Source organism: Ascidiella aspersa, chromosome 7 (assembly GCF_963924565.1).
Source record: "Ascidiella aspersa chromosome 7, kaAscAspe10.2, whole genome shotgun sequence".
Classification (NCBI taxonomy): domain Eukaryota; kingdom Metazoa; phylum Chordata; class Ascidiacea; order Phlebobranchia; family Ascidiidae; genus Ascidiella; species Ascidiella aspersa.
Window position 1 is genome coordinate 27,704,297 of NC_139453.1, and position 141,676 is coordinate 27,845,972.

Here is a 141,676-nt window from a genome sequence, read left to right on the forward strand (position 1 = left end):
GCATTTGAAACTAGAGTGAATTGGAACTCGAAGAGTAAAGACCTAAGTTCACAGTCTCATCAAGCAATGCGGCTAACTGCCCTAAATGGCTTCTATTACGTTTATAAGGTTGTTTAAATGTGCTTATAGGCTTATTTTCGCTAATAACTCTTGATTTTTAGTGCCACAGAAATATTTTTTGTGAAGTAATGTTATTTAAAATCTCGATATAGTTTGAACACGATGTGAAAAGTTAACTCCTGGTAGGGATGTCAAGTTCAAGTCAGACGAGAAAGTTGAACATTTTTTCCCCCGAAACAATAAAAAATCATCTGACAGAAACGCTTGAAAATTTCCAGTTATGTGGCACAAAGTTACGTCATTAAGGAACGCATAACTCAGTGGTTCTCGCCAACCTTTTACGGCTTGCTACTCCCTCAGAAATATTAAATAGGTTATGGTACTGCTACAAGATTTTTCCGTAGGTAAATCACTAGAATGTCACAATAAATGGAACTGGAACAACCCACATCAAGTCTACACAACGTAGGAAATTATAGTTGGATAAAATCCACTCTAAAAGAGTTAGGAAACATCAGATTCTTAAAGATTCTCAAATATCTCTCGGCACCCTTGGGCATTAGAGACGGAACCCCAGGGTACCGCGGCACCCCCGGTTGTGATCCACTGGCCTAACTAGTGATTTACAGTTGAGGAACTTACAAAAAAGTGGAACAACCACGTATCTCGTATTTCGGCTGAAGGATGAATGAATATAAACAAACCAGCGTGGTGCAATTCCAGCAAAAGTTATGTTTTTGTTTCACCTTTTGGGTACTGAATGCGTTTTTACTGAACAAGCATTACAGAAATTTAACATCTTGTAAAACACATGCAACAAATTGTATTTTTCGGTAGGCCTACAGTTGTTTTCTTTCTGTGTGAGGTATTTTTTTCTATTTTTGTCGCAACTTTACCGTTTGGTAAAATTATTTGAGTAGTCCCAGTTTTATACAAACACAGCGTAACGTTTCCAACCAACCCCAAATGCTCCCGGGCGGTAATGCCTAGTTCAAAGCCTCAAGTGCTGTGCAAAGGTAACGCTTGGGTCGAACAAACGGCTTGCTTACCTTCAAATAAACAGGCTAGTTTTCCCGCCCTTTTCTCAGTCGAGTGGCAAACCGTGCCGACTTAAAACAAAGGACCCACTCAGCAGTCAGCACACAACAGTCTCATTTCCACCAGAGCCAGAAAAAGCAGGCTTTGTCACGCCATCCCTGCCACCACAAGATTTATGCGGGCAAACATTGGATGCAAACAAGAGCCCGACCGGTAAACTGAAAGGCTGTAAATATATAACCAGTCGAATGTCACTCACCTCTGGTTTTCTGCTCCCCGGAAAGCGCTGATTGGGAATTTCGGCGAAGCGCTGATTGCTTTTCTGACTTTGGAAAGGCTAAACTTTGCTTTGGATGCTTTTTCTCTGGAACAAACTTTCCCAAGGCCTTTTTAATTTAGGATTTTAACAAAACTGTATATGAAATCTTAAAATTAAACTACTAAACTTTTCCTTGGCTGATTGTTTATCAATATAACAGACTTATTTACATTGTGTGACACGAAAACGCCCATCATTTTTTGTGTTGAAGGAAACTTCATGGCAAATTAAAAAATTGGGTCGCTGAACTCTGTTTTGGCTAGTCATATAATTCCTCTGTTCCTCCAAAACTGTGTATTGGAAAAGTACACTTAGTAAACAGCAGTTCAACGTTTGTGTTTTAGCGCATTAAAAGTTAAAAAAACGTACCTGAACAGTAGAATGGCATGTCTGCAGAAGCCTTAGTTGCCATATTTGTCTTTTAAAAGTCTTTTAATCAAAGTTTCCCAGATTTTTTTAACGTTCTTTAATTTGTAGATGCAGAGCATTTTGGTTAATTTGCATTTACCAAATTACCACACAAATGCTGTTCGAAGAGACTTTGGGGAATCTCGGGTTCAACTTGGTGAAACATCTAAGTAAAAAGTTAACATAATTCTGTGATTGTTCATTTTTTGTTGGATTTTTAAATGCTTGCTTGCATTTAAGTTATTTTTTATTTGCTGAAAGTTCAACGTTTTTACAACGCTATTATATATTTTCTTTTCTGAAAATGTTTTTGTTCTTTCCTTTGCCTACACAACTCAATGTTGTAAACAAGTCATTTAAAAAAGACTAATTTCCAGTCAAGCCTTTCGAAAACTAACAAGTATGAGTCCCATTCAAGTTATTTATAACATAAAGACCAAGTCACAAGTCATCGGTTGCTCAACATAATTATAGCAAGTCGTAACCCTACAAACGTCAATTTATGGTAACATATGTCACAGCCTTGACAGTTATTCTTCTACTTCTGATAAGGACCTAAACCTAAACTATATAATCAATGGACATCGTTACAAAACAACAAATTTATTTTACAGTCAAAATAAAACAAGGACTACCCGAACAAGACTTCACTTACGACTACGCGAGACGCTACGAAAGCAAAAAAACGCTTCAATCAAATAAAACGTACAAGAGCATTCATAAAAAAATAATCAAAAAATCGTCGCGTCAAAAAAGCAACCAAAAAACAAGTGACGTCACAATTTTGCGAGCTGAACGAGAAAATAAAACAGAACTAGAAAAATAGTAAAATTTACTGATTGAGGGCACATTTGGGAAAAAACTATAACCAGTAACCTGCATTTGAACAAAAGCAGCAGTCGGAATGCGAATTATGACGTAAGAATTGCTCTGTGACGTAGAGAAACGAGAAGATTAAAATTCAAGCAGCACCTTTAAAGGCATAAACTGTGATTGGAAATAAAAATACAGTAGCGCTTCGAAAAAAACAAAAAGAAAACAATTTGAACACAAGCATATGAATTTATAAAATTTTGTAATTTTTTAGCAAATTTTCTAAAAATATATTGAAGCAGTTGTTCTTTTCGCGTAAAACGAAAGTTTGCTAAAGGCATTACTGCTTTCGCTTTTGATTTATTGCCTTGATGATTTATGTTCGTAGAAATGAAAGTTGTGATTAGTAAATATCCAAATCCGTTAAAAACGCGTCACGTAAGCACCATTTTGAAATTTAAATTAAAAAATCGCATTTTTTACAGTCGTGCTTCTAAAATTGCGCCATACCATTATGACGTAACAGAGACGAAAAACATCGCGCAGTGCAAAGTGACAACACAAATAGGTCATTGTGACAAAACAAAAGCGAAAGTTAAACGACGATTTTAGGCTTTTCAACCGCGATAAAAAAGCAATACAAAAAAAACTTGAACATTATATAGGATATGATAGGCTTCAAGGGTTAAAAATAATAAGGTATTCGTGTTTTTTTTAACGCGAAAAGTTAAGTTGAACACTGGTTTGAAGTCGGTTAGTACGTTAGGGTTATTTGTTATTCGCTTCTTTGGTTAAAATTGTTATTACGTGAGCACAAAATATGAGTAAAACAAATTCCAACAGCACCGAAAATGGCTTGAAAATATGAACGCTCGCATTCGGAATTATGCTTCATTTCAGGGTAATTGCGATTCCATAAAATAGTATAAACTAGGGATGTTCGATACTTGACATTTTATTACGATAACCGATATTTTAGAAAAGTATCGCGATTCGATCGATACCAAATGACGTCATTACCATTCTTAAACAGGAAAATAGACGAAATTCAAACGTCAAACGGTAATTTTTAAAGTTATTAGGTCAAATTTTGCCTTCGCAAAGTTTAGTTACATTCAGTTGTTAACCAACCTTTAAAAATTTAATTTTTAAGGTTTAACTTTTAAGGTAAAATAGCTGCTTTCGTCCACGAACCATGTCTAAAACTTATATATTAATTTGGTATTGGATCGGCACCGATACCAACCCGAGTTTTTAACGAGTACCGATACTACCACTTGGTATCGGGTATCCGCTCCGATCCGATATTATCGGACATCCGTAGGATAACCACACAGATGTTATTTAAGAAAATTCGGCGATATTTGTTAAAAGTTTGACTTTTTGTATGGCGTTTTTGAAAGTGTTATCTTTCACAGAGACACAGTTTACAGACACCGACAAAAAGCACTTGATGGGGGTTTTAAGTGTACACTTGATTTGTAGTAAAATACTGCGTAGTGGCGATAAAGCAAGTAGTGTGATTAGGAGTTAAAAAGTTCAAATTAAGGTTTGTTTTCAGATTAAGCCAGAACACGGGGTTTAAATATTAGGTTAGTTGACACATATACTCCAATTTTTGAGGTGTTATTAAGTAAAATTTGTCATATGATCACAAAAACAAATTCAGTCCACAATTCTAAGACGTTTCTCTTTAATTAGTTTGGGTTTTTGTAGAATAAATTCAGCTTGAATATGGCTTTTCTAGGCTATAGAGCATGATATTTGGGACTCTAAAATTTCTACGCGTCTCTTCAAGTAATATTTTCAACTGTGTTTTTCGGCGCATAAAAATTTAAGTTTCAAAATTCTAGCATTTCAAAAAGTACGGAATAGTCCCAGTAGCACTTTATTCAACTTTTTGCTTTTTCGTCAGCTCCCGTGCGACACCGTGTGGTCAGCAGTCTTAGGCCACTTTGTTATTTTTTTCTTGAAAGGGCAGTTTTCTTGCACTTAAGTTTCAAAGAGAAATCAAAACTCCGTTTCGTTGCTTTGACTGTTGATAAAAAGGAGGTTCGTTATAATTTGCTGTATTTAGTTTATTATTAAAAAAAATTTATTTATTTGCTTAACTGCCAAATGATTTTGCAATTATTTGGTGTTTTTTCACACCCTTTGTATACTATGATTAATCGCCACCCAAAAATAGATGTTTTTTTTCCAAAATTTATGTTTTTTGTTATGCAAATAAGGGATTGTGAGGTTGTTTTATAATTATGAGATATTTTGGTATACTTCGCTTACACCAGAAGAGCGATTTTTATCTATAGTACAACCAGTTGACCAGGGTCCTGTAGTAACGCGTTGTTGTGACGTTTGTCGCAAGCCGTCGCGTATTATTCTACATAAACTACGCTAAGGTAAACATCTCTAGTTTTTGTTTTACAAGTTTAAGGTTTGTCAGCACAGAATAGCAACGTTAGGGTATCTGTCCGGACAATTTGCGACAGGTAAAGTTGGAAAGGCAGTTTGTCATTAAATGTTGGTCAAAGCGAAACAAAATACAGACACACAGAAAGACAGGGACTTACTTACTTGGACAAATCCTCGTCGCTTCTGTTGTTGGGTCGAAACTTGACCGACTGACCCGTCCGCGAACTCCCGTTGCCTAGCAACAACAATAGAGCACGTTTAAATCATAACAAGATTTACAAAAACGCAAGAAAAACCGTCAGTAAATGTTAACGTGCAGTTAGGTTTTATAAATGTTGGGATTTGTGTAGAAGCGAATAATTGTTATACGAAAGGTTTTTGCCAACCACTGCTTTATCGCAAAAAAACGGCGCCATCCAAGCTAGGGCGCCAAAAATGCCCCGATCGTTCCCTACGCTCTCCCTACAATTTCGGGCGTTATTATGGTTATTTAATTAGCCTTTATTCCGGACTTATTCTGATGAATTTAGGACTTATTCTGACCGGTTTACGTCTTATTCAGACGATTTCGATCTTATTCTGTCGCGAATATTACTGCGTTTTATAGATTTTTCTGCTTTAGTATTGTTGCTTTTTAGGTCTTATTGTGTGTTTCCATCGCGAAGAATAGTTAAAATAATTCTTATTCAAAGCAACAAATAGTTACCTATACAAGAAAAAAGCGTTTAACATGTAGAAGCTTACCTCTGGCCACAGGATAGTGATGCGGGTGGAAGCTGTTCTCCGGTCGCGTGTTCCGGATGTTCTGGAGCGTGTTCATGTCCAACTCGTCATCTCCGGAGCTGGATGCGAGGGACATGGAGCTGTCGGAGGAGGAGCCAGCTTCGTAAGAAGCGTCGGAACAATCAGAGTCACTCACATCCATCGAGTCGAAGATGGGTGAAGGCTGAAGGAGGAAATTGTGTTGAAACAATGTTTGCGTATTGTTGTTATGACGTAATTAATGTTGATTGTTGGTTTAGAATGTTCGAACAATGTGGAATATGAAAATCGTCTGAATGGAGCAAATGTGTTAAAAATATGGATGCCTTTCGCAGTGATTATAAAGTCACCAAGGCTAAAAATTTTAGGATAATCATATAAACCTTGGCCTTATATAACGGAATCAATTTTGATTGTGAGTTGGAAGTTTCAAACATCGGCAATTCTGCGACAAGTTGTATGCGGTAATTGCAGTAATATAAAGTTTATCTTTAATATTATCACGTCATTAATACCAATTGTTTTACCAGAATTTCGAAACAATCCTGTTTATTTTTCTTTATTATAGGTATTGAATTAAAAAAAACTAGTTTAGTTACGATGCCACAGTATTAAAACAAAATACCAATTCAAGCCTAAATATTGCGACCCAATAAAAAAAAAAGTTTGCTTTGCTTAGTAGTTACAAAAAGGGGAATTTTTGTTTAAAAGTGAAAATTAGAACGATTAAAAAAAGGGTTCGAAGAAGTTGTGCCGTGATAATCATAATAATATCTTACAACAACTTACAAGCATTATAAAACTAAGAGTCATCTTACCCTCCTCTGTGTAAAGTGTGTCAGTGATAAGGACTCAGATGTGGAGTTGTTGAATCGGGGTAATCCCCCTCGGACCGACGAATCAGGTGTTCGACCCATGGACTGAAAAAAAAAAACATCCAATTATAACTACATAAGGTATTTAAATATTGGTATAAAATACCTTTTAAACAACGAAAATACGTTTGTTTAAGCAATATTTATTATTTATAAACGTATTGTATAATGACTAATTCTAAATATAGAATCAAACCGTATTTTAGTTTTCACAATGTAAACACTTTATGTATTTAAACTTTTGCTACCAGGCATAATAATAATAAAACTGGCTCCTTTGGTAATTATATTGTCCCCAACATTTTAACGTACTACGTATTAATTCGCCCTTTTTAGGGTAATGGACACAGAACGCCCAAATTTTATATTACGAAAAGGAATCGTGTGAAGTTAGCGAACAAATTTGTACACAAAGAAATCAGGCATACTTTAACCTGATAAAGCACGGTTGTGCGAAAGCTTTTCGGGAGTTCGATACAATTTGTTTTTATACAGTGCCACCAGATTCCTTTATTAAGAATAAGACAAATACGGCCATGTACAAAAATTTAAACATAAACGCCAATCGTTTTTGTAGAATAACTGCGACTTACAGCTCGCAGTAGTTGCTGTGTAGTGCTGTTATGGTCGTGTTTCTTAAGCGACCTTTCCTTGTATTTGCGATAAGCTTTCTTCATTTCTTTGTTGAGAAGGCAGTGGAACACAAATACGAGCACGCTCTGGAAGAAAAGTACTTAATCTTTTTATTCTGGCAAATTAAATGAGAAAAATATGAATATATATCCTCGCCCTTACACCTGGATGACGACAATGGCTTTAAATGGGAGCAAATATTCTTTAGACTTTCCTGTCTTATTTAAAGTCAGTCATAAATAAGTTCTGTTCGTTTAAAAGAGAACTATATTTCGCCACAACATAAGGAATCATCAGTCTTTTAATTCGAATGAATCTTTTGGCATTACTCAAAAAATTTCTAAAAAAATCACCTCAATTTAAGCTAAATCATCTGGGTAAAGAAGTCCAGTAAATGATTTGGTAAAAGATTTCGACAGTTTAAAAACTTTGCAACTTTCTAGAAGCGCCACATAACCCGATATATATTTATGAAGTCATCCTGTATCGTATCGTATCGCGACACTTTCGCCCGAAACATCGGGTGTCGCTATCGGAATAAAATGCCACTTATTGAATATCATTAAAAGTAAGTGTATCGTGAAAAAATCACGAATTTTTGACGTAGGATTCTTTAACTTTAATAACCCAGCGCTTCTTAACCCCTTTACCTAATAAAATAAAAAATTAATCAAAAAAATGATTTTTTTACCCAAACGCACACGTTATTTAGGATGGGTAAAAATACAAAAGGAGTTAGTTACATTAAAGAAACTAAAAAAGCTACACTTCTGTTTTTTAAATCTTTTTTTTTAAATGCTTTTTCAAACCAGCTCTCATGTTAATCAGGATTTGTAAAAATGTATAAAGGGCTAGTTAAAACATTTCATTTAAAAATATCGTATGGGTAGCAAAATAACATTAAAAGTATCGGCATCAATTCCTAACAGTTGGCCAACAAAACAATGAAAACAGATTATAACTCACCTCCAAAACGCTTGAGAAAGCGAATGCGTAGAAATACCAATCCTGGTTGCGATTGACTGCTAGCAGAGCCAGAGTCCATGTTGATGCAACAGCAGGAGCCACCAGGCAAGATGCTCGCATCTCTCTGAGGATCTCCTCTCTCTTCATGGCCGGACTCTTGGAAGAGAGGTAGGCCTGCACCGAGAGCAGGAAGAGGAGAAGGAATATGCCGCAACAGAGGAGAGCAGGACCTTTTGGGAGCAAGAGGAAATAATAGTTATTGATGGGAATATTCAACAAAGAGCAAAACCTTTTGAGAACAGGAGGAAACGTGTTTTTATTAATGCTCGTATTTACAAAGAGCTGGACCTTTTGGGAGAAGGAGAAAATATATTTATTTGGGTTTAGGGTAAAATATTGAATTTTGGAGCAAGAGGGTATATGTTAATTTGGGAGTAGGATTAATTTACTGATGCTTGTATTCAGAAAGAGCTGGACCTTTTGGGAGCGGGAAGAAATATATTCATTTGGGTGCAGGATTAATTTATTGATGTCTATATTTACAAAGAGCTAAACGTTTTGGAAGCAAGCTGAAATATGTTAAGTTGGGAGCAAGAGGAAATAAATATGCTTTTAGTGATGGTTGTATTCAGAAAGAGCTTTTGAGTGCAGGACTAACTAGGTTTTATAGATGCGTGTATTCAGAGTCGAGCGTTTATGGGAGCAGTGGTAAAATTATTTATTTGGGAGCACGAGGGAATAAGTTAATAATATCGTGTAGGGATGTCCGATAATATTGGGTCGGAGATACAACGTGGCAGTATCGCTACTCGTCCGATACTAAGATGGTGTATGTGCCAATCTGATACTAAAATTTATTTAGCTATTTTAGCCAAGGTTTGCCAAACAATGCAGTATTTTGACCATTAAAAGTAAATTTATTAAAAAATTAAATGTTACTGCTGGTAAATAAACTTATGCTATTTCCAACTATATTCCAAGAATTACTGAACGCCAAAAGCGTTAAGAATAGTTCTATTCTCTATAAAAGGTATAAAATCTTGCGTTACATCGCAATAAGTGGCTGAAATAGGTGAATAAATTTGGTATAATTGTTTGACACTTCTGTGAGTGGATTTCATAATTTCGACTTATTTTAGTTATGCAAATTGGCGATAAAACAGGATATAGGGCGGAACCGTACTCGGGACTCGGCAAATTTCAAACTTGGCCGGAGTTAAAATTAACCGACTCCGCAGGCCTGCTTCTAACATGTCATTGCAAAAACAACAATATAAAAGTAGCCTCACCAGCGATGCTCCAAATAAGTAGGTCGTCGATTGAAATCCAGCAGAAAAGTGGGTTTGCATATCCCTTTGCCTCCAATCCCACTGAAAGTGCGGTGATAATGGCTGGAAGCACCCAACCAAGCAGGTAGTAGACCCTGAAGTATCGAAAAACGGATGTTACATTTTTTGTAGGCAAACAAAGCGTAACAGAATAGCATTAATCAGTGCGAATTTAACAAGCCATGTATTTGAAATTCTTAATTTTGGCGATATCTTGCTTAAATCCAATCTTACTAAATCATATCAAGGGAACTATTGCCATCGGCATATAAATAGAAGACCGAGTGTTGAATTAAGGGTTCATAGCAAATTAAATGCCTAAAACATATTGCCTTGTCCATTTGCAAGTTATTGGCGACGCTTGGTTCAAATGAAAGTAAATGTTGGCCAGATTGTTTTGGTTTAATTTCAAAGTCGGCAATTTTCGAGGATGACAAAAGAGATATATTCCGCCTCTAATGGCACGATATGTCTTTTAGCCAGCGGTGGAAGTAGAACGCACAAAATATTTTAGAAAACATCATAAGTTTTGCTAACAATTAAAGAAACTGATTGGAAAACATCTGGATTAAGCTTTTTTATTTTTTTTTATTGAATTAATTCATCGAAGTCCACATAGAACTAAGTAGAATTTTGAACGTATATCCGTTTGTTCATTTTCAATATGGTCTATGGAATATTTCAGTGCTTAATTATTTCTTTCATTTAAACGATATCAATTGCTTTCTGCAAAGCTACAACTAAATATTCGAGTTGGAAACTTCTTATACAATTAATCGTACAATTAACTTAAAAGCTCATTAGCTACAAATTATACAAATTACGCACAAAATATTTTAGAAAACATCATAAGTGGCGGAAGTAGAACAATTTTCTTAGGGGAACGCACAAAAAAATTTCAGAAAGTTACGTCATAAAGGGACGTCTAAAACAAGTAACCTTGAAAAGGTCATCGTACGAAGTGGTGCACAAATATGGAAATCTTAGTTTATATACTTTAAAAGACGATGAACGTAGACCAAAAAAGTGTTTTTAGAGGTACATCAGGATGAAAAGATTTGTTATGTTAACCTGGTGCTGGATCTAACCAAAATATGCCAAGTTTTATTAGAGTTTAACTTTCAAGCCAAATACAGTTCTAATTTACTACAAATTGAACAGACGATGCACACAGACCTACTGAGTGGGTCTTTGAGGCACATTTAGAGTGGGTTGAGCATAACACTGTTCGCACACTAACCTCATTTTGCCCCTGTTCACGTCCCTCCTCTCAGTAAGGACCCTGTAAAGATGCACCCCGTCCACCAGGACCCAAGCGAAGCAGGACATCACGAGGAAGTGGAGTCCGACCGCTATCGCCATGCACAGGTACACGTTGGACGTTTGCTGCGAGATATAAAAGGTTCAATGGTAAAAATTCTGATTCAGCTACTGCTGGCATCACACAACCACCACAAACAGTTTTAATACAAACTTTCATTAGGTTCCGACGTTTGCTGCGAGGTTTTAGGGTAAAAAGTTAAAAATCCTGATTCAACTGCTGCGTTAAGCTACAACTCGTTGAAGTCTTAACTTTAAGACTATGTGTTGCATGTAAAAAACTTCAATAGAACCAGCAAATTGCTCATAAAATTAAAGTTTTCATTATTTGCTCTAAAGTTGCCTACTTTGGTCTAAATTACATTTTGATGCGTTAACTTGATTTTTGAAGGTCCACCGGTCCGCAAAATTTATTTTGTAATTTTACAGGTTCGTAAGTTAAAAAGGTCGAGAACCACTGCATTAGGATAAATTACTCCCAAGTAAATATATTCCACTAAATCTAAATCTCATTAGTATATTAATTTACATGCACCGACATTCGTTTTTTTGTTTGTGTTATCTTATAATTACAAAGCCTAGCATCTATGTCAATGTATTGTTCAAGCATGTTTGAAAGATGGATGCTTGCTTCGTTATACTCAAGATACATTGAACAACAATAGTAAACTTCATTTCATTACCCGCGCATTAGGATAAATTACCTCGAGTAACGCTTAGTACCGATTCAACACGCAAACCATAAAAAGCCACCACAACTACATAATCCACTACAATTACACAAGCACAATATATTTGCAGCCTCGTCACTTCAAGATGTTTATTTCAGAAAAACTAGAACTTTCGCTGAACTTTCATGAACAAATAATTTGTTGCTGATCGAAGCTTGAAAATTAGGACATCGCTAAACCATAAATTGAATAGTAAAGTTGACTCGCATTTGATGCTAACGTTATCAATATTATGACAAAATTTTAAAAAGAGCCAAAGAATTTTTTAAATTTAAAAAAAATTTGAACCTGTATTCCGAGGAGGTAAATGATGCTTGAGAGGAAGAGAGCGATGGCCAGGTTGCGGTTGATGAGAGCACGGATCGACTTTACTCCTGGGAGGAAGAGCGATGCGGCGATCGATCCGATGAGGAAAGCAAGTGATGCTGACACTCCGATCACCAGGATCACGTGGGTCGAGATGGAAGAGGTCAGGATGCTGGACAGAGGTTTGTGACGTCAATATTGCGCATTGTTTTATTGGAACGTTTAGATAATGGAACTAAGTTTATATTTGGATTGCGTTAATTTTCAAATTACTTTGTAATAAATGCGGCTTAATAAATATTTGGACCTTTGCTGAACAATGGATTGTGACGTCGATAATGCGTATTGTTTTTTTGGAACGCTAACACAATGGTATCAAGCTTGTGTTTCCGCTTATGGTTATTTTTAAATTAGCTTTAACAATCGACCATTAAGTAACTACGGCCTATAGTTATTTTGACAGAGGATTGTGACGTCGATAATGAGCATTGTTTTATTGGAACGCTGACACAATGAAGCCTGCGTAATGTTTGAGTCTGCGTTAAATTTCAATTTTACTTTAACCACACCATTCAGAACGAACCTGTATCATTATCGGTGAGCTACAAGTGCATATCGAAATGTTTTCTTAGTAGCAGGTCGATTGACTCGACCTAGTTGGCTTTGACATTAATTTTCAGATATTTTTATACAGACTTGTAAGGAATACGCATGAGAACAATACACGCATCTACTGACCTTGTCACTTCTTCGTCGGTGACCACAGCAAATGTTGTCAGGTGGTTACAGCTGCACGTCACGTGACTGGTGTTGCGAAATTCCCGGGTGCATCCCCTGTGTGACCAACCGCCAGCTATCGAACCCGTACCACTGCGAAAAATAAGGGTTGATTTTATAAATAACTTTAACATTGATACCTCGAATTATTGCACTTTGATTCTTAAATAAGGTTGGTTTTAAATATTGTACATTTAGATTTGATACCTCATTTATTGCACTTTGATTATTTTAGATGGCAGAGATAGGCAATATTTCCGTTGCTATATTTCACGTTTGTTTTTTTAATTTTAATTCGGCATGTTCAAAATTTGAAAATTAATTCCTATACCGCTATACCGATATACCGATACCCGATATAGTAGACAAAATTTATCGCGGTGCGATATGATTTGCGTAATTTTCCGATTTTATCCAGCCCAGTGACCTTTTTTGGCACATGGACCATATTTTTGCAACAAATATTCGATTGACTACTTTGTTGAGCTTACCCCTCAAAATATCCATTTCATTTTTAAATAATACACTAAGGCTTTAATAAGACCTTCATGGATGCTCTTAAACTAGTCCACATACAAAGGGTCAATGAACTCCAAGTTTAACAACCCCTGGTCGATCGGTAGGTAACATACGTTAAGACAACAAAAATCAAAAAGCACAAAAGCACCACCCCACCTGGCCGTATAGTTCCAGAACACACATTGCGGTTCGATGGTCTTAGGTTTGGTGAGTTTGAAGGTGATCACGACCGGCTCGTCGAGCCTGCGAACCAGTTTGGAGCGGTCAGAACCGGTTTTCTCGCCTCGTCGTCGCTTGTTGTCGGATTCGTCGGTAGGGTTGGTCGCGTAAACTTGCACTGTGACCAGAATGCTGCTCACCGAAGGCCTGAAAAGACGTTTTAAGTTGTTAGGGTTGGATTTTAAGACACATAATCACATTGGTAAGCTGCTTACAGAGTTTTCTATTTTTATTTATAAGCATATTGGTTCGAGGTTGCAGTAAGACGTAGAAATAATATCAAAGCCTCTACACAAGTAGGAAGCATTTTAAACGTTTCGCATAAATCTTTATCCATTTTCTACATCATTTTCACAAAATGTTAAAAATGAAGTAAGATATATTTGAAACGTTCGAAAACCTACTTACTTCTGTACGGGCTTTGATATTATAAGTTTAAAACTTTTGTATACATTTTTTTAGATTTTTTTCGTTAATTTGACTTATATAACCTTGTTAGAATGCTGCTGCCTGAAGGTCTAAAAGAGGTTTGTCGTTGTTTACGTTGGATTTTTTAGGACACATAAGTATGCTAATTACAAAGCTCTCCATATTTCTCTATAGAAACAACTTTTTTTTTGGAGCATACTGTTTGGTTTAGAGGTTGCTGTAAGACGAAGTAAGAATATCAAAGCCCATGTAAAAGTAGTTAGCATTTTGGACGTTTTAAATATATTTTTTTTCATTTTTAATATAATTTTTACAACGACTTTAGCAAGATTTATTTTTTTTATTTTGTTTACTAAAATGACAGCGCTTACAGATTTTACCTATTCTCGAAAAATGAAATTGCCTACATTTGAATATAGTAGTTACGTTTGTTAAATTAAAATTCGTTTTATATGCTAACCGCGTTGTGAAAGTAAAACTTTTAACTCAAAAGTTTACACTCCGTTACGAAAAACCTACTTTTTCGGGATCCTGAATGTACGATCCACTTCAAAGGTCTCTGGAAATGCTTCATCAAGCCTCTTGTAAGTCAGGATACCAACCGTTGGTTTAACACCTGGAAAACAGACAAAAGTGTAAGTAATAACAGATGCTATACAACTTTATACTTTAACCATGTTAGTTATAAATTTGAACATTCTAAACGGGCGTCAGCGACTTTGCAAGTTCGAATCTCGATATTTTAATGAAGTAAATGTTTTTGAAACAGTGAAATATAAATAGTTGCAAAACACGTAAATGTAAATACGACACCGCAGTACATATCTTTATATAGAGTTAATGCGTTGCAATAATTTATTTAAAGAAATTGTTGTTAGCAATTAGCATCGCCAGTCTGTACAACAATATGTTTACAACATAAAATAAACAAATAAAACTCGGGGCACCAAAAAATTTGGCCAGGGCTGTTATAGAAGTGTTTCATTTAAACAACATAAGGATAAATTGAATTGATTTTATAAGTCCAGTTTTTCGTGAGCGAATCACCACGTGTTACAAGGTCACAGTTACACCAACCAAGGTCACAACGACATGTTTATAACAACGGTACCTTTCTTGGGCTTGCTACGCCGGTTGCGGTGGTGAAATGCTAGCGTGTGCATGTAAAAAAGGTGAATAAAGGCAGATCCATTTTTTAACATTAACACTTTGTATAAAGTTAAGACTAAAAAATTTGTTAACTTACTGGTTTTTTAATTAAACACAAAGATTTTAATCAGACTTTAGCAGACCACCTAATATCTTAAGGGGTTAACGGACCCAGTTGAAGAACCCCTAGCCTAGAGATTTTATAGTAATAATACGTTAAATAATAATGGAAAACAAGTACTACAAAACGTGATTTAGTGAGTTAAAACTGCTGCTTAAATAGGAGTGAAGATTTTGTTTTCCAATTGAGCCAAGTAATGCTTAATACCCGATAATAATTTGTACAGTCGCGTTTTTGTGTTTCGAATTCCCACTCAGATTTTTGTAGGCCAAGAAAAATCGGTTCCTCTATATTTATCTGTTTAAAGAAGCATAAGCAAGGTTGCAAAACATATATCTAAGTTTTTTTTAGGTAAAAGAAAGGCGCCTATAAAGCAAGCATACTGATCTTACAAAACCAACTTACCAGTGACTAGGTTACCACTGCCTGGCGCTGGTTTGAATAGATAGGCGGGTAGACGAACTTGAACCAATTGACCATTTCCATCACTGTCCGACTGATCATAGGTGTAGTCTGAAAAAAAAAAATTTTTTTACCTTGTTTAATTATTTCCTAACTTAATGAACGCGGTTACAGCCATGGTTTCTTCTACAATTTATTTTCTCGCTTAAATTGAAATGGCTTTAGTTGATTGCGACAGATTTTTATAAACTGCGGTTAATTGTAGTACAACAAATCCTTGCTAAAAACAGCAAGTTATGTATCCTAAAAATTCAACTAAGAATCTAGATCATGCGTATTCAATTTTAACTAGTCACTCAGGATTTCGCTTTGGTAAGAAATAAATTGGCATCAAAACGAAAAACTTGTTCGTGACCTAGCCTATAGCAATGCCAGAAATAACTCCACTAGTTTAAAACCAAGATACTGTTAAAACGTGACCTCCAAGCATACCGGGACTACCGCTCTACCAAATGAGCTACAAAGGCTCATAAAAGAGCAAGTGAAACACCTCAAACAACCGCTTAAAAGGCCTAGGTCACAGTTGTTGTAATGTACACGTATGTACATCTTTTATTGCCCTAAAATGTCTTGCATTCTGTTCTCTTGTACTCGAAACAACAAACTTACCTTGAAAGCGGTCTTTTACCATCTTAATATCGGCGTTGATATGCTTTGACTTGACAACGCACGATTCCAGGTAAATGGGGTTCATGTTGGCCAGCAAGGTGGATGTGTAATCCTCCCAGGATCGGACCAGGAGAGGAGCGGAGAGCTGCTCCTCATCCAGCGCTTCGGAGGAGCGATTTGCTCCCGGACGCGGAGGACCCCAGAATCGAAGAGATCCGTTGTTGAAGAGATTGGAAGAGGCGCTGACGAGGTTGTCTGGAAGAGGACAGTTGGTTGGTGTTATGCTGATTATGCTTAGTTAGGTTGGCGTTTTATATACTAGGGTTGTCATACATTTCCATGAAATAAGTTGAAGACTCTTAAAGACGTTTTAAAAAAAGGTCTGACCGTTTTAAAAAGTATTAAAATGCTGTACAATTTTTTTATTATAATTAAAAAACAAAACAGTAGAAATGCCATTGTCAACACAATGAATAATTCCTAAAAATGTGTTTTATTACAGAACTTTGTAAAAACACGCAACCCTGTAAATGTACAGTGTACAATACATTATGTTGAACAAAATGTTGAAAAATTAGTCGCGTTTAGGGGATATGACACAAGTGACGTTTTTATCGCTAAGGCACCAATATATTTTTTGGGATTTTTTAAAGATTATAATGCTTAACACAATTGTTACTGCGTGTCCGGAATGCAACGCATTACAATGAGCAACTCATAGAATATACCAACTAGCAAGTGTGTCGAAAAAAAAAAATCATGAGATTTATTTGAAACGTCCACAAAATGCTTCCTACTTCTGTATGGGCTTTAATATTCATTCTACATCTTACAAAAACCACAACATCAAGCCCAAAAGGTCATAACGTAAAAAGCTTACCAGTAAAGGAGACGTCGTATGCTGTTGTGAGGTCGAAGTCACTCTGGTTGCTTTGGAACTCGAGCAGGGCTCGTATCAACCTGTACGAGTTGACCAAGTCGTTCTCGTACATCGAGCGATCGCCGTACGTCACTTTGTTAAGTTCCTCGCTCAGGTGAAGCGACCTGGACACAGTCGAGTGCGTTGGGTTAAACATGGCGTCACGTGACACACAAAAGCACTGGCAACACACGATACTGCTTTTAACTGGTAGCTCATTTTTTAAAATTTATTTTATGGGCCGCCATTAATGGGGCTATTAGTTCTGCGGAAAAACTTAATTTTAAATACACTACACAGGTTTTCTCAAAAATTTCAATAAAAATAATAAACCCATAATATTCGATAAAATCGACACTTATAAAAATGTGATTTTTTTCCCGAAATAAATCCCCCAAATCGCGAAATGAATCACACAGGTTAAAACAGATCTTAACCAACTTCAATTCAAAAATAACTCACTTTTCCTGGTTTAGTTTCGTCTTGTTGCTTTCAAGCTGACGCAAGGCCGATGAAAATTCGCCGAAATCCCGACTTGTGCAGTTTGAAAGATCCGGGTCTTCCCAGCTGTCCTTGGGGTCGCAGCGGCGCAGGGCCACCCCCATGGCGCCGGCGGGACAGGGGGCGGCCCGACGCGCGCTGACTTTGGTCCTTGGCCACCAGATGTCGCTGTGTAGTGAGCGAGGACATTCTTGGTGAAGGACCTGGCATGCGCCGTTGATGATCTGCGTGGAAATGGACAAAGTTACGGTTTATGTATTGGAAAGAGTTCATGAAGGGGAACTTTGGTTTTATTTGAGGTAATATTCTTAAAAAAAATTTTAAACACTTTTTTGAGAAAAATTACTTTTTTTATTTTAAACACTTTTTTTAGGAACTTTGGCGATATTTGTTATTTTTTTTAAACAAACCTTTTTTGGGAGAATTAATCATCGCGTTTTCAATGTTGGAGCAATGTTTATAATCCTGTGAGTATTTGGTTAAATTTATTCTTATTGATACATTTTATTTTTAAGTTTTAAGGTACAACAAATATATCAGGGCGGCCTTTTGTATCCCTTTACTTTTAAATAATTACTAAAATCTAATGAAGCTATCTGAAGGAAGTTGTATACCTCGGCAAACTTGTAAGTGCATTTTGTGCATTGCCTGCCTGATATTCCATCTCGACACGAGCATTGTCCAACCACATCGATGCAACTCTGGTTGTTGGATCCGAATGGATAGCACTTGCAAGGAAGGCATGAAGCACTGCTAGGCACGTAGTAGTGGTATTTCTACAAAAAAGGTATTAAGTATTTTGTCGAGCATAATGGTCGGGGTTTTTAGTTTAAAGTAGTATAGCAAATTCCGTATACACAAGTATGTAACAATGTAAGATTTTAAACGTTTCAAAAATCTCTTTAGTAGTATTGATGGTATTTGTGACAAAAAATGCATTTAAGTATTTTGTCGAGCATAATGGTCGGAGATTTTAGTTGGAAGTGGTATAGCAAAGCTCGTATACACAAGTATGTAACATTTTAAACGTTTCAAAATCTCTTTAGTAGTAATGGCGGTATTTCTAACAAAAATGTATTTTTAGCAGTGTTGTAAAGACTTCAATGGCTTTACTTAAGTCACTCTTTTTAAATAACTTGGCTTTTACTTTAAGCATTTTTGACAAATGAACTTGGGTCTGTTGAGCGTATAATTTGAAAAATGATATAAATATCTTTAAAAACAAGGTTTCATTCAAAAAAAAAATATATATCCAAAAAAACGCTAAAAACAACTTAAAACCATCGTAACTTGAATGAAATAAACAAATTGAAAAAAAGGGGTTTAAATGGAAAAATATACAAAAAAAGCTAAAAAAAACTTGAAACCTTTCTACCAGGCAATGAAATAAATAATTTTGAAGAAAAGGGTTTAATTAAAAAAAAATAATAAAAAACGCTAAAAACAACTTACAAAGTATATAACATTTTACACGTTTAAAAAATCTCTGTAATAGTAGTGGCGGTATTTCTAACAAAAAGTGTATTTTCAGCAGTGTTGTAATGACTTAAATCAATGATTTTACTGAAGTCGCTGTTTTTAAATGACTTGACTAGAGGCTTTTTGCACCATTTAAAAAAAATGAACTTGGGTCTGTGGACCCCAGATGGGGGTACGTGGTCCAGTTTTTGCGCTCCACGAAGGCCAAAATACAATAATCGTAGCGTATAATTTGAAAAATGAAATAAATATTTTTAAATAAAAGGATTCATCGAAAAAAATAAAAATAAAAAAATGCTGAAAACCTTCCGTATCTTACAATGAAATAAAAAAATTTAAAGAAAAAGGTTTAATTGATAAATATATTAAAAAAAACGCTGAAACAACTTAAAACCATCGTAACTTGAATGAAATAAACAAATTGAAAAAAAGGGGTTTAAATGGAAAAATATACAAAAAAAAGCTAAAAAAAACTTTAAAACCTTCCGTACCTTGCATTTGCACGCGCCCGTATCAACATCGCAGCGGGAGTCGAAATTAAGTTCATTGGAGCAATTACACGGGGCACAGTGGGTATTGCCGAACCAGCCAGGGGGGCAAGTGTCGATCACCCCCTGCTCGCAGTGGGTGCCAGTGAACCCCCTGGGGCAGCGACAGGTGTACCCCCTCTCCGATGAGGGGTGATTGGAACAAGTGGCGCCGTTTTTGCACACCCCCATGGAACACACGGAAACGCAGTCGGAACCGGCGTAACCTGGAAAAAAAAGTAACAATAAGAAAGGGATTCGACTCCATACGCGATCTTATATTTGTAAATTTTATATTTTACTTTTAAACTACTATGATTGGCATTTTATACATGTTTGCTTTTTGTCTTGACGATGCCTATTTATAAGGTGAAATATATATTTCTGTAAAATTTTAAATAATAGTTTTATGTTTTATACCTATTTTTATAAACAGTCCTAAGATCAACAAAAAACGGACTTAAACTCTAGACCGAGATAAGAACAACATCAACGTCGGAATAAGACCAATATAGGACTAATACCTATAGTCGTAATACCGTCTAAATCGGAAATAAGTCCTAAACCAGTCGGATAAACCCGTCGGAATAAGACCTAAATGGTCAGATTAAGGCCTATCAACCGTCGAAACCGGCGTAACCTACAGAAACATGTAACAATAAAAAAAATTTGGTGAATTAAGGAAACACCTAAAGTTGTGTAAAAATTTAAAAAACAACACCTGACCCTAGAAATTTCGGCAAAAATCCGTTTTTTTGGAAAATAAAATTTCGTCGTCTTGGTCGACAGATTTAACCAGATTAGGACAACTAGCTAATTCTAGTTTTCTAATTCAATGAATTAGAGCAAACTGTGGTAGTTCTAATTCTAATCTAAATCGGATTTTACCAAAAATGTTACTTTATCTAACAATATTTTTTGTCTCTCAGTCGAAACAAGTAATTTAAATTAGTATCCTTTGGTCAAACCAACTTGTAAGGGACTTTTACAACATGTAAAGTATAGACTGCTAAAACATATAAAAATTACCACACAAATATTTGTCATTTACAGTTTTTAAAGAATAAATTGTAATTAAATGTAATATAAAATTTTCAATTTTGGTAATTCGGTAAGTCTAATTCTAATCTAATTTTACCAAACATAAAAGACCAAATTTTAATTCGATTTCAAATTTTTAATTTGATTCAGAAAGCTAAAATGAACCAGTTGTCCAAGTCTGGGATTACCCAAAAAATATCATTTTCCACTCACCCTTGTGGCATTTGCACGAGTACTTTGTCCAGTCTGACACACAATCGCTGTTTCGGGGGCACCGGGTAAGCAAGCAGGGGTTTTGGGAGCTGCACTTGGGGGCGAACTGAGCCCCACCGATGGGGGTGTACGAATGCATCGAAACTGTCTTCAGGTGACCTGGGGGACCCAACGCGATGTTCTAAAAGAGGGGTAAATGTTTAAAAACATATTCCAAATCAGGGGTGAACGTTATAGAATAAGTGAAAATGTTTAAAAACAGGGGTCATTTTTCTGAAACTTGGGTAAATGTTTGAATACAGGGGTCATTATTAAAAAAATTGTAAATGTTGAAAAAAAGGGGTAATTTTTCTGAAACTTGGGTAAATGTTTGAAAACGGGGGTCATTATTTTAAACAGTAAATGTTAAAAAACAGGAATTATTTTTCTGAAACTTGGGTAAATGTTTGAAAACAGGGGTCATTATTTTAAAAAGTAAATGTTAAAAAACAAGGGTCAATTTTCTAAAACTGGGCTAAACGTTTCAGAAAAGGAGCAAATGTTCTAAAACTGGGGTTAATTTTCTTTCATGTTGTAAAACAGGTCAACGTTACAAAGATAGTGGTAAATATTTAAAACGTTTACAGTGTTTACAGTAAAAATCCGTTTTAAAAATCGCTTTAAAATATTTAGCACTTCTCAAAATATAAATATCTCGATGTTATTTTAACCCAACTGACCTGGAAGCATCCATTAAGCGGCAACTCCACTTTCCCGTCGACCATTTTGCCACCGATGTGTAAAGAAGTGACCCGAAGTGAAGCCAAGTAGCGTGATGGGTATTCAAGGTGCGCCTGAAACAAGTGAAAATCAGTTAATGTCTAATGCAGAGGTTTTCAAACTGTGCTTTGCGATGCCCTAGTGCGTCGTTTTAACTTTTAATGGTCGCATAATTATTCAGTTTCGTATTTAAAACCTCAAGCATTTTAGGTTTCAAAGTTTGTTTTCGAAGTTGTTAAAAACTTTCCATTTTTTTGCGATTTATAAATTCTTGGATGAAACACGATTTATTTCTCGTACAAACACCTCTAATTAATTTTCTGTCTATAACTTTCGGAATTAACTATTTTTCGTTGACTTTAAGAGTTTATTTCTGTTCTGGAACTCTAAGAATTTATTGTATTTTTGTTCAAAACTGTAAAAATTTCACCTCAGCCTTTAACAAAGTTGTAGGCAAAAAATCTATAGCTATCATCAATAAAATTCAAACCTGTTCGACTTTATTTAGTATATTTATTTCAAATTTAAAGTATATTTTTGTTCGCAACTGTAACAAAAAGGCTCTTTTGCACGCAAAAAAAACATATAACACACAAAATAACAACAAAAATGTCACACCTGTTCAGTGGATCCGTCTAGAAACACGGACAGTCGTACTTCCGTGTGTGACGTACGCTTAATGTCTAGCGCCACCTCGTGCCAGCGGCCGTCGTTCACCACATTTACCGCTAGAGGGAGCTCTTTGGGCGGGCTCGAACCGGAAGTGATGACGAAAGTCACGTGACCACCACGCAACTGCGAAGAAAATAAAACGACCTTTTTTAGGGAAAAGCCTAACTAGTTTTTTTATATTTTTTTTTGTTTTCTTTAAAACGTTTTCACAATTAACTTGGGTATTTACAGTGTTTTTTTATTAACAATGTATTTATCCCATTTTAAATTGCTTAGTAACGTTTAGAGCAGCGTTTCTCAACCGGTGCGCCGCGGCGCACTGGTGCGCCATGGAGGGCTGCCAGGTGCGCCGCAAGTGAAAGGAAAAAATGTCGAAATCATTCCAAAATTAATCGGAATAAGACTTAACGGGCAAAAATACGTTTTTAACAACTATAAAACCCATATAATATAAAAATGAAAGCAATTTAAGAGAAATATCGCTACACTTCAAAAATTTCGCGCTCCCTTCGCACGCAAGGTGCGCCGCCACAATTTCATACATTTCTAGGTGCGGCACTGAGTAAAAAAGGTTAAGAAACACTGGTTTAGAGAGATGCCCTTTTTTAATGTAAAAATAACGTACATCTCACATTGGATAAAATTTGTTTCATATTTAGCTTTTTTGGGTTTTCAAAATTAACAAGAGGATTTACATTTTTTCTTTTTATTTATCTTATTGTTTTGTAATGCTTTTTCCGAGTGAAGGGGGTCTGAAGTATTTAATTTACATTGGGATATTCAAAAACATTTAAGAACACTTTTCAAAGCCTTAAAAATTGTGTTTGTATAGTTAAACTTGGTTGAACGTATAATTCTGCTGGGCCATAGCCTGGATCACCTATGATGAAATAATTTGCAAAAAACATCTTGTCACACTATTTTTTAAATACAGCACAACGAATGTACGGCTATGTCACGCGGCCCACAACTACATGACAAAACTAAACCATCGATAAATAGCTCGCGGCCCACTTAAAAAGGCTAAAACGAACACATTTGGACTACGACCCAGAGTTTGCCAAACACGGAGTTAAACAACTTTGCACCTTAGATGGAATAATGATCAAGAACTTCGCACTATTCAAGTGGATAACAATAAATATTACCATAAAGTATATTCAGGAGAGATAGCACAAAAGTTTGTGTCGTTTTTTGTTATTTCTTTTACTCTACAATAGTCTTTATTTTTTGTTTCAATTAATTCAAGTGAGGTGCTTCTTATTTCCATATCTTGAAAGGACGCTGTGGAGCGAGAGGCTTCCTTTCAAATCTTACCATAAAGTCCAATGAAATTGCCTTTCCGCCGATGCCGACTTGCATAAGGTAAGCGTCGCTCTGGAACGTACGGAAGGCAAGGTTTTGCTTCCAGGGTAGCATAAACGTCGAGACTGCAAGGCAGTTTGAGCTGTGTGTCGCTTGACAGACTCTGTAGCTGAGACAGCCCTTGCCCTTAAGACTGCCGACGGAACCAGACGAGTGCTGACATCTACCGTAGAAAAAACAACAACAATTTTTTTAGAAGAAAAAAAAACAACAACAATTTTTTTAGAAAAAAAAACAACAACAAATTTATTCGTATTCAGGCAGATGTATTAATATCAATAATAGAGAAAAAATGTAATTTTTTTTACAAAAGTAGTGAGCTTTTTGGAATTATCGTTTGTACAGGGTTGTCACACAGTTTTATGAAAAACAAGACAGTTTACATGCCTTGGTTATAAACGCAATAAAAAACAGGTAAAAACAACGGTCTTACTTAACACACAGCTTGAAGCTGCATAAAACAAAAATTAAAGGACTATTCAAAGAATTTTGTGAAAACATATTTTTTTGAAAAACTTTGTGGTAACCCAGTTGTCGTATCATCCAACAATTGTATGCAGGCCGAATAATTTACCCCACAACTGCATCTGGTGGCAGTAGCTGACCCCTGCACTACTACTTTCTTTCTTATTTTTTTATTTAATACTTTCGTGCTATTTTCACCATTCAAAATTTACTTAAACTGCAAACTATAATTAATTAAACGGGGGGATTTTTAGTTTAACAACGATGGATTTATGGGTTGGTGTTTTTTTGCTTAAACATGATGGGTGAACAAGTATTAGATGGCTGTTTAAAACTTTAAATGCGACATTAGACTCGATTATAGTCTTAGAAAAAATATGAGATTAGGCCAGACATCAAATACTGCGCGTTTTACACGTTTTGATGATCGTAGAAACAATTGTTTTAAATAAAGGCTACTGAAAGTGAGAATAAGTGGTCATTAGGCAGGCCGCGGGTTGGACATCCCTGGTTTAATGAAACCCACCTTCTCCCGAACTGGTCTCCCCTGCAGTTACACCTGAAGTCGTCCCAAGTGGGCTGGCAAGTTCCGCGATCGAAGCAGCTCGAAGTCTTGCATTGGTTCAGCATCGGCGAGCAGCCGGGCGTCGATCCATTGTTGGCCACAAAGCGGCCCAGGTCCAGCATCGCGCCGTCGATTGTTACGTCACGAAGGCAGCCCTCGAACGACTTTGAGCGAACCTGGAAGGCCTCGGGAAGGTCGGGGACTCCCCCGAGCAGAAGCGGTGACGTCAGGTCCAGGGAACTGCAAAGTTTAGTTTTTGGTAGAAATTACTTTTTTTTTTCAAAGAGATGTTTAAAACTTTTTCAAGGAAACTGCGATTCTTTGGGGGTAATTTGTTAAAAAATTTAATTTTTGTTTTTAGCTTTGGGTCTTTGAGTTTTCTTTAAAGTGATAAAAATTAATTTTCTTTTTTAATATTCTTTTTGGTTTGGGGTCTTTTGTTTAAGTGATAAAAAAGAGATCATATAAAAGTTTTTCTTTTTGTTTTCCTTTTTCTATCAAATGCAATGAAAATTTCCTTTTGGTGAAGCGAAAAGTTTTAAACGCATTTTCTTACATTCTATTTTTAAGTATTTAAACAAAATTAAAATCTTGCATTTTTTTATAATAACGTGTTATTTTTTAGTTTTAATCGGTAAAATTTTAAACCATGTTAACATACTCGGCAACAAACAAACAAAATAAACAAGTAAGGTAACCAATGAATAAAAAAAAAACACAAAACAAATCGGTTTTAAAAGAAACAAAAACATTTTACCAAAATATCATATGACATAAGTCAAGTGTTACGTAGGTTAAAGCAAAATGATTGTTTTTTATTTTGTTTTTAAAATGAAACCAACACAAAATAAGTAAAAAAAAAAAACAGGGCAGAGAAAAAAAAACGCTTTAACTCGTCATCGTTGTGAACTGGTAGTTTCTTACTCACACTCATTTAGTGGGCCGTCAATATTTGCCTCGTAAAAAGCTTAGGAAGCTTGGTCCACTGTTTAACAGGGGCGAGTCACAAAAATAAATAACCACTGGACACAAGGAACACTACGCTTGCTTGCCTCGGTTGTAAAACGGCGCAATAAAAATGGCCAGGTTACGACGATGTTTAATTCCGAGGGAATTGGCTTGCTTTGCTATATTTCAGGTGTAGCCGACTTACGTTTGATTGCGATCGACTGACATAATTTTTAGAGACTCTCGGTGGACTGGTTCGGTAAAAACGTCACAAAAACACTTGTTGAACATTTTGAGCGTTAATTGTACTCCAAGCCAGCGATGGAGGTTGATGTGTTACGTTAAAGAACGCTTGATTAGGCTTGTCCAGACAACAATTGGTCATTTTAATGTTACGCTTGTGTGCGACAGCTACTGTAATGACGTAACACATATCATTTCAACATCAAATAAGTTGGTGTTTCAAAGTAAAGGATATTTTTTTTTTTTTACTAAAAACGCCTTTTTAAAGAACCGAAAATGAAATTGGTGGCGTTTTTTTTTCGCGCAATGTCGTTTTAAGTAGGGAAGGGACTTAATCGGGACAAATCTCAAATCAGGACAAATCTCAATGCTTAAATATATTATTATTTTTCAAAGCCAAAAAAAAAAAAGTTGAAAACAGAATTAAAATAATAATTAACTTTAAAGCAAGACGACTCATTTTAACACTTTTGGTTTTAAAATTCATTATTAAGCTACATTACAGATCCATGCATAGTCGACCTAAAAAATTAACGTTAACCGTGTTGCTTATTTCGAATTCACATTTTTTTGGCATCAAGCGCTGTTGACAGGAAATGAAACTACTGGTGTGTTTATAGACACGCCACCGTTTAAAGTGAATAATTTATAGGCGTTTACAACTTTCTCCCGTTATATTTCAACCGAATGGATTCGCTTCGAACGCGCGTTTAATTTTTAAATAGAAAATATTTGCGAAAAATACGTCATTTGTAAACGCGGTACAAACAGCGTGATGTTTTAAGGTAATTAGCGAGCTAGCTAAAGTATGTGATATAGGGTCATAATTATGCTTCGATACGGCGTCATAATTAGGGCTAAGGCGTAGCTGAATGACCATTTAACGATTGGTGTTTATAGTGGGATGGCTTGTATTTAAACAGGTTTTGTGAATTACATCACTGTTTTTACATGTGGCGTGCAGGGCCAGTATTTTTCTAACGCTGGAATGGCCTTTCGACATTCTATAACGTACCCCCACAATATGGCCTAATTGAGTTAAAGAGAAAAAAATGTGTAACTACCAGTGTCGTAGACAAGTCATTTTCAACGACTAAAGTCCCAGTCATAAATAACATGAATCTTACTATGTGCTTTAAAAAAAGTGAAAAACTAACACATTTTTATTTAATGAGAAAAAAAAATGAATTTAAATTTAAGGTTATTTGACACAATGTCTACGACATAAGTCCGGTCATTTAAAAACAGTGTCTTAAATTCAATTAAGTTAAGTCTCATTACAACACTGGCAACTACAACAGGAAAAGCAGCTGAAAAATTTTTGAGCGGTCACCAATACAAAACCTTGACAACCCATCTCGTTAGCACTTCAATTCTTACAAAATTTGGATTTTTGAAGGGGTTACGATGCTGTTTTATGGACAAAAATTAAAAAAATATATATATCATGCAATTGAAAACAAAGGCAATCAAATTTGAATTGCCAACAAAAAGTAAACTAAACTTAAAAAAAAGATATGAAATTATTTGCCTGTTTTTTTTACCTCAAACAAGACTGGAGAACGAAAGCTGAAAATATTTTTTTAAACTTGTTAGTAAATTGCTACTTTGCTATACTAACAATACACCTATTGTAAAATAAGTAAGTAAATATTCAAAAGTTAAAAGTGTCCGTTAGTGTTCATCATTAAGAACGCAGAACACACATAAACAATGTTTATTTACACTAGTGCACGGCATAGTTAATTTGACTGGGCCACAATACATTGGGCGGCATTTGTTTAGTTTTGCTAGGGTACACAACAAGGGGTCAATTCTCCAAACAGAGACAGCAAAAAGCGTTCAAACTTACTCCACAGACCTGCTCGGAGCGACACAACAAGCAACCGGTGGTGGTCTGTTGGTGCAAAACACGGAGTCATAAACACCGCGGCTTTCTACACTGATGCAATCAGTTTTCTCTTCAAGGCCTGATTGCATTCCTATATTTTTTGACTTGTTAACCCCAGGTTTTGTGCCTAATAAACCAGATATATACGTAAAGTAAAAAAAACACAAGTTGAATCAGAAGCCATGATTAAAATGTCCAATCGCTACCGATATAACTTGCCATCGGTTTGTTAATAATAGACACCCCAAAGATTTGCGCCAATTTTTTTTAAGTCGTAAAAATCGCAGCTTTCTATACTGCTACAATCAGCTGTCACTTCAAAGCCTAGACACCTAGATTTTGTGCCTAATTACTTACATACAGGTACAATTTTCGTTTTATAGTAAAGCTGTTTGTAAAAACCTTTATCGCTTGATATTTATCTTAGATTTTAAAATTGATTCACAACCACGGCCAAAAAGTTCAATCAGTACTGATACAACTTGTTATCGGTTTCAAAAATTAAGCCATTTTTTTAAGTCATAAAAAGCGCGGCTTTCTACACTGCTGCACTCAGTTTTCTATTAAAGGCCTGATTGCATTCCAATATTTTTTGACTTGTTAAACCTAGGTTTTGTTCCCCTTTCTGCAATTAGCTAACTCTTCAAGGCAACCATAGGCCGCTAGATTTTGTGCTAAATTATTTAGAAGTTTATAAATTTATAGGTGAAATTTCCAATTGTCAGTAAAGCTGTTTGTAAAAACCTTCATCACTTGACATTCATCTTGGATTTTGAAAATATTCTTTTTTATAAAAAAACAAACAAGTTAAGCTTTATCCATTACGGTATTACATTCACATTAACTGATGATGATACAAGTTCGTATCGTAACGTCTTATTTAGATGATATCGATCTACTCGACCTTTTGGCTTTGAGATTCATTATTAAGCGAAATGGGCCACATTTAATAAAAGGGAAACCGTACAAAAAGTAAGCTAAATCGAGCGAAGGCAAGGGTAGAAGACGACCTCAAGTAAACATGAGACCAACCGTCTGTAAATTTCGCGGTGCACCAATAGGCCGTGGGCTATACGGCGTGGCAATTTGCTGAAAGCACAAATTCTGCTACGACCGCCTCGATATAATGAGAACTCCCGGTGAAATGGGAATGGTAATGAACACCTTGGGCGCATATATGTTTTTGTGAATTGCTACCCCGGCTTGAAGCAACGTTTGAACACCTGTGAAGCTACTAAGCATCAACGTAATTTGATATTTGATATTTGAAGCGTATAAACGGTAAATTCTGGTTTTGCATGTGAAATATTCACAAATAACTATTAAATTATTGTTCAGACTATATTTTCGGAAATAAAGGAAGGTTTACGACGAACCTTGCTAATAAACTTCTAACATATGAGAAGTTTATTTTAATTTTTATGACATAAATTGGGATTTGATTTTTCTGCAATTGCAAAAAAAGCTACACAATAAAATAAATCCTTCTTTATGTGCTTGGTATTTTAGTAAAAACTCAATGTTCTACGCTTTTTATGATAAGAATCAAGCAGTGTTTATTTAGAATTAGAATAAACTGGTTTAAATATGACTAAATTAAAAAAAATCGTTTTTTTACACTAAAAAAATACAAATCGGTATACTAGTATTACTTTTGAATTTCCTGCGAGTTTTTAATACACCGGCTTCACGGTTGCATTATACAGTGTTCAATAAGCCAAGCCGAAATAGAAAGTAAAAAAAAACGATGAAAAATACATGTTGCATATAAACACTAAACAGTTGCGTTCTATTTTAGCGTTCGGTGCCCATCACCCAAGGCCATTTCAACGGGTTGCCAAACGCTGGTTAAAAATTACAATTAGCAGAGGGGCTGTTTTCAATTATTATACATGTTGTATAAATTTGAATATTCTTCTGTTTGCCTGCGGCGCACCTGGCAACCTTCCACGGAGAAGCAGTTAAAGAGCGTTAAGGGCCATCTACTTACTTTTTATAAATATGTTCTGTGAATTGTTACTCTGGGTTAAAGCACCGTTTGCACACCTGTAAAGCACCTAAGCAACAGCGAGAAATTTGTTTGATATTTGAAGTGTGTAAACGCTAGTTACGCTAAATTCTGATTTTACACGTCGAAGATGTAAAAGTCCTTAGACTATTTTTTAAAGGGTTTATTACTTTCTCTTGCTAAAAAAAAGCTTTTTAAATTTATGACAAATCGAGGTTTTACGTTTCCCTAAATATAAGAAATGCTGCAAACCCTTGTTTTTTTCGGGAACCATTAGTATCCTACGCTTTCTATCTATAGGCATAAACAGTGTGTTTTTGTCAAAATTAAAAAAAAACCAGTATGTAGCTTATATGTACCTCAACCAAAAACAATCCCAGTTTTACACAAAAAATACACTTTGAAACAGCCCAACAACTTACTTTTTATCTCCGCCCTGAACCACTTGCTTCGAACAGCTGTAGTTGCCGTAGCTAGAGTTCCAGTTGGCCGCCACCATATAATCACAAGTGCCCGGGTCCACCGTAACCACCGCTATCTTGTTGGCCGAGGGGCCCGAACGCCCCAAGACCCCTGAAGGAAGTGGCCCCGGTTTGGGCTGCAAGAAGAAAATATTAGGTTTGGAGTTGGATAAAGTTTATATATGAATTAAAGAATACTCAGCTTTTCTTAGGAAGGAAATCTGGATTCATTTGCTAATAAAGTTTTGAGTTTTTAATGTTGTTAAAGTAAGGTGCAATTACGAAGTACATGACCTGACCTTTTTCAAGTAAATTTGTAACTCTTCTATAGCTTTGAAATAAAAACTGTTGCTGAAGTGACTTCGATTTTAGAGAAAAACGCACGCAAAAATCATGCAATAAAAGATCTTTTTGAGCAAAACTTTATTTCAATTTTTTTTAGAACTTTTATCGTCGGCATAATGTGTTCTGTTGGGGGGCGAGTTGTTTGCTCAAAACAATACTAAAAATAAAAAGAGTCTGTTGATTACAAATATGGCCTGCCTGGGAGCTGGGTTATCACTTCTAATTAAGGTCCTACGAAAGAACAGTGTAATGTTTATTATAATGCAGTTTTCAGCGGTAGTCCAGAAATGCTGGTGTGAAGCATCTAATTCAAACTGAGATATATTGACGATGCCTTTGCCAGTGGAATGTAAATATATGTTTCGACGTCTATATAAAATACTAGCATTGCTGAACTACTGCCGTAACTTATCAGAAGTTGAGGTCAACACTTATTTGCAAAGGTCAAGGTGATTTTCAAAATCGAACATTCAGTGCCCCAAAAAATTGTGAAAATTGTGAATTGTGAACACATGTAGTTCAGGGATAAGACAAGGCAAAATTAGAAACACTTTGAAGTAACACTTTTTGTTAATATTGGGGTGAACAATAGGTTCCATGTAATGTGTGCATTTCAATTTTGAAACAAACCTAAATAAACCTAGTCGTCATATAACACAAGCTATTATAAGCATAACACTCATAAAAGGCCGAATCGGGTCTGAAGTGCTTTATCAAGTGAGCAGGGAATATATTGCCACCATATTGACACAGGCCAAAATAAACAAGGGCTTGTATAGGGAAAGTTTACTCTTAAAAGGGTAGTTTGCTTTACCTTCTGCTGGGACAAGTGCCAATGGCTGTAATGACACCTACAACATGTAACACTACTTTTAACCATTACATAAAAATTATTTGTACCGTTATGGAAAGCTGTTTTATGTTTTTAATTCTGTTATACTACGTTATCACCTTTTTAAATCTGCCATAGCACGTGGCTTATCGATTTGGTGTCTATACCTCAGTAAAATTATATATTTATAGATATAGGTGGTGGTCAACATAAAAACCGCGTAACACAAAACTGTAAATATATATATTTTTTCTTGTAAATTACTGAGAATTTTAACTAGAGGAAAAAAGGATAAGTTTACCTAAAAATTTAGATTTTATTCATTATAAAAATCAAAACAGTACTAATTTGTTTTTAACCCTTTTTTAAATTTACAACTTTTTTTAAGTTTTTTAAAGTTGTTTTTAAGTTTTCAAAACATAATTGAACAAAGATATGAACAGTAAAAAAACACCAAAAAATAAATCTTCTCTTCACCTCATTGTAATACTGAATATGAACTGTGTGCCAATTTCCGTCGTTCAGTCCACCGGCGACGTAAGGGTCTACCACAGACCACGACTGGCCCGTGGAAAAGTTGAGCTTTACTTGACCTTGAACCAGCTCCAAGGTCATAAAGTCGTGCTCGTGGTTGAGTCGTCCGTTGTAGAAAAGAAGGCCGTCGCTTTTAACGGTCGCAAAGCTGTGAAATTGAAAATAATGAATAAAAAACGTTTTACCAGAAATTTGATAACGTAATAGACACAGCAACTGAGACATGCATATCCACAATGTGAATTCTGTGTAAAGCCCTTCTGGAGTCGTACTGGCCAACGATAACGGTACCCGTTATATAGTAGAACACCAGGCGGTTTAGCGCAATTATACGGCCTGATCACTTTGATAGACACAGTGTTCATATTCGAAAAAAGTCAATAATAGTTTTTCACGTACAGCTGTCATTTTTAGGCATAGGCATCATAATGATAAAGTTAATGATATGACAAAAAAATGACAATTTCACCAACCTTAGGGAAATATCTAATAAACTTTCCACTTAGAAAAATACTTAAAAAAACTTTCTTAGTTTTTCCTTAAGAAATAGTAAACTTTAAACTTTAAACACGTACCTTAAAGAAAGAGTAAAATGCCACTGATTCTTTATTCCGCCCAGGGTTAGGAAGTTACCCTTGCGAAACTGTCGGGTGCGAAGACCACAGAGCTTCGTTGTCTCTTCACGGGGGTTACTGACCCCAGGGACCCCCGAGCAGGAACAGGTGAACCCCCCTTTATCACCCCTGTTGCTGCATTTGCCCCCGTTTTGGCAAATTCCGACGTTGTCTTCGCAGTTACCCTTGTTCAGGTCAATCTGGCATTTGGAACCTGATGAGAAATTGACATACAAATGGTTAAAATGTTTTAAAATAAGCTAGAGGCTTTTTTTTATCTTGGGGTCAACGGACACCAAAGAAGTCTGTTCAAAACGTACAGCGGAAAAGCCTGTAAAAAAACTGGTAAAACCTTTGTGCATTAAAAATAACAGAAAATTTTAAATGCATGGCAAAATTTTTTTCACATAACTTTAATTATTTAGGTACACTTTGCAGTATGAATGGATCTGTAATATAACTTGAAAACAAAATGTCAAAGCCAAACGGTGGAGTATATCTACATTATCTTAATGAAGACATAGAAACATGATTTACTAGGCCTTTTTGGCTTTGCAAGTCATTATCAAGCAACTTTAATTATGTTATAGTTTAATTTAACCTTTATTTGAAATATTTTATAAAAAGACAGAATTACAATCGTTTGAGCATAATAGTTGGAGGTTGTAGTAAGACGTAATAAGAATATCAAAGCCCAAACTGAAGTAGGTAGCATTCTGAACAAATATTGATATACACAACAGAATGAATAATGGGTTATTCTAAACTTACAAAGTGATGCCTACTTCTGTGTGGGCTTTGATATTCTTATTACGTAGCACTACAATCCATTTCTCACCTGCAAAGCCACTTTTGCATTTGCAAATGAACCCTCCTTCCTTTGCGATGCACTCTGCTCCGTTGAGACAGGGGTCAGAGTAACAAAGGTCAACTTCATCCGAGCATGTTACGTCGTTTGTGAACCCAATGGGACATTCACACCTAGAAGTACAACATACCCTGAATGAATGAATGAATTCATTGGATGATATGACTCCCTTCAATATGAAGTTGTTTGTACTAGGAGAATGTAGCAAGCATTGGCGTATAGTCGTTTCTCAACTTGCTCCCTCTGAGCCTGTGTAGCCTCAGTTGGTAGAGCGACGGTCCCGGTATGACCGGAGGTCGTGAGTACGAACCCCGCTGCAGGCTAGTTGTTTTTCTAATCTACCTTGCTTGCATTATGCAGTTTGCTAGATTCAGTGATTTTGCCATGGCTTTTAATGGCTTTTTGCCAAGTTTAAAAACAAAAATTAAATTGCGAAGCAATAAAAAGAGATGCGATACAAAATAGGTTTATTTAAAACATTTTTTAAATGCGATTTGTAATAAAACTAAATAGTTTATCAAAAACGACAAAGTCTACCCAACTATTGCCTTCCAAAGGACACAAATTACTTACTTGAGTCTGTAGACGGGGTAGATGGGTCTGAAAATCATCTGCATGGATGAAATAAAGGGAGCGGTGCTGTCGAAAGTGAGCACTGAAGTGCATCGCTTATAGTTCTGGCACGGCTCCCTCAAGCAAATGTTGTCGTCGAACGGAAGAACGTTTTTACCCGTTAGTTTGGTTAGCGTGAGACGGTTCAGGTAGATCTGGAGAAAATGGCAGATAAAGACAATAGCTAAATTTATTCTCTGATTTTACAAGGCTTACTACATAGCCTAAATGAGTGAAAGTGGAGAAATGTTTAAAAATCTGACTTATTTTTGTGCTCTTTAGAGGTAAATACACTTACATTATGACAATAGCTAAATTATTATTTTTTGAATTTTGCAAAAACTACTACTCAGCTTCCATCAGAAAAATTGGAGGGATATATAAAAACTTCTTGTATAATAAATAACTGTTTAATTTGATTTTTTTTTTTCAAAATCAAAATATTTCTACAAAACATGTTCACAGTATTACCTTTAGGTAAGAGCACCTAACTTTGGTGCATTATTAACATTTAAAACATTTCTGATAAAAATATTCCCAGTGTCACCTGACTAGCATATAAACTATCACTTTCAAGTTTACAGTTATGTTTACAGATATATAATAAAGATCGTTGTTTGTTATTTGAATGAAATCAAATGGACGCAAGACACAATTTTTTTCCGCATTTATCAAGCAATGAAAGAAAAAACCAAAAAAAATGTATTCTACTTCACATATAAACTTATCTTTTCAGCAGGCATTTAGAGAAGTCAAATTTAACTGAACATTTTAAGCACTACTTCCAAAAAAACATTGCGGTCTATTTTTTTACTGTTCGATTATTTTATGCACAAACCTGATCCTGCAAATACTTCGAAGGAAACAAGCTCCCATTGCTGTCCTTGACTGAAAAGCTGACGTTTAAAACTTCACGACTGACATCGGTGTCATTTTGAACATTGAAGATGTAAATTGACTGGAAAAAAAAATTACAATGTATTCTTTCAGGTTAAAAAAACACTTTAAGAAGTTGCACTAATGTACTGTAACACCTATGATTGCAATAGGTAAAAACAAGAATTGTTTTTTGCCTTGTAAGTCATATGTAATATAACAAGTTTGGTTGATCAAATGATTTAGCAAAAATTAATGATTTTCTGGTAAAATTTAAATAACTTGAAAATGACTTTCAAAGCCAAATAGGCTGAGAAAATCTATGTCATCTAAGAAAATACTTTTCAACACGCATTTGTATTATAATTAGTTAATGAACTAACTGTTAAGTTTTAAAACAAGACTTTATCTACATAGAAAAAATATAGCTTGAAATTCATAGAAAAAATATAGCTGTAAAGTCATAGAAAAAAGTTTAACCTATCAATTTTCATTGGGTAAGTAAGATAGTATTCGTATTTCAAAAAAGTTGAAAACATAGTTTAGAATGTTTACTAAAAATGAGTTGTTTATAGACAGGAATGAAGGAAACGATAGTACAACAGGATTGGTATATATATATATATTAGGTACACAATTTGGCACAATTTAACATCAACAGATTTTGATATAGGAAGTGCACTATTTTGCACAATCACAAGCAAAACATATGAAAAAAAGCTTAATTAAAACTACGCCCCCTAGAACCCAACATGTAAGTAAACCCCATCTACATAAAGGCAACATTAGTACAACAGGTTTGATATAATGGGTACATTATTTGGCACAATTTAACATATAACAGGTTTTGATATTAAGTGAACTATTTTGCACAATCAAACATTTTTAGTGCAAAACATATGAAAAAAAGCTTACCGAAGACGAAATATTAAGAATTTCAGCGAGGCCTTTGTTAAATTCATACATAACAGGTGACAAGAAGGTGTATGCGTTCATGTTGAGGATTCGAACTGTGATGCTGTGTTGAAGCATTGTGTCCGAGATGCCGGTCACTCGAAGGGTACAATTTGCTGTCGTGGAACGCTCACCATCTAAATTAAATGATGATATTAGGACTGTTTATAAAAACAGGTATAAAACATAAAATCATTTCATAAAATTTCAAATTTATGTTTTCCTACGAATAGGCATCATAAGTTTCTTATTCAAATAGAATCTTTAAATAGTGTTTTAGCTCATCTAAATAAAACATTAAATGTGAGGCTTATTTAATGTAAATAATTTAATTACCCAATCAGCAGAACATATAAAGGTTTGCAAGTCACCGCAATTGAAAAAAATCCTCTAAAAATAACTTTTGGATATAAATACAAAAGCTTGGAAAATATTAAACATTTAGTTGAATCAAACTTTTAAAACTTTTAGTACATTTTTAGGTAATTTAATTCGAATTTTATGATTTTGTAAACTAGTTCATGAAGTTGCTTTCAAACATCAGCGAACATAAATTATATCCAACAGTCCAAAAATGTTACCACTTTGGGTTTATATTGATTAAGTGGCAAAACAAGGTTGCGGTTCACACAACTGTCTGTAGATTCCTTTCAAGAAGCCCGGAGCAAATTTGGAAAGTTCCCGTTTAATTATTTAGTGGCCTCTAAATCCACAAGGTTACCGGCTTTGGGCGACGACAGCCGGTGCAAATGGCATTTGCCGCAAAAAAGGAGAGATAAGAAATTGTGTTTTCTCTGGATGTTGACATGTTGTGTGACAAAGGAGTTCAGAATACATTAGATGTCTGGGCCACACTGAGAGGATAGGAAGCTTGGTGTAATTAATCAGCAACACTTTGCCCAAATGTCTTGGGAATCCACATTAAACAAAGGGCTTTGGGGGATCCCATTACAGTTAGTGTGTAAAAATAAAAGCATGTGAAAAGAGGTTGTCTGAAGTTTGGCTGTAAGCAACAAGTGTCTGCTAGCCTTTTACAATCTAATATCATAAAAACACGAAATTTAATTTTGATAAATATTTAGTGCAATTCGTGTCAAATATTTCAAAAAACTGTTTTCATTAAAAAAAAAACTTATGTCCACAGTTTGCCTTGTTTTAAATCCATTATGTATCAAGTATAATAGAAACTTCATTTGAAAAGGTAGTGTTTTTTTAAAGGATATCAAGTAACTAATACCACGCAATTTCTGAGATTTGTGAATAGAGTGACATCAATACCAAGGGTGGTGAGGTGATTTGATTGTTAGCTGTCATTTGAAGCCACAGGGCAACAATTTTCTCTTGAGCCAATTTGCCCAAACTTTGTTATGCTAATGCCAGAATGACGCTATACGAAAGAACGCCCATAAAATTACACTATCTATTTATCATCTCTCAATTGTTTGAGTCAGTTGTCACACTTCTTGAAATGAAAACAAAATTGTGCCGGTGGCTTTAAAGTACATAAAAAAACACTACAAAGACTTTAAACAAAATGTTTTCGGAACATAATTTAAAAACAAAACAGAAAAAATTAAAAATATTCTGTTTTGTTGGAAATAGTTCAAAAATAAATTCGTCTTCGGAGTGCAATGGTTTGAGGTTGTAGCAAGACGTAATTACAATATCAAAGCCCATACAGAAGTAGGTAAAATTTTGTCAATATTAAATTTGTCTTACTTTCTAAACACATAACTTAAGGTGAACATAAAATAAAAACAAATACACTGATAAATGTGCAAATAAGTTTATCGATCAAAAAAAAAATTAAAGAGTAAAGACTTTGCGGAAACCCTACATACAAATAGATGGCCACAAATTAAACTATCTATTTTATCATCTTTGAATTGCTTAGTAAAGGGAAAATTGGGTCTCACCAGTGACGCGAATCACCATTGGCACCGAATATTGTCTGTTGCTATCCAGAGTGGAGTTTAGTCTCAGATCTCCTGTGGCTGTGTCCATTAGAAGCAAATTTCCTTTGTTGCCAGCGATGAAACTGTAATGAAATTATATTATGAGTCACTTAAAATTGACACTTATTTCGACACTCTTAAAATGGTAGATAGTGTGAAATAGATCTATTTGAAACTAAGGGCACAAAAAAGAACTTAAACAACTTTTTTTAAATTAACAACTGGCAGTTTTGGAAACATATCCGAATATAAACAATAAAAATAATAATAATAATATGATTATTTTTCAAGTGTTTCAAATAGGACCACCCTTTTAGCTCTTGGAAAAGTATTGTTTTACTAAAAATGTATCTTTTTCGCGAAAAAAAAAGAAAAAAAAATGCAACTTGAAATGTTTAAAACGTAACATTATGAATTTATCAATATATTTCTGTAATGTTTCGTAAAGGGCATTAAACAGTGTGTATATATAAACCACACTTTTATTACTTTCACCTTAAAGTGAACTAACCATTTTAATGGTAGAAAATATTCAGACCGAAAAATTTACATCACACCAAGTGGACATTATAAGTGTTTTAAAGTTTGGCAAACTTTTGGATCAAAAACGATGAGTTTAGCAGCATTGCAATAAAAAGCACATCACTTAAAAAACTTAACCAAACATCATTTTGACAAAAAAAATATGATTTTAAAATAGGTTTGTTGCAATTTTTTTATAATATTTTTCTTGCAAATTAAATAAAATAGATTTAACTTGCTTGATCGAAGCCTGTCAATAATTTGCATGGAATTAATTTTCAAATTTCCTCCAAAGGGTAATTGGCATTAATAGGTCAGACAGTGAGTCAGTAATTGAATAAGACAGTTGCGCCTGACTTAACCAATTTACAGACAGAGGAAAACGCAAATCAATGGGCCACACACATTACTTACACTGCAGTTCACAATGTTACAGCACTGGCTGTGTACACACAGTTTTTTACAGGCATGGCCTACTTGTAAGGGGAGCCCATAGTATAACAAAGCTTTTAAGTGGTGGCCTAGCACATTAAAGGCGTCTCTTCAGGACTTGTTGTGAAATCTAGATGTAAAATGCACGCTCCATTGACCATTGGATGGCCCGGACCTACAGACAGGCCTGACCTTTTAACCTAAACTGCTACTGAGCCAATTTTTTTTACTGTGTATGTCTAGTTCACTACTATCCCATGAACAATGCCAAATACTCATAAAAAATAATTCTTAGTTTACCTAAGCCTTGCATTTATTAGCCCCATTGTAGTTTACAGCACTGGTGTTAATTTTTTACTTTTTATTGGTCAAAAACAGGAACACAGTATTACTTAACTCATTCAATGCTATTTGTATGAATAAACTGCACTTGTTTTTGTTTTTACAAATTATGCTTTTCCTGTTTAAATGAAACACAAATATCCTTGAGTATGGAAAACTAGCTTTTATGGAACTAATAAAAAGTTGTATTTGCTGACTAGTGACTACTTGTGTGCTCAACACATTCCCTGAATTTACACTGGTTGCGGATGATAAAACCATAAAAAATCTTAAATTGCCTCTTTTCAATAAAACCTTCGCACAAATAGCAGTTTAAAGATTTCTAGCAAAACTGTTAATGGCATTTTTGAAATACCTTAAATCACTTTTTCTATTTTGAAGTCTTTTAGAATCATATAAAATGATTTAGTTTAAAAGTGTGTCAATTTCCGAGTTTATATAAGCTGTTGCTGACATATACTTTCAAATAAAAGATCTCTTAACCTGGGTACACTATGCACAGACCTGTCATGTAGCTTGATAATAAACCAAAAGGTCAACTAGATCGACATCATCTAAATCTAGATTAAGGTGTTGCAATATCAACTGGTATCATCTTCAGTTAATGTGACAGAAAAGTAAATCACAACATCACTTAAATCAAAGGTGGGATGTAATTGTAACCGAAGATGATACAAGTTTGTATTGAAATGTCTTAATCCAGATGATGTCGATATACTCAAGCTTTTTGGCTTTGCAAATCATTATCAAGATCTTCACCTGTAAGTTAAGTTGTCGGAAACATCAGGATCAAAAGCGGGGACACGACCAATAATTCCAGTCGGAAACGAATCCAGCCTTCCGGTCCGATAATTGTTAAAGATAATTTCAAAGTTGTCCAGCACTGGGTCGTTGTCGTTGCAATCTTGCACTTGGATAATAACGGTTGCCTAAAATAGAAGATGAATTTTGGAGCATAATGGTTGGAGGTTGTAGTAAGACAGGATAAGAATATCAAAGCCCATACAGAAGTAGGTATCATTTTGAACGTTTCAAATAAGTCTTTATTTATTTTCAACATAGAGAGACGTCTGCCTCAGCGGTATATATACACTTACTATCAGTGCCTTCTCTCAATATCGAAGTATTTCAAATAGTTTTTTAAAAGACTTTAATGTGGTAAGTTAAAAATAGTTATTGGTGAGAGAGTAGTAATTGACTTAAAATATATATATATAATCAGAATGCGACAACAAAAAATAAAGGTGATAAACACAAATATAAACGTTTTTTATAACTTTGATGTGTACACATTACGATAATACAAACAAACTCTAATCTTAACTAACATAATTTGGGTTATTAGAGCAATTTTTTTAGCTTTGTTTTATAAATGTGGAAAACTCCCAAGCCTGGTTTATGCCATTGTAAAATTAATGTTATGTGGAAACTGGAAAGTGTTGAATAGTTAATGATTAAAGGAAGAGGAGACGACCAAAGCAAACATTGGCATTTCAAAGTTGGGACTGCAAAAGCGACATGGTCTGTGCAATCATATATATAAGGGTTGTGTGGTAACATTGAGTTTACCTACTCTACTACTACAAATTTTTTAGCTACAGGATGCATATTTAAGTAGAAACGTCATGTAAAAATTTTTTTTCGCTTTTGTTATAATAAGGTAAAATAAAAAATCTGAAGCAAACATAACTTTTTTATTCTATAGGTAATATTTATGTATAGACTTGTAAAAAAAGAACTATCATAAATATATTTAGACAAGGACAGAAAATAAACCCAAACATAACAAAATTTAGTCCAACAAACGTCAGAAAACCACACCCGGCACAATTTGTTTTGATATGGTAGCGACCGCAGGCCCAAAATTGCCCCAATTTTAGAATTTACCCGGTTGGGCAAGAATTCTAGCTTCTTTACCAATCCGGGCAAAACAAATTACTGGCCGTAACTGGCTTAAAATCCTAAGTGCAAACATGGGACACACAGAAGGCCTTACGTCACTTTGAAGTTGGACAAAAGCCGATAAAACCTGGTTAAGTGTGGGTCTACTGCTAGTCTGACAATAAATCCCCCCAAATCCTTCACAGACACCGCTATTTGTGAATGAATGGCTGGTAAGTCTTGAGATCAAAAAATATTAGTTAAAAAACACAATATTCTTCTGCTATCTTTTGATGTTGTTCGGGCAATAACGGTTAAAACTGCTCACAAAATGTTGTCAAATCTGCGTTTAAATATAATTTCTTGGCGCTATTATGTGATTTTTTTAGTTGTTAATTTTTATAGGGTCATTTCACAATTTAAAATGTTTGTCTGGTATATATGTCATTTATAATTTGATGTAACTCATAGAATCTTATTTAGTATATACATTACTTTTTTCTTGTATAAAAAAATAGCAAAGAATACTTTAAACCCCATAGAAAAGAGTAATAAAAATGGAACCCTAATCTTAACCTCTTAACTAGAGAAATATCAAGCAAAAAAACAACAATACACAATTGCCAATCAATAAAAACAAAAGTACAACACCTTTTATCATAACGGTTGGAGGTTGTAGTTACACATACTATGAATATCAAAGCCCATACAGAAATAGATAATTTTTCAGACATCTTAAATCACCTTTATTTATTTTTAACACTTTAATTTTCAGTTTAAAAAAAACTTTTATCCTACCTGACTGACGAGTCCCTCTGACATAGCAGTGACAACAATGGAGTAATTTTTCCGCATCTCGTAATCCAGTTTATGCAGAGTGCTCAGCTCCCCTGTTTTGGGGTCGATACTCCATTCACGATGCACCACTGGGTCGTGATCCAGCTCATAGAAAATCTCCGAGCCCGGCTTCTGAATATCCGGGTCGACCGCGTGAACCGTTGCCACGACAGCGCCGACCCTGACATCCTCTTTGACCTTGAAAGTGAGGACGTCCTGTGGAAATCTGGGTGGGTTGTCGTCGACGTCTTCTACGTTCACGATGACTGTAACGGAGCTGCTTAGGGCCGGATCACCCCCGTCCACGGCGTAAGCGATGAGGCTGTACCGGCTCACCGATTCTCTGTCCAACCTGAATTGCAGAAATGTGTTTAAACTAGAGCAGTTGGTTAAAAATAACCAAAGTCCAACTACTGTGTCCGACTCCGGCCAATAAAGTAAACCCGAGTCAGACTCCAGGCAAATGTGAGTTTTATCCTGTTCTGAATCCATATGTGATCCTTCAGCCTTTAGTTCACCCATGTAACTAAATTAAGGTGGATTTTCAGAGGGGTGTCATATAATAATTCATCAACCCACAATACATGGTTTGAAAATATCCACCTTTTACTATCTTCTGCCTTTACAATTTACAGTTGGCGGCAAAATCTCGGTTAGTTTTATGTGGTCTTACTTGAATCCCAGTCTGACTTCGACTCTGCAGCCCTGGTTTAAACTCATGAATTTTGGCAACCTAAAATTATTAAATGTAGGAATCTGTCATGCAATTATATTCATCCTTTAACACCAGGTTATTTAAATGTCCATGAATTAGTTTTTTTGCTTCCAAAGCCTTAAGTGTATTTAGTTGTCATTTAACTTTCTCTTTTTTAAACATAAAACATCAGGTTCTATTAGGCTACTTGCTGTTTACAGTTAGCTGCAAAAATTTTATTCTGATCCTGCCTAACTTACATTTAGGGGGTTCACATTAAAAATGTTTAAGAATTCTGTCATGGACATTGGATATTCTCTGACTTCATTATAGTGTCAAAGGTTTTTTGACATAAGTGCCAGAACCCGTGACCAAATGACCCGTGGGCTTATATTGAAATATAACCAATATGAAATTGGCTTGCTTTGTGTTGTAATAATTTAACATTGTTGGGATGTTTTAGATTCAGGAAACTACTACATTTTTTGTGGCGTGACAATAAATACAAGTAATGGACAACTATTAAAATGACTTGTAAAATATTTTGGCCAACACTAAGAACCAAAAAAAAGATTAAAGTGACAGAACATCAATGTCTGGAATTAGAATTTTTACATGTTTTTAAAATATCCCACCAAAATACATTGAAATTAAATGCACTCACACAATTTTTTTACTTACAACTGTGCTGTTCTGATTACTCCACTTGACCAGTCAATTGAAAACGATCCGTCCCCATCATCTCCATTTTCAAACGTGTAATGAATAACTGCATTTTCACCAGAGTCATTGTCGGTTGCCTTGATTTGTAGGACTCGCTTGTAACGGTCGCTTGCCTCCGATATTGATCCTATGGTGAAAAAATATTTGTCAGAAATTCAATTAGTATTTTTTTGAGCAGTTGTAGTTTAACAGGCATTTAATATTAAAATTTGCAAGAAATACTTTTCAACACTACATAATATGTCCGATATTCAACAGTTCAACCTATAGTGAAAAAACATTTGTCAGATATGAAATTGGCTGGTGTAATATTTTATGATGGAGTTGTAGTTTAAAAGGTGTTTAATATTAAAATTCACAATCAATGCTATTCAGTACTAAATATGCCCTATACTCAACAGTTTATGCCGATGCCCATAACCAATATTTTTGACAAAAAGTGTCGCGATCAGATTCGATACAAAAATTTTTAAAAAAATAAGTAGTTTTTTATAAAATAAATCGTTGTGAAAAACATTTGAGGACTTTTAAAACAAAACTTAGAGGTTTTTAAAATACCTTAAATTAAATGATGTTTCTAATATAAGAACAGTATAAATGCCATGTTTAATATAATTTTGTTTTATTATGCACTCTCTAAACACAAACTTAAGTTGCACATAATTTTTTTCAACCAAAGATTATTTAACGACTTTTGAAAAAAAAACATAGGGCTTTTTATAGACTATTCATAAAGCAAATAATTCAAAAGCTCTTTAGGGAATCTCTTATTTCATTTATCCATCGTTCGCTACCTATACAAGATACACTCATCAGCCAATGCAACATTCCACCATATGTAGCCGAAGCGTTAGACAAATAAAAAAAGCAATGGCCGAAAGAGCTTCTTTTTATACTATGCCTGGTAGCAACAGCATATAAATAAATTTATGATAAGTGCAACTTACCGGTATATACTTTTTTTGGGAACTGAGGTGCGTTGTCATTTGCGTCGCTCAGATCTATCACAACCTCAGCGTGGTCGTCCTTCTGTGGGATTCCATTGTCATGTGCTCGTATCAGAAGAACAATGCGTGGGTTCCGTTCAAAATTTAGCGTTGCCCGCGTCCTTATTTCACCGTTGACAGCGTTGATCGTAAATTGGCTGAAATTGCAAAGTGAATGTTTAAAAGTGGACAGTTTGCATATCTCTGTCTTCAAGTACAGAATATTGAACTGGCATGGACATAAATGTTTGTATTTATACACATAGATGTGTATTTTTGATGTCTATATTGATAAGTAATTATGACAGAATCCATAAGATTAACATAGACTCCAAAACTTAGTTCACTAACCCCTAAAACCAGTTGTCTACATGTATCTTTTATTTTAAAGGCCGTTAAATAATATTAGTCAGCATAATGTTTTTCCTATTGAATTTTGGTAATAATATTTTGACAGCGTTTGTACAATAAATATCAATAAATAGTAGTATGAGTACCAAAGTGAATTAGTTATTATTGTATTGTAAAATTTTATATTTCATTGTTTTAAACTCTAAAGGGGTCCACCAGCATAAGGAGTCTGTAAGATAAAAAAGTTTAAAACCTACATATTATACAGATATGTATAATCATATAGAAATTCATAGCCTGATCCAAAAGATAAATATATTAACCACTTAGACCTAAAATAAAACTAGGCATAATATAAATCCAAGATAGCAAACCTGGCAGGTTCTTTGAAGCAATAAGTTATCCTTGAATTGTCCCCAATGTCATCATCGCTTGCGTGTACCTTTACAACCAAAGTATTAACCGGGACGTCTTCGCTTAGTGGAACATAGTAGTAGCTGCGATCGAACATCGGCTGATGGGAATTGGTGTCGGTAACATTGACGTAAACCGGCGTGGTACTCGATAGACTTCCATCTGACACACGAACGGTCAGCTGATACTGCTTCTTGCGATTAAAGTCCAGTTTACGCAGCAAGGTTATGATACCGTCACCGTTGCGTGTTGCCATGTTGAAGGTACGTGTTGGGTTGCCGTTTATGATTTCGTAGCTCAGCACGCTAGACACTTCCCGGTCTGGGTCCTCTGCCGTTATGCACAAAATCTCAGTTCCTAGACTTGTATCTTCGGCCAGTTTAACTCCATAATGGGCGTAAGTAAATTGTGGGGCGTTGTCGTTGACATCTAGGACAGTAACGGTGACTCTGGTTCTTGCACTTCGCCTTGGAACTCCGTTGTCCGTGGCCTGAACTGTAAAGCTGTAGCTTTTGGCATTTTCGTAATCGATCTTTCTTGCAACTGTAATTTTCCCAGTGCGAGCTTCAATGCGAAAAGGTGGATTACTGCCAGGAACAATCGAGTAGGTTATTCGTGAGTTGAAATCTTCGTCGACTGCAATTACTTTATCGACTTGAGCGCCAACATTAATATCCTCTCTTATTGTTGGGGCGTACGTTCCGACAAACGATGGGCCGTTGTCATTAACGTCAAGGACCCTAATCTTGACGATACCAGATGTGTTTGAAAGCATAGGTCGGCCACTGTCTGATGCTCTAACCCGCAGCACATAAGTTTGTGGAGCTACGTCATAATCCAATGGGTTGTGGACTGAAATAGCACCAGTGTTGCGGTCGATTATAAACTTGCGGTTAATGTTGCCGTCAAAAATGTCGTAACTCAAACGGCCATTTAAACCCTGATCTGAATCCGTGGCAGTAACATTGACGACTGAAGTACCAGGGCTGACGTCTTCTTTAACTGTTGCGTCGTACTCGGACTTGCTAAACTTGGGGAAATTGTCGTTTATGTCACGAACTGCAACATAAACGGTAACAGAAGCCGACCTTGGCGTTTCTCCATGATCTTGGGCTTGAATTATTAGCTTATATCCAGATACATCTTCTCTATCAATTGGTCCGTCAGTAAAAAGGTCTCCGTTCTGTCGGATAGCAAAGGACTTGGTGGCAGGTTGACTTCTCAAAATCTGATAAGAAACAGCACCGTTGCCATCTGTATCGGAATCTGTGGCACGCACATTGGTAAGATAAGTAGCGTTGGCTGTATTCTCGAGAACAGAAACGTTATAGCCACGAGGATTTTCAAACCTCGGAGTATTATCATTCTCGTCAAGGACGTGAATATTCAAATAACATTTGGCAGTTGAACGGCCGAGGCGAGCAGAAACGATAAAATGGTGAACTTCCTCGTTTTCTCGATCAAGTTCCTTTTTAGTTGTGATCTGGCCAGTTTGGCTGTTAATAGCAAACAGCGTGAGACTTTCTCGTTTTGAACTTGGGGTGATACGGAAATCTACCCCACTCTGCACAAGGCCATTACTGTCGAAAACCTGCATTCGCTTGACTGGTTCATTTGGCGAAAGATTTTCACCGACAAAAGCATTGAACAGTCCTTTTGTAAACCTGATGTTAGAGCTTCTTCTGGTGCGTCTCGAGTGAACCACTTTGACGTGCTTCAGGGAATTTGTAATCTCAATAAAAACACTCTGTTCTGGCAATCGAGTATCGCCAAAGGTACATTGGTCAATATGCTGCATATATCTCTTGGAATGAGGGTTAAGATCGCCAATTAACTCCTGACGAGAAGTGACACACTCGCACAAGGTTGCTACAGTGTAGGCATTTGGACAAGAATTAACTTGCTCAATATTCCCCAAAAGTTCATAAACCGATGCCTGGTGATCGTTCAATCTTAACTGAAGCCGGTGTCGCACTGAAATCTCTGGAACGCTTGAACCATCCTTTGCTACTGTTACAGTGAGGGGAATGGTTAACCTTCCGACTGCCATGTGTACTTTGATTTGGAAATCAAATTGTTGAGTTTCACTGAAGGTTTCCTTTGGCATGAAAATTAAATTTCCATTTTTCTTGTTGATAGAAAACGGCTGATGTTGATTTTGATGTGACAGGGAATAAGTTGCTCCCGGTAAATCCACAGATGCATTAAAGATTGTTTTTCCATAAGGCACAGTGTCTGGTATCTCGATGTGGTAGGATGCACAAAAATTCCAAATTAGGAAAAATAAAGTGCACACTTTTAAGTTGTGACCCATGTTTGTTTCTCGTGCCACAAAAGTGAGTTTCAACAAAAAATTCAATATGAATCAACCTTAAACTTACATGTTCGCTCTATGCTTCAAGAAACATAAATGTACAGATGTAATTTGTTGGAAATCAAAAGTTAGACTAGTAAATAAAACGATGAATGATTTTTTATTTAAAAATATATCAATTGTCAAGCATCTGAAGTGTCAAATATTACATGGCATAATCATAATTTTTAGTAGTTTATATGCCATGAAATGTCAATCAAAGCATAATACTTCAGTCAAGTTTACAGTTTTAAGTTGTAGCTTGTTAAGTTTTACGTTATTAAAAACAAAATAGCCTATCTAATTTTAGCTTAATTTGAATACAGAAACAATTTTAGGCAATTTTTGTTAAACATCTTCCCAAGTGCAAAATCCAAAGTTTATAATCTCAGTTATTTGTTCGATTTCTTTCCTATTTCTGTAGTATAATACTGGATATAACGTGACCAAAACCTAATTTAACAAAAAACGTGGTATATTTTTTTTAAAGAACTTTACAGTCGCTCTTTAGCAACATAACATAACACATTGTAATGTATTTGTATACACAGTCATTCAAAGTTTTTTTAAATAAACTAAATATTTCTAGTTAGTAGCCAGAAAGCCTTTCTCAAAACCTACGAAACAACAGCTGAATATTTTTTGTTCAGCCTATAATCGCACTATTTTTTGCTGTCACGTTCCGATTATGGTAAGTTGAAAGAGTTTTAAGACAAACACAAAAACAGCTTAAAACACAATTTAAGCTTCTTTACAAGCGAAAGTGTTCGGCTGGTAACCGGCCGTTGGCCACCTGCCAACAGCATAGAAATCGGACAAAAAACAAAAGCAAGAGTGTTTTGAAAAATATATTTGAAAAATATACTCAATAGATGAAATATGTGGTTTGTTATAAACCAAATCAATAAAATAAAAAACATAACACTCTTCTTTGAGAATAATAACTTCAGGTGTTAACTTTAAGTTATTAGAGAATGAATATCGAAGTCCATACAGAAAAGCATAGCATTTGCCAACGTTTCGAATAAAACTGTTTTCTATTATCAACATACACATTCGCAAGATGCTTTCTACTTCCCAATGTGTTTTAATATTCATTAAACAGATAGTAGTTTTTTTTTAGCAACTGAAAACAAAAGTTTGCCGACGAATTTTCAGCGAAAAGCGTTACGTCATAAAGTCCGCCTGGCGTACTACGCAATCAGATATCGGTTCATCAACTAAAAACAATAACAAAAACTACAGAGACTTTAATTGGTTGCGCGTGTCATGTGTGATGGGGAAAAAAAATCGCGCGCTTATCTTTCTGCTACTGTCTTTAGGCCTTAAGTGCTCGTTATTTATCCGATTTAGGGTTATGTAGTAGCCCCGGGGTTTTTGCTTAACGCTTCAATAAAATAGTTTGTCGACAAGCGACAGATTTTATGAGGCAGTTCAGCTGGTAATTACATATTCCAGGTTCGACTTCAATTTTTACTCTTCATGTATAGTGCATGTACATTAATGTCGATAGGTGGTAGAGAATTGTCCAACTAGCACCAGTTTTGTATTGTGTTTACTTTTAAAATTCGCGTCGTTTAGTTGTTTTATGCTGTTTTGTCGCGATAGGACTGTAGGTATTGTGACACGTTGGCATCATCAGGTTATCAACTATATCGTAGAATAACGTTAGTTCGTTTATGTTTTTTGCATTTAAAAACAATAACAATCAAACCATAAATAATGTAAGATTGAAAGGTTTACTATTTTAGTACCAGGTAGTTTATTATACTTCTAAGTTGTAAGGTATGAGTATGAATGCTTGTTTTGTTATAAATGGACTGTGCTGAATACAAGTCATTTTGACTAAAGTCCCAGTCTTTGGCGCTCGTCTAGAATCCTACCACAACGAACATTATTTGGGTTAGGGTGCCAGTTAGCGTTTGGGTTTGGGTGAGTCCAGTAATAGTGTTAAACAATATTACTTGACCTACCCACACCCAAACACTAACCGACACCCTAACCCACATATTGTGCATTGCTTAATAATTATTTCAACGTTGTGGTAGGATTCTAGACCAGCGCCCAGTCTTTTGCAAAAAGAAAGTACAAGGCTAGTCCAAGTCATCAGGGTCATTATTAAAGCAAGTCAACTTTACCCATTTCAAAGTTATTTGTCCAAAAGACTAAATTCAAGGCAATTGAAAACAGTCACTAGTGCACTCAAGTCATTGATGTACAACATTGGTGATAAATGGGACTGTTAATCATTTGAACAGTTACTTATAATAAAGAATCTAGTTTAGTCTAACTATTAACTAGCAAAACCAAAATTGTACTACTGGCAATTTTTTTCTAGTTAAAAAAAATTAGAAGCAAAAATGAATTATCTTGTTAAACGGTTTGCTATACCAAAGCATACATTTTGCATTATCTTTTTACATGTTGAACAGTATATTGATATCACAGAAGCAAAATATTTAAGCAAAATTGCTTATTAAATGGGATTAGAAAATTTGTAAGGTTCTAACAGTGTTTTGGAATCCAATTGCTTTACTATGAATGCAACTAAAATGATAAATATATTAAAAAAATAATTTTTTTGAACCTGTCATTTATAATTGCCTTGGTTTACAAATTACTTAATCAATAACATAATTATACCACATGTGTATTGCATTTAAAGAGTATACATTCATGTTTAAAATACACGTAAAAACGTCTGTTTATCAGCTTGAATAAAGCAAAATTAAACATAAAGATAAATTTATAACAAGAAAAATGTAGCTATGATGAAAGCCTAATTTTTATTTGGAGCTTAATGCTGTTTGACCAATTTAAAGCTATTTGTCTTTGTAAATATTAGCATAAAAAACTTTATTGTTGTTAATATGAAAATGCTATTTGTTTTAAGTTCGGCAAGGTATGTAGTTCAAATTTCCTAAACAGGCATATACTACCACTTTGTTATATATATATATTTTTTTTCTTTTTGGTAAATTTTTTGATCCTAAAAGCAGACATAGGATTATCAATGTAGCGTTTACTTCCTTGTGGAGTGCATCACTTAATTGGAAAGATCATTACAACTGATTTAAACTTCAATCACTACATATCGTGAAATTAAAAAATTGATTAAGTGCTATACCTAAAGATATTTACTTTCCATTTTGCGTTTGATTTTTATCATAATATTCTATTAATTTCTGTATAACGGTAGAATCCACCTATTGCTAAATTCTTTAAACCAGAGCCAACTAAAATTGTCTGTCAAAGTTTAAATGGTTCATTTAAAACTTTTTAAAGTATGATTTAAAATATATACAACTTGAGGAAATTTGATGGAAATTAAAAAAATCTGAAAAAAGGACTGAAATAAATGCCTTTAAATGCTCAACGGCTTATGTTTTTTCATGTAGCTAAATAGTGTTTTTGTGAACATTAAATTTTTGTGCTTGTTTATGAATGTCTACTAAATCTTAATAGGTTTTTTATTGTATTAAATTCCCAAGAACTAGGATATATAGTTTAGAAATTTTAATATTCCACGAGAAAAAGGCAAAATGTAGTATGTAAAGCAACTGCTCTAGCGTTTCCCCCGAGTTCCAACCATGCTCATAATGGCGGTTACGCTCTATAAAGGATAATTAATGGCGGTATATGGAATTAGTCGCCGGGCTGCTTCTAAATTAGCTTCAAGCAAGTCGTGGTGGCGGCTAGAATGCACGCGTTAGAGCCAAAACAGGAAGACATGCCAATGACTATAGAACAGGCAGCAGTGCAGGAAATTGAATGACAGTGCTGTTTGCCAGTACTTCCTTGTTCAGAAGACATTATAGAGTTTTCTTATTATGGTTTATTAGTGGGAGTCGACTTAAGTGGGAAAAACTTTAAACTTAAGTTTTAAATGTGTGAGAAATTATTCCTTTGGACTTAATTACCTTATTTTGTGATATTTGATCATCATGAATGATTGAGGTTTTATGCGTTGTGAGGTTTGTTGTCATTTCACGGACAGCCCAATTGGTGTTTATTTATACTGCAGTCATATTTTCCTTTATTGAACTACCAAGAAGCAATATATACATATAAACAGCTCTATTGCTGGTATTGTATGATAGGTAGTTTTGCAAATGTTTCAAGGCAGTTATACTCCATAATTTGTGTTAGATTTTTTAATTTTGCTTATATAAATTGAAACCCATATGATGCACACCGGCAAATATTTAAAGTTTAGCTTGAATGCTGATATTTATATTAACCCTTGTATGGAGATTGGGTGCTAATTATATGATTCTTTAGCTACTAGTAGGCAATATTTAAAAAAAAAATGATGGAAATGTTTTGTTAATTATTTTGGTCTCTCAAAACACATTAAAAACATTACACACACCTTTGTCAATGCACACATCCTCAGTGTACACATCTTTGTATAAGAAATTAAACAGGACCTTTTACGTCTATTTGACAAGTTGTTGTACAAAGTCTGTGTTTAAATAATCCCTCTTTTCTTAGAACGTTGTTTTAATTTCACTTTGTTTAGTTCAATGGAACTTTTAAATCCTATTCAGCAAATTAGCTGTATTTTAAAAATGCTATATTAGTGGTTTTAATTGCGATTTGTTTAGTTTATTGGAACTTTTTACACTTTCAAATCAACTGTGTTTTAATATATAATAATAATGCTCACTTTCCTATAGGTTTGTTTTTTTAGTTTTCACTAGGGTAAATCAGTTGACCTTAGGGGCTCGATGGACAGCAGTATGTTGGACCTGAATTACCTCACCGACTCTGAGAGGAAAATGATTATGGAGGTTCTCGGAAGGGATGAGGCCATTCAGAAGCGGGAGGATGAAAGAATAGCGTGAGTTACCAACACCGATATTCAAAAGGGTGGATTTTTTTGAAATCCGAAACCATTGGTAGTGGGTTTCCGTTTGTCCATCACTGCTTCATTGACATGTGTATAAAAGGGTTGCCACATATTTTTTTAAACCTTAGAGGTCTTTGAATGTATATATTTGAATTTACGTATTGAAAAGTCTTCGAATCGTTTTTTTCAATTTATTTATGGATAGCAAGTTATGCATTTAAAAGTGTTGGTAAAAGTCAATTCCACGTTTTTTTTAATTGTGTTAACCATGAAATTTGTACTGTTGTGTTTTCAAATTATATTCAAAAAAGTCAAGCGATACGACTTAGGTCTTTGAAAACCTACAAATTTCTTTAAAATGTCTTTGATTTTTTTTCTAAAATTTGTGACAACCCTGTATCAACAGTTAAAACTAAAGTTTAAAAATCATGGTAAATAAAGGATTAGACTTTTGTTCATATATATTTCGTTTAAAATGTTCTCTTCCTTAATTAAAAAAAAACATTCACACTCCTTAAATTAAAAACAAAAGTCTGATCTTGTATTTCACTTGACTTGTTATGTGCAAAACAGACATATATTTTTAATTGAAATAGTTTTCTGAAGTTGGTGTCCTTGAATACTGCATTTAAAATTTAAGTCTTTTAACCTTTAAATCAGTTATTTTAGTTCAATTTTTTTTTCAAGAAATTTTTTTTTTTAAAGAAATTTTTTTTTTCTAATAATATATATTTAGGGTGATACCTACCTTATTAGGAGAAACTTCTATTTTTTAAACCAGTAAATAATAGTTTTACTAAAAACTTCACATTTAACCGCAAATAGTACCCTGTAATTTGTTTGGATACTTTGTTGTGTGCATTTTCCTTAAGTGTGCAGAACTGAAAAATGTTTGCCATTAGGCCACCCTTTTTACAAAAATAAATAATAAAGTGGCTTGATAACGAATCTTTAAGACAAAAGGGTTGATTTGCTTGACCTTTTTGGCTTTTAAATTCCTTGTCAAGCTACATTAAAGATCCGTGCATAGTGTACCTAAATAGTAAAGTAGTCTGGCATTCTTTACAGTAAGTGACCTGTCTCAATTTTGTGACAACTGACAACACCCACTTTGTCAAGAAACAGCAAATTCCAAAGCAAATGTTTATTTAGCCCTCTATCTAAACATGAAAGATGCTTGTGTGTCCAACTATTTCTAAAACTACAATTTTTAAGTGTTTTAGTTTTAATAAGTAAACTCTCTTTTTGTATATAAATTCTAATAAATTCATACCAGGCCAAAAATAAGTTGGCAAAATGTAATGATTAGTTTTAATTCTTTTACTGAAAAGCGCATATAATAAACACATTGTGTGTTGTATGCAAATTTGCCCAGTGGACTCGTCAGGGTTGACATAGCCCTTTGAGTTCTTACTTTTGGACATCAAATTTTTAGTGCTACTAGTTTTAAGCCAATCATCAATTTAATTCTGAATGAAACCAAACAACTGAAAAATACCACAACTTGGCATGGAGCCCATCTTCGATTCGATATTATTTAACATCCCTACTCCTAATAGTGTGTCATTTATCATAAGTTAAACATAAAAACAGCCATAAAAATTCGGATTGAGAATCAAATCCATGGCATGAAACTCACCCAAAGCTTTAATAACTGACCTATTAAGTAATATGTACATGTCACTGAATATTACTTAGTGGTCACTGTAGATACCTTAACAGTCATTTGATGCCTTACCAGTCACTGTAAATGCCTTACCCTTTTTATGCTTTTACAGTCGTTTAAAGAGCAAAGCTGCAAGGACGAACAATCCGACCATCAAGAAGAAGATCAAAATGAGAACCGGGGAGTGGTTTTTTGAGCTCATGCAGCCGAACAAAAACTTCAAGCAAAGTGGTAGGGAAACTGTCCGAGCTTCAATCAGAGTCAAAAGCAAAGGTGAGTCTGAATTTTTATGCCTGGATAATTTGTTTACCGTAATTGTTTTATTTGGGTAAAATTTGTTTTTATTTTTCTTTAAATATTTTTCTCCTATTTAGGTATACATCATTTAAATTATATAATATGATTTATTTAAAATTTAAAAGCCGAAATATTTTATAATAAAACTTTAAAATCTCTGTTTTTTTACTGTTTGCATTATTTTTAAATACTCCAATATTATGCAATGCAACAAAGTTTGAGCTGTTTAGAAATATATTGCAGGCCTTTTTTGAATATTTATTGCCTTGATTCGGAATACTTTATATTATGTGATGTTTTATGCGTTTTTTGAGTGTGGTTTTGTATAATTCTATAAAATTTATTGTTGTTCCGATTTTTTTTTTATCTATTACTGATTTGTAGGTCTTGTTTAGGGGTAACTAACTCACTACTATCAACATTACAAATTGTAGACGCATACACATTGTTACAGAATTTGTTTTAGACCTAACTTTTTAAACTTAAACTACCCATCAATACCATTTTTTAAATGTACAATAATGAATGCACGGAAATTTTGTAAAACTCTTCCATTACCAATTCACAAGGTCAACATCGGAGACCACCGGTGCCACCGCCTGAAGTTTTACCGCAGAATGAAATCATTGTCGAGGAGTCGGACACAATAGTGGAGGTACAAAGTGATTAAGTCCATACAACACAATGCACATTGCTAGGTGTTGCTCCGTACAGCCATGTCATGCCTGGTTACCATTGAATTAAAAACAGCAACGCCCAAAATGCAGCCTATGTTGTGGTGTGCTGGTCTGGAGTTCCAATAGTTCCTTTGTGGTTGTAGCTTTGGTAGTTTCTACTGGTGTTGTGTTTGTGTCTTTTAGCCTTGTTATTGTGTTGTCACTAAATTTACAACAGAGCCCTAAATGCATGAAACTGGACAATCTGTTAATAGTCCAATTACTAATGAAAGATATGTATATAACATTATTGTGTCTACCCTTCCACACATAATATTTTTTTCACTTATAAACTTTTTCTCTGTTTAAATTATTCTGCATCCTAGATAACTGTGACCTGTGAAAGAAAACGCAAGAGCTTAATAAAACATTGACCTTTTACAATTTTAGTGTGAAAAAAAGTGTCTTATCATTCTCTTGTTGTTTTTTAGATATAATTGTTTTTACTCCCATAATTTCTGTTTAAAATATTTTGGCCTAAAAAACTATGAATCTATAACGGGACAAATAGTTTAAATGTATTAGATGAAACATTAGCCTATTAATATACGTTTTTTAAATAAGCTATATTTGTGAAAAAGTCTCCTATTCCATTCATATAGCTATTTTTTTACTCATATTTTATTTTCAAGTTATTTTGCCTTTAAAAACATAGTGAACCTGTAATGACAAACAATAGCTTTAAATAAACATTAAGTTTCTTATCATACTCCTATTTGTAAAAAAGTATTATTACTTTTCAGACAAATATATGGTTTTTTCTTTAAAACAATTCTAAACACATAATAAGAAAACACAGAGTGAAATAAACATTTTTTTAATAAATTTTCTAAAATAAAAAGTATCTTTGAATATTGTAACCCTGCATCTCCTAACTAAACACCCTCTCTAGCATGTGGCATGGTGTTATTTGTGCAATTAAAGTCAATGTTAATTTCCTGTGCAACCCGGTATGCCTTGCATGTAATTTCAGCCTCCTTCACAATACGAAGCCGAAGTTTACTCGACTCACTCGCACGATGTCCCTCAGCCATATGACGAACCAGAACCAGAACCTGAACTTGCATACGAAGAACCCGCTGTAAATTTCAACTTTCGTGTTTCTAGGAAGTGTTTGCTCGTATTAGGCAATGTGTTGTAGGTCTGTTGAAGACACTTTCACTTGTTTCAATTCACAAGCTTTCCCTTAGGATGAAAAATTGCAAAAAATTTGAGTAATATGTTTGATGTCCCACACTGAGCAGAACAGTAAATCAATTTGAAATCCAACTTTAGAATTTAATTAGCAAAATTTGAACACTATTTTTCATGTTACTGATAATTTTACATAGTGCCTAATTAATACTGAATATCAAACTTATAATAAATGGAAAAATAATTGTATGTGTCACGCAACTCTTACACTTTGTTTCCAGTCTTGCTCGCTTACATATTGCTCATACTTACATTAACAGAAAGTTTATATTTTGGTCCATGATACTTTTTATATTTTTTTAAATAAAAAGATAAATTTTACCAAATGTCTTAAGAATTTTATTCAGTTCAATGTGTTTAGTTTTTAAATGCACAAGCAGTTTTATACTCATTTCCAAAAAAAGTCCCCTAAATGGTATCTGCTGTCTAGGACTTCAATTTTGAAAAATTAACTCTGCACTAAGTTTAACTTCACAAGATTTGGATCTTTGTATAACAGTTGTTTGCCATGTTCATGTTATTGACAAATGTTGCCTAAATTAAACTGGATATACAAATCAAAAAATATGAATTATGGTATCTTATGTTTGGCTGCACTAAGACTTAAGTTCAAAATTTTTACTTTAAAAAAAAAAAAAGCATTTGAATCCAGTTTTAAAATTATTCAATTAAAGAAAATTTGTTTTTTAGGTTTTTCGAAAATGCTTTAAAAATTTATTAAGCCTTATGGATTTTTCATGATCTTTTAAAGAGTGTCCCTACCCTAATCAAGTCCGTATTTAAGCCTTTTGTCATATTTAGAAATGTCATTTTCAGGATAATGCTCAATTTCAAACACTTTGTGCTTCTAAGTGCAATTGTCTAATGTTTTATGCATACCATCTGGCACTCAAGTGTACACTTTTTCACTCAAAGCACTTGCCTGCAGCCATTTTTAACCTTGTTTCCTAATAGCATGTGACACTATGACTTCTTTCCATTAAAAATGCAATTTGTTTTGTTGTTCATTAGGAAAAAAATTTGCGTTTTTGTATTTTCTAGATGGAAGAGACTTATCACCAAGATGATTCATCATACAGGTAGATGTAAAATTGTGTATTAAGTTATGATTTTCCTATTTTTTTGTTATGGCAACATAGAAATAAGCTGAAAACAATGTTAGGGATGCCCCTGTATTAAATTCTAATTGACATATACTTTTTATATGAATGTATAGGGACTGCCCTAATTTTCACCTTAATTAAACTATAGCTGTCTTGTTCCTGATATTTATTTGCAATTGTTTGTGTGAAAGTATTAATTAAACTGATTGCAAAACACAGTGTACAGCAATTAGCACACTTTGGAAAATGTGTCAATAATAAGCCCTGTTCGAAAAACAAAAAGAATTAATAGTCCGATAGAAATGCAAATAAAGAATTGGTGATTTTTTTCTTTAAATTCTGTTTATGTTCGTTAGCTAAGTTTCCCTAAATACAGTATACAAACTTTATTCTCTATATAAGAATAGCTAGAAAATGCAGCAAACCCAATAAAACCATTGCAAGGTCTTAAATTAACAATATTTTTAGACATACAGCAACTCACATATATGTCATATAACTAATAAAAAGCTATATGAAGAAGACAAGCACAAGGCTCATATTTTTTAAATTTGAATTAATTCTACCTTTGGTCTTATGGTGTTTGCACTTACAAAAGTTCAATAATGAGAATTAGGTCAAGGCTTTTTATATGCTAACTAAAGTATTTGGGTTCTGCTAAAAAAGGCTGAGAAACACTGAGCTAGCAACTGCAACAAACCTAACAAAAAATAATTTTTTTTAAGTTGACAATTATTTTTTTTTTGCAGACACGACTACCACGATGAAGAAGAAGATTATGTTGGCGACATCAACAGAGGTGCCATTTCTTAACCTTAACCATAATAACCCTACTTTGTATAAGCCTGTCTTAGGGCAAAGCTGGGTGCTAAATAGTAAATTATTCTCGAGTGCCATGTGAATCATTTTAGTGGAAAGAATCACTCCCAATCAGTTACAAATTGTATTTAAAATAAAAATTGTAAGTAATGCTGGTAAGTTGGCTACAGTTAGGATTATGTGAGTGCTGTAGGTTTTTATCTTGTTTGTTTTTTCAAAAATGTGAAAATTTGCCTGTTCACTCCGAACTGTTCGTCAAATCTCCTTACCTGTGTTTTTCGACACTTGTAAGATGGCGATAAAATTCCCATTGCGAGCATTTTTGTAGGTTCGTCATTTGAGAACATGCACGGCTCCTATGTTCCAGGTGAGAAAATTGTTGAAACCTGTAATTTGTGTTCTTTCCTATTTCACAAAGTTGTTACGAATTATTTTAATAGGACTTGCACAGTCCTACGATTCAAGCAGTCTTGCTACGAGTCATGCTACGAGTCATGCAGATTCAGGTTTGTTCTAGATTTTCTTAAAGATTTAGTTTTATGTTTTCTAATTTGTCATACTAAGTCGTATAAAGAAAATGTAACTTAGTAACCGGTACACTTTTTTATGTGCCAGATGTTTTTTTTAGTTTTAAGTGGGATTTAGAAACGGGGTTTAATTAACAAGCGACTTACAACTTTCTGACGAATATACTTGTTATTGTTATTTTCATAAAATGTTATTTAAGTATAAGATAGCGTTCAAGACTTGTAAACCAATTTTTTTAAATATGGTTCTTAGCTACAATTTAATTAGACTTGTATTACAATGTTTTTGAATAAATAAATTATATTAAATAAATTTAATAACTTGATAATTGAGGAAATGACAACTGTTTGCCAAAACCTTTGTTAATTTTGTTTAACTTTTTAATATATTTTTTTGATAATAAATTGCAATACAACTTATTAACATTTTAAAGAGTTTTAGCTACAATTCAACGCAATTTAATGCAGACATTTGTTTGATGTAATATTATAAACTGCATTGCTAGAAGTGAAACAATCACAGGAAGCTCATATTACTTATTTATTATTTTGTTGTTGCTTTATGCAAACCTAAATGAGCGTACAGCCTTTTAGTTGCCATGGTTAAAGTTATCATATGCTGCACATATTTTTTGTTAGGCATCTAATAGAAGTTAGCTTTGTAAAGCTGCCTTAGGGCAACTTCTATAAAACGTACTTGTTTTTAAAATCTTGTTGGCTACTATTACCCAACTTCATATGGGTTCTTGATTTTTTCTCATTGGGGCAGATTTATTTTTTACGACTTTTTATCAACACTCTGATATTCTACCAATGAGCCAACATTATTTATTTTAAATGCATTTTTATCTTTGTTATATTGTAATGCAAACAAAAGCACAGATTGTAGGTAGTTTTCCAGCTATATAAAAGTTAGTTAAATTGTCTATTATTTAAATTTAAAGCTTGCCCCAACTCAGGTTACTGGAATTGCCTTTGATTGCATTCTTCATAATTTTCTAAACCTTTTAAACAGTGATCAGAATACCAAAAAAATATTTGAACAAAATATCACTTAATTGTGTATACTAATATGGAATCATTTTCATTCGAACGGTTTCGCCTAATTTTCGCATATATGTGCATGTTTATGTCAAACAAAAAAATCGCCGCCCTTATACTAGCTACGCCTATGACATAATAATTCCGTCGTGGTTTTGATAATGATAAAAAGTTTAATTTGTCTTTGATTTTGTTTAAATAACAGTTAAACAACATCGATATAAATACTTTCTAAATTTTGATATTAGGCGTCTCCTAATCAAATGTTCCGTGACAAAATGAACGAATAAGCTACAAATTTCAAGTATATGCCCACTGTTTCCTCAAGCCAAGTTGGTTTAATATGCAAGCCTAAAAGAGGAAGTAGGCATTTGCATTTACTTCCGTTTACACATTGCATTCAAACTCTCCCAACCCTATGCCGTGACATGCTTACAATGTTATGCCCAGGTCCATGTGGTGCAAATTTTCCAAATGTTCAAATGTAGTGCAAAAGTGTCCAAACGTTCGAACCTAGAATAACCTCATTGTTTTTTTTTTGCTTTACAACTGACAACTCAACCAACAAGCTAGTATTTGTTTTTATTTGCGATAATATTGTTTGATTTTAAAGTAAAGCCCTGTAGTATTCAAAGTTACAAAGCCAAGGAGAAATAAATAATAATGCCCAATTTTGTCATTGTTTATAATCGGATCTAAGCCTGTTGTTGTTTTATCTATATCATAGGTTCCCAAAAAAACACAGAGGTTTAAAAATTTACTGCAGTTACTTGACAGACTTACACACTATCACTATCATGACAGAAATGCACACTAGCCCTCAGGTCAAGGGTCGTGTTGGCGCTCTGCTTTATTATTTTTATTTTTCAAGGCCCTCACACAATGTTTGTTTTCTCATACCTGACATCAAGTGCAGCAATAAAATGCTTGTAAATGTTTTTATCCCGCTGACATGTGCGTTCAAACCTAATGTTATGAAACAAAAATGCAGTTAACAATGATTTTCTGTTACAAAAGATAATGGAATCAATAATTAGTAAATTACTATGGGCGTGCGCAAGTCCAACTTTTTCAAAAGTAAGCCCAACTTTTTTTTTTTTTCCCTGTAGCAAGAAACAACTTTGAGAAACAAAGCTTTAGAGACTTGAAAATAGTGTGGTGTTTATTGCTTTGCCCTATAGAAATAGTAGTTGTAATCTTGTAATTACATTGGACTGGTATGTAAAGATAAAAAAACGAACATTTTTGGTTGAACAAAGCTTGAAAACCTCACCTTTACGCCCTGCTTAGTCTAATGTTAACTTAATAGAAATGTAGAGCCTAAATCTGTTGTTGTTTTTTTCTACAGACCCTTCCGTTGATTCTCAGTCTGTGAATGTTCCAGAAAATTATGAGTACCTTCAGTTAACTAATGAGGAACAGCACCAGAAAGATGATGCCCGTATGTAAAGGTTTTTGTCTTTCACTCTTGACTTTTAACATTTTTTCTTCTTAAAAGTGTTGCATTGACTAAAAATATATTTGTATTACAACATTAAAAATGTTATTTCCCAGTGGTTGACAAGACCCTCTTTTAGTTTCAAAAACTTACAAAAACATGAACCGCTGCACTAGCCAACGCAATAATATTGTTAAAATTGACATGTGTTGTTTACAAACACTTATAGCTTATACCTTAAGAATTGTTTTTTTCACTTGTAAACATTGAAATGTCGATTTTATATAATATGTATTGGCTTGAGTATTTTTTATTAAAATTGTTAACAAAAGCAGTTTTTGTGATAAAAAAATAACGTTACATTTTCTGTTAACAAAAATTATTTCAAAATTTGCTGACTATTAGTACATTTTATTAAATGCTCCCAGTAATATTTTATTCGCAATGCAATACTTTTTCGAATCATAACCTCCAAAAAAAAAAAAAATCTGAACAAAATATCACTAAATTGTGTGTTTTGATAAGAAATCATTTTCATTGGATATATTTGATCTTGTGTTTTTTGGTTTTGTGATTTCACTGTTACTATTTTTCTTATTGTAGTAGTAGAAGAACCATCAGTGTTAAAGCGCATCAGCAGTATTCGTCGATCGAAAAAAAAGCAAGACAAGGGTCATGACAGCACAAGTGTTAGCTCCCAAGAACATGACACCAATCAACAGGACCTGGAAACACAACCGCAGGGTAAGAAATATGGTCTACAGGCATGCTTAGCCTTTACTTTATCGGGGACAAACGATTTAATCGAATATTGAAATCAAACTCTTTAGCCAAATGTCTTTGCAGTCACCATTGGTATTAATAGGCACGGTTTGCATGTGGCTATGTCCCCTCAAACCGTTGTTTTGCCTTTTTTAACTACATAAATGTATTTTTTTAAATCTGGATTACGTTTGCAGTATGTCTTACTCCATTTGGATTAATTTGTTTTGGCCCAAGTGCATCTCATCTTAACAACAAAAATCAAAGTTTAGCCAACTTTGACAATATTTTTGTAATATAGATTTTGTATTGAAACTACCACCTCTCCAACCTAAAATAAACAATTTTTAGCTGTAACTTTGTACCAACATTTTTTTAAATATCTTTTAACATCATATTGAATATTACTCCTTGCAACAATTGTAACAAAAGGATTAGTTGTGCTACATTACTATGCTTATGTATTAGTTCCAAAGTGTTCCACTACATAGTAAAAATTCATATGTTTTGTTAAACCATGCTAATTCTTTTTATTTCTTTTGCTGATGTCAGGAGTTTAGAAACACGTAAGGTGTTTTTTTCTAGCTACAAAACAAATTCAACAATCTCAATATTTATTTTTAGTCTGAATAAAAACTGAAAAAATAATTCATTCGTAAAGGTAAAACAGAGAATATTAAAGAAGAATTTGCATTTAACATAATCTTTCCTGTTGGTAACATCAATTTCAGAATTCAATTAGTGATCTGTTTTTATTCATTTAGCGATTGTTTTATTTTAGTGGAACCTTCAGAAGTTGCCCCGGCCAGTCACTTCGCTCAAATGGACGACAAAAGCTCTTACAGGGGTTCAGAAGTTTCAGAGGTCACTGAATCCTCATCAGAGGTCACTGAACCCACTTCAGAGGTCACTGAACCTTTGTCAGAGGTCATCCAACCCTCAGCGGAAGTTTCAGAACAACACGACAACTACGAACATACCACGGCCGATTACAGCTATAGTCTGCCATCTGGGGTCGATTATCTGGCCGACGCGGCACCGGACAAAACCGCCTACGGTTCCACTGCTACTGATGCACCGAGTGCCGATAATAACGAGGTGTCTTTCGCTGCTGCGCTGAAAACGACTGACGACTTTTCCGATGGTGATGTTATCGTCGAGAAGCCGCAAGAAAAGCTTCAAGAAGAAGACAAAAAGCTTGACGAACTGGAAAAAGCTGAGGAACAAGGTTTGTTGATTTTCTGTTATTATTTTTGTTTTTTTGTTAACATTTGTTTCTACCATTGATTTTTCATCAATGATTTTTCTAAATGATTCATTATAAGTTTTTACCTTTATGTTTATACCATAGAAAGAGCTATTTAAAATTACCAATAGTCAGAAAAGTAGTTCGTTAATTTTTAGCGGTTTTATTTGCATTACAACACTAGATTTATATATTATCTTAGTCAAAAGCTAAATATATAACTTTATCTAAGGTAAAAGAAAGTTTTTTTGTGTACAGTTACAGGCAAGCTCAGTTTTCTTGTCTTCATTTGTTTTATTTGCAATGTTAAACAAAAATTAGGCATTGCAACAAATGTTTTTTTAACTATGTTTCACTACCTGCGAGCTAAATAACTTTTTTGTAGGGAATGTTCAGCAGACATTAAATGAAAATGAAAATTCTTGCTGTGAATCAGTTAAAAACCTTGAGTGTTTGATAAAAATAAGCTGCAAATTCTAAATAACAAAATTGTATATTCGTATGGAAAGAGAGGTAATCATTTAAAAAAAAATTGTGAAAAATTGATTTCTGTTAAGTTTAATACATAATTATGCTTTGTATCCATATTTATTAAACAGTTTAACTATACTAATAACTGAAAAGAATTTCTTTCGGTACTTATATATTTAGTTTATCCGATGTTTTGGGTATCTTTATGAAAGGCGTCCCGTATAGCCGGCACGCTTGATGAAATAATTAAGTACCAGAAGAGTCTATGTTTTGTAAATACTATGCCTGGTAGCAGCAGCACATTTATATTACTAACTGCAGGGCTGAGTTTAAGTTTGCCAGCTTTGTTCTGAGTGTGTGTTTGCGTTTCGTTAACAACATGACGCTACAAATGCATTTCGTTTTGCTTTGGTGTCGCGATTTCTGTTAGACTAACACATTTTGGCTGGAATCGAACAAGACAAGAGTCACTGAAACAAAATTCTCAAATCTTTAAAAGGTAGGCTCTCGGCCTTGGCTTTGCCTTGATTAATTTGCTAATGCTTCACGCCATGACCTTTTTCATTTTATTTCATTGCATGTCAATCTAATCAGTGATAAACTGGCAATTGTGGTCCTGAACTATTTCTGAATAATGAAAGTTTGATTTTTGGTGGTATAGCTTAGAATAAAATTTATCATCTTTTTTAGAGGCTTGTTTAATCATTTTGTATTCCAGCTAAATTAGGTGTTTCATACTTAATGCACCAATAATTATTTGATTTAGTCATAACACAAAATCATTGTTATTTTAAAAATTTGTTGGTGAAAGTTTATTGTGGATATAAAATCTGTTTTGACTTTGTTGAACATTAATCACCAACAACCAAAAATATTTTAAATCTAATTAACAGCATGCATTATTATTTTAGTGGTGACTATTTTGCATGTCATATTTTTGTAATTAAGATAAAGACAGTATTGTTAGACTTCTGTTTTTTGCAGACACGCCTGCTGTATTGGGTGATACTGAAAATGAAAATACAACTTACCAAGATGATGAAAACAAAAGTCATGACTCAATTCACGAAGGACCAATAAGTAAGAAACTCTGCTGCAATAAAAATTATACTGAGACAGATACCGAAAATTTGGTTTGACTAAAAATGTGGTGCAAAAAAATATATCCATCTGAACTATGTAAATACTTGATACACAACATATACAAGTTTGAATTGTAGTATTTTATTTGATTATACTAATTTATTTGTAAAATTACAATAATATTGTTAATAAATAGTGGTTTATCTGTTGCATCCCTAAGAAAATCGTTTCTCGCAAATAAATATAAAATAAATATTTCACTTAGTCGTTGCGAGTTCTTTTTGCGAAATTTAATCTAAAATGCAAAAGATACTTAATAAGTCTAACTGCAGCTGTATTTCTGCACAGATATTTTTGTATTTTTGAAAGGAATTTGTATTTTTTGAACTAATAAAATGTGCTTTTTAAAAGAAGAAAAACAATAAGCACAATTTACTTTATTTAAAAAAATTATACAAATGTTATGCCCCTTTAAAAGTAGAAAAACATTATTTCAACTTATGAAAAATTTACAAAATGTTTCAGGTCGAAATACAGTTTTGCGCAGAAGTCGCACAGTGAGAAGAAAGGGGCCGCAAAAACATGTTAAATTCTCGTCAGATTTTTATGCAGCTTCCGCGGATGGGGATGATAACATTGAGGACCACGCTTCTAAAAAGGAAGGTAGTTGAACATCTTCTGCTTACTGTTACATTTTTATTACAATGAAAATATATACAAAATCAATTTAAAAGGTAATTTGAAATTTGAACCTTCTGGGTGGAAGTCTTATTAGAGCTTCTTATAAACACACATAAAAACGGAAAAACTTGTGCTTTTGGATTATAAACCTTTTAATTACAACTAAGATTTAAGCCATATTTTTAGTGCATATAATAAAGTTCTAAAATCGCAGAATAAATTAGAATTCTCTACCTGTTTGTTGTTGGAAAAACTTGCAGAATTAATTCCTTTATTGTTTTGGCTTATGGAAATAAATATTTAATATCTTGTGGTTTTGTAAACTGAAACCTATAACAATAGTGCAATAAGTATCCAGGCTTTGAAACCAAAAAAATTATTGTTTTCAATTATCTTAGACGTTATGAGTAATGTCACGTCAGTGCTATTTTTCACAATAAAAACAAAGCAGACTTTTGTTTTTCAATCTTGTGGTTTTGTAAACTGAAACCTATAACAATAGTGCAATAAGTATCCAGGCTTTGAAACCAAAAAAATTGTTGTTTTCAATTATCTTAGACGTTATGAGTAATGTCACGTCAGTGCTATTTTTCACAATAAAAACAAAGCAGACTTTTGTTTTTCAATCTTGTGGTTTTGTAAACTGAAACCTATAACAATAGTGCAATAAGTATCCAGGCTTTGAAACCAAAAAAATTGTTGTTTTCAATTATCTTAGACGTTATGAGTAATGTCACGTCAGTGCTATTTTTCACAATAAAAACAAAGCAGACTTTTGTTTTTCAATAGTTTGACCCAAGTGAAAACTATGACTCACCAAGCCGAGAAGTGAAACTTCTCACGAATCCTTGTTTGTTTTAAGAAAGTACTAAGCTTTTAAACAATGCCTAATTTTATTTGAACTCTATTTTACACCTGAGTAACAGTAGGAAATTTTGTCTGAAATTTTTTTTTTATAATATGCTATCCACTGAAAGTTAATAAATGTATTATCAACTGAAAGTTTATTATTTACTGGAATATAAAGTTTTTGACAAAAAAATCTTGAAATGTTTTTTCCGTTTAATTTTTTTTTAATTCTTCATTTGTTGGATTAACCTGCCTTTGAAGACCTGGATATTTGTAAAGTATTGTCCTTGTCTGACTAAGACAAATAGTGTTTTCATGTGTCATCTTTTAAATTTATTTTAATTTTCCTAAAAAATGTAAGCAAACCTTTATAAAACATTCTTTTGACTTTACTGTCTAAATCAGTGGTTCCCAAACTTTTTTGGCTCGCGGCGCACTAAAAATATCTTAAATATTTTTCGGCACATTTTTAACAGAACAACAATAGAGTAATTTTGCAATCACCCTTAACACGCGACAAACTATATATAAATGTCTCAATATGATTTATTTGTAATGGATAGTGCGTATATTAAAGTCTAAAATGTTTGCCTGTATCCCTTTAGTAATACAAATAACTTATTATCCTAAATTAAAAAAAAAGTTTCGCGGCTCACTTGACAATCTCTCAAGGCCCACTAGTGTGCTGCGGCACACAGTTTGGGAATCACTGGTCTAAATTATAGTCATTTATTTATAAGTTCTTAAGAGAAATATGTTTCGCAACAAAGTAGGCATTATCAATCTCTAGTTTACCGGCAAACTTTTATCTTTCAACTTTTGTTTTAAATCTGTAGAAGCAGAACAGCCCACTGTATCTTTTGAGAGAGAAATTACCGCTGATTATGCTGAGCCCAATGAAGAACCAGAACTACAGAGTGACTACGAAGTTGCCCCAGTTGATTATGACAACTCACAAGGTACCACTACCCATTGTATCATAATACAATTTAACACCGTTTAAATTTATAATTTTTGTCTATAATATGTAAGAGAATTTTTAGGCCAACTACAGGGTTTAACATAACTGCAGAAAACCTCCTTTTATATCTCTGGTTTAGTCAAGGGTGGTGTGTAACTTTAGGTTTAATGGAAAAAAATCTTTTTGGTTTCTTGTGAATATAATTGTCCAACCCTCTGGTCCAAATTGTATTATTTTATTTGACATTCACCTTGCAATTTTTTCAAGATTGTAATTCCTCTATAATAAAAACAACTTGAAAAGAAAAAAACGTTGTCTTATGATAAAAAATAAATAAACAAAAGAAAAGTCACCAATATAAAGCAAATTTTATTGAGATTGGCAACCTTTCATTTGCATTATTTCATTGAACTATTTTCGGTTGGATGTAGGACTAACAACCTTTTATTTGCAAACTGTTTCACCGAATCCAATTGGTTTGTGGACCCTCTTTAAAGACCAATAATCCAACTCACAAATTCAGAATACCAACAATCCTTTAAATTACCAATTTCAACAACCCCCTTGCTTTAGTAAAAAAAAATAGAAAAAAAGTTTACATAGGTTTCCCAATGAAAAAAGTAAAGTTTTGTAAGAAACATTACTAAAAACGTAGTAAAAATGTCAAATCCCATACAGAATAGAATAACTCTTTATACAGTTTTAAAAGATGTTGTTCGAAACGTTTAAAGTGCTACTTACTGCTATATGGCTTTGATATTTTTACTACATCTTACTGCAACCTACAAGCATAATCTTAAGATTTAGTCAAAACATTCAAAATGATACCTACTTCTATATGGCTTTGATATTCTTACTGCAACCTTCAAGCATTTTGCTCCAAAGATTACAAAAAAAACGTTTGTAACTTATTTTACTTTGGACTTTCAGATACTGCATACAAAACTACAACAGAGAATACTGAGTCTATAGAACCCAGTGATATAAACAACTATTCTGAACCCACTGTACAAGTTGAGCCGAGCAACTATCCCAGTACAAAGGAGCCAGTTGATTCCGCCAGCTATTCAAGTAGCACTGAGCCAGCTGCTCAAAGTAGCTATCCTAGTGAATATGGTTCATATGGAGCTGGTTATAATGAGGAAGCTGAACTTGAGAGTCCATATGTGGAACCAGAAACTATAACTGAAGGAAACAAAAGCGACACTTATACAGGTTAAGACACTTGAATTTGTTAGATAAACAACCAACGCCAAGGCATTAATAAATTGGTGTCAAACTAATGAGATTATATTTAGCATAGAAAAAAATGGAAGCTTTGTTTTAATTTTAATTAAAATAAAAAAAAAATCAAAGTAAATAAAAAAGTTTTATGGCCACTACTACTATAACTGGTGTTACATTTTTTAAATGCTTTAAGCGAATCCCTATATATTAAATATTTTTTAAATATACTATTAACTAGCAGTTGATACAGAAATATGTGTTTTTACAATCATGCACATTTTTTTTTCATGATCTTGATCTAATGCAGAATTTTTGGGCCTAAAAGATTAATACTAAACCAAAGTTTTAAAGTGAAGAGTCAAATGGTGATTCATTAAAAGTATATCTTTGCATCTTAAAAGGGTCTTCCTATATTTTAATTTCATCTGACATTTGATGACAAAAACAGTCAGACCACACAACCTTTTACATCAATCATATAATTGTTCTTCTGGCAAAATTTTATTAAAGGGCCAACGTTTCGACCACCTATTCGGGCAATCTTTTTCAGGGCAATATAATTGCAACTAAAGGCGAAAACATATTTATACATACCAGACAAACAATAAAAAAAAGAAAAACAACTATGAGCCACGTTCTAACCTTTTACATCTTTCACAGAGACGACACAAGTAGATCCAGAACCAATTACAAGCACTCTGTCTGACTATAAGCAAGATGACTACGCAGATAACGCCACATCGCATTATACACAACCATATGCTGATGATAGTTCCTATGAAGTTTCGCCAGCCGAACCCGTAATATCATCATACACTGCTGAAGAGCCACAAATACCAGGTGAATTTGTTGTTTGTGCCTTTGACATGAAATCTTATTTTACTGTGGATTTGGTGTAATTTTTTTTTTCTAAACTGCAGTGTTGTAAACGAGTCATTTTGTCCCAGTCAAGTCATTTGTAAAATAACTTGAGTCCAAGTGAGGTCTTTTGCTAAAATAATAGTAAAAGTACCAGACCAACTCATCTGATGCTCAAGTTAATTTTGAGAGCAAGTTAACTTCAAGTCATGTCATTGACTTGATAAATTGAACAATTAACTATTAAAATTGGTAAACACGTGTGATTAGGAACAATAATCTACAATATATATATATATATAATGAAGCCTGTTTTAAAAATGTAAGTCATATTTTTTAGTTCTTAAAATTTCTAGTTGATTTAAGCGTTCTCCATATTAAATTTTTGCCGATTCATGCTCCTAAACATATAAATCAGAAGTTATTTAGCTCAGTGTATGGTTGTATTAAATCTGACATTCTGTTCAGAACTTGCACAACCAGAGGAACCAAGTTATCAACCAGAAGAACCTAGTGATCAACCAGAAGAACCTAGTTATCAACCAGAAGAACCTAGTTATCAACCAGAGGAACCAAGTTATCAACCAGAGGAGCCAAGTTATCAACCAGAGGAGCCAAGTTATCAACCAGAGGAACCTTTAAAGGAAGAAATTGAATCTTTCACTCCTATCGTTGAGTCAGAATATCACCATGATTCCCCATCTGAGGAAGTTTCATACCATGACGGTAGGTAACAAAAAAGGCAGGAGTTTGTATTGAAAAAAATATTCTTTTTGTCATAAAACTTTTTGTTTGTGTAACAGGAATAGTCTCAATCATTGCCTATTATGGATATAGTTGGGTAATGTTGATCTGATATGCTGTGTATATTTATTATTTTATTAAATATCTAACCAGTGCTTCGCAACCTTTTTTGTTAGCTATTCAATTTTCCTGCAAAGTTTTATTCGACCCACAATGGGTATTAATTATTACAACAATAAGCAAAATATTCAAATTGAATAATTTAGTAACTTAGGTTATAAGTTGCTAATTTTAGTCAAAATTCTTTTGGCTCATAATTATATTATCATGTCACCAAAATGTAACAATATCCCAATCTAATCAAAAAACTAAAACATTAAGAAAGATTTTGCAACGGTCAAAAATACTTAGATAATTAATCTACTGGGTTGGCAAATCGCTTTGTTGAATGACAGTGTTGTAAAATTTGGATGTCTTGCCCACGTTTTTTTATATTTATATTTTCTTCTAAATGATAGTCTCTTTTTTTCAAATCTATCTGTAAATCTATCCATAGGAGAAATAAAAATGTGAAAACTGTTTTCAGATACTCAGCCGCAGAAAAAAATCAAGCGCATGGGCAGCAGTCGTCGAAAGAAACCAAAACCCGATGAATCAGAAACACCATCTGAGTACCAGGGATATGGTTACACAGAAAACGAACCAGTGGTGCCAACCATTGTGGTAATTGAACCAGACACAGAACACCAGATGGAGAGTTATGGCGAAGATTTGATGGAGCCAGATTACACAGGTGAATTTTTGCTATAAAATTAAGGTGTTATAAAATGGAATTGGTACCGATGCCCAAGGCTAATGGTTTTATAAAATAGGATTGGTATATAAGGTACCGACACAAAATTCTTTCAAAGATACAAACAGAATCTTATATTTTTCCATAATGCTTGGGAGGTTTTAGTTGGTCGTAGTAGGAATGTGAAGGCCCAAACAGAAGTAGGTAGCATTTTGTGAACGTTTCGGGTAGATCTTAGGATAATGCCTAGAGGTTGTAGTTAGACATGGAATGAATATCAAAGCTCATACACTAGGAGGTAGCAAGATATATTTAAAACATTAAAAATTTTCTTCTTTAAAAGCTTACTTAATTTAGCCACTTTTTACATTTTGCATACTGGTAAAAAAAGGTTCTACTCCCAACTTAAAAAGTATTTTTTGAAAGAATAAGTAAAAAAATGTAAACCCCCTTTAAAAAATAATAACACAACTTGAAATTGAAATAATTTTATTGTCTAGACCAAAGTGTTCCGTCAAATGAAGATGAGAATCTTGAAAACCAAAATCAGACTGAATCCTACTATAGCAATGCAGAGTCTGTTGACACAGTTCCTGAAACTTTGCCATATGAAGGGGAAAAAATGGTTACTGATGATTCAAATTATGCCGCAGAAAATCAAGGTATGTAAAATATATTTAAGCGAATTGTATTTTGTGCGGTTGTAACTAACTATTTTTGTTTGTATATTTTGGAAAAACTAACTAACATGTAAGAAAAGATTGATGCAGTTAAATTCATTTTTTAAGATTATAAATTATTTTAGATAAGAAAAAACTATTCAAAGACATTGTTTTAAAACTGTGTATATTATTGACTACAATGACAGGATTAAAAGGTTTAGTCGAAGTTAGAAGTGGAGTATAGTAAAATTAGAAAAGAAAGTCAAAGTTAGAAATTGAAATAAATTAATAAAATTTTATCCGGAATACAAAAAATCCATTAGAATATACCAGGATCTTTGTCTAACCAACGTCATAACGGGATGGTCTTGTCTTGCGCACTGTTGTGATGTGGAAAAACAAGTTCTTTTGTTGAAAACAGGTATAAGTAGCTTTGCATGACGCCAATTGCTTGAAAACTTCATGGCCTTGCAATTCCTTCTCTGTCCTTAATTACTTGGCTGTTTTTGTTGTTTGCTTGTCACTTCCATGCATTGTCATTTTTCTGCTTGAAATAAATTGCTTGTGCCTTCTGTATTTTAACTTTTTTCAGAACCATACTCAACAATTGAGTCTGTTGTTGCTAATGAATATGAATCCTCGCACAATCAAGAACTATTGCAAAATGATGATGAGCTGGTTTATGTCGATACGCCAAAAGAAATTGATTTAATTCAAGGTAAATAAAAAGCATAGCATTTTTAACGATTCAGAAACCTAACGAATTAGTCGAATTTAGTACTTTTATTGTTGTGAACTTTTAGATCTTCATTAGAATAGTTAAAATTTTCTTTTAAAAGATATCTAGTTAATATTGTAGACAGTGTTTTTTTAAGGTGTTTTGGGGGACCGTTTCGGATTTCTCCAGCGGTTTCCCAAATTTTGGACTTGCAACTTTTTGTTATTTAAATGAAACACTTGCAGTCTCTTAAAACTACTTAGCGGTCACCCAAACCAAACCTTAAAGATACCGTGATTGTAGAATTAAAAAAATATTTAACAGTTATTGTTATTTTTGTAAATAAAAAGTTTTTTTTTTGTAAACATTAGATCTTCTACATTTTTCAATTACTTTTTTGATGTTATATTCCTGAACTGGGTTTATTTTCCTTATAGATACAAATACAATCAACCTCATATGTGTTTGTTTCGTATTGCAGGGGATAAAAATGCCACAGAATCAACACAGGATGGTTTAAACTTCACAAAACCCATAGAAAATGAAGAAGAAGAAATAGGCAGTTCGATCACTCCACTGGAAACAGTACAAATCAAAATCAATGAGTACTTCACCGATTTGATTGATGAAAGCTCAGTACAAACTGATTCTGATGGAGTAAGCCATATTGAAACAACTGACTTATTGTCAGAGGTTGTTACAGAATTAAACCCATTGGCTCTGAATCAAGCGCTGGATGATGTTGACATTGAAATCACACCCAAAGGAATAGGTATGTGGATGTAGAGGCAAAAATAATGATTCTGTGCATATTTATCTTAGTCTTGAATTCCTAAAACAAAATTAAAATAGCCTATTAACTCGCTATTTAAAAAAATCATGTAAGAATTAACTGAATGTGAATCCAGTAAAGATCTATGCAATGTGTCTATTATTTCATGACAATATTGTTGAAATTTAGAAAAATATAAGTTGGCTGCATACCAGCTAGCCCAATGACTCCCAAACTATGCGCCGTTGCATACTAGTGTGCCTCAAACCTTTTTGAAATTTTTTATTACAAGTCCATTGCAAATTAATAATATTGAGACACTTACATATAGTATTTTGTATGTCAAGGCGATTTTAAAATTACTCTTTTTTTAGTGTGCCGCAAGCAAAAAAGTTTGAGAACCACTATGTTAACTTGTGCTATGCTTGATTATATCAATTTTCCAACACTAACAGTTTAATTTAGCCTGGATTACTTAAAAATCTTGGCTCATATATAACAAGCGTTTCCTTCATTATAAAAAGTTTAGTTTTTTAAGTTTTGCAAACAGTTTTTAAGTTTATGGGTATGGCAGAAAGCTGTTTAAACTCAGTTTGTGTTACATGTTTTTGCTAAGCGAACTAAACGTAAGCTGTACCTAAACATGAGCAATCATATAAAATAAAACTAAAGCCCTACATTTTAATCAGGCCTTGACTATTTTGTTGTTAAATCCAGAACCGAATGCAGAAGATGAACCTATAAAGATTAAACCTATGGTTGTCACACATCATGGTGATTTTATCAGTTGTGAGGAAACAGTAATATCTCCCACGATTGCTAGTCAACAATCACAAATGCACTCGGTTGAAACAGCGTTTGAAGACGTTGTTCAGCATTTGGCTCAAATGGAATCGGAACAGAACTTTGCAACAGAGATTGATGCAAGTTCACCAAATCAAGATCAGCAGACACAACAGTATAATAATCAACAAGAAGTGCTAGGTAATTCTTAGATATTGATTGATATTACTTTTTGAACTGATATCCGCTTTTTTAGGTTTTTGCCAAACAATACACAAACCGATTTTTTGTTTACTTGGGATAGGTAATTTATTGAACATTACACACCAATAGCATTCAGTGTATCTACCTATGTAATCACACAACTCTTATTTTGCATATTACTTTGAATGACGCTGAACACTGTAAACCAAACACTGTGTTGAATATTCAGTCATGAAAATAAAATGTAAGATTGAAAAATAGCAAATATCGTTGTTTTTAAGGAGTAGCTATATAATATTTTTAAAGCTAAATATTGGCAAATAAATCGGGCCAAATTTACCTATACTGATACATCGATAGGAATCCAATATCGTCCGATTATCACTAAACAGATATATCTGTCTGTCTCTAGTAATTATTTGATAACAAAAGAATCACAACATGTTGTACCATATATCATAAACATTGGAAGTAAAATTCCACTATTTCGTTCCATATTGCGCTTTATTTTTATTGATAGTTTTATTTAAACTCGCCTTTTTTTTGAATGTTAAAGATTATTAAAGTAAGCTTTATAAAAAGAGATTGTAGTTAGAAATTTCTGTGTTAGAACATTAATTACAGTAATATATGCCTTTTAAAATCAAAGCTTTGTATGTATTCTTTTGCTTATTCGCCACAAAACAAACATGCTGTAGGTAGCTACTAAATCAACCAAATTTAGCACTTACTACTGTGTATGGTTAAACCTAAGTATTGTTATAGAGGCCAATATCACCGAGACCATATGCTCTACAACCCAGGATAATGCTGCACCAGGAAACGTCTCTGCTATAGTTTCTGAAATTAAAGAGGAAGTCCTTGAAAATGAACCTTTGACAGGTAGCAATAATTTCCAATTAAAAATTCGGCTTTTTGTATTTTTTTTTCTAGTAGCTATCAAAACAAATTAGTAAATAAATGTCAGTTTTGTAAAGGAGTCTTTTTTAAATTAACTTAAGTCGAGTCATTTTTAACAAACAAAAAAAGGTAAAAAAGTTAACTCCCAGTTGATCACGTATAGTCAAAAGGACAATTCTTGAGCATCAAAAATAAATATCTATTTTTGTGCTATTAAAATACAATCACGAAAAAATAAAGAACAAACTGTTATACATGTCAAAATTGAAGTAAATTACCCTAATTTTATTGGAAGATGTATTCACTTTAACACTTAATTATGACTCCAGTCTTTTGCCTAAATGACTTGAGTGCAAATAAAGTCGTTATTCGTAAATGAAATTAAGTCAAGTGATTTTAATATAACAGCTGTAGGTGCGAGTCAATACAATAACAGTCCATTAGTATGAATTGCACCACCTACAGGTTTGATATATATTGAAAGACTGACGTTTTCTTTCATTTGGTTGTACAGGTTTTGAAATATAATTGTTCAACTGTTTATGAAGGCACGCAAGATAAGCCACATTACATAAAGGGAAGTCAGAAGAAAAAGGTCAGAGTGGTAAAGAAAAAGCCGAAAAGAGCAATATCACAGGAAGTGTGGCGCAGTGATTCGGAACCTGAATATAGCAAAGATGAGCAAGGTGAGACTAGGCCTAAGGTATCCAAATTCTAAAAAAATTGAGAGGGGCATTTGACCCGGAGACCTCTTGTTCTGCATTTGAATGCTCTAGTGTTCACCTATACCCACATGTCTGGGACTAGTTCAAGCTCAATTTCCCAAAATTTGTTTTGATATATAAGTAATAAATAAAGAGTAAAAAATTTAAGAGGGGCACCCGGATTTGAAACAGAGACATTAGGATTTGTCGTTAAATGCTCTACAACAGAACTATACATCCCATGTATGGGACTAGTTTTAGCATTCATTTCTTAATTCTTTTTCAAAAATAATGATTTAGCAATAAAAATTTAAAAGGGTTATTCGGGTTTTTACCGGAGGCCTCTGCTTTTGCAGTCGAATGATCTAGCAATGACCTATAACCCTTCGCCTGCTAAAACTTTCTTAGATTACTGGATTTTTTTCCTGTTTAACTTAAACAAATTAAAAGTTTATAGCATGTTTAGAACTTAAAAAAAAAAGTTTTAGGAATGTTCGATACTTGATTTTATTCCAAAACCTCTTCCCAATATTTAAAAAAATTTTACTTTTTTCTATATGGGTAAATATTCATCCTATACGTGTAACATTTTTTTTCTTTTTTTGTCCGAGCTGTTTTTGCGGAAACCTTGAATGTTTTTTAGGTGGCTACTCTGATGAAGAAATGTCCTTGAAACCTTTAAAGCAAGATCAAGGTGAAAGAGATTCTGTCAGTGATGATGTCATCTCTATGAACATAATTCAACCCTCACCTGACAAAGAGACTCAATTATATGAAGGGGCAGCAAACACAGAAAACAACGAAACAGAAGTGGCAGTTGACCAAGCAGACGCAGGTAAACAAACTTTAAATGACATAGGGCCTGTTCCATAGGCGCCGACTTTTCTATTTTACAAGGGTGCTTTTTTTACAAGTACTAAATATGACGTCCATAAATGCCCACCGAAAATATAAGTTTATACGTGTAGTAATACATATTGAACTTTTGCTATATCATATATTCATTAGTTAATATATGCGAAAACAAATTGTCATCGCATTTTAGGAAATGCCTGTAATGGTCCAATCGGTTTCCTTTTAACGAACAACAGTCTTTGAGACACAGTTAACTTTAGTATTAACAACACAGACCTATCTTATTTGCTTGGAAGGTGTTTTGCTAAATTACTAGTCTTTGACTAACTGTCAGAGTCGCAAAATGGCACGCATTAAACGAAATATACAGTATTTTAAAGGAAGATTTAACATTATTTAGGGGTGCTGGGCACCCCGAGTTTTTCCTAGGGGTGCTCGAACAACCCTAAGGCCCCAACCTCGCTATCCCAAGGCGTTTCAATTATAAAGGCTTCTTTGGACAAAGGTTTTTTTATTATTACTACCGACGTTTCGATTCCACATTTGGATAATGTTCCGCAGGGCAATCGAGTTGCAATTCAACATAAATTAAATTGGACATGAATTATTTAGGTTTTTTAAATTAGATTCAAACTATAACATCTAAATTCATGTAAATTGGAAAATGAACTATCATTTGAACTAGGATCACATTTAATTTATCGGCAATCAATGTAATTAAAATTTATATATGAGTTATGAATCTGAGTAGCAAAGATTCATGCTGCAATATGGGTATTTTAAGCATAGCCTATGTTTTTCAGACTGTAAAAATCACCAACAAGTCGTCGTTCCGCCCCAAACAATATTAATTTAAATTATTGATTAAGACCTAAAGACTAAAAATGGTGTTGGCCAAAGTGACATCTTTGTATTAAACCGAAATTAAATAAAAAAACGAGTTAGGGCACACAAACGATTCACAAAATAGATTGTAGTAAGAATATTACAGCCCATACTGAAGTAGGTTGCATTTTGAACGTTTCGAATAGCTCTCTATTTATTTTCAACGTGTTAAAAATGAATAAAGACATATTAGAATCGATTAAAATAATAACTATTTCTGTATAACTTTCGATATTCTTACTAAGTCTTATTATAACCTTCGAACATCCTGCTTTAAAATTTGATTGTGATTTTGCAACCAATACAAGGCAAAAAACAAACGAAAATATGGGAACGCGATAACAAGGTTACATGTTTAATAACCGTTTTGTCAAGCTACAAGTTCATTGACCTGAAAAAGTTTACCCTAATAGGGAGTCAAAACGTTGGCGTTACTAAAAAAATCTGTTTCTGAAAATCCGTTTCTAATTGTTACAATGCCAGGCTTGCTTTTTATTGGCAACAAGTTCCAAAGCACACACCACTAGTAGCGTGTCAAAAAGCCTGAAAGTGTGAATTGATTTTTAATAGGTTATTGTTTATTATTGTTTAGAACCCAAAGGACAAAAAATAAAACGAGTTGGCAGTGTTCGCAAAAGCAAGACGAAAATTATCAAAAAGAAAGTTGTCCATAAAAATGAACAAGGTGATAATTTGTTTTGTTTATTTATTTAGAAGGGTAGTAGATTTTAAGTAAAGGTAGTATTATAAATTTAAAGCCTTAAACTCTGTTTACAGACGAGGATTCCATTAGAGACGAACACAAAAGTGAACAAACTCTTAAGTCAGATGACACAAAAATCAAAAGTATTCGCAAAAAGAAAATGAAGGTGGTCAAAAAGAAGTCTGCAAATACAGGTAGTTTTCAAATTAAAAAAAAACATACTTAAAACTTAAGGAATTAGACATTTGATCTAATTATAAGTTATACATTAACACATTTTTATTTGTTGACATCTTCCATAAAATGTCTATTAAATTTGTGTGTTTTTCTAGATGACAAACAAGCCGATGAGACATTAGACTTTAGTGGTCCTGCTTGTCAAGATGAAATTGCTCATGATGAAAAACAAACTACCAAAGATACAGAAATACCATTTGCTGCGGAAACACCATCTGTTTTTGGTCAATATGATATTGCTGCTGATATGGACCAAACCAGAACCAATGATGCGGAAACACCATCTCTTGCTGGTCAATTTAATATTCCTACTGATCTGGACCAAACCAGCACCAAAGATGCAGAAACACCATCAGTTGCTGGTCAACATGACTTTGCTGCTGATCTGGACCAAAACATAACCAATGACGCGGAAAAAACATCTGCTGCTGGTCAATATGATACTGCTGCTGATCTGGACCAAATCATAACCAAAGATGCGGAAACACCATCTAAATTTGATATTGCTGCTGATGTGGACCCAACCACCAAAGATGCGGAAACACTATCTGCTTCTGGTCAATATGATACTGCTGCTGATGTGGACCAAACTACCAAGGACGCAGAAACACCATCTGCTGGTGGTCAATATGATATTGCTGGTGATGTGGACCAAACTACCAAAGACGCAGAAACACCATCTGCTGGTGGTCAATATGATATTGCTGCTGATGTGGACTCAAACACCAAAAATGCGGAAACACCATCTGCTGCTGGGCAATATGATATTGCTGGTGATCTGGACCAAATCATAACCAAAGATACGGAAACACCATATGTTGCTGGTCAATATGATATTGCTGGTGATGTGGACCCAACCACCAAAGATGTGGAAACACCATCTGATGCTGGTCAATATGACACGGCTGCTGATCTGGACCAAATCATAACCAAAGATACGGAAACACCATCTGTTGCTGGTCACAGTGATATTGCTGGTGATGTGGACCAAACCACCAAAAATGCGGAAACACCATATGCTACTGGTCAAAATGATATTGCTGCTGATGTGTACCAAACCACCAAAGACGCAGAATCGCCATCTGCGACTGGTCAAAATGATATTGCTGTTGATGTGGACCAAACCGCCAAAGATACAGAAACATCAGCATATGCTGAGCAAGATGAAATGGTTGTTTCTAATACTGATACCAACACTAGTTTGGAACCATTAGCACCTCAAGGAATTGAAATTCAACCAACACTAAAAAGAGCTGGTAGTAATCGTAAAAGCAAAGTGAAGGTTGTCAAAAAGAAAGTTATTCAAAAGTTTAAACAAGGTAAAAATAGATTTAGCTTCGATTTCGTATGGTATTTGCAAATCTGTGACCTTTAGATTTACTTACTTTGTTTTTATTACAGACACTGATCAATCTGTTGAGGTTAATAAAACTATGGAAGAAGGCCAATCAGTTGCTTTGCCAAAAATGACCAGAGTGAAAACCATCCGTAAAAAGAAAATTGTCAAAAAGATATTACCAAATAAAGCAGGTAATTTGACAGTAACATCATTTTTTAGATTTTCTGTAAATCACTATTCACGTATTATTTTTTTGTAAAGTGGCTTATTCTAATTTGTGTTGTATTTTTGCAGATACTAATGAATCTGCTGCTAGAGACCCAAATGTGGATTTTGATGTGGACCAAACCACCAAAGATGAAGAAACACCATCTCATGCTGGTCAATATGATATTGCTGCTGATGTGGACCAAACCACCAAAGATGCAGAAACACCATCTGTTGCTGGTCAATATGATATTGCTGCTGATGTGGACCAAACTACCAAAGATGTGGAAACACCATCTCTTGTTGGTCAATATGATATTGCTGCCGATGTGGACCAAGCTACCAAAGGTGCAGAAACACCATCTGCTGCTGGTCAATATGATTTTGCTGCTGGTGTGGACCATACTACCAATGATATAGAAACACCATCTGTTGCTGGTCAATATGATGTTGCTGCTGATTTAGAACAAACTACCAAAGATGCGGAAACACCATCTCTTGCTGGTCAATATGATATTGCTACTGATCTGGACCAAACCAGAACCAATGATGCGGAAACACCATCTCTTGCTGGTCAATTTGATATTTCTTCTGATCTGAACCAAACCATAACCAAAGATGCAGAAACACCATCTGTTGCTGGTCAATATGATATTGCTGCTGATCTGGACCAAACCGTAACCAGTGACGCGGAAAAAACATCTGCTGCTGGTCAAAGTGATATTGCTGGTGATATTGGCCAAACCACCAAAGATGCGGAAACATCATCTGCTGCTGGTCAATATGATATTGCTGGTGATGTGGACCAAACCATAACCAAAGATACAGAAACACCATCTGATACTGGTCAATATGATACTGCTGCTGATCTGGTCCAAATCATAACCAAAGATGCGGAAACACCATCTGCTGCTGGTCAATATGATATTGCTGGTGATGTGGACCAAACCACCAAAGATGCGGAAACATCATCTGTTGCTGGTCTAAGTGATATTGCTGGTGATGTGGACCAAACTACCAGAGACGCAGAAACACCATCTACTGCTGGTCAATATGACATTGCTGCTGATGTGGACCCAACCACCAAACATGCGGAAACACCATCTGATGCTGGTCAATATTATATTGCTTCTGATGTGGACCAAACTACCAAAGATACAGAAACACCATCTGCTGCTGGTCAATATGATATTGCTGGTGATGTGGACCAAACCACCAAAGATGCGGAAACACCATATGCTACTGGTCAAAATGATATTGCTGCTGATGTGTACCAAACCACCAAAGATGAAGAAACACCATCTGATGCTGGTCAAAATGATATTGCTGCTGATGTGGACCAAGCTACCAAAGGTGCAGAAACACCATGTGATGCTGGTCAAAATGATATTGCAGCTGATGTGGACCAAACCACCAAAGATGCAGAAACACCATCTGTTGCTGGTCAATATGATATTGCTGCTGATGTGGACCAAACTACCAAAGATGCGGAAACACCATCTCTTGCTGGTCAATATGATATTGCTACTGATCTGGACCAAACCAGAACCAATGATGCGGAAACACCATCTCTTGCTGGTCAATTTGATATTGCTGCCGATGTGGACCAAACTACCAAAGATGCGGAAACACCATATCTTGCTGGTCAATATGATATTGCTGCTGATCTCGACCAAACCATAACCAGTGACGCGGAAAAAACATCTGCTGCTGGTCAATATGATACTGCTGCTGATCTGGACCAAATCATAACCAAAGATGTGGAAACAACATCTGCTTCTGGTCAAAGTCATATTGCTGGTGGTGTGGACCGAACCACCAAAGATGCGGAAGCACCATCTGATTCTGGTCAATATGATATTGCTGGTGATGTGGACCAAACCACCAAAGATGCGGAAACATCATCTGTTGCTGGTCTAAGTGATATTGCTGGTGATGTGGACCAAACTACCAAAGATACAGAAACACCATCTGCTGCTGGTCAATATGATATTGCTGGTGATGTGGACCCAACCACCAAAGATGCTGAAACACTATCTGATGCTGGTCAATACGATATTGTTGCTGGTCTGGACCCAACCACCAAAGATGCGGAAACACCATCTTCTGGTGGTCAATATGATATTGCTGGTGATGTGGACCCAACCACCAAAGATGCGGAAACACCATCTTCTGGTGGTCAATATGATATTGCTGGTGATGTGGAACCAACCACCAAAGATGCGGAAATACCATCTGTTGCTGGTCAATATGATATTGCTGGTGAAGTGGACCCAACCACCAAAGATGCGGAAACACTATCTGATGCTGGTCAATACGATATTGCTGCTGATGTGGACCAAACCACCAAAGATGCGGAAACACTATCTGATGCTGGTCAATACGATATTGCTGCTGATGTGGACCAAACCACCAAAGATGTGGAAACACCATCTGATGCTGGTCACAGTGATATTGCTGTTGATGTGGACCAAACCATAACCAATGATGCAGAAACACCATCTGCTGCTGGTCAATTTGATATTTCTTCTGATCTGGGCCAAACCATGACCAAAGATACAGAAACACCATCTGTTGCTGGCCAATATGATGTTGCTGCTGATCTGGACCAAACCATAACCAATGACGCGGAAAAACCATATGCTGCTGGTCAATATGATACTGCTGCTGATCTGGACGAAATCATAACCAAAGATGCGGAAACACCATCTGCTGCTGGTCAAAGTGTTATTGCTGCCGATGTGGACCAAACTACCAAAGATACAGAAACACCATCTGCTGCTGGTCAATATGATATTGCTGGTGATGTGGACCAAATCACCAAAGATTCTGAAACATCATCTGTTGCTGGTCTAAGTGATATTGCTGGTGATGTGGACCAAACTACCAAAGATACAGAAACACCATCTGCTGCTGGTCAATATGATATTGCTGCTGATGTGAACCAAACTACCAAAGATACAGAAACACCATCTGCTGCTGGTCAATATGATATTGCTGGTGAAGTGGACCCAACCACCAAAGATGCGGAAACACTATCTGATGCTAGTCAATACGATATTGCTGCTGATGTGGACCCAACCACCAAAGATGCGGAAACACCATCTTCTGGTGGTCAATATGATATTGCTGGTGATGTGGACCCAACCACCAAAGATGCGGAAACACCATATGATGCTGGTCAATATGATATTGCTGCTGATGTGGATCCAACCACCAAAGATGCGGAAACACCATCTTCTGGTGGTCAATATGATATTGCTGGTGATGTGGACCAAACCACCAAAGATGTGGAAACACCATCTGTTGCTGGTCACAGTGATATTGCTGTTGATGTGGACCAAACCATAACCAATGATGCGGAAACACCATCTCTTGCTGGTCAATTTGATATTTCTTCTGATCTGGACCAAACCATGACCAAAGATGCAGAAACAACATCTGTTGCTGGCCAATATGATACTGCAGCTGATCTGGACCAAATCATAACTAAAGATGCGGAAACCCCACCTCAATTTGATATTGCTGCTGATGTGGACCAAACCACCAAAGATGCGGAAACACCATCTGCTTCTGGTCAATATGATACTGCTCCTGATCTGGACCAAATCATAACCAAAAATGCGGAAACACCATCTCAATTTGATATTGCTGGTGATGTGGACCAAACCACCAACGATGCGGAAACATCATTTGATGGTGGTCAATATGATTTTGCTGCTGATGTGGACCCAACCACCAAAGATGTGGAAACACCATCTGATACTGGTCAATTTGATATTGCTGGTGATGTGGACCAAACCACCAAAGATGGGGAAACACCATCTGTTGCTGGTCACAGTGATATTGCTGGTGATATGGACCAAACCACCAAAGATGTGGAAACACCATCTGATGCTGGTCAATGTTATATTGCTGCTGATGTGGACCCAACCACCAAAGATGTGGAAACACCATCTACTGGTGGTCAATATGATATTGCTGGTGATGTGGACGAAACCGCCAAAGATAAAGAAACATCAACATATGCTGAGCAAGATGAAATGGTTGTTTCCAATAGTGATACCAACACTAGTTTGGAACCATTAGCACCTCAAGGACTTGAAATTCAACCAAAACTAAAAAGAGCTGGTAGTAATCGTAAAAGCAAAGTGAAGGTTATCAAAAAGAAAGTTGTTCAAACATCTAAACAAGGTAAAAATTGATTTATCTTAGATTTCGTATGGTATTTGCAAATCTGTGAACTTTAGATTTACTGGCTTTGTTTTTATTACAGACACTCATCAATCTGTTGAGGTTGATAACAGTTTGAAAGAAGGCCAATCAGTTGCTTTGCCAAAAATGTCCAAAGTGAAAACTATCCGTAAAAAGAAGATTGTCAAAAAGATATTGACAAATAAACCAGGTAATTGGACATTAATATCCATTGTGAGATTTTCTGTAAATCACTATTCTCATATATTTTTTTGTAAAGCAGCTTATTCTACTTTGTGTTATATTTTTGCAGATACTAATGAATCTGCTGCTGGTAACCCAAATGTGGATTTTGATGTGGACCCAACCACCAAAGATACAGAAACACCATCTGTTGCTGGCCAATATGAAATTGCTGCTGATGTGGACCAAACCACCAAAGATACAGAAACACCATCTGTTGCTGGTCAATATGAAATTGCTGCCGATGTGGACCAAACCACCAAAGATACCGAAACACCATCTGTTGCTGGCCAATATGATATTGCTGCTGATGTGGACCAAACCACCAAAGATACAGAAGCACCATCTGTTGCTTGCCAATATGATATTGCTGCTGATGTGGACCAAACCACCAAAGATACAGAAACATCATCTGTTGCTGGCCAATATGATATTGCTGCTGATGTTGACCAAACCACCAAAGATACAGAAACACCATCTGTTGCTGGTCAATATGAAATTGCTGCCGATGTGGACCAAACCACCAAAGATACCGAAACACCATCTGTTGCTGGCCAATATGATATTGCTGCTGATGTGGACCAAACCACCAAAGATACAGAAACACCATCTGTTGCTTGCCAATATGAAATTGCTGCTGATGTGGACCAAACCACCAAAGATTCAGAAACACCATCTGATTCTGGCCAATATGATACTGCTGCTGATCTGGACCAAATCATAACCAAAGATGCGGAAACACCATCTCAATTTGATATTGCTGGTGATGTGGACCAAACCACCAAAGATGCGGAAACACCATCTGTTGCTGGTCAAACACCATCTGTTGCTGGTCAACAACGTGTTATTGCTGCCGATGTGGACCAAACTGCCAAAGATACAGAAACACCATCTGCTGCTGGTCAATATGATATTGCTGGTGATGTGGACCAAACCACCAAAGATGCGGAAACACCACATGTTGCTGGTCTAAGTGACATTGCTAGTGATGTGGACCCAACCACCAAAGATGCGGAAACACCATCTGATGCTGGTCAATATGATATTGCTGCTGATGTGAACCAAACTACCAAAGATACAGAAACACCATCTTCGTCTGGTCAATATGATATTGCTGGTGATGTGGACCAAACCAACAATGAAGCGGAAACACCATCTGTTGCTGGTCAAAGTGATATTACTGGTGATGTGGACCAAACTACCAGAGATGCAGAAACACCATCTGCTGGTGGTCAATATGATATTGCTGCTGATGTGGACCCAACCACCAAAGATGTGGAAACACCATCTGATGCTGGTCAATGTTATATTGCTGCTGATGTGGACCCAACCACCAAAGATGTGGAAACACCATATACTGGTGGTCAATATGATATTGCTGGTGATGTGGACGAAACCGCCAAAGATACAGAAACATCAACATATGCTGAGCAAGATGAAATGGTTGTTTCCAATAGTGATACCAACACTAGTTTGGAACCATTAGCACCTCAAGGACTTGAAATTCAACCAAAACTAAAAAGAGCTGGTAGTAATCGTAAAAGCAAAGTGAAGGTTATCAAAAAGAAAGTTGTTCAAATATCTAAACAAGGTAAAAATTGATTTATCTTAGATTTCGTATGGTATTTGCAAATCTGTGACCTTTAGATTTACTGGCTTTGTTTTTATTACAGACACTCATCAATCTGTTGAGGTTGATAAGAGTTTGAAAGAAGGCCAATCAGTTGCTTTGCCAAAAATGTCCAAAGTGAAAACTATCCGTAAAAAGAAGATTGTCAAAAAGATATTGACAAATAAACCAGGTAATTGGACATTAATATCCATTGTGAGATTTTCTGTAAATCACTATTCTCATATATTTTTTTGTAAAGCAGCTTATTCTACTTTGTGTTATATTTTTGCAGATACTAATGAATCTGCTGCTGGTAACCCAAATGTGGATTTTGATGTGGACCCAACCACCAAAGATACAGAAACACCATCTGTTGCTGGCCAATATGAAATTGCTGCTGATGTGGACCAAACCACCAAAGATACAGAAACACCAACTGTTGCTGGCCAATATGATATTGCTGCTGATGTGGACCAAACCACCAAAGATACAGAAACACCAACTGTTGCTGGCCAATATGATATTGCTGCTGATGTGGACCAAACCACCAAAGATACAGAAACATCATCTGTTGCTGGTCAATATGAAATTGCTGCCTATGTGGACCAAACCACCAAAGATACCGAAACACCATCTGTTGCTGGCCAATATGATATTGCTGCTGATGTGGACCAAACCACCAAAGATACAGAAACACCATCTGTTGCTTGCCAATATGAAATTGCTGCTGATGTGGACCAAACCACCAAAGATTCAGAAACACCATCTGATTCTGGCCAATATGATACTGCTGCTGATCTGGACCAAATCATAACCAAAGATGCGGAAACACCATCTCAATTTGATATTGCTGGTGATGTGGACCAAACCACCAAAGATGCGGAAACACCATCTGTTGCTGGTCAACGTGTTATTGCTGCCGATGTGGACCAAACTACCAAAGATACAGAAACACCATCTGCTGCTGGTCAATATGATATTGCTGGTGATGTGGACCAAACCACCAAAGATGCGGAAACACCACATGTTGCTGGCCTAAGTGACATTGCTAGTGATGTGGACCCAACCACCAAAGATGCGGAAACACCATCTGATGCTGGTCAATATGATATTGCTGCTGATGTGAACCAAACTACCAAAGATACAGAAACACCATCTGCTGCTGGTCAATATGATATTGCTGGTGATGTGGACCAAACCACCAATGAAGCGGAAACACCATCTGTTGCTGGTCAAAGTGATATTACTGGTGATGTGGACCAAACTACCAGAGATGCAGAAACACCATCTGTTGCTGGTCAATATGATATTGCTGCTGATGTGGACCCAACCACCAAAGATGCGGAAACACCATCTGATGCTGGTCAATATGAAATTGCTGCTGATGTGGACCCAACCACCAAAGATGTGGAAACACCATCTGATGCTGGTCAATATGATATTGCTGATGATGTGGACCAAACCACCAAAGATGTGGAAACACCATCTGTTGCTGGTCATAGTGATATTGCAGGTGATCTGGACCAAACCATAACCAATGATGCGGAAACACCATTTGCTGGTGGTCAATATGATATTGCTGCTGATGTGGACCCAACCACCAAAGATGCGGAAACACCATCTGATGCTGGTCAATATGACACTGATGCTGATCTGGACCAAATCATAACCAAACATGCGGAAACACCATCTCAATTTGATATTGCTGGTGATGTGGACCAAACTACCCGAGATGCAGAAACACCATCTGCTGGTGGTCATTATGATATTGCTGCTGATGTGGACCAAACCACCGAAGATGTGGAAACACCATCTGATGCTGGTCAATATGATATTGCTGGTGATGTGGACCAAACCACCAAAGATGTGGAAACACCATCTGTTGCTGGTCGCAGTGATATTGCTGGTGATGTGGACCAAACCACCGAAGATGTGGAAACACCATCTGATGCTGGTCAATATGATATTGCTGCTGATGTAGACCCAACCACTAAAGATGTGGAAACACCATCTGCTGGTGGTCAATATGATATTGCTGCTGATGTGGACCAAACCACCAAAAATGCGGAAACACCATCTGCTACTGGTCAAAATGATATTGCTTTTGATGTGGACGAAACCGCCAAAGATACGGAAACATCAGCATGTGCTGAGCAAGATGAAATGGTTGTTTCCAATAGTGATACCTATACTAGTTTGGAACCATTAGCACCTCAAGGACTTAAAATTCAACCAAAACTAAAAAGAGCTGGTAGTAATCGTAAAAGCAAAGTAAAGGTTATCAAAAAGAAAGTTGTTCAAACATCTAAACAAGGTAAAAATGGATTTATCTTAGATTTCGTATGGTATTTGCAAATCTGTGACCTTTAGATTTACTGGCTTTGTTTTTATTACAGACACTCATCAATCTGTTGAGGTTGATAAGAGTTTGAAAGAAGGCCAATCAGTTGCTTTGCCAAAAATGTCCAAAGTGAAAACTATCCGTAAAAAGAAGATCGTCAAAAAGATATTAACAAATAAACCAGGTAATTGGACATTAATATCCATTGTGAGATTTTCTGTAAATCACTATTCAAGTATATTTTTTTGTAAAGTAGCTTATTCTAATTTGTGTTACATTTTTGCAGATACTAATGAATCTGCTGCTGGCAACCCAAATGTGGATTTTGATGTGGACCCAACCACCAAAGATGCGGAAGCACCATCTTGTACTGGCCAATATGAAATTGCTGCTGATGTGGACCAAACCACCAAAGATACAGAAACACCATCCATTGCTGGCCAATATGAAATTGCTGTTGATGTGGACCAAACTACCAAAGATACAGAAACACCATCTTCGCCTGGTCAATATGATATTGCTGGTGATGTGGACCAAACCACCAATGAAGCGGAAACACCATCTGTTGCTGGTCAAAGTTATATTGCTGGTGATGTGGACCAAACTACCAGAGATGCAGAAACACCATCTGCTGGTGGTCAATATGACATTGCTGCTGATGTGGACCCAACCACCAAAGATGCGGAAACACCATCTTCTGGTGGTCAATATGATATTGCTGCTGAAGTGGACCAAACCACCAAAGATGTGGAAACACCATCTGATGCTGGTCAATATGATATTGCTGATGATGTGGACCAAACCACCAAAGATGTGGAAACACCATCTGTTGCTGGTCACAGTGATATTGCTGGTGATCTGGACCAAACCTTAACCAATGATGCGGAAACACCATCTCTTGCTGGTCAATTTGATATTTCTTCTGATCTTGACCAAACCATGACCAAAGATGCAGAAACGCCAGCTGTTGCTGGTCAATATGAAATTGCTGCTGATCTGGACCAAACCATAACCAATGACGCGGAAAAACCATATGCTGCTGGTCAATATGATACTGCTGGTGATCTGGTCCAAATCATAACCAAAGATGCGGAAACACCATCTCAAATTGATATTGCTTCTGATGTTCACCAAACCACCAAAGATGCGGAAACACCATCTGCTTCTGGTCAATATGACACTGCTGCTGATCTGGACCAAATCATAACCAAACATGCGGAAACACCATCTCAATTTGATATTGCTGGTGATGTGGACCAAACCACCAAAGATGCGGAAACATCATTTGCTGGTGGTCAATATGATATTGCTGCTGATGTGGACCCAACCACCAAAGATGCGGAAACACCATCTGATGCTGGTCAATGTGACACTGCTGCTGATGTGGACCAAACCACCAAAGATACAGAAGCACCATCTGTTGTTGGCCAATATGAAATTGCTGTTGATGTGGACCAAACCACCAAAGATGCAGAAACACCTTCTGTTGCTAGCCAATATGAAATTGCTGTTGATGTGGACCAAACTACCAAAGATACAAAAACACCATCTTCGTCTGGTCAATATGATATTGCTGGTGATGTGGACCAAACCACCAATGAAGCGGAAACACCATCTGTTGCTGGTCAAAGTGATATTGCTGGTGATGTGGACCAAACTACCAGAGATGCAGAAACACCATCTGCTGGTGGTCAATATGACATTGCTGCTTATGTGGACCCAACCACCAAAGATGCGGAAACACCATCTGATGCTGGTCAATATGATATTGCTGCTGATGTGGACCCAATCACCAAAGATGTGGAAACACCACCTGATGTTGGTCAATATGATATTGCTGATTATGTGGACCAAACCACCAAAGATGTGGAAACACCATCTGTTGCTGGTCACAGTGATATTGCTGGTGATCTGGACCAAACCATAACCAATGATGCGAAAACACCATCTCTTGCTGGTCAATTTGATATTTCTTCTGATCTTGACCAAACCATGACCAAAGATGCAGAAACGCCATCTGTTGCTGGTCAATATGAAATTGCTGCTGATCTGGACCAAACCATAACCAATGACGCGGAAAAACCATATGCTGCTGGTCAATATGATACTGCTGGTGATCTGGTCCAAATCATAACCAAAGATGCGGAAACACCATCTCAAATTGATATTGCTGCTGATGTTCACCAAACCACCAAAGATGCGGAAACACCATCTCAAATTGATATTGCTGCTGATGTTCACCAAACCACCAAAGATGCGGAAACACCATCTGCTTCTGGTCAATATGACACTGCTGCTGATCTGGACCAAGTCATAACCAAACATGCGGAAACACCATCTCAATTTGATATTGCTGGTGATGTGGACCAAACCATCAAAGATGCGGAAACATCATTTGCTGGTGGTCAATATGATATTGCTGCTGATGTGGACCCAACCACCAAAGATGCGGAAACACCATCTGATGCTGGTCAATATGACACTGCTGCTGATCTGGACCAAATCATAACCAAACATGCGGAAACACCATCTCAATTTGATATTGCTGGTGATGTGGACCAAACTACCCGAGATGTAGAAACACCATCTGCTGGTGGTCAATATGATATTGCTGCTGATGTGGACCCAACCACCAAAGATGCGGAAACACCATCTGATGCTGGTCACCGTGATATTGCTGGTGATGTGGACCAAACCACCAAAGATGTAGAAACACCATCTGAAGCTGGTCAAACTGATATTGCTGGTGATGTGGACCAAACTACCCGAGATGCAGAAACGCCATCTGCTGCTGGTCAATATGATATTGTTGGTGATGTGGACCAAACCACCAAAGATGTGGAAACACCATCTGTTGTTGGTCACAGTGATATTGCTGGTGATGTGGACCAAACCACCGAAGATGTGGAAACACCATCTGATGCTGGTCAATATGATATTGCTGCTGATGTGGACCCAACCACTAAAGATGTGGAAACACCATCTGCTGGTGGTCAATATGATATTGCTGGTGATGTGGACCAAACCACCAAAAATGCGGAAACACCATCTGCTACTGGTCAAAATGATATTGCTTTTGATGTGGACGAAACCGCCAAAGATACAGAAACATCAGCATGTGCTGAGCAAGATGAAATGGTTGTTTCCAATAGTGATACCAACACTAGTTTGGAACCATTAGCACCTCAAGGACTTAAAATTCAACCAAAACTAAAAAGAGCTGGTAGTAATCGTAAAAGCAAAGTCAAGGTTATCAAAAAGAAAGTTGTTCAAACATCTAAACAAGGTAAAAATGGATTTATCTTAGATTTCGTATGGTATTTGCAAATCTGTGACCTTTAGATTTACTGGCTTTGTTTTTATTACAGACACTCATCAATCTGTTGAGGTTGATAAGAGTTTGAAAGAAGGCCAATCAGTTGCTTTGCCAAAAATGTCCAAAGTGAAAACTATCCGTAAAAAGAAGATCGTCAAAAAGATATTAACAAATAAACCAGGTAATTGGACATTAATATCCATTGTGAGATTTTCTGCAAATCACTATTCAAGTATATTTTTTTGTAAAGTAGCTTATTCTAATTTGTGTTATATTTTTGCAGATACTAATGAATCTGCTGCTGGCAACCCAAATGTGGATTTTGATGTGGTCCCAACCACCAAAGATGCGGAAGCACCATCTTGTACTGGCCAATATGAAATTGCTGCTGATGTGGACCAAACCACCAAAGATACAGAAACACCATCTGTTGCTGGCCAATATGAAATTGCTGCTGATGTGGACCAAACCACCAAAGATACAGAAACACCATCCGTTGCTGGCCAATATGAAATTGCTGCTGATGTGGACCAAACCACCAAAGATACCGCAACACCATCTGTTGCTGGCCAATATGATATTGCTGTTGATGTGGACCAAACCACCAAAGATACCGAAACACCATCCGTTGCTGGCCAATATGAAATTGCTGCTGATGTGGACCAAGCTACCAAAGGTGCAGAAACACCCTGTGATGCTGGTCAAAATGATATTGCTGTTGATGTGGACCAAACCACCAAAGATACCGAAACACCATCCGTTGCTGGCCAATATGAAATTGCTGCTGATGTGGACAAAACCACCAAAGATACCTCAACACCATCTGTTGCTGGCCAATATGATATTGCTGTTGATGTGGACCAAACCACCAAAGATACCGAAACACCATCTGTTGCTGGCCAATATGATATTGCTGCCGATGTGGACCAAACCACCAAAGATACAGAAACACCATCTGTTGCTGGCCAATATGAAATTGCTGCTGATGTGGACCAAACCACCAAAGATACAGAAACACCATCTGTTGCCGGCCAATATCATATTGCTGCTGATGTGGACCAAACCACCAAATATTTCGAAACACCACCATCTGGTATTGGCCAATATGATATTGCTGCCGATGTGGACCAAACTACCAAAGATTTAGAAACACCATGTGATGCTGGTCAAAATGACATTGCTGCTGATGTAGACCAAACTGCCAAAGACGCTGAAACACCATCTGCTGCTGATGTGGATCAAACTACCAAAGACGTTGAAACACCATATGCTGCTGGTCAATATGATATTGCTGCTGATGTAGACCAAACTACCAAAGATGCAAAAACACCATCTGCTACTGGTCAATATGATATTGCTGCTGATGTAGACCAAACTACCAAAGATGCGAGAACACCATCTGCTACTGGTCTATATGACATTGCTGCTGATGTGGACCAAATCATAACCAAACATGCGGAAACACCATCTCAATTTGACATTGCTGGTGATGTGGACCAAACTACCCGAGATGTAGAAACACCATCTGCTGGTGGTCAATATGATATTGCTGCTGATGTGGACCCAACCACCAAAGATGCGGAAACACCATCTGATGCTGGTCACCGTGATATTGCTGGTGATGTGGACCAAACCACCAAAGATGTAGAAACACCATCTGATGCTGGTCAAAGTGATATTGCTGCTGATGTAGACCAAACTACCAAAGATGCGAGAACACCATCTGCTACTGGTCTATATGACATTGCTGGTGATGTGGACCAAACCACCAAAGATAAAGAAACACCATCTGCTGCTGGCCAATATGATATTGCTGCTGATGTGGACCAAACCACCAAAGATAAAGAAACACCATCTGCTGGTGGTCAAAATGACATTGCTGCTGATGTGTACCAAACTACCAAAGACGTTGAAACACCATCTGCTGCTGGTCATTGTGATATTGCTGCTGATGTGGACCAAACCAAAAAAGATGCAGAAACACCATCTGCTTCTGGTCAATGTGGTATTCAAGCCGATGTGGACCAAACCACCAAAGTCGTAGATACACCATCTGCTGCTGGTCAAAATGACTTTGCTGCTGATGTGGACCAAACTACCAAAGATGCAGAAACACCATCTGATGCTGGTCAAAGTGATATTGTTGTTGATATTGACCAAACCGCCAAAGATGCAAAAACACCATCTGAAGCTGGTCAAAATGATATTGTTGCCGATGTGGACCAAACCATCAAAGACGCGGAAACACCATCTGCTGCTGGTCAAGTTGATATTGCTGCTGATGTGGACCGAACAACCAAAGGTGGTGAAGCACCATTTGTTGCTGGTCATCACGAAGATACTTCTAATAACCAATCTACTGAGGACCCAATTGAAATCCAAGTAACTACTGAAGGACCAGATTATGAGGAATCTACTGTAATACAAACACCCACTGAAAAAGCAACTGTAATGCAAATTACTACAAATGAACCATCCACTGTAGGGCTAAATTCTGAAGAACCATTTTTGTCAAATTTAAACAGTCCAACCATGGAACCAGATTTGAAAGAACCAATTGAATCCAATGAAAATGATAATGCAGAAATTGTTAAATCCGCAATTCCCATTGGTGTTTCAAACAATAAAATTGTCCAATCTTATTCTGATGATGATGAAACCCTTAATTCCTTTGATAAAACAAGTGATCAACAAGTTGATGACAACGAAGGTATGATTTTTTTACCAATTATCTAGTGATTTTATTGTTTAAAAAGTAATTGTCCTTTAAAGGAACATAGTTGCTTTTCAGAATCACGTTTGTAGATATTTTTTATTGTAATGCTGTGCTGCCTATTCCAAAAAAATAAAAGGATTATATTTTGCAGACGTTGGAAATTTATCAAATTTGAGTGACAATTTGGATAAATCAATTCAAAATCAAACAAATGAATCACAATCTCTTGATATTGCAACTGACTCATCTTCAGTTCAAATTACAGGCAATAATTGTGGTTCAAATTGCTTTGGTAAACTTCAAGGCTGGTGCTTATGCTATTTCCCTCCCTTCTAGCTTAGCATGCAAATATTTTCACTCACCGCATGCTATTCTTTTAAGTAGATTTAGTGGTATGTAGCAAATTGTTAGTTTCAGTTATCGACATTTTGTACAGTCAGTGCAGACCCTGTTTAGCACTATTTTATAGTAAGTTACTAAAAACCTTGCTAGTACTGCTTCAAAAATTGGTCTGCTTTCGAAAATTTAAAGTACTGCTTCAAAAATTACTTTGCATAAATACCACTTTCATCAAAAACGGTTTAGACAGCATTTACTTGGATTAAGCCAGAATTATTGTCCTGAAGACATCCCACCTTGAGTTTGTAAAAGTATTTATATAAATGCTGAACACCTTTGAGGTTTTAATTATGTCCTTCATAATTGCAGTCAAGTAGATTTATATTTTGTCCTCAATATCACAAAGTAACTAAATTTAAGCAACAGATCAGGCAAATACATAGTCAGACGAGTATTAGTAGGTTTTTAGACTTAAATCTTGCCTTTGTGCCCACAGGAATACCTTAATTGATCTAATAAAACATATCCAAAAGATATAAGAGCCATTTGAAAGTGAATTTTAAGCAAATTTTATTATTGTATATTTAGCAAGATTATGTACACTCCATTAAATAGCAATGTCTATTTTCCTTTACTTGCCAGTTTATCTTTTTCTAATATATTTTGGTGCCATCTACATATTTGTGGCATACTAATTTTTGCTTTGATTTCTTGCTGTTTGAAAAATTAAACTATATCCGTTCATTGCCAATTGTTTGCTTTCTGATTAAGTTTTGCAGCCAGAAATCTGAAAAGTACTAGATTTCTGTAGTTTGATGAGATTGATGTTGATTTACCATCGCAATCGTAACGGTGTCTGCATGAGCATTACTTTAAGCTTAAATAATTTTGCTATATATGCGTTAATAACAGATCAAGTTTGGGTGTTGATTGGCAGATAAAGGATATAGTTAAATCAGGGCTGCTGCTGCGGAGTCTGTTGTAAATAACCTGAGTCCGACACTGGCTAAAAAATAAACCTGAGTTTGACCCGGCCAAATAGTCTGACTCAGTTTCAAAATGTTGATACTGCGCATGCACACACGAGACTTGGAAAGTTTTACTTGAGTTTGAGTCCGACTTCAGTAAAACAAACCGACTCCAACTCTGCAGCCCTGCTTAAATACGATAAAACCATTAAATTAAACAAACCAAAATAAAATCATGACTCAATAAATGCCATTTGTTTAATGATCTAGAAGTTTTAGTATTCATTTGATTTGTAGCTGATGTTTTTTTAATAGTGTCACTTTTAATAATAATTATATTTTTTAAGCAGATCATATTTTTATTTTCATTATTCAATCCCCTATTTTCTTTGTTTAAATTAAACCCATAAATCTTAATAAAACAATGACATGCAGAAATTTTTAATGCTCTCCATATGCTTTATAAAACTTTACATATTTCCAATGGTATTTGCAATACTAGTTAATGAAAAAATATCCTTTGAAACATTGCACTTTCACTAAATATGTTTACCGTTAACATACTTAGCCTTCCAGATAGAAAATGGCTATTTATAATTTGTCATTAATTTAAGAAATGCTTACACCTTTGTAACACATGTGTACCTTCAGTGTTTAAAGGAATATGTGTATTTTTGCAGATGGAAGTTATGCAGACAATTATGATAACCAAGAAGGTAAGATATATTTGGTACACTGTTAGACACTTAAGGCTAGATTTTTAAAATGAAACAGTATTAATAATAGTGTAGTTAAACATTTAAAAATGCATTCAAGTTTTAAAACTATCTTATATTTAATGTCTACTACAAATTTTGGTTCCTTAATTGCCTGTGCAGGTTATATGTTTTTTGTTGCAAACTATCTTTAAAAATAAATAAATAGTTAGTTAAAATGTAAAAAAAATGTTACCTACTTTGATATTCCTGCTACGTCTAACTAAAGCATCCAACCATTACACTCCAAACTTCGCCATTAAATGATTTGTTTTATATTTACAGAGCCTTTGGAAGATAACAGTGCCTATGGAAATTACCAAACACCACCGGCAATTCTTATCACCGATGTTGACCCTGAAAATGTAGAAGCGGATGAAGGTTAAGAACTTTACGCCTTAAAATCAAAACCAGTGTACCTTAAACAACACAAAATCCATTCTTTTATTTACAGAAAAACCAAAGGGTCTTCAACGAGCAAACAGCAGTAAGCGTAGGATTGTGAAAAAAGTGAAACGCGATGCTACCGCCGCTACCCCAGAAGGGGAAGGCGGGGTCGAAGAGGCGCCAAAGTCGCCCAAAAAGAAAGTGGTCCGAGTCGTTAAGAAAAAAGAAGCGGTTGAAGGTGAAGATACTGAAGAGCAGCCGTCGAAAATTCTGAAGAAAAAAGTTGTCAAAAAAGTTGTAAAAAAGAAGGAGGCCGATAAAAAATCCGACGATGAGCATTTGGAAGGCGAAGAGGCCGCTGGCGACAAACCGAAAAAGAAGGTGGTCCGTGTGGTCAAAAAGAAGGACCCTGGTGCCGAGGGGACCGATGCTGCTCCAAAAAAGAAGAAGGTTGTGGTCAGAAAAAAGGCCGCCGAGTAAAATCGCTGTTATTAACAAACTAAAAATAAAACTTTCAAGAAATCTTGCTAAATAAACAATCTTTTTCCTAAAAAATAGTTTGGTTTCATTATTGTATATTTTTACTTGGTTTCAAAGTTAGTTATTTATTTTTTCAGCCAAATTTCTTTAAATCAGTACAGTAGTTTGTTTATGAAGAACAAATTTCCATCATGTGTTATTTTGTTCCATATTTTTGTGTCCACCCACAGTATATAAGCTGCAGTATATATCTTTGTAATATAATTGTGAACTGTCGGTGTAAATATTTAGAAGTATGAAAACTTCAGGTTTTAATTTGTTTTTCGCTTTTCCATTGTTCCAAGTGTTTTCCGAAAGGTATTTTTTGTGCAATCGCAGCATTAGTGCAGTCATGTTTTTTACGCACTGTCTTCATAACTCCACACAAATCTTCAAAAACACAATGCCAATCGCTGTACACAAGCTATTTATCAGTTTTTCACTGAATTTAAACTATCTTTAAAAAGTTATAAGAAACACTTTGTGTCAAAAACATTTTCAGCATGCTGTAAAATTTAAGAACAATCAAATACATGTAGAAGAATGAAAATAATTGCCACAATTTGAACTGTTAATTATATCAATAAGTGCCAATTTTTCCTTCAAAATTGCCTATACCAGGGCTATTCAAACTGGGTTTAAAGGGTTACAGTTGTGTTTCCTCTGAGATGTTTAATTGTGCTGCACCACCAGAACATTTGCACAGTTAATTTGCTCTACCACCCCTGCTGTTAGTGGTTAAACAATAAAATTCCTATAAACAAGGAGCTACATGAACTAATTTTTACTTTGTTCATATTTTGAATTTTTTAAACAATTCATCTTATTCTATAATTCATCTCAGACTGATTCATGCTCACTAAAATAAACATTTGTTCTGTGTACAATTTTGTTTGGAGGTAACACTGGTTGAGAGTAGTCCCTAAATCAAATTCTACCCAAATATTCTGTTTGTTACTCTCATACACGTAGGACAAACTAAGATTCAATAAAACTAACAAGGTTGGGACTTGAAAGTTTGGGAAGCCCTGGTCTATAATGTTTCAAGTAAAATTCACTTTTTGCTTCATCTTGCCAGTTCCAGCATTCACATATACACACATATGCACAAAGAGTGTAAAATCACATTACACAGCATATTTCTGTTTTTATTGCGCTTTAAATAAACGAATATAATGGAGTGTTGCTTTATGTCAGGTATATGCCAGCCAGCAGGCTTAGAGTATTCGATTCTTTGATACCAAACATATCTTATCTATCAATTATTTTTTATGTTTATTTCCGGGTTTAATCCAAAAACGATTCCATCTAAAATGATATGCATGGCACTTTTGCTCGTAAAACCTGATTTGTGTTATCTAATCAAACCTCATTTTTGTTGGTTGTTTTATGTTCTTTTGTGTTTTTATGTTAAAAGACAAAGTGGAAGAGATCGGTGGCGCGATGAACTTTCTGCAAACCATTGACGATTCAAATGCCACGAAAGCAGGTGACTGTTTACGTAATCTTGCAAAAAGAAAGACGTAGATTGTAGCCAACCAAAATGTTGCTCTATTTTAAATTGCCTTGTAAAGCAAATGGCCAGTTTAAATGCAAATTGATTCTGATAGATTGCTTTAGAAGCGTTTGCTCTGTTTTTTAAGTCAACAAATTAGATCTACTATTGCTCTTGTAGGTGAAGTCCCTCTTTATAGTGTTGTTTATATGGTTCATAAAAATTGCAATTTACCATGTATGATACTTAAATTTGTAAAGTACTTGAACTGCCCTTGCATGTAAGCTAGAAACTTTGTACTATGTGAATGGCAACTCATGTATGTCATTTGGTGGAATGTTCTTCCATTAAAACATTTTCCAGCCCAAGTAAATAACATTGCTAGCATATATGACCTAATTCCTTTTATACGGTGAGATTTTTACTAGTTCATGCCAGCAAAAGTTGAACGCAATTATTGAATTACTTTGTGCACTAATTCATTGTCTTTCCAGCCTTGCAATCAATTTCCTTGCATGACCTCTCTAACTCAGTAGCGATTGTCGTTTCTTGCAATTCAGGTGCATTTGAAGACACACTTGCATGGCTCGCACCCAAGGTGAAACCAAAATGTGTGCTAAGTGGACATAAAACTGACTTGCAGTTTAGCGCTGTGCTAGATGACGGAAACACTGTCGTAAGCAAACTAGTGCAAATGCTCGCTAACCAGCATGACACGAATGCCGCAACGTTTGAAGATTCAGAAGAGGGAAAATCACTTCTAACACTTGAACATATACTAACCGACAACATTGACAATGTCACACCCACAATCACTAATAATCAGCTTTCTTGTCTTGAAAATGTAGTCAGCATGCTTGCTAACACACCAACTAATTTTAACGATTCCCCGGTAGAAAATATTGAACCTGTAGAAACTTTTGATCCGTCTTTAATGGGTGAAAATGATCTGAAACAAATTGCAGCAATTGTGGCTAAAGAAACAAGAGGAACTAGTGGGATAATGAACTAAAACAAAATTTAAGAGATTTTGTTTTTTTAATAAAATAAATGTTAAAAGATATATTCCATTTTGATGTGCCTAAAAAACGTTTTTCATTCTCAATTTTTATCCTCCCTACATTTTTTTGTTTTTTGCTGTTAAATTTGAAAGATTGTTTTTGTTTAGACTATGTATACTCTGTGTCACTTAAAGGAAAATATTCTTATATGCAGTAAAATATTGTTTTTTCTCTCCGGAGAAGGTGTTTCTTTTGGTCATTTCAAGGTTGTGTGCTTTAAATTGTGCAATGTCTTTATTACTAAACTTTTATGTGCAATCAATAAACGGATTAATGCTTCTGTATGTTGCTGCAATTTAGTGCTAAAAATATAAAACAAAACAATTTCAAAAGAAAAAAACAAGCAAAAATATGAAGTTTAAAAATGCCTTTTACTGCATGTAAGAAGGTAAGGCATTATGCATTTTAAGTTTTTAGTTTTATCTTAGTCATTGCATGTGGTGCCATGATCCAGACTTTTTGCATGGGCATGATGTTGTTTAGTGTGTGATGTGTGCAATTCATAAAAACAATTAAGAATACAAAAGAGTCAGATTACTTAAAATCACTAATAAAGACTTCAAGAATACTGGTAAGATTTTGATATAAACTAAAACAGGGGTGTCCAACTCAAACATGGCGACATGACTTTTTACCTTAACTTCTTCCTGTGGCAAACTTTAGTAACTAATTCTGTCTAAAATTAAAAGCGGCCTTTTTACAAAAAAAAAAAAAACGTTGATTTACATAAAAAACATTTGTTTATTTTGTCAAGCAAACCATTTATAATTGACCCAAACTCCTTTTTTGCAAACGTTGAATGCTAGCCTTCACTACGATGGTTTTATATTGTGAATAAACATTGAAAACTTGCTGTATAACAAATTTAGTTTTTTGTGACAATTGGCTGACATGTTGGACACCCCTGAACTAAAATTTAAAACTTATTCAAAAAATCATTTAACTACAATGTTAAACATTAGGAAACTATTTGCATATACATTACATTACAGTGGCAGCTTTGTTTAAGTTTGCATGTAAATAAACATTTTATTTTGCTGTTAATTGTTCCAGGGAAAAAGAAGAAAACAAACTTGATTAAAGGAAATGCACAGAGCCTTCCAAGCTTATCGGTTAGTCTATGTAGCACTCCCAAAAAATGTTAAACTTGCAATTTAACCTAAAAATTCCAAAATAAATAGTTTTGATTAAAGCCAACAGTAATTTTGCCCTCTTACCATTGCTCAACATGTCACTTATTTTAGGTAGAATAATGTAAAAAAAAACTCCATGTTTTTCCAAAAGTCTTTAAATTTATTTTATGTACAGCTTAAGGTTACGTGTTTAGAAACTGCCGTTATAAAACAATTGGTTCAACTATTTGTTGTGTTGGCTGTGGCCTTTACACTGTTGTGTTTTTGAATTAAGTTCAAAACATATTGTTTGGTGATCAAATTTTAGGAACTTAAAAATTAAAAAAAAATTGAAACTCCTTGAATTTTTTTCCATAAAGATGTGTTATAACTGTGGGCTAGTCATTTATTAACAAAGTTATAATCATTTTTTTAGATAGGTAGACGGAGTCTAACTGGGAGCACATGGAGTGTGTACAGTGCAGCTGCACACGCGCAAAGTGGAGTAGATATCACAGGAAGCATTCATATGGGCTTTTCCTACTCATACAAGACCGGAACACTCAACATTCACATCGGCAGCTGCAAAAATCTGGCCGCTATGGATGAAAAGAAACTGAGCAACCCGTGAGAATGATAACTACTCACTTATTACCAAACTTACTATACTTTTTTATTTTCCACTGCTTTTAAGTGCGTAAGAGTTCAATGTCCTACATAAAAGTAATTAAGAACCATATAATAAAACAGTATAGACTTTCTTGTCTCAGTCAAAATCAGTCATTATGGGTGCCTATAGTGACTGATTTTGACTGAGACAAGAAAGTCTATACTGTTTTGCTACCATTCGAAGTCATTGTCGTCACTAACGTGCATTAGGGCGAGGAGATATCTTCTTTTTCAAATATTCGGTTTGCATTGAACCATATAATATTTAGACATAAAGCTTATGTTATGTATGTCTTTGGAAATCTATTTTACCAAACCTATTACAATATTTGTAGCCGTTCTGGTTAGAACTCACTTATTACAAAAGCTTATGGATTATTTTATCGTTTACTGCTTTCCGTTGCATAAGAATACAATGTCTTACATGAACAGTAAAGGTGATAAATTTTTAAACACAGACATGTGAAATTTTAACCAGATATTTTCTTAATAAATAGATTAAGAACAATCTTACATTTAGACACAAAAGTTATGTTATGTATGTTTTTTAAGTTGCCAATGATAAAGTCATGCAAGTCTTTGGCATTCTGTAAGAAAGCTAATTACTATATTTTTTACCAGACCCTTTACGTTATGTTTGGTTGTACTGTTAGGCAGTGCATAAAAATGTTGTTCAATAACAGTTAAATTAGATATACCGTATATATATATATATATATTATATTTTTACAATAAAACTCATGTAATATCAGGTTTAGCCACCAAACGTATTCTTACTAAATTGGGAATAAAAATCATATAAGTCTTGATTTTTTATTATATTTTTATTATATATATATTTTTTTTTATATATAAGTCTTTTTTTTTTGATTGCATGTCTAGTTGTTATCAGTTCAGTATTTAAATTTTGTGCTTATTTCTACACTTTATGATTTTACTTAGTATGTTATGTAACCTGCGAAAATGTTTTCAGATATGTCAAGACCTATCTTTTGCCCGACAAGCACAGCAAGCGAAAAACCAAGACCAAGAAGCACACAGTAAACCCTGACTTTAAGGAAATTCTGAAGTAAGTTTATACGAAAATTTTGTAATATAGGGTTACCATAAATTGTTAAATCTTTTAACGTCTTTGGATTAAAGTGCACAGTAAAAATTCTTTGAAAGCCCTATGTTATTTGAAAAGCATTTAAATAGTGTTTGAATTTATTTTATGTTAAAAAATAAGTTTAAAGTGTGTTTTGAAAATGCCTAACTAAGACAAATTTTATTTTAAACTGTTTGTTGTTCTTGTTTTGACCAAGGCTTTTGTACTGTTTTATTTTCAAATTAATTAGGTATGTTAAACCCTACAGTATGAATTTTCTTTCAAATATCTTTGAATTAATTTCAATAAAATGTGTGCAAACAATTAGGACTGTAATACCTATAGTTTACATATTTTATACAAGTCCTATATGTGACCTCAAGTTTGTACAGACAAAAAAACATCTGCCAAAACTACATGTATTTCTGTTTTTAGCAACTTATAATGGGCATTAATGTGCTTAACACAACTTGGTGACTATGGGTGGCTAACATATGTAGTATATTTTGGTGTTTCTAAAAGGCATCCTGAAACTAGAATGCTAACTCCATAGAAGAACGCGTTGTTGTAGAGTTTAGCCATTATAAAAAAACATTTACGCACTTTTGGTTCAAATTGTTAAAGTATTGTCTAAAAATGGCATAATAGTGAAACCATTTCACCAAATTTTTAGATTAAGGTATGTTTATAAATTCTAACCATATTGTTTTTTATATAAACTGTTACTACAAGTGATAATATTGATCAAAATAGTTCCTCTGTTAAATATTTTTCTTTGACAACGTTCAGACCACTTACGCAAGTCCCCTTCTTCAGGGCGAAGATTAATATTGCCCTGTATTTAAAAAAAAATTCGAAATTGCTTATTTTTTCAAAAAAAAATCCCGAAATTGCTTAGTTTTTTAAAATAATTTCGAAATTGCTTATTTAAAAAAAAAATCCTGAAATTGCTTGTTTTTTTTAAATAATTTCGAAATTGCATATTATTTCAAAAAACTTATTAAATTACCTAATTTTTCAATCTAATTTTGAAATTGCTTATTTTTCAAATAATTTTGAAATTGCTTATTTTTTCAAAAAAAATCCCAGAGGTGATTATTTTTTTCAGGTACGTGGTGTCGGAGACCGAACTTTCCACTCGAACGCTGAACGTGGCAGTCTGGCACGACAAACTGGGGGTGAACGCTTTTCTGGGGGAGGTTAACCTGAGCTGCGACCATTTCGATCTAGCCCCTCCAATGAAAATGCAGGAATACGACCTTCAAGCTAAGGTTAGCACCAGAATCAGGGCTGCAGATTCGGGTAAAAAACCCGAGTCCCGAATCCGACTCCGGCCAAATGTGAGATTTTGTCGAGTCCCGAGTCCGACTCCGGCCAAATTTGAGATTTTGTCGAGTCCCGAGTCCGCTCCGGCCATATGTGAGATCTTGTCGAGTCCTGAGTCTGACTCCGGCCAAATGTTAAATTTTGTCGAGTCCTGAATCCAGCTACGACTTCACAGCCTGTTTTTCACTCATTTACGTCAATAAAATAGGTGGATGTTCAAAAAGTCGCTCATAGTGGTGTTGCATAGTTCATCCAGCCACAATATATGGTTCGAAAATATTAGACCATATATGATATTCCGTCTTTATTATTAACAGTTTGCTGGTATATCAGTCTTAAAATTGGGTACTGCGCATGCGCACGTCTGACTCGGGGCTCGGTAAGTTTTACATGGTCTTACCCGAGCCCCGAGTCCGACTTCAGCTAAACCAATCTTATTACATCGGAATAATTGGAAATATGTTTTATGCACTTCAGGTGCCCTGTGTACTTTAAATGCAGATTATGCTAAATTGAAACAAATATACGCAATTTTGACTGCAGACTTCATATATGCGCGCGGATGTTTTTAGTAGCGAAATATATTTACCATACAACATCCAAACCAACTAACATTCGGTTCACCAAGTTTTGTACTGGGTTTAATCTTTGTTTTTTACAGTGTGTGGAAGGCGTGATGAGCAACGCATATTCCGGTGACATCGACGTCGCTTTGAGATTCGTTCCCTCTACTGATGTAAGTCTGTGTTTGCAACATTGGGACACCAAGATTTGAAATGTTTACTTGTAATAGAATCAAGTTCGATGTACCTTAGTTTAAAACGCGCACAGTTTTTGTTGGCCAGTTGTTTAGCTGTTTTGCTGTTTACGCACTTTGAGCCACATATCTGGTATATGAACTGTATTTACGATATCGTATATTTCAGGCGAAATGCGCGACCTTTCCGATATAAAATGACGTCACTATGAGGGATGTCCGATAATATCGAACCACAGCCGATAACAAGTGTTGGTATAGGTAGCCGTCCGATACTAGGATCGTATCGCTGCACAGCCGATACCAATTTAATGTCGATATTTTAGCCATGATAACGCTGCGATTTTTACTTTATAAGATATTATCCCAAAAGTAGTAGGTTAACAACAGAAGGTAACTAAACCTACTAAGTTACCTTTGAACGTTTTTGTTAGGTTATCTAAAGTGTTTAAGTTTTCTATCTTTTCCTATCTCTCACGCGGATTAATTTATGTGCTGGGCTCATGTGATTTTAATTTTAGTTTGTCGTTTGTCCTTCACTTTGTGTGGAATAAGTTTATGTAATTATAACAGATAAATACTTCTGTTTGTTTACGATTAAACTGGATTAACAGTTTTAATTCATCTTTTTGTATGTTTGAGTATACTCATGAAGTCGTTAGCGATGCCATCCTAGTGACCAATACTAACACTTGGCATTTGGTAACGGCTCAGATCCGGTATTATCGACCGTCCTAATGCTATAAATCAGGGTTTTTTTCACCGGGGTCTATGGACCATTTTGGCGCCCGCGAACTAATTTGGGGGTCCATAAAGGACAAATTGAAATGTTAGTGTATATTTAAGAAGTAATCATTTCTTCAAAGAAAATAGTTTAATTAAAAAATACGTTTCAGCACTGAATGTATTGTGTTATGTATTTAGACTTAATTTTACTTAAATCATCAACATATTTCTAAAAAAGTCAAAAAGTCTATTTGTAGTGTGACGTATATTTATGAAAAAATCACCATATTTCAGAAGTCTATTTGATTGTGACTTCAATTTATGACGTCATTTTTTAAAATTACTGGCCTGCCGTGGTCCACGCGAAGCAAAAATAAATTTTAGGGGTCCACGGTAAAAAAGTAAACCCTGCTAGAAATGCTATTCGTAGATGCTAAAGATATACTTTAAGCTTTTGCTATTGCTTTTCTGTCTTAAATTCAGTACCCTAGCATTGCCATTATCTATCCATCACCTGCTTCATGCTTCAAAAATGTACACTACAGGACTACAGCGTTTTCTTTTGATCACATCGCTCATACTAAAGTCGCTTCTTTCATTTTTCACCGCTTATTCAGTCATTTTGTAACGGCGTTTGGAGAGATATATATGTTTCGTTATGCATTATAAAGCCGTATGAACATTAATACTAAAAAATTAGTATGATTTTTTAGATTTTTTTAGTTTTTACTATTGCCGCTTACACTGGGTTTCAAATTTGATTAAATATTATTACAGCCTAACGATTTAATTGGTTATCCATCCTACCTACTGCTTTTCAGTATACCAGAAAGAATATAATCCGTTTAGAACATAACGTTTGGAGGTTGTAGTAAAAATATTAAAGCCCATACAGAAGTAGCTATCATTTTGAACGTTTCGAATAACTCTTATCCATTCTAAACAGTAAAATCACATTTTTTAATTTTTCCTGTAATGGCTCGTCTTAAATCTTACTTTGCGATTTTTCTAGTTTGGATCGAAGATCCTCTCCTTCTAAGTCAACGGTTCTTAAACTTTTTTAACGCAGACCCCTAGATATTAGTTTTGATTCGTCTGAACCAGTGTCGGTATAAAATTGTTCAGAGATAAAGCATAAATTGACGTCATAATTGACGTCATAAAACAAGCATACCTAAGAGACCTAGTGGTTTCGGTCCAACAAACGTGAAACTGAAATAATGTGTAAATTCCATCAAAGAGAAGGTGACAAAGCGTTTTCTTTCTATTAAATTAACACATTTTATGAACCCATAAAACCGATCTGCGGACCCTAGTTTGCTAACCGATGTTTTTTACTGTTTTTTATAATGTAAAGTGCATTTTCAACAGTATTTTTCTACTTTTTTTTACTCGCTTCTAATTTGCACAGCTAGTCGACTGGTATACTCTATTTTACTGAGTCGATCGAGACTTGTATGTTAGTAGATCTATCTAAGTTGTAAAGCCTTAAAACTTTTGTTGGCTAGGCCTCTTAGACCACAAGAAGCGCCGAAAAAGACACATGCATTTAAAACATTATTTTTCTATTGGACCCTAACTTGCACAACTACTCGGGCCTACAAAAAGCTATAGTCGTTTAAAGCTGAGTAGTCTGGTTCAACTCACGGCATTCCGAGTAATAACTCTTGCTTATCACCACTTAGGTCGCCTGGCATTGACGATTACGGACGGCGAGGGTAAATCTTTTTAATTTGCATGTCATTAACCCCTTGTGACTTTCCTAACTTACAACCTTTTGGCAAAATCTGGGCTTCTGATTTGGCTACCTTTTTTCATTTCGACCAACGTTCTTCCTCTATCAGTATACGCGAGTTTTTACCTAAAATATATTTACTTATTGGGGATTACACGGATTACAACGGCCAACAGCAAATTAGTTTTCAAGACTTGTTTGCAACAGAAAACCTCAGTTAAAATTAGATTTGTTCTTTAAAGACAGGTCACTGATTTTTAAAGGTCCCGCAATGAAAGAAAAACTGCCGCATTTACGCAAACTTCATTTTAAATGTAAACTTTATTACCTCTGAATATTGAGCCTCGTAAAAAAATAAGATAGAAAGGGGTGCATTGTATCTGTAAAATCAAATCATCACGTAGTTTAAACGCCAGATGCGACTTAAGATTGATTAATCTTAAATCGAAAAAACAGGCAATTACCAAAAGTTCAAAATGGTTTATACAAATGAAAGCCCGTTTTGGGTTGTCAGTCCTCTCTTTAGAGTCGGTGGTATGTAAAACAAAACAATGCTTGGCACTTCTGCAGAAAACTAACATTGTTTAGAGATGCACCAAAATAAATTGCGCTTGTTTAACGTATTTAAAAGTTGGAATCAAAATGATGGAGAAACGTTTTATTGGTCGCAAATTTTCTCCTTGTTGTTTGCTAGCTGTGGTCAGTGGTTTGTTTCTCGTTTAATTGTTATCCTTTTGCACTCATGTTTTTTTTATTTTCTTCAGGAAACTAACCACATTTACTAACATAACTTGGCGTTTTTGATCAAATAGTGTGACAACCTGTTGCATATTTGTTCTTGTTAGGAATATTATAGAAACGTGGAACTCTTTGCCAAGATTTACATCTTTCTTAGTTCGTTTTTGATTCAAGTACGTGACACAAAAAAATAAAAATGTTTCCAAACTGTATAGTGCCGTTGAATGTTGCGGATATTTTTTAAATTGTAAAACAGATCGCTATCTCTAATCACTACTAAACATTTGGATATCGTTTGTTTTGAAGGGCGCCTCTAAAAACAGAATGACAGCAACTGAGTCACTGTAATTTTACCATTTGTTTGTTTCCCCGGGCCAGAATGGGCTATAGGCACAGTCTGGTGAAACTAGTTTATCATTTTTTACCGCGTACCCCTAAATTTTTTTGCTTTGCGTGGACCACAGGAGGCGAGAAAATAAATGACGTCATAAATTGACGTCACAATACAAATAGAATTCAGAAATCTGCCAAATTCGGTCCAAAAAAATGTGAAAGTGTAATGGAGTATCCATTCCGTTAAACCAGTTTATCATTTGATAATGATAGAAATGCGAGTGGTCCTGACAGGGCATTAAGTAGAGTTTCCGATATCTGGTGACCTTAACTGCAAGCTTTATTGCAATAAATTAAACCAATTTATAAAGAACGCCGACACTTCTAGCAAATGCAAATATAACTTACGACAGCCGCAACAATGTCACGATTGCGTTATTTTCCTAAACACGTTCGGTAAAAATAAAAAGGGTAAAAACTAAGCGCTTATCTAAAGGTGATAACGCACTTGCATTGCTTGGCTTGCATGGTACGATGAATATCTTGCTAAGGTTTGTTGATGTTAAAAATTAAATTACCCAGGGGGGAGTTGATCTGTAAAAACGATCTTGACCAACCAAAGCCGACAAATACTTAAATCGTCAGCAACACACTTATATAACTGCTTTAGAAGTCATACCACACACACAAAAAAAATTGTTTCAATAACATCTGTTATAAAACAAGTATCTCCCGTGATATCCGTGTACACTCACAAAGAACATCTTGCATTCTGCTACAGAGGTGCAGAAAAAATCAGCGTGAACTTATAAACTATTATTTTATTATTTAAGCGAGCCTAGTACATACCTGTTTTACTGTGTACAACTGCTTGTTAATTAACATGCTCATATTTTTTTATACTTTGTAAAATAAGTTTAAAAGAATCATTTTTTTGTTGTACCTCACTACACGCCGTTGTACTAATATTATTCTTGAAGTATTTTAAACTAAATTATAAATAAACAGGCCAGCTTTTATGATGTTTTATGTTAGATAAAAAAAAAACTCTAATTGCCTTCTCACCTGTAAGAATAATTTTTTTTACGTTACCGTATTCTTGTATTTCCACTCTTGCATATTTTTCCAGCAGAATTTGCACGCCAATGGCGAAAGTCGGCTCGAGGTCGTGCTCAAGAACGTCAACAACGTGGCGCTGAAAAGCTCCTCGCAAGTCTACGTCAAGGGGTAAGGGAGGTAGTTACGCATGGATAACCACAGGTTGAAAGCTGCGAACGTCATAAAATACCAGTGTTGTAATGACTTAACTATGTGACTTGATTTTGACCAGCTGTTTTGGCCGAAATAACTTTACTTGTTTCATGTATTTTTGACGGATGACTTGGTATGGACTGAAGTAATTTAGTCAAATGTATTATGTTTAAATTAAGTGTTTTTATAAAACCTTTTTTATATAAAATTTTGGTGGGTCGCGAAGCATTTCTAAATGTTACATTGGTGGGTCGCGAAACATTGGTGGGTCGCGAAGCATTTCTAAATGTTACAGTTTTCTTTTAGATCGGGAATGCTACGTTGCGCATGAGCTTGTCTCCAAGCAAGTCTCGATTTGATCTTATAAAATATTTGTGGGGCGCTAAATAAAACTTGAAAACTTGCATTAAAACTGGGTCGCGAACTGAGAGAGGTTGGGAAGAACTTATGCAGAGTGATTTAAAACTTTAGATCCCTAAAAATCCACAATTTTTTCGAAGAAAGTGTCTGCAACCCAAAATAGACACAATAGCGGTCTTGCTTTGCCCTCCAGTACTCCTTTATAAGGCCTAAAAAGCCTGTCGGTCACAGTGAATAATAGCAGCGTCTTGTGGCCATCCCTGTCACTCGCCTATCACGTCAAACTAAAACCGCTAATGCATCCCGATCCGCTCAATATGGCTTAAATAAATCGGTGCCAAGAACCTTAACATGACGAAGCATTAGGAAGCCTTGAGGCGGATATTCGGCCTCTATGACTCACTTGGCCTCGCTTGAAGGCCCCGGTTTCGCGACCCGGTCAATTTTGATGACGTCACCGTATGGGTCATGCGGGGATTTTTACGCTTTTTGTGGGTATAGCGCAGGGGTGTCCAACAATCGGCACGCGTGCCAAATGTGGCACGAGACCTAATAAAAAATGGCACGCAAGCCCTCCCCAAAAAATACTAAAATTGTTATTTAGCCAATTGCCAAAAAAGCTCATTTTGTTATTTAGCCAATTGTCAGAAAATACTAAGTTTGTTATACAGCCAATTGCCATTGTTTGTTCACAATATAAAACAATCGCGGCAATCACGACAACCAACAATTACTTTTGATATAGTAACATTATACTGTGTGGAGGCTAGCATTCACATAATATTATACAGCTTGGTGTGAAAAAACAAAAGTCAGCTCACCGAGAGACACTTTGATGCAGTGATGCGCATTTCTACTAGACAGTTTTTTTCAAGTTTAAATAAACGTTCTTATTTTTGGTTAAAAAGGCGCTTTTATGATTAAAAAGAACTAATTCGGTTACGAAACTTTGGCACGGGAAGAAGTTATAAGATAAAAATTGGCACGCCGGCATGTTTGAGTTGGACACCCCTGGTATAGCGACATTTCAGCAAATTGGAAAAAGTTTTTCTTGGTCACCTGAGTTCACGTCTAATACTTCTTAAAAAAGCATCGGAGCATATTGGTTGGAGGTTGTAGTAAGACGTAATAAGAATATCAAAGCTGAAATTGAATAAAAAGTTATTCGGAAAGTTCGAAATAATACCTATGGGCTTTGATGTTCTTATTACGACTACTTCTTAATAAGCTTAATGTTTTATCACGCTTGTCACCTAAACTTGCATAATCACCCGTGCGTGGTTTCAGTGTTACGCCAAATACTTGGGAGCGGGCGAATTGGGAAAAACCGCGACCCCGGTTAAACGGAAACATCCCAAGTTTTTTGCGTTATTAACCGCCCGGGAATTTCGTGCCACGTGTTTTACCGAAATGACCTTGAGCAACGATTTTTCCAATCCCTGTTGAGGAAGGTCGTAACAGTTCCAGTAAAATAATCTTGCACGCGTACCCTCAAAATTTCACTCCTGGGTGAACCAAACCCGGTTTAAGAACCCCTGTCTTAGCAGACCAGGGCCTGTTAAACATTTACATATGCGCCCACTTGTTTTATAACAAAACTTTTTTATGTCAGGGTTGATAAACGGTGCCCGTCGCCCTCTGGGGCAATACATTATTTTAATTATTATGTAGTTAAACTTAAATTGGTGGTTTTCGTTATGACTTTATCCCTTGTGCGCTGCATGGCGCGTTTTATAAAACATGAACAGGGGCTACAAAGTGTTTAAGAGGCTTTGGAAGGGGGATCAGCAATTATAAAACGCTGAGAACCCTCTCCTCTAACTTAGTGTTTTTTTCACTATGTAAAAAATCAACTGATATTTCTTCGAAACGTTCAAAATATTCCACTTCCGTATGGGCATTGAAATTCATCCTACGTAAAAGTTATAATTGTCCAACAGTTTGGGCCATTTGTATGTGTTTTGTTTCTTCGTTTGGTTTGTTTCTTCGTTTTGTAAACTGATAAAAGTGCAAGTAATTTATCGCAAAAACATCGACCTGGACACTGAAGTCAGCAAAATTGGTTAAATTGTTGACATGGTCCTATCCAAGAAAGTCGAGTAAAAGCGGTACTTTAGGTGCATTCCTAGCGAGCCCTAACGTTAAGAATAGACTAGATAGGAATACAATCGTTGGCTTGGGGCCTTGGGCCATTACCTGCCTTCAAAATCTGGAGCTTTTTTTGTTTTTTCGTACACGCTATTAGGCCAATGTTATATTTCTGAAAAAAAATCAGCGAAAATAGTGATCCAAATATGCAACACAGCCAAACTACATCTTATTTAGTAACTGCGTCACGTTTAAAGCCAAGTAACACATTATAGCTTACCTAGTTAAAATTTAATATTTTACAGCGTCTCTCTCTATTCTAGTCTATAGTTTATGTATATGGACCGACATTTTAAATTTATATTTTTAAACCGTCCGAACTTCTTAACGGAATGACCTGATGCACCTGACAAAGTATGTATCGATTTTCTTTGACTGCCAGTCTTCTTTATAGACCGGTGGTGACTTAAAAAGGATAATGCTTTTAAAATGAAAGTGGTAGGATATTTTATTAATAAACGTTAAGTGTTAATGTACTAATAAACGAGCTATTTTCCCTACTTGTTTGACATAAGGGGGATAAAACAGATTGTAAACCGACAAAAGAGTGAAAAAAATATATCCTATAACAACATAAAACTAAAAAAAAGAAAAAACACATAAATCAGAAAAAAGCAACAACAACATAACGATAAATCGACCAAAAGCAAGAAAGATAAAAAAACGACAATAAAGTAAAAGCAAAATAGATCTATTTTTTTAAAACAAAAAACAGAAAAAAAAACGTAAATGCACAGAAACGCAACTAAACAAAATATGTTTTATCGACAGCTACTTTCTGCTGGATAAGTCTCAAATCTTAAAACTGTTAAAAAAACGACAATAAGTAAAAAAGATTTAAAAGGAATAAACCTATTTGAAATAAAACATCTTAAACGGAAATAAGTTAAATATTTATTTTCGACGGATATTTTGTTTTAAACAAAAAAGGTAAAAAAACGTGCACAAATTGAACTGAATACAGTTTTTTTTTATCAAAAATAAACAGAAAAACATGAAAAATGCAACTAAATGAAATATTTTTTCCCAACATCTACTTTTTCTAACAAAACAGATCAAAACATGCGAAAATTTAACTAAATAAAAAAACAAAAAAATGCAAGTAAACAATTTTTTTGGGGGATCTAATTTAAAAAAAAGAGTTAAAAAAACTTGCAAAAAGCAATTAAATTATTTTTTTTTTCGACAGCTACTTTCTGCCGGACAAGTCTCACGAAACGAAGCAGAAAACGCCGTTGAGCGCGAGTTCGGCAAAAGTCGACTTCGATCATCTGTTCGTGTTCACCGGGGTGGTGAAGAACGAGCTGTACAACCGAGCGGTCGAACTTACTGTTTACCAACGCGAAAAGTTCGGACAAAATCATCTGGTTGGAGGGGCTAGGCTTGGCACCGGGACAGGTGAAAAATAGAAATTTTTTTGTTGGAAAAAATTGTTTGATGGAGTTTTAGGCGTTATTTATTACCAACTGTAAAACAAGTTTTTTATTTTTAGTGTGATTTTTTTTTCAAGTGTTTTGAAGTATTTTAAACTATTTTTAAGCGTTTTTTATTGTCATTTGAAAACATTTGAATATTAAATGCGCTACAAACTAATTGGTCAACGCAACTTTGCGTTATGTAAATTATATTGAAAGTATAACAACATATGTATCTGGAAGCCCTAACACTTTTTTGGCTTGATTTTAAATAAAGTTGTTTTCTTTTATATTTTCTAAGTAAAGTTAATATCATTTCTGCTCTTATGCAATTGTGGAAAAAGTTGATTCCACCCAGCAGTAGATAAAAAACTTGACGTTTATAAGTTCTTTTTGGGTGTGTTTTAGCTCTTTTTTTATTTTTTATTTGTTTTTTTTAGATGTTTGCGTAAAAACCGAAAAAATAACAGTTTCAAACTTGGTTTAAATTGTGCCACCAATGCCTTCCTTAATAGTATATTTTGCCTTCCTACAGGAATGAGTTTTGACAAGTCGGTCCCCTGGATGGATTCTCGCAATGAGGAAATGGATCTTTGGCAGCGAATGATACAAAGCCCGTCAACCTGGGTCAGCGGAGTCGTTTATCTACGAAAGTTCGAGCCGTCCAAATAGGCCGCTCTCATCCGACCTAATAGGCCGCCCTCATCCGACCTAATAGGCCGCTCTCATCCGACCTAATAGACCAAGCTTTTATCTGATTTAATAGGTGGATTTTTATCCGATTTAAATTTGTAAATAACCGTATTTATCTAACTATGAACAGGGTAATCATGTGGCACTATATATAAAGACAAATTGTATTGTTCTCGACAAGCTTTCGCGCAACCGTGCTTTATCAAGTCAAAGTAGAAAATCCAATTTAAAAATCCGCTTTTATCCTACTTGATAGGTTGCTTTTATCTTGCGGCTTAAGGGCGTCTGCATAGGCGCTGTTTTTTCGGTCTCTAAAAGATATAAAACGTCACACAAAATATTTTTTCTTGCCACGAAAGGGCGTAACTGAGCAAATGCAGCATACAGAAAATTGCCCAATATAATTTGCTCGTCGAATCAGCTATCTTTATTGAGCATAAACACCTGGACAAGTGTACAAACATTGGAAAAACACATAAACAAAAAGTTATGTTAGTTGAATATATATTTATTTCATGCTGTTGAAAAAAAATATTAAACTAAGTCTACTACTTCGCAAAGCAAATCATCCAGAACTCCAAAAACTTGGTGTTAAAACATTCACGCACAAAAACAAACATGTGCTGAGTAGGATTTTATAAATGAAACTCTTGTTTATACCTTAGTGCTTCTAAACTTCACGACCTCCTTATTATATTGTTGCAAGGTAAATACTTAGACCTTTATTTTAACTTTGTTGGTGCGACCTCAAACCGAACTGGAACTCACGTACAACTCCTAATTTATTTTGTGTCCCATTCTAACACTTGGTCCCCTAGTTTATACGTCATTCCCGGTATATGACGTAATAACAGACGTCTGGCCTTTATCATTTTCACGTAGATCACTCGTTGTTGTTTTTTCGAGCAGCCTGGCGCCATATTTGCAGCGCAGAGCATTTTTTACCGCCTTAGACCGTTTAGTTTGTAGACCCAGAATATTCTGTATTTTATAGATGTTCATGGTACATGCGTGATGTATTTGTAGGCCATAAAACTTATAAGGCGGCTGTATTTTGTCAGGATCATCGCCAGGGCTGCTTATATTCGGCCATGACTTTATTTGGCTGGAGTCAGACTCGGCCTAATTTTGACTAGTCATTTTCAACAAACTCGGAAGTCGGACTCCAGTTGTTTTAAGCCTACTCGACAACCCTGGCCGGTGCATAATTCCACCGTTAGCGAGTATTTAACATTACTCTGGTAGCGTAGTACATTTAGAACAACCCTTTTTCGCCGTTTTCTTCTTTTTCGATCAAGTAGTACATTATTTTCAGCACGGCTAAAGCACCTTTTCTCCGGTCAGTGGTCCTAATGCAGTATGAGCTCTTCCTCTTCTAGCTGTAAGGTATGCCTAAGGTCTTTAATAGTTTGTGCGTTGCCAAAATTATGTAGGTCCACGACACATTGCTTTTCGATCAAGTGCGCATTAGCGCTTATAGTGTGCTTTGTTTGCCAACATTTTTCCTTGGCGCGAACAATTTGTTTATAGTTGTATCTATGGATGTCCAATACTTTGCGATTCCGATGACCGATATTTCGGGCAAAAAATCCTTTCTATGTAGATCGCAAACAATTTTGTGAATACGCCATATTGCTGTGCCTTGCTATAATTTGAACTCGCATTGCCTTTGCACGTTAAACTGAAGCGCTATTCCTTCAAAGCCAATGCTCACTTATATTGTTGCATAACGCCACCTTATGTATATTATATATATATATATAGAGAGAGAGAGATGTACGTTTTTTACTCCGTGTTGCAACCAAGCTCCACACCCGACCGATTAGACTAGTTAGGTGGTTTCTTAACATTTTTGCCCACTCCCATATTAAACACATTGTTAAGAATGAAACACGTCACTTCAAAAATACCGGTATAAAACAAAAGCATCATCAGTAAACGGGCTTGTAGCAAAGTTAAATTGAAACTGTTGCAGTTATTGATATGCTTGAAATTATTCATTTTAGTTTTCCGGCTCACGCAGCTTCTTTTTCGACCTGTTAAAAATATTTTTTTTAACCCAATGGGTCCGAAAGTTTTTAACTTTGTAAACCTCTAAAATAAATGCAAACCCTCTAAAATAAAAAAAAGAAATTCACAAATCCTGTTATTTCTTTTTTTCTGGTCGCAACAGTTGTAACTTAATTTGCGTAGAAAGTTCTATCTGTGTTGCTTTTGATTCCCTTTTATATAATGATTAGACCAGGGGTTCTTAAACTAATGTCCATGGACCCCTTAGTGGTCCGTCACCTAGTTTTAGGGGGTCCATGAAAGCCTAATTGAAAGATTGGTGTATGTTTAAGAAGTAATCAATTTATCAAACACAACAGTTTAATTAAAAATAAAGCGGTATTGCACTGAATGCATTAAACTCCGTCACCCTTTCACATTTTTGGACCGAAATCAGCGAATTATGAAGTCTATTTGTATTGTGACGTAAATTCATGACACCATTTTGAAAAATGCCTATTGTGGTCCACGCGAGGCCAAAAAATTTTTAGGGTTCCGCGGTAAAACAGTTTAAGAACCCCTGGATAAGACGCTTTTGAGTAAATCTTATTTAATTAAGCATTGCATTATTAAACGCTAGTGCTTTTATAGAAGGCCGATTTATGTCCGACTTGTATTTTAGCGTTCTGTAATACTTTTCCCCACATTAGAAGCAATCTACCGTTCTTATAAGTGTTTATATCTTTATTTGCGCGAATTTGATTGTTTTTCAAATTCCGGTTAATTTTGCGCCACGCAATCAGAGTGAGAATCTTAATTGAAGGGGAAAAATATTTGGAGCAAAATGGTTGGAGGTTGTAGAAAGACGTATTATTATTATCAAACCCGTAAAGAAGTAGATAGCATTTTGAACCTTCCGAATATTTCTTTTTCCGTTTTGACATGGCTTTTTTGAAACGTTTAAAATATTACCTATATACTGTTCATAGGTTGCAGTATGACATGGTATGAATATAAAAATCCATACAGAAGTAGGGATCATTTTGAACGTTTCGAATATCTCTTCACTCATTTTCAACATAGTCAAGTCTAAAATGAATAAAGAAATATTCGAAACGTTCAAAATGATATTTATTTCTGTATGGGCTTTGATATTCTTACTACGGCTATACATACTATGCTTTTTTCAGAAGAACTCGATTGTAAGGTTCCGCGGTTAGTTTAAGCTGTTTTTCGAGAATCGATAAACTTGTAATCCAGAATCACGTTGAACATGCAAATAGAATCGATTTATCGGTAAGGCGGAATGTTATCCAAACAGTTATTCGACCCACATAAAGCTAGCAGCTATATTGGCCTTTTACTCTCAAGAGATTAGCCTGGATTAAATTGCGAATTTTAAATCGTAACTGTAACGAAAACACCAAACTACGGAGTTACGACTGCATGGCATAGTATATTAAATAAGGATTTCTTTTTTCAAAACACAATTCGCTGCTGTTTTGGTAATTTCAGATACACTTATATCTTCACTTGAATTGTACACTGGTGATGGCATGAGAGATGTTGACGAACGTTCGCAAACAGTGAAACGTTTTTTGTTTTGAGTATTGTGGCTTTGGTATTTCCAGGGTTAGAGTTAAACTGATGTTTTTAAAATCTCGTTTTTTTAAGAGGGGATGGGCAAAGATTTTTCCACTGATTCTGAAACTGTCGGTCAGAGTAACGTTGCTTAATACGCGTGGTGTGTTCCTTTTTTCAAAAGCTGTGTAAAACTGGGTTCACCACGCGAGTGTCTACAATGGGTCAAAAGACAGATAGTGTGGTGGAATGCAATAAGAAAGCGTTGACCTCTCTAGAGTCTGGACACACAATAGGAGTGTCGATTCAAAATCATTAACAAAACTTATAAAATATTTTGGTATAGCTCTTAAAGCAGCTTGTCTTTATGAAACATGTGTGAAAAAGTCTTAATCAAGCGAGTTTCCACGATAAAAGCGCAAACCCCTAAACAGCAAAAAAGCTTGGCTTTTCTAGGAATCAGCATAAACATGCAATAAGACAATCCGTATAATCGCGCGAAACGCAAATGCAATCGTGTTCTGCTTAAAAGACCATCTTAAAATGCCCTTCTTTTCGCCACGTTAGCGCTTCGTCCTTTGACATTTTCCCTTCTTCCGTTTTCCGTTGATTACTGATGCGCCTTTCCGTTTCCGCAAAATGGTTGTTCCCGATTCAGGCTTGACTGATTTCGACGAAAAACAGACTTCCGGGGTCACCTTTGACCTCTTAAACCCCCCCTGAGGCACATGCATCTCATTAAAACGGCACCAAGCTCATTACTACAAAAACTTTTTTTTACAGATTTACAAAATATTGCTAAACAGAGTCGCGGTCGCATTTTACGGATTATGTTTATTTTTACGTTTTTAGGGTATAGTTTAAAGTTGGAAATACGATGTGTTTTTTTCAAGTTTTTAATCAAGTTACTTGCCATAACCAGTAAAGATCTGCAATCCGTTTTTGTCGAACTTTATAAGGCAACTCTGAAACGTAAACACCAAACTAAAGGCACGTTTTGTAAAAAAAATTATTTTGTCCCGCTGGCCGAAAAGGGACCGATTTCACTTTTGCTTTGAAATATTCTGTATTTGTTGTTCCCGTCTGTTTTCAGATTAAAACGGTTTTCTCAATTCTTCCGAAATAATTTAAGGCAGTTTTGGTATCTTTCTGGTCGAAAATCGTTGTATTTAAAACCCGGTTCGCTTTTGTAATCGTAATCAGTAGAAAAGCTTACTTCCAAAAAATAAATGTTCGTATTTTTTCTTTAGACTTATACGGTTGAAAGGTTGAAAGGTAAACTTCTTGGTTGTCGTGAATTTGTTCACCCATTTTGAGAGTCAAATTTATTTCAGAAAGTAAATCTTTCGAACAACATTTTGTGTAGGACTTTTTGCTTGTGTTTTAACAGTGCCTCCAACAATTTATAATCGCAAAATAATTTTGACTTTTTCTTTTCTTCTTTTCAAACGCTTTTGTCATAAATAGAACAATTCACCGATGTACTTACTTCATTGCAATGCTCATAGTATGTGTTTTTGTACGTTGCTCTCATCTAAAACGTAGTTCGCATGGCGCTATTATGATAAACGAGAACTCTATTGTTTTACAAATTATTTTGACTTCGAGGAGAAAGATTGTTAACATTATAATAGAAAGATGCACAGACACATATGTGTTCAACAACCGTGATCTAGCCCTTTTAAAGTCGCTTTTTGGCCAACGATAACGGCTTACGCATCAATAGTACACCGAAAGTCATTGCAGACTTGAATCTGTCGATCAATGATGTTAGCAGGGCAGACTAGAAAAACAACTAGCCTACGGTGAGGTTCGAACTCCGGGTTGATAGAGCGACATCATGATAGCATAGAATTTGTCATTACTGCTTGTAAGAGTAAAAAAAAAAAAAAAAAAAATTAGGACATTTTAGCATCGTGTAAAATATTCCATTCCATAAATTTTCTTGGGGTAACTTTACTATAAGTAAAGGGTGAAAGGGTTGGACTCAAAATGTGAACCCATTTTTAAATTCCGATCACATCACAGTTTGGTGCCAAACATTGTGTTTTTTTATTTAAGTAATAAAAATAGCATCAAAGTACATGTTGCACCCAGTATAAAAAAGTAAAAGTGCCTTTTCTTATTTAAATATGTTCCTTTATGGTTGGCAAGCCCATGTCTGGAAAAATTATGACCTGAATGTTTTCATAGAATACCAAAAATAATAGATTCACGCTGAAGCATTTATAAAGCTTTTTTGCATCGTTGCCACAGACTAATGACCCCTGTAGCAAGCCAGCGGTTTGTTATGGATGCTAATGGCTTCAACGTCAAAAATGTGATTTGAGAGAGCTTTTGTATACAACGAGTAACACATTCCGGATATCTTTGGTAACCGGCTCGTTACTTAGGTTGGCATTATTGATAACCTGTTATAAAAATGCCCAAAACCACCACGACATCGTACATGTATTTTTAAAGCTATTATTAGCATTACTTTTAAGTCTTTGACTCAAATTGCAGGGTGCCTAAATCCCCACATGTTTGGTTTTCAGCCAAAAAATTGCCCATTTTCTCCAGTAAATCGCTGTTTTTTTTAGCTTCAATATAGATGAAGTACTACCTATAGCTCCCCGTAAAACTGACTTATTTTCCCTGGGGAATTGGCCAACCCCATTTGAGAACACTAATCTGCATTATAAGTTGACGGTGTCAATCAATACTGGAACACCTGCTTGTGAAAGTCGCGGAAAGAATTTTAATGACTGACTTAATACGACAGTTATCAATCCTTGCCAACAGTTAAAGTTTGGCCGTGTTGACTACATACTGTATTTTTAGTGTAAGAATTCTAGCTCAACGAATATGTATTTTTGAAAAATGCACAATCTTGCTATAACAAGTGACAACTATGACACACTATCCACGGACATTAAGACGTTTCGATATACGAGCTTGCATTATCTTTAGTTAAAAATTTGCCATTCATTATCAAGTAACAACTAGGCCATGGAATCCACGTGGGTATAGCCTATCTATAACAAGTGGACAAACTGCGAATATGTTTTGGTGGCTATCTATTTCAAGAGTAATATTCAACAATGTAAGTGACATACAACTTTACAATAAGCCTGAACCGTGTTGAGACATCTTGTCAGCATAAACACGTTTTGCGTCTCATAGCAGTATACATACGATTTTATATCAGTAGAATTATATATGCAAATCAATATTATTCCATTAGTAACTTAGTAAAATTATAAACATTAATAATAATGGTGTATAAAGTATACGTCAGCCGTAATCGTTGGTCAAAAGAAGCTTTAGAAGGTTGAACACACATATGTATAAGCTATAGCTGCCGGAGTGTTGCTCTTCCAGCAGTATATAATAGATCGACGTTTCGACGTGCTATACAGAACGTCTTTATCAGGATACTGACGTATCGTGCAAAACAGATTCCTATAAATCGACAATGACAATTCGTGCGATTAAAAACTCGCACCAACGCTCATTGGTGTAAGAGCGCGCGATAGCTTATCGGCATTAGAACGTCAGTTTTTACGTTCATCGTGCTGGCGCGTAAATGTATGTTCCACGACTCAAGAAAACCTCGCTTGTGATAATCAGTTTCCTTCGTCAACACCTGAGCAGCAGAAAAGTTAATGCTGTGCGTGTGGGTTGTTGAATGGCTTGCCAACGCTGATTTCTTCGCATCCTTCTTGCCCACATCCCTTTCGTGCTCCTTCCGGCGCGTGTTCAAACTTCTACCCGTCTCCCCGATGTAAATTTCATCGCACTCACCGCACGGTATAGCATACTCCACACCGCAACTGCGACAAAAACCCACAAGGACAGCAACTGCGACAAAAACCCACAAGAACATATACTGCTGGACAGTGTTGTAAACAAGGCATTTTGAAATGACTTAAGTCCCAGTCAAGTCATTCGTAAAATAACTTAAGTACAAGTCAAGTCTTTTTGAATAAATAACAAGTCAAGTCCCAGTCAAGTCATAATTAGAGCAAGTCAACTTCAAGTCCAGCCCTTGTCAAAAAAATTAAACTTTAAATTAATTTCAAAAATAACATAAAAGCAACATATTACAAGCAAATTCTTTTATGTGCAAAGATTGGGCTAAATAACGCAATTTTATAATTAATTGCTTAATTAAACCAATTCATTTTAACTCAAGTCATTCGTCCAAATGACTTAAGTCAAGTCAAGTCATTCAAAAGCAGTGACTTAAATGCCTTAAGTCAAGCAATTGACTTAAGTCATTACAACACTGCTGCTGGAAGAGTAACACTCCGTTACACATATGTATGTGCATGTTCCATTGGATAAAATATTGTCGCTCACTGAAAATTAATTGAGCATATAACTTCATCTCTCCCGTAGCTTTAAAATTGACATTCGTTTGTGGATGAGAACTGTTTTCCAACCTAAGACCTCCAATAATCAATAGCAATGACGAATCAACATCTAGATCAGTGGTCCTTAGCATGTAGTACGCGAAGGATTTTCAAGTAGGCGTAATCAGCTTTTAGGTCTTGTGAAAATGTTTCGCAACCGTTTTTGGCTTAACTGCGCCCTTCAGAAATTATAAATGGTTCGCGGCACCCTTGCTCGTATTTTTGCTGAGTGGTTAACTGTAAAGTTACAATAAACGACATTGAAAACAGCACAATAACTGTGCAACAAGGTTGATAAAACCTTTTTTAATTATTTGCATTTTTATCATACACAAAAACATATACCAAGAAGCTTGTCAATTGAGAGCCAAAATTGGACCCTAAAGAATTTGAAATATCTCTCGGCACCATTGAGCGTTAAAAATGGCACCCTGGAGTGCCGCGGCACCCCGGTTAAGAACCACTGTCTTATGGTATAATGAAAGATAAGACAAGTGTAATGTTATTGCGTTGGCCGTTTTTTTGAGACACTAACGAAAATCAGCGTGTATAGCACACAAAGGTTGCACAACCAGGGCCTATTGGCATTGTTTGAAAATTGTTAATGTTGCTTTCTGGTTCTTAATTGAATTTTTGTAAGCATTTTGGCCTCTGTTCAGTAGAAATGTTGAACTTGATGTTACCATGCCCATAACTCTTCTGTAGGCAAAAAACTACCCTGCCATTTATGGTTTATTTTTTGTTAATGTTGGCAAGGTTTCTTGCCTTTATCGGTTTAAAATAATTTGTTTGTTAGTATTTACCTTCTAAGTAAAGGATTTAGCCTAAGTTAAAACAAAACTGAATACACAGTGCACACGGCAGCATTTATATTGGCAAGACTTTATTTAAGCGTAAAACGCAAAAAGCAATCACGACTCAACAACCAACAGAAATAAATGCGTTTGAACAAATTGGACACAAATGTCTGCAGGCCTAGACTCTAGCAGACCAAAAGGAACAGATGAAAATTTATTGCGTAAATTGAAAACAAACCCAAGTCATTTTAAATCAGTTCTTAAGGCAACTTGAAAGCAATGGTGTTGTAATATCGCAGTCAAGCAGTACACAGACACTAATATAACAAGTGTTATAATGACGTAAGTCAATGACTTGACTTCTGCGCACTTGAGTAAAGTCACTGTGTTTAAATGACTTAAATGACATAATCTAATTGACTTAATCTTTTAGACAAATGACTTGACTTGAACTTAAGCAAATGTGTCAAATAAGTTGGACTTAAATCAAGCGTTTTAATTAAATATTTTTTAATAAAATTGGGTTATTTATTTTAATTTTTGAACTTAAAACGATTTGCTTGCCACAAGATGCATTTTTGTTATTTTTAATTGAGTCATATAATTTTCTCATAATTTTTTTGTATTCAATGACGTGACTTGACGTTGACTTGCTCTCTTACTGATTTGACTGGAGCAACTGTTTAATTTATTTTTGAATGACTTGTTTACAACACTGCGAATGGCTAAGCTGGTTTGACATTAAATTAGTACCACACGGAATGATTCAAATAGGTTGGCGTGAGCGTGAAAACAATAAATAAACGGCAATAAATTAAATTTGTCCGGTCCTGGATAAGTTAGTCCTGTCCGATGTGTCGAAGTCCCTTCAAAAGCTTGAGAAACGCTATGTTTGGTCCCAGACCTTCATCCATGCTCCGCGAACAGGAAATATCCGGGTCACATTCGCCTGTTTAGAAAACAAAGAAAAAATCGGTAAACCTAGGACGAATTTGTTATCATCGTTACACGGGACAGGCTTCATTTTAATTGAATGTTGTTGTACAGTATTACCTGGTTTCTAAGATAGGGTTGCCATACGTCAGGATTTTAACTTTTAAAATCAGGAAATTTCTTTGAAACTGTGCAATATTTTATTCACAACCTAATTTTAAGTATCATACCTTTATTTTAGTTATTCTTAATGCTCCGGTCCGCCACAACATATTCTGTTTCTTATGTGGGCCCCAGTAAAAAATAATTGCCCATCACTGTTGTCGAGTAATGTGCGAAACGCGATGGTCCCCAAAAACATTAATCCTGTTTTTCAGATATTGTGCGTAATCAAACATGGCAAACCTATTCTAATAACTCATGTGTATTTCGTGGCTTAGCTGGCTTTTCTATTTAAATGAAATGTTTGTAGGCAGAGGTTACAGCAGGCAGCAATCCTATATGGTCGTTTATCGACCTACCCCCCCCCCCTCCGAGCCTGTGTATAGCTCAGTTGCTAGTGCGACGGTCCCGCTATAACCGAGGTCGTGAGTGCCAACCTCACTGCAGGCTAGTTTTACGAACAGGAAGCAGCTGGCAACAGTCATATGGTCGTTTGACGACTTTCTCCCCTCTGAGTCAGTTTAAAGCTCAGTTGCTAGGGCGATGGTTGCGGTATGACCGAGGTCGTGAGTTCGAACCTCACCGTAGCTATTTATACATCCTTGTCTTGCTTGCACTATACTCCTGGTTCGGCTAATTGTTTCCGACAACTGACTCCGATCAATGTGTTTTGCGTCAAAATGTCCATGTAACTTTATGAAGCATATTTTATATGATTATTCATTTTGAGAGGTGTTATTCAAAATTTTATTTTGTATTTCAAAAAAATTTATAATTTACTTCAAATAAATCCTGAATGATTTCCTGTGTGGCACAATTTCTTATATACCGTATGTAAAAAACTTGCAAATTGCAAAGCTTTTATTATATAAGCGCCTTATATAATATTTAACACTGAGTTCGATACATGACCTGTTTCGAAAAACTATTAAAAATTAAATAGTAAATTACAGTCGTGGAATTCGGCCTAATCTTTTGAGACGCTTAATCCGGTCCTGCATCGTAACTCCAAAAACTTTCACTATACACGGGGCTACAAACTATAAATTATTCCCAAATTCTGACTTAAATTATTAAAGAAGAAATGAAAGACCCTGCTGAGTTCGTAATGGCCCCACACAAGTATTTTAAATGCGCACGAGTTTTTAACGATTATATGTAAAAAGCTTATTTAACTCTGATGATTGATATTGTAAAGAGTCTTTTGAGCCCATAATCAAAGTCTATTGTTTCTTTACAGTTACAAATTAGTCTGTTGATTCTTAAAAGTTACAGATGCGTCCATTACTGTTTGAAATATTTTTTACTAATTTTGTAACTCTTTGTCAATAGAATTGTTTTATTGTCAGCAGGGTACACCGAAGTAACAAATAAAACTATTCGTGTTTTTTACTGGGTAGAAATCGACAGTGTGTAAGCTTGTAAGGGGAGGAATACGAAAAAAAACTTTGTGAACCACTAGGCAAGTTGGTTAGTTTCCGACTATACCGTAAGCAGGGCGCATACAAAAGAAAAGGTGATATGGTAGAACATATTTAAACAAAAAAATATCCCTATTTTTTGGTTTATAGTAAAGCTATAGCTGTTGCTACAGCTGACATCGAAAAAAAAATGGGTTTAAGTCCTAAAACGACCCTAGCTTTCAAGCTACGTCTGTTACAACCAGGGTGTGGAACCGTTTGACTTTTCCGGTTCAGATTCGGTTCGGGTTCAAGTATTTTTTCGGAATCCGGTTCAGTTCCGGTTTCGGTTCGGAGTAATTTAAAAGTTCCGGTTCAGCTCCGGTTCGAACATAGTTAATTCAAAACCGGTTCATAAAGTTCCGGTTCAGATACAATATAAGTTGCGCTAAATCTAAAAATGTGGGTCGATAAATGTAGAGAATAATCTTTAAACTGTAAGTCATTTAATCTAAGTTACGTGACGTACAAAAAACAACGTTTTATTTATTCAATGTTCATATTTTTTTCATAAAATTTCGAACATGGCATAACTTGACTAAAATAGAAGTTGTGACGTCATGCTTGAGTGAACCGTTATTTTTGACAAGTTCGAGTTCGGTTAAGGTTCAGGTACTTCAAAATATTCTGTTCAGTTCCGGTTCGGCTCCTTAAAATCTTACAAAACCCGGTTCGGGTTCGGTTACGGTTCGAAAAAAATTGACCCAAAACCGGTTCATAAAGTTCCGGTTCGGTTCCGGTTCGACTCCCTGGCTACAACGCATACAACTGACGAAACTACTCTAACATTCAAAACGTAAAATACGAAACATAAAATCTTGTTTAACTAATAATATTCAAATACAGAAAACTCACCGTCATTCGCACAGCACAGACCCACTCTCGCGCACGTGGTTTTCAGGCCCAACTTATCCGTGTCTTCAGCGTCGACGAAAGCACGCAGCGAGTGCTCGATCTGCTGCGAGATATCGTTCCCTGGCGCTTCGGTTCCGATCATCTGAGCGTTGCACCTCACAGCACCCTCCTCGCTCCGGCCACAACAAACTTGCGAGCCGACGAATACGCAGTTGGGTCGAACATCGCCGCCGTTGCTTGTCGGGCACTGCAAATACGCAGAGGCACGTTTTATTAACATCTATAGTAAAACAGATATCTCAGTTGGTGGACGTATGACCGAGATTTTCAGGATACAGCAGGCAATGGAGCTATGTACGTTTCTAGACCCACTTTCCTCTGAGCCTGTGTATAGCTCAGCTGGTAGAGCGACGGTCGCGGTATGGCCGTAGGTTCCAGTCTGAACCTCAACATGCTGTATTATTACGAACAGGATGCAGCAGGCAGCGGTCCTATTGTTGTATCTCGTCTTGTTCCCCTCTGAGCCTGCCGAGCTCAATTGGTAGAGCGACGGTCCCCGCATGACAGAGGTCGTGAGTTCGAAACTCGCCACAGGCTATACCTTTACGAACAGGATACAGCAGACAATGGTGCTATTGTTGTTTGTCGATTCACTACCCTCTAAGCCTGTGTAGCTCAGTTAATAGAGCGACGGTCCCGGCATGACGGAGGTCGTGAGTTCAAATCTCACTGCAGGATTGTCTTTTTTCTAGCCTGCCCTGCTTGCATTATTGGTTGGCAGATTAGGTTAGTCTGCGATGGGTTGTGAGCCGGTAAAATAGACAGCGGATTAGCCGACTCTTATAAGCCACAGGAACTGTCATTCCCGAAACATTTACAATCCGTTACACACGTCACTTCCTAATCTCACCTGGATCAGGCTTCCGCCGATCTTAAGCACCGGAAGTCGTCGGTTCACTTTGCGCATGACGTCACTAAGTTGGGCCTGGCGCTTGCTCCAAGTAAACTCGTTGGGACAGTTGTGGAAATAACAGGCCTCGCTGGCCATAGCCAGGACTGAGAGGGCTACAAGGCATACAGAGGGCGAGAACATGATTTCGATTTTTGTTAGTATGACTTGATCTGTGTCTGTGTGGCTTAAATTGCGTTTTTTTTATTTGCTGAAACGAGAAATGAGGTTTTTATGAAGAAATTCGTTTTACCCAAAGTGTTATTTGTACAAATCGTCTTTTATATTTGTTAAAACTTATAATACTAATTACAAAACCATGAAAAACTACATATTGTAATTATTACAAACTGTTACACTTGTTTAATTCGGTCGATTTCAAACTTTTTGGCCTGCGGCTCACTAAATATGAAATATCGCGGCACACTGCCTGCAAAAACTAATAATATTTCATGACAATTTTTATATAAAATGTTTTTTCGCAAAACAGTACTTTATCGTACTCAAACATACAAAAAAACAAGCACAATTTCCTAGGCTTCATTTTCTGCCAACTACAGCGTAAACAATTGGCGTTTGAAATGCGTTATCCAAGGTTTACGTCGACCGAAGCGAGTTGGTGTTTTGTGTCTGAGGCGTGAAATTGCGTCGGTGTTCCTTGTCCTTGCAATGATACCGGCGTGGTTAAACAATTCACGCATGGCCCCGCGTTAATTTTTAATGAAACAAGGGGCAGGCGGTCACAAGGGGTATTGGTTTACTGTAGATACCAATTCCCCTCGATTTACTGCTTTATACAGTATATTGAATTGCAAGATACTAATACCCCCTCGACACACACACACACACACACACACACACACACACATGCTAGAGTATAGCTCCCAAGTAAAATTTAACACCGAATAAGGTTGTCCGCGCAAGCTCAATTGAAGAAAGTTGTCAAAATTACGAAATCAACAGTCTACGGAAGGCGAAAAAATTAAAGTCTCTAGGGCTTTTTGAGTTATTGATTTTCGGTTATCACCTGCTTTTCACCGTTCTCCTCTTCGTGCGTGCAATTATGCAGACCAACCCCGAAAACGGAAACCTTTAGCGCTATAGTCTAGAATCCGACTACTTTTTTACAGCAACGAAACTTATCAAAAATGAAATTACAAGAAAGAAAGAAATATGGGAGAATAAGTATATTAATGTTACCAATATCAATGCCCGGACGAAAATGTGGTACGATTCTAGATAAACACCAAACCTTTTTTTTTTAATTTTAAGATAGAAGTTTATAGACAGAACATTTTATGGGGAAAATAGTATTGAAAATGCAACATTGTGCTAGAATACATTGAGCAGTTTTCGCCTTCAAAAAATCTTATATTTTGAAATCAACAGCCTATCTAAGACTGTTAAGATTGAATTACCCACGGCACAAAATCGACCGTAAATTTTCAAGTTACAACATTGCGTAGATTAAGGTTTACCTTACACCTTTAAATTTTGCAACGTTTTCAATCGAGAAACCACAGAATGCCTAAGTTGGCGGTAAAACACCAGGCGGAAATATATTTCATTCAACACTTGAAGCTTTATAAAATCGCTCAACCAATTTTCATACGGTGGTGTAATCCATAACCTCAAAGGGCATTTAGAGACACAGTTATTCATAGGTAGAACATTGTAGAATTTAATTTAATCGTATTCAAAATTAAACTCCATTATAATGCTCAACTAATTTTCACACCGTCTCCCAATCAATGTAGAATTTTTTTGCACAATATTTTTCTTTGTTTTTTGTTGTTACAAAGACGTTAAGATTAACTTTGTTTTTTTGGCAAAAAAAGTAATTTTAAAATTTGTTCAGAAACGAAAAACCATTTAAAGCTAAGTTTTTCTCTTTTAGAGTATGCGTGCAATTTAGAACCTTTTAAGATACAGAAGAATTATTAAAGGCTTAACATTGTGCAAAAATATCTTCGTCCGCTTTCAACTTTTAACTTGACGTAACCGCTAAATCCTAACGAACCAAATACATTTAGAAATTTCGTTAAACTATTTAAGGGTACAAACAATGATATGAACACGTTACAAATTATCCATATTCATCTCTTAACTTTAGAAAAAATCGCTTAAAATTTCGCATTGAAATCTTTACTTCATAAAATCGCTCAATTTTTGAAGCATGTTTAATTCGATACCTCAGTTAAAATATATAAGTATACTATGTAAGTATTCAAGGTACCTATTTCTGGGAAATAAAACCGTTTATATTCACTCATTAAATGCATAGACATTGCTAAATTTGCAGCGTAATAAAATCGATGACTTTGATTGATTGCTAGCTTGATTTTTGACCGTTAGCACTTAGAAAGAATCGATTGGCCGCTCGCACACAGAATTAGTATTCAAGTGTTCGTCAGAATTAGTATTTCAAAACCATTTATATTCACATCTTGACTTCACAAAAATCGCTCGAAAAAGTTTGCGTTGAATTCCTAACTTGATGAAAATCGCTCAACCAAATTTGCGGCGTATTAAATTCGATAACTTAGTAAGAATGTGCTTGCACTAATTAGTATTTACGCTGTAAAATCTTGCGAACATAACTCGATCTACATTCATCTTGTAACCTTATAAAATAAGCTCAAAGAATTCGCATTGAACTCTTAACTTCATAAAATTCGCTCAAGATACTTTCGAGGCATGTTTAAATCGATATGACCAAGGTCTGTTGACAAGGCGCCAGCAAATTGGTGACATCGATATCCACCGGCACCGATGTACAACGTGCCTCCTTGGGGAATGCTACAGGTTAACTTGCCTTTCCAAGCGACAAACGCACTTACGCACTTACAAGACGGGCGATGTTCGATAATTGGATTGGGTGACAGGGGATTTTTTCGTCAAATTCGTACCAGCGTTGTAATGACTTTAAAAGACTTTTTTTATAAACTTTAACAAACTTGAAACAATTTAAGCAATGACTTGACACTTAAGTCATTTCCTTCAATTGACCCGGAGTGAGGTCATTTACGCAAATACACTTGACTTTGAGCTAAAGTGCTTTAATTAAATACATTTAGGCCAAGGTTATTTGAGCCAGTTTTTAAATGAAATAAATGCTTACTTGCCATTTGTTTCGTTTTCGTTGTTTGATGTGCGAAAATCGCCCAGAATGTAACGCGCTCATGAATTTTTTAAATTTTAATATTTCTTTTTTACGCCAATGTGTTATTTGGTTTTGAACTTCTTTGGAAATGACTTGGACTGGAAATTTACTTTTAATTTAGTAAATATGGCTTGACGGGGACTTAAGTTATTCTGTAAATGACTTGATCTTGACTGTATTTAAAAAATTAAAATATTTTAAATAATTTATCTAAAGGAGTAATTTTGAAATATCTTATATTCAAAATTGATTTTTACCTTGAAGAGATATTTGGTTCGAATCTTAGAATCGACTTTTAGACTTTTTGTTTTTTTTCTTTATTTGTGATTATCAATGTTTGTAAGTGATTTTCGCAATTCTAATTAGTTAGATGCTTGATTGCATGTGCTTCAATCGATTTTTGTCATACCGTCATCTTTTCAAATATAAAGTAGGTAGATTATCTGACTTCAGACACTATTTCGTCAGCAATGTCAAAGTATATTTTTGCTTAGATAGAAACGGATAAGGTAAAGCTTAAAATGTCAACCATGGTTAATCAAAGTCTAACTTCAATTTTAGCCCAACTAAAAACAAAAATATCCAGCCTCACGACTAATACAGAGTTGCAATTTTTGGTTTTAAGGCAAAAAATGACATGCATATTTTTAGGCAACATTCAGATTCACATACAAACTGTTGCCACCAGGCATAATGTTAATCAAAAACAGCTCCTCTTTTCATTGTAACTGTAAACCTCAGCGTGCTACAAACACTTACTCAAGAAATGGAGTCTATTCGTGATCGCAAATTGTTTCTTATCTTGTTGATGTAAATTGCCCTGAGAAGGCGATTTAAATAACAATTGCAATTTCCAAAGGAGCTGTTTTTAATTAATAGAGCTATCTGTTTTTTCAACTCCTAACAAACACCCCAAGTTGCAATCTCAAGGCGAATTATCACAAAAGATATTTCAAATGTTTGCACGTACGCCATTCTTCAGCAAAACCAAGAAACGTTTTGGTTTTCCAAAACCTTGTTTTAACCAACTTCAGCTGTAGGAGCCGCGTTTTCGTAAAGCCCCTGACATCTCCACCAAAAACAATCCACGGCCTTTGGCTGCATTAGGTAGAGCTCAATCTGCCTTACCAGAGTCTTTGCTCTCTGACAGAGCTTATAAAGGGCCTCCAACGGACGGGGAATCCCCGCTTCGAACGTGAAAATTGCCGATTAGCCTCGCTGTGCTGACAAGTTGTCAGCCCTGATAGCCTTTTTCCGGGTTTTTTCAGCGCACTTAATCACTGGAATTCCGTATTTTTGTCTTGCTGTTTGCAATGGGTGCCCTGTTGTTATTTTGGAACAGTCTTTTGTTTTCGGTCAGTTTTTTTTTTAAACTTGATATATATATCAAAAACCTTAAAACAAAAATGCACTGTGTGGACGAATTATACTTTAACGCTGACAGCTTTCGCACAACCGTACTTTACCTTGTCAGAGTAAAACTAAAAGCGATTACAATGAACAAAGTTGTTCAAACTTATTGTCCCTTTCATTGGCCATTTAGAAAAATCCCTAACTTAAATTTTGGATTTCTCAGTATTTTATACGAAATGGCAAAATAAACATAATTTCATGGAAGTACCACTGTGTTTCAATTTACACTGACATGCCAATTTGAGAAAAACATAAGGTTTGTCATAAATTTGTGCCTACCAACCATTTTGAAAAGTGTAAATAGTGATGCTCTATACTTTTGTTTTTTATTCCGATATCCGATATTTAAAATAAAAAGTATCGCGATCAAATATGCTTCGATTCTTTAGAGCAGTGGTTCTTAACCTTTTTCAGCCGCGCCCCCCTTTGGTAATTTTCTCATGCCTTGCGCCCCCCTATGAAAATGTTTCGACATTTTGCAATTAAATATCACTAAGAAAACAGGAAAATAGTGAAGGGAGTCGTTGGTAAGATTCGCGAGCAGCGCGAAAATTTTTTGCAGTTTTAATGTTAAAGTTGTCAAAAAACAGAGTTTGTATGTAGGAGTTATGCCTAACCCAAACAAAACCATTATAATCACTGCAAAAAGTTAAAATATTGAAGTCGAGCTCGCGCCCCCCTTAGAATTGCTTGGCGCCCCCCCGGTTAAGAACCGCTGCTTTAGAGCCTAATGGTTGAAGGTTTTAATTAAATGAAGTACATTTAACATATAGGTCAGGGATGGCGAACCACTGACCACTTCGTGACCCACCACACACTTTTAGTGACCTACTTGTTTGTGTAGAAATACCGAAATGTTATTAATCATTTTCAGAAAGAGGTAAACGTAAAGGAACAATTCTTCGTTGTATAGCACTATACTGTTTAAATCACGGCTGCCCGATCTGTGGGTCGTGCAAAAGTGTTTTAGGGTGACTTCAACAATTGTGTGAAGAAAAGCAGATAACTATAAAAAGCATTTTACAGCTGTAAAACGTAAAGGGAAAAGGAGGGAAAATTGGGAAATCGTCCAAAAACCTTAACTTACCAAAAAAGTTTCGCGTAAAATTAGCATGTGATTAAGTATATGACCCAACTGAGCATTTTGTAAGGAGGAAGGTCGTGCTTGTGACCCACGCGATGTAAAGGTTCGCCATCCCTGATAAAGGCGCTATGTACTTTTATACGGGCTTCGATATTCCAAATACGTTGATCCGATACTGAATGACGTCACTACTATAGTAAACAAGGATAGATAATATCGACAAAATTAAAAATGTTTTCGAACTTATCAATCCAAATTGCGCAAGTGCCAAGAAAATAAGTTGTATCCATGTTAATAAACTTTCTTTCATGTTAATCTACTGTTTATTAAAAAGTACCATGAAATGGCAAACTGAAACACAAACCATAGGTCAAAAGCTTTAAACAAAATCGTAAATGACAAGTAACAAAAATCACAATCTGGCATCACGTATCGGCTCCGATCCGATATATTTTGTAATCAAAAATAATTTCACGATTGAGCGTCAAAACCTATTGTTACAGATGCGAGTCTTTCGCGCAATTCGATTTTCCGAGAAAAATCGCAAATTTTGCAATTGGAGCAAACGACGCGAAAGCGTTAAATCTCGTTTGCAAATCGGGGAGCATAAAATCCCTGCTTTCGCTCGGGGAGCACAAAATCCCTACTACAGCTAATTCTGGCGACGACAGTGTGGCATTTCATATTCGTTTCGGTACGCCTTGAGGTGTTGGGCACGGTTATATGGCTTGAACGTCATCTAAGACTCTTAAAATCTTGTTTCAGCCTACATACAGCCTTCTAAGCTGTGTCTAAGGTCAAGGCTACACAATGCGCATAGATCTTTTGAACAGTTCTCAAACTTTATCAGCTTAAAAGCAATGAAAATAAAATAAAAAATGGCAACACATTTGTACAAAAAAATTGACTTCGACCGTTGCTAAACGGTAAAGCTATAGGTGAATAACAAATTATTATCACTGATCCATGTTGGAGACATGAATTTGTTTTACTAAATGACGTCCGTCATACCGTACATTAATAAACTGGTAAGCGTAATTCAACTTTTGTTCTAGTTAAAATTAGAGTGCGTATATCAAACTAAATTCGATTTCTAGTGTATTATGATCGACCCTTTTGTATTGAGATTGAGCTGATTGTATAGGACCAGAACCTTGCACATACATTTAAAAAACGAATTACTTCTATAAATAAATTGAAGGTTTAAAACAGACGAGGAGAAAACTGTTGTTTAGAATAATTGGTGCTCAAGTTATATCAGCGGTTACTACTATAGGTCATAAAAAGCACAACAAATATACGTTAAAGCAGTGTTTCTCAATCTTTTTCGTTCCGTGAGTGATTTGCTAATTTTGTACGGAAAACAAAATCTTGAACCACACAGATTGTGGGATTTTCCTTCATTAATTTGTGTCCTTGCACCTATTTTAACCAACTTCTAGACAGGTTAAGTCGGCCATGTTAAAACATATTTTTTGTCACCCTTTTTTCGTCGATTTTGTGTTTAACCTGAAGCAGATAATTGAAGTAAGATTAAAATTTGGCCGATAAAAACAAAACAAAAAAAACAACCATTAAATTGCCTTAAACATTGTTTTCGTTTTTCGTTTTTGTCCTTTTAAAAAAATTTGTAGCTTTAAATAAGAGTGGCAGAAAACTTGACCTAAAACCATGAAAAAGTAAAAAGTCCACGTAGAACTCTATGTTTGTCCTTTTTTAAAACCGTTTTGCTGTGATTTTGTGTTTGGTTTAAAATTTAAAGTTAGGTTTTGAAATTGTCCTTTTAAAACCGATCGGTCATCGTGAATCGTAAAACTAAGTCACCTTGTGCAGTGTTTTTGTTTTTCTCTCTTTCAATTGTCGTCAAAATACAGTAACTGCAAATAAAACCAACAAAAAATCCAACCGTCTAAAAATAAAAAGTTCGGCCGGTCAAAAGTTCGCTCAGTTTGAAAAACCTCAAAAAGCAATATCCAAAAACAACTATAATGAAGCGCAATTCTCCCATAGTTGCTTATCTATCGATGGATAATGTCAAACAGCATCAATATTGCACGCCATACGAATATTGCTTCATATAAAGCGGTATATAGCGAAGCAATAAGCCTTGTGCTACATAAGCCCTCACATTTCGATTGGCCGGTACCGGGGCTGATAAAATTTTGTTTGCGCTTCTAAGGGAAGCGATGAATAATGGATCCTGAATACACAAACATCTATTGCTATAGGCGACCACGTAAAACAAAATTCCGTGATTTATATTGAATCAGATACTCTACTGAGTTTCTCTTGACGTCTCATTGGTACTTAATGCGTCATTGTTAGGTTGGTGCGCATAGAAACGGCGTTACCCTATCCCTTTAATAATTTCTTTGTAATTTAGCTCTCTTTAAGGAAGTAGCTGACTCTATAGATTCACCTAATGGTGTTTCGCTAAACAATCGATATCTATCTCGATTAATCACCCTGAAGAAGGCGACTAAGGGTTGCCGAAACGTTCTATAACAATAACAATTACCAGAGGAGCTGTTTTCGATTAATTATATTATTGTTATCCTGGTAACACCAGTCTATCTATGTCTATCTAGCTTAGTCTTTGAAACTGAATCCCATTTTCTGGCATCAATTACATATTGAGATCCACCATATATGCGGTAGAGATTTATTTTGCTTTTTCTCTATACTATCTCAATAAGGTGCTTTATCGCAAAACTGCTGCCAGGAAAAGAGATTAACTTCATTATTTTCGATACTAGGTTAGGTATTCCTGTAACAATCAGCTGTGTTTTTATCCTGTTTCGACTTTTTCGATTTCTTACCTAATGACGTCATTGCTTTGACAAAACAACCGAATTGCAAAGCCCATACAGAAGCAGGTATCATTTTGAACGTTTCGAATAACTCTTTATTCATTTTCAACAGATGTTGAAAATGAATAAAGACTTATTCGAAACGTTCAAAATGCTACCTACTTCTGTATGGGCTTTGCAATTCTTATTACGTCTTACTACAACCTCCAACCATTATGCTCCAAAACCGAATTGCTGAAATCGAAAACGTGCAAATATACTGTTCCTAAGTTATTCACCGTAATTGGGTAAAGTGTAGGCCCAAACTTAAAGTTGGTTTCAACTTTTAAGTTACTATTTTAGGGGAACTTTTCGTTTCAATAAGAAAGCATTTCGTTGGATCGCAAAACATGCTTAAAATCCAAAAAAATTGGTTATCGGATCGGTACCGATACCACTATAGTATCGGACGAGTACCACTTGATAACAGCTGTCGGTTCCGATTCGATATTATCGGACAACCCTACTTTTAAGGCGCATTTTACGCGATAGAAACGAAAAATGTTACTAAAACTTTACAAACGACTTGAAGGTTTTATCGTTCTTCTAACATTTAGAAATTATTGTAGAATTTTTCTTCCGGGAATATTTTTTTAAACGTAGCAACCTTTTGATAACCTACGCAGGACATCTTTATAAGGGTCATATCGAAATGTCGGTACATTTTATAAAAGTATTGCTGGAAGAACAATTTTACAACTGTTGCAATGCCGCCTGATAGCAACAGAATATCTATTGATAAATTATAGGGAACATTTTTGCTTGTTTATTCTCCAACTCCTACGGTAAAAATCCACGTTGAACCAATTTGAAAGACAAGCCGACTATGGCCAAGTCACTTCAGCGAGGTCACACCAAAATATCCAGGATTACGTTTTGGCATCTGTCGGAAATATCGGGTTGTCTGCGGCGGCCTTTCAAACTGCAACCTAACCATTGCTTGACAGGGCAATAAGGGAGCGCTGAGATACCATCTTTGACGTGACAAGCAGGGGAATATCGAATTTCAAACTTGTAATTAGGTGCAGGAAACGTTAAACAGGATGAAACTAGTCCCAGCGCATAAATATAATCAGGGCCAGACATGGATAATAATTCGAGTTGACTATTTTGAAATATTATTTCAGAATATGCCGCTAGTTCTCATTCCAGAATGAAAATTTATCGTAACGCGGTACATTTTCAGAAATAGCTACAGGATAATAAGAATGGGTTTGGATTTACAACTGTGACTTTGTTAAAAATCCACCGATAAATGGAAGTAACTCACAAACCAAGGCATTTGTTAAAAACAAGGACAATAATGTTTTCTGAGATGCAAACCTTGAGATGCAAAACCCCCCCAAATTTTATTATGTTTTTTGCAAACCCCCCCAAATTTTGGAAATAAGAGTATGGTTTCACCACTCTAGGGCTGCGGATTCAGAGTCGGTTAACTTCGCTGAATCCGGACAACATTTGAATGTCATGCTTCTAAGTGCTTTTATAATAACATCTTCAACATTACGTCTTATATGTAAGGCCAATTGAAAAAACACAACAAAACAAGCCATCAAAATGACGCATTATGTTTAGACAGAGGTCATCACAACAAGGCGGATAAAATTTGTCGGATTTTACGCCATCAAAGCGTAATCGAACACATTTGGCAAGGCCCTAAAAATATCCAATATTCATGAGAATTTCGTCGACGTTTCGACCATCGTAATCGGAAAAGGACCGTCCCCGGATTTCGTCAGACATGGGCTTGTTTCCGTCTCATTTGTCAAAAATTGGTCGAGGGCTGATTTTGATGTTGAATCATTTTTTGTGAATGTCAAGGAATTCCAAGGGCGGTCAGTTGCCCTTAGCAGTCTAGTAAACAAGTCATTTTGAAATGACATACGTCCCAGTCAAGTCACTTCAAAAATAGCTTAGGTCCAAGTCAAGTCTTTTTAAAAATTAACAAGTCAAGCTATTTATTAGAGCAATTCACATCCAAGTCAAATCACTGATACAAAAATATAATGACAAACTATTACAATAGGTAAACTCGTCCGATTACGAACAACAACTCAATAAAAAAATTAACAAAGACGCAATATATAGCGAGCTGATGATTTTATGTGCAAAAATTAAGATCATAACCGAAATTTATTGTAAAAAATGTTAAATGAAAACACCTGTTAACCCAAGTCATTTGACTCGTTTACTTAAGTCCAAGTCAAGTCATTTATGCAAAAGACTTAAGTCAAGTCACGTCATTTTACCGAAATGACTAAAGTGAAGTCAAATCACGCCATTGGAAAACATTGACTTAAGCGCTCTTTAGTTAGTTAGGTCATCGACTCAAGTCATTACAACACTGGTCTTTAAAATACCATTGTAATAAAATGCAAAACAAGATTTTTCAACGTTGTATGACCAAGTTGTTCTAACTCTAACGGAAAAACATATAAAAAATCGTGTTTTTACTTTCAACGTTAAAACAGCGGAGACCAAACTATACAGCCCGTGGTGTTTCTTCTGGCTAATTGAGTTTTCCTAATGACGATAAAATAGCCTATAGTTATTATTGAGAATTTTACCAAACACTTTGCCGGATGCAAATATAAACTAATTTTTTATGGAATTTGGGGCTAAATAACAAGTTTTCAATCAATCACGTTTGTTCAGCGATCGTCAGTCCTATCAGTTATCCGGACCGTTAGTAAAAAATCCTAAGAATTGACGGGGTATATTATTTATCTTTATACAATAACTCCCGTTTCGCACTAATGTGTCCACCTACCTGGTTTAAAAATCTGTTTTTTTTCGAATCCAATGTGCATTTGTATAGTGCTACTTTTATTAATTATCGTAGCTTGGGAACGCTGTTTATTGCGTGACGTCATTCCCGGTGGGAACTAATTCGCTTACGTCAGTTGTGTTTAATTCGGTTACAAAGCTTTCGCGAACTAATCTCATAAACACCTGACGTTCGTATTCCCAGCGGCCTTTGGGAAGGCTAAGGTCATACAGAGAGGCCTGAGTCGGTTTTTCGCCCATTGCGTTAAGCCAAGTTTGTTAACAAGTATCCATTTTCTTGCTTTTCTGGTTGGCTTATAAAATTCATTAAAGAACAAGTTTAAATACACCTGAAGATGAAAATATAATGCTTTAACTTTACAAACTCAGACTGATAACAATTTTGTCCCACCTTTATAAGTAATGTTTGAATTGCTTCTCAGTCACATTAAATTAAGATGATACAATTCGTTTAGAAACGTCCTAATCAAGATAATGTCGATCTACTCGATCTTTTTGGCTTTGCAATTCACTATAAAGTTGAAAATAATTTAAGTACTTTTTTGCTTTTGATTTATGCATGTAAAAAAGCCTTTAATAGAACGCCCGTAAATTTTAACTAGGGATGACCGATAATATCGTGTCGGAGCCGATACTCGATGCCAAGTAGGAGTATCGGTACTCGTCCGATACTAGGGTGGTATTGGTGCCTATACTAAAGTATTATACGTATTTTAACATCGATTTGCACCAATTTTTACCTTTAAATGTAAATTGATAAAATTTCTTCACGCTAAACCGAATTTTAGCCCAATAACCTGTGAAAAATCATTATTTGACCTTGTATTTAATCTATTCTTTTGTTTAGCCATAGTAATATACGTCAATTCATTAAAAAGTTAGGCGTTAAGGGAATGGGATGAACCGGAAAAAAAATGGAGATTGAAATGGTCTTCATTGCGACTGAAATGAAATGTGAGGTTAGGCGAAAAACACCAGAAAATTTGCTAAAAAAAGAGGAAAAAATGCACTCTGTTCATTTCTTTTTTAACCAGTACACAAAAAGACAAAATACAAAATTGTCTTTTTCTTTTAAGACTTCGATCAATCGGAACACACATTCCAAGCCCTAGTACTTGAACAACACATTTTAATGTAGAAATTAGCTCATATCCGCCAAATACAAAAATTCATAAAACGCCGGTCATGAAAGAATTTTTCTTATTCAAAGAGCTGGTAATAGAAATATATTGTTTTTGCCATATAAAATTACAAAAGTAGGCTACTGATGTATCCTTATGTTTGATATATATACGTTATCTAATATTAGAAAGCTAAAAAATGCACTATATCCAAGTTTTTATAAGTCAGTTGTTAGCGACCTGGTTAACATTTTAGAGTAACTTAGACTTATGTGCACAACAACAAAGCAGTAAAATGGTAGGCTAATTGTAATCATAGCACGGTTTTGCTCTCTACCTCCCCCGACCGGCGTTAATATTTGTTCTAAAAAGTTTGACGTAAAAGATTCGAAGCTTGTAGTTTCTTTAATTAGATAGTAGCCTAATATTTTAAACGGTATCATAAAACGCACTTTGTATATTTAAAAAAATTTAGTGAAAACGTTTAGGAAAGACAGACATTTGTTGGAATCCTGAAGATCAATTAGAACAATACGTATTTTTAATTCCTACTGATCCGTTTCCACTTTGAAGCACACGTGTTTTTAATTAGTAGATTCGCTTATATTACATCACAACAATTACCATTTGTCATAAACTGAAGTTGAATTCCAGTGTTGCAAACAAGTCATTTTAAAATGACTTAAATCCACGTCAAGTTATTTATCAAATAGCAAAAGTCCAAGTCAAGTCTTGTGCCAAAAATAACACGTCAAGACCAGTCCGAGTAATTAGCAGTGTTGTAATGACTTAAGGCAATGACTTGACTTAAGTGCACTTAAATCACTGTTTTTAAATGACTTGACTTGACTTAAGTCTTTTGGGCAAATGACTTGGGTTAAAATAAATTGTTTTAATTAAGCAATTATTTATAAAATTGCATTATTTATTCCAATCTTTGCACATAAAAAAATTTGCTTGTAATATGCTGCTTTTATGTTATTTTTTACTTGAGTTGATCATAATAATCGGAGGAGTTTGCCGGTTTTCATAATTTAAAGTTATATTTTTTTGACAAGAGCTGGACTTGAAGTTGACTTGCTCTAATTATGACTTGACTGGGACTTGACTTGGGAAACCGATGGCTTGGACTGGGACTTGACTTGTTATTTATTCAAAAAGACTTGACTTGGACTTAAGTTATTTTACGAATGACTTGACTGGGACTTTAGTTATTTCAAAATGACTTGTTTACAACACTGGGGTAATCAGTTACCCAAGTTGAGTCAAGCCATGTTAAGAGCAAGCCAACTTTTAAGCCAAATCATTGGAAAAAACACGTTATACTAATGCAATCGGATATCTCGTCCTATTGGGAACAGATCAACTAAAAACAACAAAAACGTAGCCCAATAGAAACAAATTTAGATAAATAACGTAATTGTATAAGAAAATAATTGAAAACATTTAATCAAATACCGTAATTGAAAACATTTAATTTTAGTCCCATATGTTTGACAGAATGACTTAAGTCCAAATCATTTGTCCAAAATACTTAATTCAAGTCATTTTGGTCAAAATACTTTTAGTCAAGCCAAATCATTTGAAACCATGGCTCAAGTGCCCTTAAGTCAATAAGTCATTACATCACGTATGATTTGAAACTACGTAAAAGTTTCATATGAAACGTCGGGTAGGCTGTAGTACTGGTGAGCTACGTTGTAGGTGACACAAAAATAGATTTTACCTAACTTTTCCCTTTTTTCCTTGTGCCGGTACACCAATAAATAATTTGCAAAACAGCATTCTTTCAAATATCGACACACGTAGGCCTAACGTTAATTGTTACTTGCCTACTTATTAAAATAACGTTGCTTTTAGTGCCTACATTTGCTCTCAGCAAATCTATTTTCGGCTACAAAAATACCCCCACCCCCAAAAAACAAAAAATAACACTTGTTGATGTACAACAAAGTTGCAATATACAATTGGCCCCCAACAGGCTTTTGTTATTTCTCTTAAGTTTAATTTAGTTGGGTTTAGCTTAAAACTGTCAATCTGTAATTATTACGTTTTAGATTTAGAGTGTCGATTTTTATGTTGCGTAATAGCCGCACAGATTTCGC

At 35.3% G+C, this 141,676-nt stretch overlaps 5 protein-coding genes across 5 annotated transcripts; 3 read left to right on the top strand and 2 right to left on the bottom strand.

Annotated features, from left to right (window-relative positions):
• Positions 1-3,835: 3,835 nt before the first annotated feature.
• On the bottom strand, positions 3,836-47,444 carry LOC146138775 (cadherin EGF LAG seven-pass G-type receptor 2-like). Its single transcript, XM_083394857.1, has 36 exons — positions 45,046-47,444; positions 44,282-44,478; positions 43,293-43,461; positions 41,879-42,269; positions 39,959-40,128; positions 37,865-37,986; positions 35,910-36,085; positions 34,957-35,076; positions 34,080-34,273; positions 33,477-33,619; positions 32,600-32,852; positions 31,968-32,172; positions 30,275-30,450; positions 24,724-25,002; positions 23,685-23,895; positions 22,314-22,490; positions 21,656-21,769; positions 20,937-21,117; positions 19,647-19,909; positions 18,291-18,452; positions 17,638-17,900; positions 17,137-17,300; positions 16,257-16,511; positions 15,606-15,698; positions 14,435-14,531; positions 13,424-13,633; positions 12,710-12,841; positions 11,954-12,143; positions 10,855-11,000; positions 9,576-9,709; positions 8,287-8,516; positions 7,281-7,406; positions 6,631-6,732; positions 5,795-5,996; positions 5,213-5,285; positions 3,836-4,673 (listed from the first exon to the last, which is right to left on the bottom strand). The coding sequence occupies exons 1-36, from the start codon at positions 47,397-47,399 to the stop codon at positions 4,649-4,651; spliced, it is 8,499 nt and encodes a 2,832-aa protein (XP_083250983.1). The 5' UTR covers positions 47,400-47,444; the 3' UTR covers positions 3,836-4,648.
• Positions 47,445-52,124: 4,680 nt separating this feature from the next.
• Positions 52,125-62,413, top strand: LOC146138776 (uncharacterized). Its single transcript, XM_083394679.1, has 11 exons — positions 52,125-52,281; positions 54,069-54,229; positions 54,823-54,908; positions 55,943-56,050; positions 57,205-57,242; positions 58,016-58,065; positions 58,414-58,452; positions 58,526-58,591; positions 61,002-61,094; positions 61,695-61,835; positions 62,406-62,413. Exons 1-11 carry the CDS (start codon positions 52,169-52,171, stop codon positions 62,411-62,413), a joined length of 903 nt encoding a protein of 300 aa, XP_083250805.1. The 5' UTR covers positions 52,125-52,168.
• On the top strand, positions 60,919-67,054 carry LOC146138777 (uncharacterized). The gene is made up of 5 exons (XM_083393177.1): positions 60,919-61,094; positions 61,695-61,835; positions 62,635-64,650; positions 65,179-65,316; positions 67,020-67,054. The coding sequence occupies exon 3, from the start codon at positions 62,676-62,678 to the stop codon at positions 63,138-63,140; it is 465 nt and encodes a 154-aa protein (XP_083249303.1). The 5' UTR covers positions 60,919-61,094; positions 61,695-61,835; positions 62,635-62,675; the 3' UTR covers positions 63,141-64,650; positions 65,179-65,316; positions 67,020-67,054.
• Positions 66,739-114,057, top strand: LOC146138778 (uncharacterized). The gene is made up of 16 exons (XM_083394680.1): positions 66,739-66,745; positions 67,020-67,142; positions 68,075-68,359; positions 69,032-69,211; positions 69,698-69,955; positions 70,560-70,766; positions 71,267-71,428; positions 98,543-98,614; positions 100,735-100,793; positions 101,230-101,420; positions 102,436-102,531; positions 103,658-103,820; positions 104,537-104,611; positions 109,294-109,391; positions 113,113-113,321; positions 113,874-114,057. The coding sequence occupies exons 1-16, from the start codon at positions 66,739-66,741 to the stop codon at positions 114,008-114,010; spliced, it is 2,322 nt and encodes a 773-aa protein (XP_083250806.1). The 3' UTR covers positions 114,011-114,057.
• Positions 114,058-122,878: 8,821 nt separating this feature from the next.
• LOC146138779 (uncharacterized) lies at positions 122,879-127,361 on the bottom strand. Its single transcript, XM_083394239.1, has 3 exons — positions 127,116-127,361; positions 126,206-126,452; positions 122,879-123,744 (listed from the first exon to the last, which is right to left on the bottom strand). The coding sequence occupies exons 1-3, from the start codon at positions 127,296-127,298 to the stop codon at positions 123,635-123,637; spliced, it is 540 nt and encodes a 179-aa protein (XP_083250365.1). The 5' UTR covers positions 127,299-127,361; the 3' UTR covers positions 122,879-123,634.
• Between the last annotated feature and the right edge of the window lie 14,315 nt (positions 127,362-141,676).

Coding starts and splice junctions, on each gene's coding strand:
- LOC146138775 (XM_083394857.1), bottom strand. CDS start 47,399: ATGGGTCACAACTTAAAAGTGTGCACTTTATTTTTCCTAATTTGGAAT. Junction 33,620..34,079: donor TACCCCGTCTACAGACTCAA/GTAAGTAATTTG, acceptor TTGTACTTCTAG/GTGTGAATGTCCCATTGGGT. Junction 19,910..20,936: donor CTCGTGCAAATGCCACAAGG/GTGAGTGGAAAA, acceptor TTTTTTTTCCAG/GTTACGCCGGTTCCGACTGC.
- LOC146138776 (XM_083394679.1), top strand. CDS start 52,169: ATGGACAGCAGTATGTTGGACCTGAATTACCTCACCGACTCTGAGAGG. Junction 56,051..57,204: donor TTGCATACGAAGAACCCGCT/GTAAATTTCAAC, acceptor TGTATTTTCTAG/ATGGAAGAGACTTATCACCA. Junction 58,592..61,001: donor TACGAGTCATGCAGATTCAG/GTTTGTTCTAGA, acceptor TTTTTTCTACAG/ACCCTTCCGTTGATTCTCAG.
- LOC146138777 (XM_083393177.1), top strand. CDS start 62,676: ATGGACGACAAAAGCTCTTACAGGGGTTCAGAAGTTTCAGAGGTCACT.
- LOC146138778 (XM_083394680.1), top strand. Junction 69,956..70,559: donor GGAAGTTTCATACCATGACG/GTAGGTAACAAA, acceptor AACTGTTTTCAG/ATACTCAGCCGCAGAAAAAA. Junction 101,421..102,435: donor GAAAAGAAACTGAGCAACCC/GTGAGAATGATA, acceptor AAATGTTTTCAG/ATATGTCAAGACCTATCTTT.
- LOC146138779 (XM_083394239.1), bottom strand. CDS start 127,298: ATGTTCTCGCCCTCTGTATGCCTTGTAGCCCTCTCAGTCCTGGCTATG. Junction 126,453..127,115: donor TCGGCGGAAGCCTGATCCAG/GTGAGATTAGGA, acceptor GCGTATTTGCAG/TGCCCGACAAGCAACGGCGG. Junction 123,745..126,205: donor TCTGTGCTGTGCGAATGACG/GTGAGTTTTCTG, acceptor TTTTCTAAACAG/GCGAATGTGACCCGGATATT.